Raw genomic sequence first — 144,179 nt, 5'->3', positions numbered from 1 at the left:
GCATGGAATATATTTTTCCATCCTCTCACTTTCAGTCTATATGTGTCTTTAGGTCTGAAGTGGGTTTCTTGTAGAGAGCATATATATGGGTCTTGTTTTTGTATCCATTCAGCCAGTCTGTGTCTTTTGGTTGGAGTATTTAATCCATTTACATTTAAAGTAATTGTTCATATATATGTTCCTCTTGCCATTTTCTTAATTGTTTGGGGTTGATTTTGTAGATCTTTTTTCTTCTCTTGTATTTCTTGACTATATAAGTCCCTTTAACATTTGTTGTAAAGCTGGTTTGGTGACACTGAATTCTCTTAACTTTTGCTCGTCTGAAAAGATTTTTAGTTCCCCATCAATTTTGAATGAGATCCTTGCTGTGTACTGTAATCTTGGTTGTACATTTTTCTTTTTCAGTACTTTAAATATATCCTGCCATTCCCTTCTGGCCTGCAGAGATTCTGCTGAAAGATCAGCTGTTAAGTGTATGGGGTTTCCCTTGTATGTTACCTGTTGCTTCTTCCTTGCTGCTTTTCATGCTCTTTCTTTGTGTTTAATGTTCATAGTTTGATTAGTATGTGTCTTGGCATGTTTCTCCTTGGGTTTATCCTGTATGGGACTTTTTGTGCCTCTTGGACTTGATTGATTATTTCCTTTTCCATGTTGGGGAAATTTTCAATTATAATCTCTTCAAAAATTTTCTCACACCCTTTCTTTTTCTCTTCTTCTTATGGGACCCCTGTAATTCAAATGTTGGTGCCTTTGATATTGTCCCAGAGGTCTCTGAGACTATCCTCAGTTCTTTTCATTCTTTTTAGTTTATTATGCTCTTCAGAAATTATTTCCACCATTTTATCTTCCAGCTCACTGATTCGTTCTGCTTCAGATAGTCTGCTATTTATTCTTTCTAGAGTATTTTTAATTTCAGAAATTGTGTTGTTTGTCTCTGCATGTTTATTCTTTAATTCTTTTAGGTCTTTGTTAATTGATTCTTACATTTTCTCCATTTTGTTTTCAATGTTTCTGATTATCTTTACTATCATTATTCTGAATTCTTTTTCAGGCAGTTTGCCTGTTTCCTCTTCATTTATTTGGACTTCTGTGTTTCTAGTTTGTTCCTTCATTTGTGTAGTATTTCTCTGCCTTTTCATTATTTTTTTTTTAACTTATTGTGTTTGACTTCAGGGTTGAATTCTTTCTTCCATTTGGTTTCTGCCCTCCTAAGGTTGGTCCAGTGGTTTGTGTAAGCTTCACACAGGGTGAGGTTTGTGCTGAGCTTTTGTTTGTTTGTTTTTCCTTATATGGGCAAGGATGAATGTGGTAATCCAGGCTGCTGATGATTGGGTTTGTATTTTTGTTTTGTTTGTTGTTTAGATGAGGTGTCCTGCACAGGGTGCCACTGGTGGTTTGTTGGTGCCAGGTCTTGTATTGAAGTGGTTTCCTTTGTGTGAGTTCTCACTATCTGATACTCCCTAGGGTTAGTTCTTTGGTAGTCTAGGGTCTTGGAGTCAGTGCTCCCACTCCAAAATCTCAGGGCTTAATCTCAAGTTTTTGCATGGGTCTATATATTCTTTTCCTCTGATCAGGTATACCTGTCCACTCTGAGCTGGTGTTCTGCATGCACTTCTGTGTCTGAAGATGTATTCCTGATGTATCCATGCTGAGAGATGTACTCCATGTCCACCTACTCCGCCATCTTGTTCTTTGTGAAAATTTATTTTTTATTTCATCTGATTTATTGGAATATAGTCAATTTGCAATGTTGTGTTAATGAAATGAATCTGTTATACATACACATATATTCATTGTTTTTTAGATTCTTTTCCCATATAGGGCTTCCCTGGTAGCTCAGCTGGCAAAGAATCCACCTGCAATGTAGGAGACCCTGGTTCAATTCCTTGGTTGGGAAGATCCCCTGGAGAAAGGATAGACTACCCACTTCAGTATTCTTGGGCTTCCCTGGTGGCTCAGCTGGTAAAGAATCCACCTGCAATGCCCTTGCAGGCCAAAGTCCATAGGGCCACAAAGAGTTGGACATGACTGAGTGACTTTCACTTTCACTTTTTCATGTAGGTCACCACAGAGCACTGGGTAGAGTCCCCTGAGTTATACAGTAGGTCCTTACTAGTTACCTGTTTTATATAGAAAGAAAGTGTAGTCGCTCGGTCATGTCCAATTCTTTGCAACCCTATGGACTGTAGCCCACCAGGCTCCTCTGCTCATGGGATTCTCCAGGCCAGAATACTGGAGTGGGTTGTCACTTCCTTCTCCAGGGGGTCTTCCTGACCCAGGGATTCAACCTGGGTCTCCCGCATCACAGGCAGGTGCTTTACCCTCTGAGCCACCAGGGAAGCTATTTTATATACAGTAGTGTGTATATGTTAATCCCAATCTCCTAATTTATTCCTCCCCTTCCCATTGACTTTAATAAATTTATTTTCTATATCTGTGACTATTCTGTTTTGTATATTAGTTCATTTGTACCATTTTTTTGACTCCACATTTGTGATATCATGTAACAATTTGTCTTTCTCTGACTTAATCTCTAGTCCAACCAGGTTGCTGCAACTGACATTATTTCATTCTTTTTTATGGCTGAGTAATATACCACATCTTCTATCTCCATTCCTTGATGGACATTTAAGTTGTTTCCATATTTGGCTATTGTAAGTAGTCCTGCATGAACATTGGGGCCCATGTGTCTTTTTGAATTATGTTTTCCTCAGGATATGTGCCCACAAGTGGGGTTGCTTGATCATATGGTAGTTTTATTCCTAGTTTTTAAAGAAATCTCCATACCGTTCTCCATAGTGGTTGTACAGTCTACATTCCCACCAATAGGTTATGAAGGTTCCTTTTTTCCTGGAGTAAAATTTAATATGTGAAGATATTTTATACATACTGACAAGCTAGAGAGAGATTTCGCAACTGGAGTCATCTGAAAACTATTTGTTATTTGTCAGCTCTGCTATATGGTTCTTCCAGTGTTGCTCCTGTAATTGTTATTGTTTTTGTGACTGCTGGGTGGTTTTGCTTTCCTTTTTTAGTTGGGAAGAATAAAAAAATCTAAGATACAAATATTTTGGCATCAAATAATTCAACATTTTTAGTTAATAAAAACTTTGTTCTTTTGGCAATAGCCAAAGGGTAAAACATGTGAAAATTTATTTCTAATAAACACATATTTCCCACGTCTATGCAAACTCTATGCATATTCATCATATATTCAACATAGCTTATCTACTGTTTGGGGGAAAATACATATTTTATATATTCACATATATTGAGTATATAAATCAACCTTTGTAAAATGAATGAATGACAGAACAAATACCATGTTACCATTCAATATTAGTGTGTATTAGTGTTCAATAATTTTTCTTCTAATAATGAGGAAAATTTCTTATTCTGTGACATTTGAAATGAGTAGTAAAAGTGTATGTGTCATTTTGAGATAACTATCAACATATGAAAAATACAGTTTCATTTTATATACTCAGCTCTGCAGACATGAATTTTGGAATGCTTAAAATAACATATTGTGGTACTGTCATATAATAGAATATTACAAAGCTTTAAAATGAAATTACTAAAGCACTCAATGAATTAAAATCATATATTTGGTTTTTATTTTTTTTACTTTATTTTTTTTATATATTTGGTTTTTAAAGCTAAATGATGCTAATAGCTTGTAGCAGTAGAAGGAGAGTTACTAAACACAATGAATAAGACAGAGTACAGGACAAAGCATTGTTCAGTCGAATATTAATAGTGCTAAGGTTGGCAAGCACTAGTCTAGATGTGAGAAAGTCAGTTATTAAACTTTTAGAAAAAAAATAAGAACAAATATTTACCTTATGTTAGGCAACACTATTGCAATAGGATGACAATGAAAGAAGAAAAAAGCCACTTTGTTTTATAAAATATAAAAAAAGTTTGATCTTCAATATTTACCATTGTGAAAGTGAAAGTCACTCAGTCCTGTCCAACTCTTTGCAACTCCATGGACTGTACAGTCTATGGAATTCTCCAGCCCAGACGACTGGAGTGGGTAGCCTTTCCCTTTTTCAGGGGATCTTCCCACCCCAGGGATCAAACCCAGGTCTCCCACATTGCAGGCGGATTCTTTACCAGCTGAACCACACAGTAAGCCCAAAATGGAAAAGAAGACCCAGTTACAGACTGGGTTTCCTAAGTGGCTCAGTGGTAAAGAATCAGCCTGTCAATGCAAGGAGACACAGGAGATGCAGTTTGGATCCCTGGGTAGGGAAGATCTCCTGGAGGAGGAAATGGTAACTCACTCCAGTATTCTTGCCCGGAAAATTCCATGAACTATAGCGCTTAGGGTCACAAAGACTCAGACACAACTGAGTGCATGAGTGTGTGCGCGCGCACACACACACACACACACACACACACACACACTATCACAGACTAGGAGAAAACATTTTAAAAAATATCTAGCCAAGTACTTGCAATGAAAATTTGTAACAAGAAAAAAAACACACAGCTGACAAATATGATAATCACAATAAAATTTAATTTGAACAAATAGACCTAGAGATAGATACATGAAATACATACTCATAAAAGATACATGAAAATAGTATTATTTAAATAAATGTAAATTAAAAGAACAGCAAAACATCACCATATCTCTAATAGAGTAACACAAATTAAAGGAAAAAAGAAATTAAAGACTGAACATACCAACTAACATGTTAACAAGAGTATCATGTGAAATAGCTGGGATTCTTAGCACTACTGATAGGAATCTAAATGGATGTAAATGTTTTGGATCAGATATTGGCAGTTTCTTAAAGTGTTAAGAATATATCTACCACATATACTCAAGTTCTAGGTGTATGACCAGAAGTAATAAAAACATATTTCTATACAAGGACATAGACACATACATTTGTAGTAACTTGATTTTAATAGCCATAAACTGGAAACAACCCAAACAACCAATGAGTGATTACATAAACAACAAGGGGTGAAGCCTAAAATGGAGTCCCCATACATCACTCAAAAGAACAAAGTATTGTTGCACCTAGCATGGTAAATGACTTAGAAGTAAATGCTGAGTAAAAAGAGCCAGGCACAAGTAGTTCATACATTTTACTCAATTATTATTAAATTTTTAAAATATATCAACTTTTATTAAAGTGAGAGAAATGAAGCTAGTCCTTACACCCTGGGATTATTTCAGCTAAAGATACCTAGAAACTGAAGAACACAGTTTGAAAGATAGTAATGCCTTTATAATATTTTCAAATATGTCTGCTTTAACTATGATTAGATATTTCAAAATTTTGCAATCACTAAATTCTAACATACACACAAATATGAGCATGTGTGTATACATAAGCCTATGTGTACATAAAAACATATATATAATTACTTTTTTCTGATATAAATGGGCAGTTATGTCATAGTACTAATTCTTGGAAGTATGTATGCTAAATAGACTGATGAAGGTAATGTGAAGAAAATTAAAATTTCAGTTCAAATAATAAAAATAAGCATTTTCTCCTGAAAACATGGCTTCAACTTAATCTAGTATAAGCTAATGATGCCTCTTAAAATCAAATTTATTCCTTGTTATAAAGCAATGAACTATGAAAGAATTTCCACTTATAATTTGCAACTGAGATGGACACAAATAAATCATTATAGATAAATAGTGAAAGTATTGAGTATCAACTGGAAAGACTTTCAGAACTTACAAAATAGTATACACAAAAATACCAAATGCAGGAAATCAATTACACTGCTTGCTCTTTTATCAGGTGCTTAATATAATTGCTTGAGAAAGGCGAATATGCATAAAATATTTTGAAAATGTAAATCATATACAAATATGAGGAAATTTTCACTATTATCTTTTAAATATTGAGTCCTATCTTAAATGAGATTGGGTGCAACAGCTTAAAACCTGAAGTTTTTCCTGTGAAAAGGAACTGTTGTCTAATGAAAGAGATTTGTAATGTGTAGAATATTGTACATGTGAAGTCCATGTGAAAATCTTCAAATGAATGGTGGATGAGTTTTTGGAGAGTCTGAGGTCAGTGTTGTAAGGATAGTCTGTAGAAGCTTTATTAGAATATTCCTTGAGTAGTAGACTATTCAGTTATTTTTGATACAATATTAAGAAAGAAAGTTAGAACTGAAGAAAGAAGTCTAAAGGATGGCATTTTTAGCATTGTACTGTACAAAAATACATCCATTGTTGCATTGGTATAACACACCACAGGTAGTATCACATTATTATATGAATGTACCAAATGTACAGCAGCTAATGATGATAATTTTAGCAAATGCAAAAACACATACACTGCACTGTCTGTTAAAAAGTTTATAATGTGGTACTATTTAAATAAAACATTTCTTGAAGAAAATTCAGGCTCTCCTGGCTGCCAATTTGCAGCCCCATGATTCAAAGACATGGTGTAATTTCTGGCTCTCTGCATTCTGGTGTATGAGAAGATTCTCTTACTTGCCTTCATCTAGTAGGATGGAACTATGTGACTATTACTGATGTTAGAGCTGGTAGCAGAAGATATATGTATAAATTCCTTTTGACTGAGGTATTTATTTGAGCAAGAGGGTAAAACAGGGTAAATCTATACAGGAAGTCTGCACTCTTTCTAACTTTTAAAAATAAATCTAAAACTATTCTGAAATAAAATGTTACGGTTTTTTAAATGTAGCAAATCAAATTCAACAGTATATAAAAAGGGTGGCTCAGATGGTAAAGAATCTGCCTGCAATGTGGGAGACCTGTGTTCGATCCTGGTCGGGAAGATCCCCTGGAGAAGGGACGGGATACCCACTGCAGTCTTGTTGTTTGGAGAATTCCATGGACAGAGGAGCCTGGCAGGCAACATTCCATGGGGTCTCAAAGAGTCAGACATGACTGAGCGACTAACACTTTTTTTTCCCACTCTGACACACTTTTTTTTTTTTCACCACCATCAAGTGTGTTTATCACAGAAATGTGGAGTTGGTTTAATATTTGGATGTTAATAAATACAACTCACATTACTAAATGAACAAAAACATGACTGTCTCACTAGATGCAGAAAAAACATTGGACAAAATTCAAAACTACATTCTTGTGACAAACTGTTAGCAACTTATGAGTAAAAGGTAATCCTTTTTATCTCATAAAAGGTATTTTTATAAAACCTACAGCTAACATCATCTTTAATAGTAAAAGATAATTATTTTTTTCTCCTAAGATAAGGAACCAACCAAGGATGTTGACTCTCACAACATCTAGTGTGGTTGTAGCCAGTGGGATTAGGCAAGAAAAATAATTAAAGTCATCTGGGAAAAAACTAAAAATTTTCCTATGTTCTATGTAGAAAATTGTATTAAGTCTACAGAAAAGCTACTACAACTTGAGCTTAACAAATGTGGTAGACAAGAATATTTCTGTATTGATTGTGATGTATCAAATCCAGCTTACACTTTTGTTTATGCATGCTCCTATTTACAAAGTAGACGCTATGCTACTGCATGTCCCCTCTGAATCCTTCATCCCAATGCCTGTGTCTTCTGTCTTTCAGTTAACCTCTCATTTTCTCACTCTCCCTTCCACACTCCTATTGCCTCCCTCCTTTTATCTCTCTCATTTTTCTATTTTCACATATTTTCATATTGATATTATTAATATACTTTATTGTGACTTTTAAAATGGAAATGAAGTTGAGCAAAAAGTGAATGAATGAGTTAAATTTTTGACTTTTTATTACAAATTATCTAAAACATTTCAACTGAAAGGACTTTTTAAAACTTATACAGCTTAAATGATTTGCAAATTACAAAGGGTCACAGTCTTCAATTTAAAAAACAGGTTTCAACTTACTTTTAGATCAGTTTTCATTGTATTTATATTTATATAACAATTTGAGAAATTTAATTGCAGGAGTTTAATGTTAATGTATTCTCTATACACTTCATAGTGTTTTACTTGATTATATGGAAAAACTACCATATACTGCCAAGCATTGTTAGACAGCAGTACTTTCATTATATTAGTGTAAAATGACAGGTGCTAATTTACAGTCTTAAATACAATTGAAACATTGGGAGCTTATTTTGTTATATTAAAGTGAGAGTTTATCAAAAGAATGAATATACGTGCAATGTGGGGGTAGCACAATATAATCATTATAGGTTTTCATAAATATAATAGCTAAAGAAATATGGGCAGAATATTAATAAATTTAGTGATATATTTATTGTTTATAAAAAGCAAAATAAAAAGTAAAAATATGTCAAATTCTAACTATAATAGAAATACAAAAACATAAACAAATGTTTACTATTTCAGTTAGTTTGTGTAATTTATGAAGTTGTTTCACCTATAGTTCTTCAATGTTATAAGTTCTATATAGATTGATTTTTAATCTGTGAACTGGAGCATAAGTTCTATGATTTTATAGTGTATAAAAAGTATCAAAAGAATATTTGAGCCTTATCAAGGTCAATAAAAATAATTCTGTTGCTAATTCAGATAATGTTAGGCACTTTGTTATGTTCAAGTTCATTTAAAAAAATGTCCATTCTTTCAGGAAGTAATCTGTACAAAAACACAGTGAGTTATTTTGGCTTCTCAACATATTGTTGTCACGCTTTTAATTAGAGGATACTCATTAATCATATAAACCAATCTTGGTATTGATTCTTTGAATGGATTACAAATAGATAGTGATCATCCTGAAGGTCATTATTTCCAAATTGCAAAGAATCAAGCAATGATTATCAAGGTACAAGAGTGCTTGATAACACAATCAAGAATTTACATAATTCATTATGATCTCTTTATCTAGGAAGATGTAATGATAGCATGCAGTAGGGAGATAAATTATAGAAAATTATCTGTTTACAGCTTCATACATATTTAAAAGAAATATTATTTTTCTGATAAACCAGGCCCTGCATTTTCAAGGCTGTTTTGTGCAAAGTTGTTATGCTTCTATTGTTATAGACTCTAATGCTCACCTTGATCTTCTCAGCACTCATATCTAAAAGTATCTCTATTAATATTGTTACTTACAATGTATATATACATATAATGTGTATATAGTAGTTTTTTTTTTAAGTTTAAAATGATCACTAGTCATTCTTTTAACTAAAGCAAATGCACTCTTTTCTTTCTATAATTTTTTGCCTGTCTTCTTTAATTATTGCTACTCATTCTAAAATTCCTTTAAATGTAAATCCATGGCTGATTCATGTCAATGTATGGCAAAAACCACTACAATATTGTAAAGTAATTAGCCTCCAACTAATAAAAATAAATGAAAAAAAAAAAGACTGTCAAGGAACAGAAAAAAAATAAAATAAAATCCTCAATGGAAACATAATGATGAATTTAATAAGGCGGTTGTAGTTTAAACAATGGTGTATAGTAGCAGTCATTTGCATTTTAATTCCAGCTATGACATGAGAGCCTTTGATATTTTGAGCTAGCTATTTCTTCTGAATCTCAATTTAAAATATGAAATAAAAATTAAATATATAACTCTAAAATAGATTAACACAATCCCACATTATTTTAATACAATAAATGTTTTACTGAAAGGAAGACAGCCTTATTTTTCATTGGATATATATCAAATGTCAAATAGTAAAACCTGATGAAATGTTTTCCAGTTAATTGTATCATAAAGCCTTTGTTATTGAATTGTTTCTTATAAATATGTATATTTGATCACTTGTTTTGCACCCCTGATATCTCCTAAGATAGTATGTGCACTATCTTGGATATGAATCATGCAGGTATGAAGAAATAAAACCACAATAACATCAACAATAATAATGTCATTTTTCTAACACAGCAGGTTGTCTCTATATGATACCCAAAAAGATTTAAACCATCCTCCAATTTTTCTTCCTTTATATCACCTCCTCTATCTGTTTTACTTTTTTTGGTCAATTATTTCAATACTTTTCTAACTTTCCAAACTGTTTGCATCCTCAAATCCTATGGTATTGCAACCAGAGATAAACTTCTAAAGATATATTTTTACATAAATCCTATGCTTGAATATTCCAGTAATTGTTTCTTGTCTCAAAATAAATATTAGTCTACTTATAATGTAGCATCCTAAAATTTTATGACAGAATGCCTCTTTGTATTTTCCACTTTATACTTCATTCTTGTTCTCTGATTTGTCATCCATGTTTCATTTCTTCAATTGTCTCCTAACTGGCATGCTTGCACTTCTTCCTATGATATTTCTAACTCTTTATTTTACCTTAAAGCTGAAATTTTCCCTTTGTTTAATAGCTTTGATTTCACATCTCTGGTCACCTTATTGAGTCCTAAAATCTGGACAATAAATGGTCAAAATCTCCATAATCCTTCAGAAATCCCTGTAAGTATTTCTGTTGAGAGATTATATCACATATTTGGAATACTTGTTTCTCATTTTACTCCACTAATAGATGCTGATATTCTATAAGGTACTAAGAGCCTCAAAGTGTTGTACAGTGACTGAATGAGTCAAAGATAAATTAATAGAGTAACTTATTATTGTCTTCTCTCCTTTTTTTTCCTGAGAAATTAAATCTGGGATAAAAGACCTTAAAACTTAATTCTAAGATGTATGTTTCCAAAATGAAAGAAAAATTCTCTTTCTTCTGTGATCCATATTGTAACAGTGTTCATTTTGTCAAACAAATGAATAAGCATAATGGGCAGCCCATATTGAGAAATTTTGATTTTTGAGTAAATAAATAAAAGAGAAGAAAATGAATGAGATACAGGAGCAGAGAATACAGTTGTGAGATCCAAATTAAAACATGTATATTTATGAGAGAGTAGATCGTAAAGGCTCCTGTCATAAGAAACAAAAGCATATATGTATAAACGTGTGGTGATGTGTGTTAACTAGGCATACTGTGGTGATCATTTCATAATGTATACAAATACTACATCATTATTTTGTAGAACTGAAATTAGTATGATGTTACATATCAAATATATATCAAAATAATAAAATATGTATACTTACACTTGAAACAGAATCTTAATATTTCCTCTGATTGTGGCTAATTCTCAGAAATGGGAAATAAGATAATCTCTAGTTATCCAAGATAGACGTTCTGTATTTTAGATCTGTTTTGAACTCCTCAGTCTTTTTAATCATTTTCACAAGCTAAAGGATGAATATGGACAGGGACCATTTTAATAGAGTAGTGAAAAATCAGTTACTATATATGGAAGCCACTGTGGCCCAGAGGGTGAAAGATCTGCCTGCAATGTGGGAGACCTGGGCTGGGAAGATTCCCCTGGAGAAGGAAATGAAAACACATTCGAGTATTCTTGCCTGGAGAATCCCATGGACAGAGGAGCCTGGCAGGCTACAGTCCCTGGGATCACAAAGAGGTGGACACAACTGAACAACTTACACTTTCACTTTTTTCACAGGGTAGTCAGATCACCTGTCTCTAATGAAATACATTCAAATAGCAAATGTTTTTAGAAAAATAAATTATCTTGAAAAGTATCCCATTTAATGAGAGTACAGAAATAGCTACTGAATCTTACCTTATGCTTATAAAGATTAAGTAATTTAACCTTCTCATTACCCTTCATTGTATGGGGAAAAAATTGAAAAAGAGAGGAAGAGACAAACAAAAATTAGAAATGGTTGTAAAGTGTAAAAAGAAAGAGGGGAGGATGGGAGATAAGTGATCAAAAGACCTCTGTCTTTGATGGAGGAGCAGTTAGAGGAGATAGCTCAGGTAAATCCTTATTTTTTTGGTCATATATCCATATAATTACTGACCTGTATTTACCCTTGTTTTGATATAAGAAACCAATACTTATGCCACAAAATAATGTCATTTCCCAAGAATTCTTTAGCAAAGAATTTGACTCACATAGAAAATGTGGAGATCATGCCATGAGCTATAATTTGATTCGAGGGAGGAATCGATATCCTGATTTTGGAGACTAAAATACTTTGTGGTATCTTGGGGCACCTAAGGCACTTCTCCTCTATATTCTTTATAAATAGGAAGTGTTCCCTCATTTAAAATGACCTGCGTTAGTGCTAGAAGAGAAGAGCTAAGGGTTAAAAACCCATCTGTCTTTGAGGAAAATTCTTTTTGTTCATTTGGAGAATGATTACTTGTGTTTACAGAGTATACAAATTAAAAAATTAAAAACAGAAAAATAAACATAGCCATCCTTTTTCATGGAACCTAGTAATAGCTAGTTGTATTAATATATATACTTATCTGCAAAGAAAATGAGTAAGTATACATTTTTGAGTGCATAAACTGATTAATCTCATCAATTAGAATTCTATATTGCTCCTTAATATTGCAGTTAAAAAGTATTACAATAGAGAGGGCAGTTAATGCTAACATGCCACAGGGAATCTAGATGTGTGACATCTAGTTCTGATTGAGAGCAAGTTGACATTGGCAGAGGCACTGCAAATCGTGGTCGGAATGCCCAAATTATCCAGATTCCCTCTTGCATTCCCTGGTGGCTCAGACAGTCAAGAATCCACCTGCAGTGCAGGAGATCTGGGTTCGAATTCTGGGTCAGTAAGATCTCCTGGAGAAGGGAACAGCTACCCATTCCAGTATTCTTTCCTGGAGAATTCATGGACCTGGTGGAGAAGCCTGGGGGGCTACAGTCCAGAGGGTTATAAAGAGTCAGACACAACTGAAAGACTAACACTTTCACTTTTCATGCTCCCTTAGGTTATAATAAATTTCAACAAAAGCATCAAATAACTTTCTGGATATTTGATATTGTTCTGTGATGTTATTTTATTCATGCAGTTTTATGCATCTAGGTCAGTTTTTTGGTCCTTTTTGCTTCCATCTGCTCAGTTAGTCCTATATAGGTCTATTAGAATTACTCTACTAGACACTATTGTTGTCATTGTTCAGTCCCTAATTCTTTTCTGACTCTTTAGTCTGTAGCCCGCCAGGCTCCTCTCACCATGGGATTTCCCAGGCAAGAATTTCCTTTTCCAGGGGATCTTCCCAGATCAGGCATCGAATCCGAATCTTCTTCATTGGCAGGTGGATTCTTTATGTCTGAGCCATCAGGGAGGCCCATTAGAGACCATTACTGGTGCTCAAAATATACTAACCTTTATTTTTTGTTTTCAATAATGTCTGTATCTTCTATCAGATTACTAAAAAACAAACAAAAAAAAATTAAAAGCAACCACAGAAAAAACCCTTAACTTTTTTACCTACTTTAACAAATCCTTTCATGTGTTAGGCAAGTTTTGGCAAATAAAGCAATATGCTATCTTTGTGAAGCAACAAAATGTGTCAAAAGATGCAATAGAATGTCTGCATGATTTAACATCTAATAGAAAGGGAAAAGGAAATTATAATTATTTTATGTATCAAATGAGAACCATCATGCTGAAACCTGAAGGAAATACTTGCAGAGAACATTCAGTTCAATAATATTCTCCAATTCAGTGGTTTAAGTCAAATTCTCTTTCTTGGGTAAGCAGAACCCCCCTGGACGAGACATTTATATTGTTTAGTGTGAAACTGAATATATTCAGTTAACTTGGATTTATTTTTACCTACTCTCATATACTTCAGAGATTCCACAAATATTAATTTTATATTTATCATAAGTATTTTAATCACCTACATCCCATAGATAAACTGGATAAATTAAAAGTGATTATTGACACTCTTCTCTCTTCATTTCTTGATAATATTCATCTCATATAATGAGATTCTATGATTTCCTTTAACACTCACATATGATCTGGAAAAGAAGCTGAAATTTCCCAAAATAACTTTCAAATTATTTGTCTTAATGTAATTGCTTCTGCAAATGTAATGCCCTGGTAGTTTATTGATCACAGTTATAATGTGCTTTTTATACTCCAGCACTGTAGACTACTACCCTTCATTGCTACATTAACTTACACCATTTAAAACTCATTTTCTTTTCCCTTAACTCTGTACTAATAAAGTCTGACAAAGTTTTGAGTTTTCCTTTAATATTTTTTCCTACAGAACACGATTACTGGTATTGCATAGTAGTTAAATGGATGGGCTAGGGAATTAGATACATCTAGGTTCACATTTAAATGCTGCTGGTTTTAAATTTGGGAAGTTGAGTAATTTAAATTTACTGCAACTGATCACCTCACTTCAAACATGATAATTAGACTATGTCACCCTGGTGGCTCAGATGGTAAAGCGTCTGCCTACAATGTGAGAGACCCGGGTTTGATCCCTGGGTCAGGAAGATCCCCTGGTGAAGGAAATGGCAACCCACTCCAGTATTCTTGCCTGGAAAATCCCATGGATGGAGAAACCTGGTAGGCTACAGTCTATGGGGTCTCAAAGGGTAGGACAAGGCTGAGTGACTTCACTTTCACCCTACATTTTAAGTATTATATATGTAATGTGTTAAAAACATTTAGCCCAATCTTGGCTAAAAAAAGTAAAGAAAGTGAAGTTGCTTAGTCATGTCTGACTCTTTAAGACCCTATGCCATGCACTGTAGTCCACCCAGCTCCTCGGTCCATGGGATTTTCCAGGCATGAATACTGGAGTGGGTTGCCATTTCCTTCGCCAGGGGATCTTCTCGACCCAGGGATTGAACTCGGGTCTCCCACATTGTAGGCAGATGCTTTACCGTCTGAGCTACCTGGAAAGCCCAGTCTTGGTTATTGTGAGTCTAATTGCCTTCTGGGTGGTGTTGTAAGCCTAAGCATTTGTGCATTTGGTCATCTGAGTAATATGATAGTTCCTAAATATTTTAATGAACAGAGAATTAAAACCATCTATGAATGATATCTATCTTTCTTATTACTTGTTTTCTATCATTTTATTTACTTTCATAGTTATAAATTTAAGCTGTTTGTTCTTGGTGGTATGATAAGGTAACAAAGTTTATAAATGGTTTACTGAATGGAAAATACAGTATAAATTTCTGCTAAGATAGACTTCACTTCCAAATTTTCATTTTGTATAGTATATGAAAAATACAGCTAGGCAGTTCCCATTTTATGAAATCCAAAACAAAGAATTTCTTTTAGTTTTCTCGTGAAGATAAGTAACTGGGAAATGTTGACAAAATTCTTTTAGTATAGACAAACTGATCATGGTGATAGTGACTTAATATGAATTGAAAACAGAAAACAATAGTCTCTTCAATGACAGTTGAGACATCAATTATTGAGTATACATCAAATTGAAATGCTAAGCAATTATTAATAGTTAATTGTTAATTTTCATAAAACCAAAACCACAATCATCTCTCCTAGGCTTTCAAAATTAGAATATGTGCTTATTTATTTTTGTAGACATATGCAGATGCATATAATGCATACCCTAATGAAAACAATTCAATGTATCTTTATAATAATTCTCATACATTATATTCAATAGTGACTTGATAGACCCTACATAAATATGACTTCTAATAACAAAAAAACCAACTTTTAAGTTTATACAAGACAAAAGAAAGTTGATCTCTCCCTAATAATGTAGATAATATTAAGAAAATTACTATGTCTAATTAATTTGTATCAACTGTATTTCAGTCTGCTTTTGTGGTATGATAAACAACATTTTAGTGACATAAAACAATATCATTTATTTTTCGTGTACATTTCTGTAAGTTGACTGGTATAAAGCTCATCCAGGTTGGACTCAGCTGGCTTTGGCTCCAAGATAAGGAGTGGAGCCAAGCCCACTGTAGGTATGTATGGATAGACTTCATTATATGTATATATTTTAAATGTAACAATTTAAATATTTCAAATATGTGTATATTTAAATTATTTCAATAACGACAGATTGCTGTATTATATTTCATGGTATGGGCATACGTTACATTTACTTAATCAGTTTCTAACAATGTGTATTTATGTCTTCTTACATTTTCACTATTAGAAAAAAATGTTTCCCCAGGCATTAGTGTACACACATTGTTAATCTTACATAAGGCAAATCTTTAGAGACTAAAAAGAAGTAAAGTAATCGCTATAATATAAGATATGCACATTTCTAATGCAATAGTTTTTTTCAAACTGCTTTCTATAGAGCAATTCAATTTTTACTCTCAACAACAGTTGGCATTATTAAAACCTGATGGCTAAAATATGCTAATAATGTTCTAATCTGCATTCCTTTTTATTATTAATGAGATAATGTACCCTTTATGGACCATTTTTATTCCCTCTTTTTTGGCTCCATTTCATAATTGCTTCCCAATTATTTAATTGAGTGGGTTTTATTTTTTTTCTTTGCTGTGTAGGAAATGTTATATATCCTGGATCTGTATGGTAGACATGTGACAAATGTTTCCTTTCAGTTGCTGCTTCTCTATTAACAATATTTATGGTTAATCAGAATTTTAATTTTGATACAACCAAGTTTATCAAAGTTAACTTTGTGACTATTGCTTTTTATGTCCTGTTAATGTTTTTCTCTCCCATAGACACAAATATTGCATACTAATTTTTATTCTAATTCTTCTAATATTTTTAAAGCATATACTGTAGAACTATAATCTTATGCTTACATCCTAGTATGCAATTTAGTAGCTTTATGACATCGAGTACTTCACTTTCCTAAAATACAAATTAGAATTGTAATAAAAAACAGCATACTTGCTACTAGTGGTGACTAAGTGACATGTTAGAGGAACACATACTCAGTTATATTGTATTGGCTTATCCATTGTGCAAAAAATGTATGGTTCTATTTCTGGATCTGGGCACTCAGTTTGTTCCACTTACCTATTTGTCTGTCTAAGGTGACGAACTGTCAGAGTTAGCGCTTGAATTTGATTTCAATGAACATATTTGAATTGCTAGTAAATAGAAACTTGCTTACTTTTTGTGTGTGTACTTACTTTTTGCCTTTTATTCTTTTTCCTTATTAAACTCAATAATTAGTTCTAGTAGGTTTTGTTTATTTTTGTAGATTTTTTGGAACTTTCTATGTAGACTAGAATGCTATCCATATATAAAGACAGGATTATTCTTCCTTTCTAACCAATTTGTTTTATGACTAATAAGTTTTAAAATACTTCAGATTTAAAATACTTCTGTGGTTTAGGAAGCTCTGACCTTGACATAATTAAAACTTAATTAGTATACCTACAAATAAGCATTTGGAAGAAAAGTCAGTGTCTCACTAAATTCATCAGTTAGTCTGACACAGTGTTCCCAAAGCTAAAGCACGGCTGAATATATGCTTACAACCCAAGTCTTTAAAAAAAATGAGAAATATACTATTACTCAGTATACTATGACAATATAATTGATAGTTAATAGTTTTCTCATAAAGACTTGGTAGATAAATATAAGTAAATGAAAATATAACTATGATTCACTGATATCTTAATTATATCACTTTGTACTTGTTGTTGTTGTTTAGTCACTAAGTTGTACCACACTCTTTGTGACCCCCATGGACTGCAACATGCCAGGCTTCCCTGTCCTTCACTCTTTCCCAGAATTTGCTCAAACTAGTGTTCATTGAGTCACTGATGCCTTCCAACTGTCTCACCCTCTGTTGCCTCCTTTTCCTCTTGCCCTCAATCTTTCTCAACATCAGTGTTGACTTTTTGCATCAGGTGGCCAAAGTATTAGAGCTTCAGATCACTATCAGTCCTTCCAATGAATTATCAGGGTTGATTTCCTTGAGGATTGACTGGTTTGATCTCGTTGCTGTCCAAGGAACTCTCAAGAGTCTACTCCAGCACCACACTTTGAAAGCATCAATTCTTAAGCACCCAGACTTCTTTCTGGTCCAAATCTCACATCATTACCTGACTACTAGAAAAACCATAGCTTTGACTATGCGGGCCTTTGTAGCAAAGTAGTGTCTTTGCTTTTTTAATACCCTGCCTAGGTCTGTCATAGCTTTTCTTCTAAGGAGCAAGCGTTGTTTAATTTCATGGCTACAGTCACTGTCCACAATTATTTTGGGGCTCAAGAAAATAAAATCTGCCACTATTTCCATTGCTTCCCCATTTATTTGCCATGAAGTGATGGGACCTAATGCCATGATCTTAGTTTTTGAGCTTCTTAATTCTCCTTTCTCACTCTCATCAAGAGGTTCTTTAGATCTCTGTGCTTTTTGTCATTCAGTTCAGTTCAGTTCAGTCACTCAGTCATGTCCAACTCTTTGTGACCCCACAGACTGCAGTACACCAGGCATCCCTGTCCATAACCAACTCCTGGAGTTTACTCAAACTCATGTCCATTGAGCTGGTGATGTCATCCAGTGATCTTGTTCTCTGTCATCCCCTTATTCTCCTGCCTTCAATTTTTACCAGAAACAGGGTCTTTTCAAATGAGTCAGCTCCTTACATCAGGTGGCCAAAGTATTTGAGTTTTAGCTTCAGCATCAGTCCTTCCAATGAATATTCAGGACTGATTTCTTTTAGGATGGACTGGTTCGATCTCATTCCAATCCGAAGGACTCTCAAGAGTCTTCTCCAACACCACAGTTCAAAAGCATCAATACTTTGGCACTCAGATTTCTTTGTAGTCCAACTCTCATATCCACACATGACTACTGGAAAAACCATAGTTTTGACTAGACTGACCTTTGTTGGTAAAGTAATGTCTCTGTAATTTAATATGTTGTTTAGGTTGATCACATGCAAAAGTAGGGAGTCAGGAAATACCTGGAATAACATGCAAATTTGGCCGTGGAGTACAGAGTGAAGCAGGACAAATGCTAATAGAGTTTAGAGACACTGGTCATAGCAAACACTCTCTTCCAACAACACATGAGAAGACTACACATGGACATCACCGGATGGTGAACACTGAAATCAGATTGATTATATTCTTTGCAGCCAAAGATGGAGAAGTTCTATACAGTAAGGAAAAACAAGACCGGGAGCTGACTATGGCTCAGATCATGAACTCCTTATGCCAAATTCAGACTTAAATTGATTAAAGTAGGGAAAACCATTAGACCACTCAGTTATGACCTAAATCAAATCCCTTCCAATTATACAGTAGAAGTGACAAAGAGATTCAAGGGATTAGATCTGATAGAGAGCCTGAAGAACTATGGACAGAGATACGTGACACTGTACAGGAGATAGGGAACAAGACCATCTCCAAGAAAAAGAAATGCTAAAAGGCAAAATGTTTGTCTGAGGAGGCCTTACAAATAGCTATGAATAGAAGAGAAACAAAAGACAAAGAAAAAAAAGAAAAGATATACCCATTTCAATGCAGAGTTCCAAAGAGTAGCAAGGAGAGATAAGAAAACCTTCTTCAGTGATCAATGGAAAGAAATAGAGGAAACAATAGAATGGGAAAGACTAGAGATATCTTCAAGAAAATTAGAGATATCAAGGAAACATTTCATGGAAAGATGGGCGTGATAAAGGACAGAAATGGTGTGGACCTAACAGAAGCAGAAGATATTAAGAAGAGGTGGCAAGAATACACAGAAGAACTGTACAAAAAAGATCTTCACGACCCAGATAATCACGATGGTGTGATCACTCACCTAGATCCAGACATCCTGGAATGTGAAGTCAAGTGGATCTTAGGAAGCATCACTATGAACAAAGCTAGTGGAGGTGATGGAATTCCAGTTGAGCTATTTCAAATCCTAAAATATGATGCTTAGAAAGTGCTGCACTCAATATGCCAGCAAATTTGGAAAACTCAGCAATGGCTACAGGACTGGAAAAGGTCAGTTTTCATTCCAATCCCTAAGAAAGGCAATGCCAAAGAATGCTCGAACTACTGCACAGTTGCACTCATCTCACTACCTAGTAAAGTAATGCTCAAAATTCTCCAAGCTAGGCTTCAACAGTACATGAACTCTGAACTTCCAGATGTTCAAGCTGGATTGAGAAAAGGCAGAAGTCACAGAGATCAAATGACCAACATCCTTGGATCATCGAAAAAGCAAGAGAGTTCCAGAAAAACATCTGCTTCTGCTTTATTGACTATGCTAAAGCCTTTGACTGTGTGGACCACAATAAACTGTGGAAAGTTCTGAAAGAGAAGGGAATACCAGACCACCTGACCTGCCTCTTGAGAAATGTGTATGCAGGTCAGGAAGCAACAGTTAGAACTGAACATGGAAAAACAGACTGGTTCCAAATTGGGAAAGGAATACATCTAAGGCTGTATATTGTCATCCTGCTTATTTAACTGACATGAATACTACATCATGAGAAATGCTGGGCTGGATGAAGCACAAGCTGGAATCAAGATTGCCAGGAGAAATATCAATAACCTCAGATTTGCTGATGACACCACCCTTATGGCAGAAAGTGAGGAAGAACTAAAGAGCCTCTTGATGATAGTGAAAGAGGAGAGTGAAAAATTTGGCTTAAAACAACATTCAGAAAACTAAGATCATGGCATCTAGTCCTATCATCTCATGGCAAATAGATGGGGAAATAGTGGAAGCAGTGACAGACTTTATTTTGGGTGGATCCAAAAGCACTGCAGATGGTGACTGCAGCCATGAAGTTAAAAGACACTTACTCCTTGGAGGAAAATTTGTGACCAACCTAGACAGCATATTAAAAAACAGAAACATTACTTTGCCAACCATCTAGTCAAAGCTATGGTTTTTCTAGTAGTCATAATGTGAGAATTGAATTATAAAGAAATCTGAGCACTGAAGAATTGATGCTTTTGACCTGTCGTGTTGGAGAAGACTCTTGAGAGTCCCTTGCACTGCACGGAGATCCAACCAGTTCATCCTAAAGAAAATCAGTCTGGAATATTGATTGGAAGGACTGATGCTGAAGCTGAAATTCCAATACTTTGGCCACCTGATGGGAAGAACTGACTTATTTGAAAAGACCCTATTGCTGGGAAAGATTAAAGTCAGGTGGAGAAGGGGACAACAGAGGATGAAATGGTTGGATGGCATCAATGACTCAATGGACACGAGTTTGAGTAAACTCTGGGAATTGCTGATGGGCTGGGAGGCCTGGAGTGTTGCAGTCCATGGGGTCACTAAGAGTCAGACATGACTGAGGGACTGAACTGACTGATAGCTTAAATGGGACTTCCCCGGGGACTCAGTGGTAAAGAATCCCCCTGACAAGGCAGGTGATGCAGGAGACAGCGATTCAATCCCTGGGTCAGGAAGATTCCCTGGACTAGAAAATGGCAACCCAGTCCAGTATTCTTACCTGATAAATCCCATGGAAGGAGGAGGCTGGCAGGCTACAGCCATGAAGTCATTAAGGAATCGGACATGATTTAGCAACAAAGCAACAATAGCTTAAAAAAGATTTTTCAGGGATATATATCCCATAAATTATTTCTTTCTAAATTTGTTTAATATAAGTAAACCTAGGCAAATGAGATTCAATCTGCTGAGAACTTTTATTCCATAGATTAGGATCCTTCTTTGAGGAAATGATATTGGCTTGTTTGCCAGGAATTCTGTTGTTTGTATGTATACAAGGAGATTAAGCTACCTTCTTTTTATTCCAGAAGTGATCCCATAGTAAAAGGAGAGGATCAACAGCTGTGTAACCATTTCTTCCTCATTGTTTAATGCAGGAACTGCAAAAGTTGGGACAGTGGGAATGTGTATAAGTTTGGATTCCCCAGAGAAATATAACCAATCTAATCATTCAAAAGAAAAGCTTTGAAAGCAAAAATGCAATGCAACTTTGAGGCTACCCAAGCTCTGTACCTTCCAGCCTGCTATAGAAGATTTCAAATTTACCAGTCCCAACAATCACTTGAGCCCATTTCTTAATTCTTTTCTCCAAGAAGGTCAGTTTTTGCTCCTAAGGCTTTTCAGCCAATTGAATGAGGCCTACCCACATTATCTAAGGTAATCCTAGTCAAAGTCAACTGATCGTAGGGGATATACATACATACAAAACCCCTCCACCACAAAACTGAGATTAGTGCTCAGTTAAACAGCTTGAGTGCCATAGCTAAGCAAAGTCTACACACAAACCATCACAGAATGTGGGTCGTCTGCTGATACAAATGATTCTTTCATTGGAAAAGTATTCAAACCTTTTTCTAAACACAAGAATCTCACTTGATAATGGATTTCTGTTGACAAGCCTGATTTTATGTTATGACTGGTTAGAAACTACTTTGTTTATTATACCTAGTTTCAATCAGTTGCCATCTGGAAACTCATAGTCTACTGGTGTTTAAAATATTTTTTGAGAGATATCTCAAAATATTGAGATGTCAATATTTTTGATATTGATACCAAAAATATCAATATCAATAGCAAAAAAATATTGCCTATATTGCCTATTAGAGTGTGGCTTTGCTCTATCTGGGGTTCCCTGGTGACTCATATGGTAAAGAATTTGCCTGGAATGCAGGAGTCGTTGTTCAGTCTCTCAGTTGTGTCCAACTCTTAGGAGCCCCATGGACTGCAGCATGCCAGGCTTTTCTGTCCTTCACCATTTCCTGAAGCTTGCTCAAACTCATGTCTATTGAGTCAGTCATGCCATCCAACCAGCTCATCCGCTGTTGTCCCTGCAACACAGGAGACCTGGGTTTAATTCCTAGGCCTGGAAGATACTCTGGAGAAGGGAATTGCAACCCACACCAGTATTCTTGCTTGAAGAATTACATGGTTGGAGGAGCCTGGCAAGCTACAGTCCATGGGGTTGCAAAGAGTCAGATGTGACTGACTGATTAACTTTAGTCTAGATGGTGCTGCAAGTGGTAAAGGAGCTGCCTGCCAGCGCAGGAGACACAAGAGGCCTGGGATTGATCCCTGGGTCAGGAAGATCCCCTGGAGGAGGGCATGGCCACCCACGCCAGTGTTCTTGCTTGGAGGAGCCTGGCAGGCTGCAGTCCATAGGGTCACACAAGAGTTGGACATGACTGAAGTGACTTAGGACACACTCAGCACACACATATGCCATATTGCATTTTCAAAGGATGGCCACAGCAATATCATCCAGCTCACATACATTCTACTTTGTTATCATGACATTTCTCCCACTGAGAATAACTTAGAGGAAAAAGCTGTTATATAATTGTATCAAAATATTGTTTTTCGGATGGATAACATATCTTAATGTTAAGATACTTAGCATTTTAATAATCTATTACATTTTTTTTTAAATTGCAGGTTTTCGCTTTATGTTTTTGCTACATACATACATATATATATATATATATATATATATATATATATATATATATAAAACTATCCTTAAAGTACTTAATCTAAAAATTTTAATATACTTCTCTAGCCTTTTGGACTTGATTCTAAATGTTACTGTGCTGTGTGCTTAGTCGTGTCTGACTCTTTTGAGACCCCATAGACTGTAGCCCACCAGGCTCCTCCAACCATGGGATTATATAGACAAGAATTATAGAGCAGACTGCCATTTCCTACTCCAGGCGACCTTTCTGACCCAGGGATCAAACCTGTGATTCCTGTGTCTCCTACAGTGGCAGGAGGATTCTTCACCATTGTACCACCTGGGAAGCCCCACATGTCACCATCTCTAAGGTATTTTGTACTAGGTGTCTCAGGTAGCCCAAACTTTTCTGCTTTATGACTCTCTGTGACTATGAAAAGCTCTGAGCTTTTGGCTCCTAGTGTCATTATCCTGTAAACTGACAAATGCCTCGGTGGAAACAATTTCTAGAATGCTATTTATCTCTGTTATTGTACTTCTCTATAGGATTTTATTTAGCCCTTCATTTCATGAATTTTCTCTTGTTTTCTATTTCCTTTTACTATTGCTTTATATCAAGGCTTAAGCGAACTCCTTTTTCTCTTTAATGTTAGACATAATTCCCTGAAACTTAAAATGCTTTATGCTCCATGTTTATATACAACAAAACACTATAAAGATGAATGAAAATTTTGTGTGTTCTCAGTGGCTGTGTTACACAGCTTTTTAATCACCCTCATAGCCATACTGGTCAATGTCTTTTCCAATAGGTTTTTTTTAAAGTAGGGAATCCTAAATCTTAGCCTATTGTATAAAATCTGGCTGCCATGTTCTGGATTATGAGAGGAAAAATGAGACTGAGGGACAGTCCTATTTAAGCTTACGTCACATATATTCCTTCTTCACCTATACTTACCGTAAATCTCCAGAATCTTGCTAAGTTTGAATATTTGTTTTCACTTGGCCTCCTGGTTTAGAAGAGGTATTTAAGAATCTTATTAAAAATCTTTATTAAAAAAAGATCAACTTGTCTGGGTTCAATCTAGTTTTTAATTCAACCTGTGTGAGTTGAGGACTTGATACATCTAAGTTCTGAGCACTGGGGAATGAGGGAAATGGCATGTCTTTGGGGCAGATTGCTTAACTTCCCAGGGCTCCCACTTCTTGTCAGTTTAGACTACATCTTTCCCTGGCATCAAATAACTGTGTATCTAATTTCTAGCTCCTTCTACTGTCTGTTATTTTCTACTCACCTATTTGTCTTTCTGGGTTCTTGATCTTTCATTCCACATGTTCACTGCAGTAAGTTTCTCTGATGGAAAGGTTACATTCCTTTATCTAATCCATCATAATTAATTGTTACTCTGCCTTAGAGTTTCACCTGACTTCTAAAGACCCCCCCCCCAAAAAAAAAGCAACAAATATAACTATGCATTTCCAGTTATACAGGTAATACTCAAGTCATGGAGCCTTTTATAACCAAGCCTTTATTTAAAATATGAATAAAAAGTATTATAGAGACATAAAAAAGTTGACTCTAAATAAAACACTTTGTCAAGCAAACATGGCATGTGCTGTGTTTTCTTGACTTCTGTATTTGTCCATTTCAGTTCACTTCAGTCACTCAATCGTGTCCAACTCTTTGTGACCCCATGAATCGTAGCATGCTAGGCCTCTCTGTCCATCACCAACTCACGGAGTCCATCCAAACCCATGTCCATTGAGTCCATGATGCCATCCAACCATCTCATCCTCTGTCATCCCCTTCTCCTGCCCTCAATCTTTCCCAGCATCAGAGTCTTTTCAAATGAGCCAGCTCTTCACATCAAGTGGCCAAAGTATTGGAGTTTCAGCTTCAACATCAGACCTTCCAATGAACACCCAGGATTGATCTCCTTTAGGATGGACTGGTTGGATCTCCTTACAGTCCAAGGGACTCTCAAGAGTCTTCTGCAACACCACAGTTCAAAAGCATCAATTCTTCGGTGCTCAGCTTTCTTTATAGTCCAACTCTCACATCCATACGTGACTACTGGAAAAACCATAGCCTTGACTAGACGGAACTTGTGGACAAAGTAATGTCTCTGTTTTTTAATATGCTGTGTAGGTTGGTCATAACTTACCTTCAAAGGAGTAAGCGTCTTTTAATTTCATGGCTGCAATCACCTTTGAAGTGCTTTTGGAGCCCCCAAAAATAAATTCAGTCACTGTTTCCACTGTTTCCCCATCTATTTGCCATGAAGTGATGGGACCAGATGGCATGATCTTAGTTTTATGAATGTTGAACTTTAAGCCAAGTTTTTCACTCTCCTCTTTCACTATCATCAAGAGGCTCTTTAGTTTTTTTTCACTTTCTGCCATGAGGGTGGTGTCATCTGCATATCTGAGGTTATTGATATTTCTCCTGGCAATCTTGATTCCAGCTTGTGCTTCATTCAGCCCAGCATTTCTCATGATGTACTCTACATATAAGTTAAATAAGCAGGGTGACAATATACAGCCTTGATGTAATCCTTTTCCTATTTGGAACCAGTCTGTTGTTCCATGTTCAGTTCTAACTGTTGCTTCCTGACCTGCATACAGTTTTCTCAAGAGGCAGGTCAGGTGGTGCTGTATTCTCATCTCCTTCCGGATTTTCCACAGTTTATTGTGATCCACACAGTCGAAGGCTTTGGTATAGTCAGTAAAGCAGAAAGAGATATTTTTCTGGAACTCTCTTGCTTTTTCGATGATCCAGCAGATGTTGGCAATTTGATCTCTGGTTCCTCTGCCTTTTCTAAAACCAGCTTGAACATCTGGAAGTTCATGGTTCACATATTGCTCAAGGCTGGCTTGGAGAATTTTGAGCACTACTTTACTAGTGTGTGAGAACAGTGCAACTGTGTGGTAGTTTGAGCATTCTTTGGCATTGCCTTTCTTTGGGATTGGAATGAAAACTGACCTTTTCCAGTACAGTGGCCACTGCTGAGTTTTCCAAATTTGCTGGCATATTGAGTACAGCACTTTCACAGTATCATCTTTTAGGATTTGAAATAGATCAACTGGAATTCCATCATCTCCACTAGCTTTGTTCGTAGTGTTGCTTTTAAGGCCCACTTTACTTCACAGTCCAGGATGTCTAGCTCTAGGTGATTGTGAGTGATCACAACATCATGATTATCTGGGTTGTGAAGATCTTTTTTGTACAGTTCTTCTGTGTATTCTTGCCACCTCTTCGTAATATCTTCTGCTTCTGTTATGTCCATACCATTTCTGTCCTTTATCAAGCCCATTATTGGATGAAATGTTCCCTTGGTATCTCTAATTTTCTTGAAGAGATATCTAATCTTTCGCATTCTGTTATGTTCCTCTATTTCTTTGCATTGATCACTGAGGAAGGCTTTCTTATCTCTCCTTGCTGTTCTTTGGAACTCTACATTCAAATGGGTATGTCTTTCCTTTTCTCCTTTGCTTTTCACTTCTCTTCTTTTCACAGCTATTTGTAAGGCCTCCTCAGACCGCCATTTTGCTTTTTTGCATTTCATTTTCTTGGGGATGGTCTTGATTCCTGTCTCCTGTACAGTGTCATGAACCTCTGTCCATAGTTCATCAGGCACACTGTCTATCAGATCTAGTCCCTTAAATCCATTTCTCATTTCCACTGTATAGTCAAAAGGGATTTGATTTAGGTCATAACTGAATGGTCTAGTGGTTTTCCCCACTGTCTTAAATTTCAGTCTGAATTTGGCAACAAGGAGTTCCTGATCCGAGCCACAGTTAGCTCCTGGTCTTGTTTTTGCTGACTGTATAGAGTTTCTTCCTGTTTGGCTGCAAAGAATATAATCAATCTGATTTCACTGTTGACCATTTGGTGATGTCCATGTGTAGTCTTCTTTTCTGTTGTTGGAAGAGGGTGTTTGCTATGACCAGTGTGTTTTCTTGGCAGAACTCTTATTAGCCTATGTCCTGCTTCATTCTGTACTCTAAAGCCAAATTGCCTGTTATTCCAGGTGTTTCTTGACTTCCTACTTTTTCATTCCAGTCCCCTATAATGAAAAGGACATCTTTTTGTGGTGTTAGTTCTAGCAGGTCTTGTGGGTCTTCATAGAACCGTTCAACTTCAGCTTCTTCACCATTACTGTTCAGGGCATAGACTTGGATTACCGTGATATTGAATGGCTTGCCTTGGAAATGAACAGAGATCATTCTGTCATTTTTGAGATTGCATCCAAGTCCTGCATTTCAGATTCTTTTGTTGGCTATGATGGCTACTCCATTTCTTCTAGGGATTCCTGCCCACAGTAGTAGATATAATGGTCATCTGAGTTAAATTCACCCATTCCAGTCCATCTTAGTTTGCTGATTCCTAGAATGTTGATGTTCATTCTTGCCATCTCCTGTTTGACCACTTCCAATTTGCCTTGATTCATTGACCTAACCTTGAGCTAACATTCCAGGTTCCTATGCAATATTGCTCTTTCCAGCATCAGACCTTGCTTCTATCTCCAGTTCCATCCACAACTGGGTGTTGTTTTTACTTTGGCTCCATCCCTTCATTCATTCTGGAGTTATTTCTCCACTGATCTCCAGTAGCATATTGGGTACCTATTGACCTGGGGAGTTCCTCTTTCAGTGTCCTATCTTTTTGCCTTTTCATACTGTTCATGGGGTTCTCAAGGCAAGAATACTGAAGTGGTTTGCCATTCCCTCTCCAGTGGACCACCTTCTGTCAGACCTCTCCACTATACCTGCCTGTCTTGGGTGGCCCCACATGGCATGGCTTAGTTTCATTGAGTTAGACAAGGCTGTGGTCCATGTGATCAGATTGGCTAGTTGTCTGTGATTGTGTTTTAGTCTATCTGCTACTGATGCCCTCTCTCAGCATCTTCTGTCTTACTTGGGTTTCTCTTACCTTGGACTTGGGTTCTCTCTTCACATCTGTTCTAGCAAAGTGCAGCTGCTGCTCCTTACCTTGGATGTGGGATAGTTCCTCTTGGTCGCCGCCCCTGACCTTGGACGTGGGGTAGCTCCTCTTGGCCGCTCTGTTCCTACACCATCGCAGCCACGCTTGGCATTCATTAATTACAGCACCAAACTGATGGTCAAAATTATTTACATTCCCTGTGCCATCCAGGGTCCGTAATCGTAACCATTCTTTTATCTCATTCTCTCATACCAAGCCATTATTTCCCCTGTCCTAAATCACCCAGGTCCAGCTCTGAGACAAACTGAAGACCACTATAGCTCAGAGCCCACCTATGTTATTGAAATTATCAAATCGTAAGCCATTTCTCCTGCCCTATCCTGCCATTCTTGCAAAGACTCTGGCCTGGGCTATCCTTTGTTTCTCCTTTCTGCTTCCTGACCAAACCCATGTGTCTCTGCATGCCATGGTGAGCCCTCTCCATGACATGGTGTGCACCCTACTCTTAGGAAATTTCAGTAAGAAAAATCTTTCAACAATATTAGTTCTTCCATATCATCATTCCGGTGTCTCTGAATTAAATATCCTGAAGATGCAATTGCCACACAGTCAAAAGAACATTGCTGATAAGCATGAAATCCATTAAAAAAAAGTTTTCAAAAATTGGGGACCTTGTTATAACAAAATTTGTATATACTTGTTTTAATCCACATGAAAGAAAAAATAATATGAAGACATTTAATCTTAGAATCAAATATTGATCACTACAGCTGAATTAGGAAATATTTGCCAATATCTAACGTAGATACAGGCATTAAAATAAAGATGTGAAAACTCTTAAGTTATCCATCCATATCGTAAGTTATCACAACTTATCCAAGTTATTCCAATAATTTTTTACAACCGTGGTGGAAATTATTTTAAGGAGCTGATGCACTATGTATTGAAGCTAATGAAGCAACATATACATGAAATGTGGACTCTTTATCTCTTTCTAAATACAAGTATAGTCAATATATAAACTTTGATATGTATATATCATGATTTTAATCTGTAGAAACCTTTCTTCCTTCCACCAATTCCTCCTCTCTCTCTCTCTCTCAATGTGGTCATTGAATTTGGGGGCAAGTGATATTGGAAAGAACATAATAATTAAAAGGCATCACATGCCTGCGTGTTGAGTTGCTTCAGTTGTGTCCGACTCTTTGCGACTCCATGTCTTTTTATGTCTCCTTCATTGGCAGGCAGATTTTTAATTCCAGTAATTTTTTATAAACTTAGTGGAAATTTTAAGGAGCTGATACACTATATAATGAAGCTAATGAAGCAACATTTACATGAATTTGGGACTCTTTGCTGCTGCTGCTGCTAAGTCGCTTCAGTCGTGTCCGACTCTGTGCGACTCCATAGATGGCAACCCACTAGGCTCCTCTGTCCCTGGGATTCTCCAGGCAAGAACACTGGAGTGGGTTGCCGTTTCCTTCTCCAATGCCTGAAAGTGAAAAGTGAAAGTGAAGTCCCTCAGTCATGTCTGACTCTTCGCGAACCCATGGACTGCAGCCTACCAGGCTCCTCCATCCATGGGATTTTCCAGGCAAGAGTACTGGAGTGGAGTGCCATTGCCTTCTCCGTTTGGACTCTTTAATTCTTTCTAAATACAAGTAGAGTCAATATATAAACTTTAGTGTATACCGTTTAAGGAAAAACATACACTTGAGAAAGATGAGTTTTGTTGTATAATCATTAGCTCTGGGCTTAAAGGAAAAAAAAAGTTTTATGTGACTAAGACAAACGAATGTAGGAACAACAACAACAAAAAAGTGTGTCCTTTTCTTCTCCTCAAGAGCTCTAGGCCCCTTTTTCCCCTTGGGGGACCCCAGACTTCTTATCAACCTACCTGATAATGAACTCTCTGATTCCATAATCACCCCTTTTTCTTTTCTTTTAAACCACTGGCACAACCTGGGAAGCCCTACAAGACATTACACTAATAATTAAATGAAGGGATTTTTAGAAGATAAATATCATCAGAACTGATAGTGTTGATAGAGGTACACATATAACCTTAACTCCATGGTAACTGCTGAACTTCTTTTGTGTCTGGTGTTAAAGTAAGTCTAAGAAGTTGGTTGTACACACACAATTAATGCCCAAGGATTTGGTGTAACACTTAGGGTTAGCCCTTGTGTGGCAGACAGGATACTAAAAAATGAGGCCTACAAGAGCTGCACCATTAGGGAATGCAGAATGAGTTTACCATTATTTCTCTTGACTTCACCCCTTCCTTTCTCTCTTCAGTTCTAAACTCTGATACCTGGAAACATATGACAGACATTTTGAAACATATGATAGGCATTTTGTGTAAACTTAAATTCTGATGCTGGGAAACAAAGCTACCCTACCTCACTGTGACTGACACACAATACCTAAATCCCAAATCAGTGTGGTTCTTCAAAGGGGCATTTTTCAGAACCAAAGAAGAATTATAAGTGCATGTCCAAAGACTTGCATTTTTTGTGCAAAAAAAGTTTTCTTATCAAAAAAAAAAAAGCTCTGTCAAATAGAATAGCTAAAATCTTACATTATGTCTTCTTTAATTTTTACCTTTCTAAATATGGGAAGGGTGCTAATTATGGACATTTATTAGTAATCCATAAGACATGGGGATTTGTAGAATTTACTTGATGGTTACATAAAATTTTATGCATATTCATAAGCATAAGTAGAAATTAACTTTTGCGATATAGCTGAGTCTTTTAAAATACATTCTTTGTGATTCAGTCACTCAGTCATGTCTGACTCTTTGCAACCCCATGGGCTACAGCACGCCAGGCTTCCCTGTCCTTCACTATCTCTCAGAGTTTGCTTTTAAACTCATGTTCATTGAGTTGATGAGGCCATCCAACCATATCATCCTCTGTCACTCCCTTCTCCTCCTGCCCTCAATCTTCCCAGTATAATGGTCTTTTCCAGTGAGTTGGCTCTTCATATCAGGTGGCCCATGTATTGGAGCTTCAGCATCAGTCCTTCCAATGAACATTCAGGGTTGATTTCCTTTAGGACGGACTGGTTTAATCTGGGCGTTGTTTCTACTTCGGCTCAGTCTCTTCATTCCTTCTGGAGCTATTTATTCACTCTTTTCCACCAGCATTTTGGACACCTACTGAGCTGGGGGGCTCATCTTTCAGATATTTTGGCCTTTTCATACTGTTCATCGGGTTCTTAAGGCAGGAATGCTGAAGTGATTTGCCATTCCTTTCTCCAGTAAAATACATTCTAATATTCCACTTTTGGAATTTGCTTAGTAAAGCAAAACAACATTGAATGAGTTTTTAGTAGTTTCTAGATAATCCAATTAATTATCAAATACTTTCAATAGCCTAAAATCTCTTTTTCTAGATCCAGTTTTCTGACATGATATAAATATCCTGGCGTCTCAAAGAGGAATGCTAAGTCTAACAGGGATATTGAACAGTAAACTAAAGCATATAGTATCTTCCAAATATCTATGTTTAAAGTTTTTGGTATGCTTATCTTATTTATTATGGTTCTCAATTCATGAAAGATGTCTACTTTAATTTAAAACAGATACAATTGTTTAGTGATGTCATAGAGAAGAAATCTAAGAGAAAGGGTATAATGAGGATGTTCAAGAATGCTGGAGAAAAATAAATTTCTAGGAAAGGGAGTTATAAAGTGGATAAAGTGCTTGAGGACCATGGGAGTTGAATAAGATTTCAAAAATGGAAGAGGAACAGAAACATCGAGAAGGGACATTGAATATAGGTATCCAAGCATCATCTCTTAAGGAGGCAGAAGATTTTTTGGAGGAGTGAGCTGAAATCTTTGAAAACAATTTGTTAGTTAAAGAGAAATAATTTTTTAAAGGTATAAAAAACACTGCAAAAGAGACTGAAAGAGAGAAATGGGAAGATTGAAAGTTTTGCTAAGTAAAGAAAATTCAATTTTCTTGTGGACAGAGGTCCAGTGTGACTATTACATTTATCAAACATCATATGTATGACACCCTCCCTTATCAATTCCCCTTGTCCTGTTTTTCCTGTTATTACCTTTACCTCTCCTCTTTCATGAAATTCTGGCATTGGGTCAATATCATTTGGAAATTACTGCTGCTGCTGAATTTCATTTAGACAAGTGACAACACACATCTGTGACTATGACATTTAACCTACTAAATATAAAAGTAAAAGAGCATATTAACAAATGCCACCACCATCACAGAAATAAAGAAAAAATTGGCTCAGGTTATATTGAGAATATTTAAAAACACAAATGTATTATAAGCCTGAAAATAGCCCTATAGGAAATGATATTTTATTTCTGTGGTAATTTATTCACCTTAAGTGAAGAGTGACGCACTGTATATAGTTTATGGGTTTATAATTTTGGTAATTAACTCTTTAAACTTTCATGACACTTTAACTTCTCTGATTTTCAAATTATTTTACATTCCATTAGAATCATACATTACTGGGTGGGGACAATCAGTAATTTATTTATATTGATTTATGTCAGAGGGTATAGTTTTGATGTCTGAGGTTAAATAAAGCACTAGGAATCAACAAAAGCTAATTTTGTTACTGCAGTCTTAAATAATTGTTCAATGTGAAGAAAATATGCATGTAATTCAAATATGTCATTCCTATTAATGTAGAAGGGAATTGAATCATTACCACTGTCTCATCAGTTGGGCTTTAGAAGCATCGGCCAGATAACTTCATTTATACAGCCAATTTAAACTTTCTTTAGCCTTGACTCATTGAACAGTGGAATTTAGTACTTTGTAATAAACTGGGATTTTAAAGGAAAAGAAAATTGTTTTGGTTTTCTACTTCTTGACACATACCTTTGCAATGGAAGACTACTGCATATCAGGAATTCTCCTTCATAGGAGAGATGCGACTTATGATAAAAATAGTTGTTTAAGAGCCCCTTTTGAGCAGTTTCTCAGTTGTGCGAAATTCCATGTATCTTAATTAGCATAGGGTCTAAGAAGTGTATTTGTTTATAATTCCATTTAATATGATTAATGTGAAGCCAACTATAGCATGCCATAGCAGTTTCTAGACTTAGAATATTTGTGTCTCCTCTTTAAAAAGCTAAAAAACATTTAGCTTTTTAACATTGAAATAGCTTAGAAGGAAAAAGCAGGGATGTGAATGAGACAGGTCTCATGCATATTTCCTGCTAAAATTTTAGGTAGAAAATTCTATCAACAATTTGCTCAACTGCTTTCTATTACTTAGTAACATATAATTAATAAGATATTGCATAAGTCTGATTTAATCCTGCTGAAAATTCAATTAGGCTTTCTGTTAATCTTACCAGGTCTGACAGAAAGAAAAGGCACAATCAAAAAGTTATTTAAAGATAATTTAATGAAATACTGTTTACAGCAGTAGATGCAGAGTCGTTGTTGTTCAGTTGCTCAGTCTTGTATAACTCTTTGCCACCCCATGGACTGCAGAATGCAGACTTCCCTTTCCTTCACCATTTCCCAGAGCTTGCTCAAACTCATGTGCATCTAGTCAGTGATGCCATCCAACTGTCGTCCTCTATCATCCCCTTCTCCTCCTGCCTTCAGTCTTTCCCAACATGAGGGTATTTTCTAATGAGTCGGCTCCTCAGATCAGGTGGCCAAAGTATTGGTGTTTCAGCTTCAGCGTCAGTCCTTCCAGTGAATATTCAGGACTGATTTCCTTTAGGATCGATTGGTTTGATCTCCTTGATGTCCACGGGACTCTCAAGAGTCTTCTCCAATATCAGAGTTCAAAAGCTTCAATTCTTTGCTGCTCAGCTTTCTTTATAGTCCAACTCTCACATCCATATGTGACTACTGGAAAAACCATAGCTTTGACTATATGGACCTTTGTTGGCAAAATAATGTCTCTGCCTTTTAATATGCTGTCTGGGTTGGTCATAGCTTTACTTCCAGGGAGCAAGTGTCTTTTAATTTCATGGTTGCAGTCACCATCTGGAGTGATTTTAAAGCCCAAGAAAATAAAGTTTGTCACTGTTCCCATTGTTTCCCCATCTATCTGACATGAAGTGATGGAATTGAATGCCATGATCTTAGTTTTTTGAATGTTGAGTTTTAAGCCAGTTTTTTCACTCTCCTGTTTCACTTTCATCAAGAGGCTCTTTAGTTCCTCTTTGCTTTCTCCCACAAGGGTGGTATCATCTGCATATCTGAGGTTATTGCTGTTTCTCCTGGCAGTCTTGACTCCAGCTCCTGCTTCATGCAGCCCAGCATTTCTCATGATGTACTCTGCATATAAGTTAAATAAGCAGAGTGACAATATACAGCCTGATGTACTCCTTTCCCAATTTGGAACCAGTTCCTTGTTTCATGTCCAGTTCTAACTGTTGCTTCTTGATCTGCATTCTCTGGAGGCAGGTAAGGTAGTCTGGTATTAGCATCTCTTGAAGAATTTTCCACAGTTTGTTGTGATCCACACAGTCAAAGGTTTGAACGTAGTCAATGAAGCAGAAATAGATGTTTCTCTGGAATTGTCTTGCTTATTTTATTATTCAATGGATGTTTTCAGTTTGATCTCTGCTTCCTCTGCCTTTTCTAAATTCAGCTTGCACATGTGGCTATTCTTGGTTCATGAACTGTTGAAGCCTAGCTTGGAGAATTTCGAGTATTACTTTGCTGGCATGTAAGATGAGTGCAATTATGTGGTAGTTTGAGCATTCTTTGGTATTGCCTTTCTTTGGGATTGGAATGAAAACTGACCTTTTCCAGTCCTGTGGCCACTGCTGAGTTTTCCAAATTTGCTGGCATATTGAGTGCAGCACTTTCACAGCATCATCTTTATGGATTTGAAATAGCTCAGCTGGAATTCCACCACCTCCATTAGCTTTGTCATAGTCATACTTACTAAGCCCACTTGACTTTGCACTCCAGGGTGTCTGTGGTTAACCATAGTGGTTATCTGGGTCATTAAGATCTCTTTTGCATAATTCTTCTGTGTATTCTCGCCACCTCTTCTTGATATCTTCTTCTTCTGTTAGGTACATAACATTTCTGTCCTTTACTGTGCTCATCTTTGCATGAAATATTCCCTTAGTAACTCTAATTTTCTTGAAGAGATCTCTAGTCTTTCCCGTTCTATTGTTTTCCTCTGTTTCTTTGCAGTGAACCCTTAGGTAGGCTTTCTTACCTCGCCTTGTAAGAACTCTGCATTTAGATAGATATATCTTTCCTTTTCTCCTTTTCTAAGCTATTTGTAAGGGCTCCTCAGACAACCATTTTGCCTTTTTGCCTTTCTTTTTCTTAGGGATGATTTTGATCACCACCTCCTGTACAATGTTACAAAACCTCTGTCCATAGTTCTTCAGGCACTTTATCAGATCTAATCCGTTGAATTTATTTGTAACTTCCACTGTATAATCATAAGGGATTTAATTTAGGTCATACCTGAATGGCCTAGTGATTTTCCCTACTTGTGTTGTTGGAAGAAGGTGTTTGCTATGACCAGTGTGTTCTCTTGGCAAAACTCTGGTAGCCTTTGCCCTGCTTCATTTTTACTCCAAGGCCAAACTTGCCTGTTACTTCAGGTATCTCTTGACTTCCTATGGTTGCATTCCCATTCCCTATGATGAAAAGGACATCTTTTTTTGGTGGTAGTTCTAGAAGTTCTTGTAGGTCTTCATAGAGCCATTCAACTTCAGCTTCTTCAGCATGCATAGTTGAGTAGAAATGAAATGAATGGTAAGACTCCCAGGGACCTGCAGTAACTAGAATCTATGACCATACCTAGCTTTACACAGGAGAGAATACTTTCATTAGAGCTTAGCGTTACAGCCATTGATGTGCAGTCACCTGAATATCACTGTGACCATAGAGAATGCAGCCATTGACCAAACATGGCTCAGGATTAACAGAGCAGGGTTTCCCTGATAGCTCAGTTGGTAAAGAATCTACCTGCAATGCAGGAGACCCCAGTTGGATTCCTAGGTCGGGAAGATCCGCTGGAGAAGGGATAGACTACCCACTCCAGTATTCTTGGGCTTCCTTGTGGCTCAGTCCATGGCATCACAAAGAGTTGGACATGACTGAGTGACTTTCACTTTCACTTTTAACTGTCTCTTTCCACCTACCCTTTGGCCAAAAATAAACTGATGGTCAAAGGATCTAAAGGTTAATCTAAAGTATAGGGAAGTCAGAAAAGGGTGGGAAATAGTTCTGCACAGCAACTCAAGTAAAGTTATCACAGTAGTCTAGTAAAATTAAAACATAGTACAAATCTAAATACTAAATATTTAAGTTGAGAAAAGCTCATACACATATTGAAACTCTCTTGATAAAAAATTATTTCTTAAGGTTAAATGATGGCATACATAATTTTAAGAGATATGCAAATCATAGTTCAAACAATTTAAAAATGCATTATATGTATTTTACTTTCAATAACAGCTACCTAATAAAAGAATAAAATGAAGAGACTCATTGCTACTTCACAAGTTATCTCAGAGTCCATTCCTATAAAGAAAATGGACAGTGGGATATATTCCTAAATTTACTATAAGAACTCTATGTGGTCATTAAATAAAATATTCAGCAAAAAAATGCAATAATCTTAAATATGTGTTATATAATATTGAAATAGCACTAATTGAAGATTTACTTTCGGCAATATGTCAGAGTAAATGTACTGGGAATCCTCTTACCATAAAATGAATGGATCTCGATTAATTACTAGCTGTTAAAGTAGATGAATCTGTATCTAAGAAAAGCCAGCAGTAAGCACATGAAGATGATGTAGTTTCATTGAAGGATGTAGAATTTAAATAAACAAATGGGACCTAATGAAACTTAAAAGCTTTTGCACAACAAAGGAAACTATAAGCAAGGTGAAAAGACAGCCTTCAGATTGGGAGAAAATAATAGCAAATGAAGAAACAGACAAAGGATTAATCTCAAAAATATACAAGCAACTCCTGCAGCTCAATTCCAGAAAAATAAATGACCCAATCAAAAAATGGGCCAAAGATCTAAACAGACATTTCTCCAAAGAAGACATATAGATGGCTAACAAACACATGAAAAGATGCTCAACATCACTCATTATCAGAGAAATACAAATCAAAACCTCAGTGAGGTACCATTACACACCAGTCAGAATGGCTGCTATCCAAAAGTCTACAAGCAATAAATGCTGGAGAGGGTGTGGAGAAAAGGGAACCCTCTTACGCTGTTGGTGGGAGTGCAAACTAGTACAACCGCTATGGAGAACAGTGTGGAGATTCCTTAAAAAACTGGAAATAGAACTGCCATATGACCCAGCAATCCCACTCCTGGGCATACACACCCAGGAAACCAGATCTGAAAGAGACAAGTACACCCCAATGTTCATCGCAGCACTGTTTATAATAGCCAGGACATGGAAGCAACCTAGATGTCCATCAGCAGACGAATGGATAAGGAAGCTGTGGTACATATACACCATGGAATATTACTCATCCATTAAAAAGAATTCAGTTGAATCAGTTCTAATGAGATGGATGAAACTGGAGCCCATTATACAGAGTGAAGTAAGCCAGAAAGATAAATACCAATACAGTATACTAACACATATATATGGAATTTAAAAAGATGATAATGATAACCCTATATGCAAAACAGAAAAAGAGACACAGATGTACAGAACAGACTTTTAGACTCTGTGGGAGAAGGCGAGGGTGGGATGTTCAGAGAGAACAGCATTGAAACAAGTATGGTATCAAGGGTGAAACAGATCACCAGCCCAGGTTGGATGCATGAGATGGGTGCTCAGGGGCTGGTGCACTGGGAAGACCCAGAGGGATGGGATGAAGAGGGAGGGGGGAGGGGGGATCAGGATGGGGAACACATGTAAATCCATGGCTGATTCATGTCAATGTATGGCAAAACCCACTACAATATTGTAAAGTAATTAGCCTCCAACGAATGAAAATAAATGGAAAAAAAAAAAAACAACAACGGTTAGAGGCAAGGAATCAAACACAAATATTCAACACAGTGTAAAACAAAAACTCTCTCAGACAAAGATAAACAGGAAATTAATCATTAACAAACCTGCCTTTCAAAAAATGTTAAAAGAAATTCTTCAGGAAGAAATAAATGATTTATTTATTTACAGGTAAAAAAAACCTACTGAGCGTCCATAAAGAAAGCAAGAATTTTGGAGAAGGAAAAAAGAAGGTAAAGTAAAATATTTCATTGTTCTTATTCTTAAGGTTAAAAAAAAAAGCCTGCCTAATGACAATAATACCAGTGTACTGCGTGTTTTTAGGATATGACTAAGTGAAATGAATGGCGATAATACAGTAAGAGGCAGGAGGGATGAAGTGGAAATAGGCTAAATTAATGCTTCTGCACTACACATGAATCATGTTATTTGAAGGTAGGCTTAATTAGTTCAAAATGTATACTGAAAATTATAAAGAAACTTAAAAAATAAAACACAAGAAATGAAGTAAAATCGACTTGCTAAGACAAGTAGACAATAGGGAATTACTTAAAATACCCAATTAAAACAAAGGAAGACAGAGGGGAGCTAACAATAGGTTTATAAAATGTCATATCTTAAAAAAGTGGACTAATAACATCAGTTAGAGAATGGAAAATACTACATACATTTTTCAAAAGTATAATATGTTGTTTTCAAATGATAAGAGTGAGGAACAGATATATATGAAGAATGGAAATACACTCATGGTGGCTTAATAAAGGAAAAATAACTGTTGGAAAAAACAATATTTGAGCCAATAGGTATTATTTGAGACAGTAAATTTTATCACATCATAATACATGATTTATTTATATATTTTTATAGTTTTAAATATTTCTTTAAAGTCTTAAAAGGTAACAATAAAGTTTGTTGAAATTTGACAAATCTGTTTTTCAACACAACTCACACAATTAGATAAGAAATAAACAAATATAAGTATCAACTGAAAACATTTTAATTAAATGAAAGATTTTGATTGAAAAACATTCATAGAAATCAACAATATGAAACTATACATTTCCAAGCAAGAAGTCATGAATTATGTATGGAAAATAAAAAATGTATATTTGAAAATTATGAAAACAATTCTAAACTAATTTCAGTGATTCATTCATTAAAAATAGTATGAATGATAAAAGGCAGACATTTAATGTAGCTACATCAGTAAAGACAAGATCAGTAGATGTGCCTCCCTGATATATATTGGAGGCCCCCAATAACATAGAAGCCTGAGTGATGTAAACAGTCTACCTTTCAGCCTCAAGTGCTAGCAGTCGTTGTGCCTTAACTGCTTTAAAAATGCCTGATCACAACTGATTAAATAAGCTTCATTTCAAATATGACACCCGAGGCATGGCTTTGGTTACATAATAAGTTATTGCAACTATAAACTATTTAAAAAGAGAACAGATTCTTACTAAACCTGTGCAAGTAACCTTGTTGCCATGGAAATACAAACTCTCAACAAGTGATTCCAAATTCTAGAGTAGTTAGGTAGGAAAAAAAGGATAAATGGTTCATTTCTATTTACAATAGCATGGTCTACTACTGCTGTGAGTTATGGACAGTTTCAGAGAAAGGTGTCCCTTGTATTCAGAAAATAAAATGTTAAGACATCAACAGTGTTTGAAAAAAAAAAAGCTGTAGTCATCCCCTATTGATTCATTTATTTCTTTGTAATTAATTTTTGTTTCATTGGATCTTGGATTATTAATCTCATGGTCCCTTCTCAGTTGATGTTCTGGATATTCTGATTCAGACTAAGGGTATGGTCTTAAAACTACTTAAGTGATGTCCTAAGAAGCTATACCAAAGTACCTGGCACAGTGTTTCCAACAGGACTGTGAGACAGTTCTTCTTTGTTGAAGATGCCTTCTGGCAAGCAGCTGATTAACAAGCATTTTCATGGAAGCACCCCTGTAAAAACAAAACAAACAAACATCTACCTGAAAGTAGATATAACAAGACTCAGAGTGCTATACTTAAATTATGGCTGATGGTTATCAAAAGCAAAAGATCTGTTGAGAACTCATTGCAAGAATAATGCAGTTGACAAGGGAATTGTTTTCTATGGCATGTCAGTCCAAAAGTTTTAGACAAAATATTTATAAGTATGATTAACTATATTTTCAAAAGTGAATATATTAAATTTATAAAAATGGATAAGCATAATACTTAGAAAGAAAAATTTTTTAATGTAAAATATAGTAATTGTGAGACACAATATATCATTAATATATTAAATACATAGCATATATACATATATAGGCTTCCTTAGTTGCTCAGCAGTAAAAAAATATCCACCTGCAATACATGAGACTTGCAGAAGATGTGGGTTCAATCCCTAATTCAGGAAGATGCCCTGGAGTAGGAAATCACAACCCGCACCAGTATTCTTGCCTGGGAAATCCCATGAACAGAAGAAACTGCCAAGCTGCAGCCCTTAGAGTTGCAAAAAGTCGGACACAACTGAGCCACTAAACAACAGCAACATTGCTAGAATATACCAAGAATGTGTCATCAGATAAGGAAATTCAGTAAGATGGAGTAGGTCACACACACACATAAATATATTTGTTGGTATATTAATGAAGGTTCATATATTCACAGTTAAGTGATGTAAATTCACAGTTAAAAACTAATGGCCTAGAATATACTGGATTCAAAAAATAAAGTGATGATCAAGATAGTATTTTAAAAAATAATTAAATTTATAATTGATGACACTAAAATGTTGTTATGTAATTCGAGAAGCAGCATCAACACTTTGATAAATGGAAACATATTGAAAATGTAGAAACTGACATAACTCTAGTAACTTCCCAGATTCTTACCAACTGAGCTATCAGGGAAGCCCAGTAACTTCCCATGCAGCATAAAATTCTGAAATACTTATTTTACCAATCACATTTAACTTCAGAAAGGCTGAAGAGCACATATGAATTAATGAACACTCAAGAAACTTATCAATAATAATCATTAAAAAAACCCATATGCTACATGCATGCTCAATCATGTCTGACTCTATGCGACCTCATGAACTGCGACCTCAGGAACCTCCAGGCTCCACTGTCCATGGGATTATCCCAGCAAGAAAACTTATCAATAGTAACATATCAAATAAGTCTATTTCTATCATCTCTTTTTTTTTAAAAGTAAAAAATATCTTCTAATGCCCCAGGAGCTGGGAATTCTGAAAAAACAGTTTGGTCCAAAAGATACTATTTAGAATATGAATTAAATCTATGGCTGATTCATAGCAATGTATGACAAAACCCACTGAAAAAATAAATAAATAAATAAAGGAAAAAAAAAGAATATGAATTTGAAATGGCAAAATATTAAAATTTGTCAGGAAGTTCAAATATTTGATTCAATAAGAGCCTAGTTTATTAAAAACCAATTCTTAGCTACCTATTTAATGAAAATGACAACAAAAGATATTAAAAGTAAATATAGGAGGCAACATGATTGTAAAGAAATGAAGCTCATTCAAAAGCACGAGAAGTCTTTGCTTTCTCAAATAATATGATAAAGTCAACATAAAACACAGGAAATTAAACTAAGTCAAAAGATTATTGCATTTTATGCAGATTATTCCAAAGGTAAAGAAAAACCATTTATAAGCTTTTATTAAAATAAGATCAATAATCTGAGACTTTTTAAGAAAAAAATAATGGCACGAATATTTAATAATATTTAATACTAAAGTTCTCTTTGAAAATTTTATATACTCATCAAATCTTAGCCATCTTTGACCTAGAAGAATAAAAATCCATTTCCATGAATCCTGTACAACTTTATATATCCACTCAGGTTTGTTCTACAATTTTCTCTGACTCTGGGACAACCAGTCATTCTCTTTGGGGCAAAACTACTCCTTGTTTTTTATTTTTTCCCTTGACAAAAACACAAGAAAACCCACCATGTACTTTGCATATAAAATTGTTCCTTTCTGCTACTAACACTTCTATTCATATATATTATATATAACTTATAACCACAGTAGCTTCTTTCACAAGAAAACTTAGTTAGAAATGGATAATTGTGGACTGTCATACATCAGTATTTTACAGCAGACTGGAAAGCTTATGAATATACAATTCACATGTTTTTATAGACACATATGTCACCTATATTAAGATTACTGTAAGTAACATGAATAAGGACATGCACCAACCCAAATAAATGTAATCTATAAGAATAAGAGATAAAAAGTACATCATTTTTTAACATTACAAAGTTTGCAAACAGATGGTGCTTTTATATGCAATTATATATTGCAGTTTTACAAATAAATTTATAATTTTATGAAAGACTATTCAAAGCAGCTACTCTAAATTCTTATGAATTTGACATTATATTTTTAAATTCAGTTAATGGAAGATTTTCCAAGGCAATCTGAGTATAAAATATATTTACTCTTCTATTTAAGCTGTAATATTTTTGCTAAACCACATATAATTGTTATCTATTCAAAGTCAAATATCTGCAGATAGCTTTGGTATGAGAAAAACAGTTAACTACCAACTGCTTCATCTACCTTATCTGCAGGATTTACAAGTGTTTCTGTATTTTAAAATAATTATGTAAGAACCCTAAAAAACTATCAAAAATATTATTTTAAATAATTTTATTACTTCTTAAAAGTAAGCATGTGCATTTTTTAAAAGACTTCCATTAATTCATATTGTCACCAAGGTACAAATGAATCTCAAAGGAAATATTAGAATTAATTTTTTTCAAGTTTACTGCTGAGATGTTCACAAGCCATATCTAATAGTCTATCTTGGGGATAATTACTGTTAATGGGTATCCTAGGGAAATTATTGCCTGCTGCTGTGAATTAGGAGTGCCACAGGTGGTGTGCATCAATTGGAATGGGTTGGAAGAGAGTAGTAGTCTGAGCCAAAACTGCTTAAGCTTGATTTGTGGAATCATTGTTTCTGGATGCTTCAGACATAAATTGGCTACTTACAGCAAGGCCTTTTTTTTTTTCAAACACAACAAACTGGTGCATGTATAAAACAAAATACAGATTGACCATCATGTTTTTAATATGTGACAGTGAAATACCTTCAAGTTGTGAAAGAAACACACTTTAAGTCAGATTTCTGAGTGAATATAAACTGTTTTAAATTAAGGTTAACAATGGATATTACAAGTCTCTGGTTTATTTTATATAGATTTAAAATAATCATTAACAAATTGTATTAATTGGTTATTGGTATGTCCTCCTATTACATTTCAGGTATCCAGTACATTTATAAACAGCACTATTTGGCTCTATTATTTATCACCCTAGTTGAAGAAAAGGATTTATGATTTATCACCAGTAAATTGCCTTATTATGGTCTGATGGCTCACCATATATAAATACCTGGAGATTATTAATTGGCTTTTCTTTATAACAATACAATTATGATTATTTCAAATATTTCTAAATGAATTTGTCTTAATTCTATGATTATAAATTATTTTCAGAGAAAATATTTTAGATAAAATCAGGTCAGTCTACTAATTTAAAGTAAATAAATTTAAAATGCCAAATACAGTATCCCTATGATTGTTGATAACTTTACTTGAAATATAAAAATTTGAATTAGAAGAAATAATGAATACATACACCATAATATTAAAACTGAAAAACTGGAGTACCTATATACTGAAAAAAAAATAAAACAAAACAAAAAACTAGATAAGATGTTGATTCCCATTTACCTCTGCCATTATATCCAATCATGACAAATTAATGCAAAACTAGCTAAATTTTGAGGTCTAAGATAATTTTGGACTACTTTCCAAAGATAAACTTAAGTACATTTGTGAAAGGAAACTATTCCAAATGTGATTTAAATAAAAGAAAAATGAGAATGCTAGAACAAATTCATAGGGCTCAGCAAAAATTCAAAATAGAGGGAAGAAAAGGTTAAAATCCCATGAGTAATTTTACTGAATTGCTTCCCATGTTATTTGGTAAAACTGATATTTAATGAGTCATTTATGTGACCCACTTGTATGCTGGAAAATGAAAATATAATTCTTGCCATTCAAATAACTTGCTGTTAAAAATGTTCGATTATTTGAGATTAGTCTGAGTTGTATAAAGTCAAAATAGATGTAATAAAACCAAAATGCACTGAGATTTTTTAATAAGAAAAAACCCCAACTTTTTGAGACAATATTTTTTCATAGGGTAGTTAATGCAGTTTCTCAGAAGTGCTTAAAAGTACCACCTCAGCTATAACATGATTTAGTCAACATTAGTGAAAGATTTTGCAGGGATTAAACCCAAATCTTCTATATCTCCTGCATTGCAGGTGGATTCTTTAACACTGAGTCACTGAGGAAGGCTAAGGAAGGAACAAAAACTTTCAAAAGGATTTTTCTTTTTTTTATTGTAATGAGAACTTACAACCACCATGGGGTCTAATGGTAGTGTTCCTATGAAATAACTGTAAATGTTTCCATAAAAATAAATTATAAAAGGATAGTAGTAAGATAATTTTAAATAAATACTAATTTTTCAGAGTCCAGTTGGAAGGAAACCTTTCTGAGTATTTATTAATAACAAAGGGAATTTAATGCAGAGAATTACAGATGTGGTAGCTTAAGAAGGTGAGTCAGTGTTTATGAAGCAATTCAGACACAGAAGTCAGGATAATTCTTCAAATCTTAAGATGGAAGGACTGATAGAAGATGGAGTGTTACAAGAGCCCAGAAGCCAGAGACATCTGCAGAAGCTGAAGTCATGATAGACCTACCTGGAAGGAATTATGCTGTAGACCAAGTTCTTATATTGAAGTTCATATGAAAACCCAGATTCATATGTTGTATCCTAGTCTCCAATGCAGTAGTATTTGTGCGTGCAGGCTAAGTCGCTTCAGTCACGTCCAACTCTTTGCAACCCCATGGACTATAGCGCACCAGGCTCCTTTGTCCATGGGGTTCTCCAGGCAAAAATACTGGAGTGGCTTGCTATGCCCTTTGAACCCATGTCTCTTACGTCTCCTGCATTGGCAGGTGGGTTCTTTCCTGCTAGCACACCTGGGAAGCCCATTTGGAGATGGGGGCCTTTGAAAGATCATCAGGTCATGAGAATAGAGCCCTCACAAATGGGGTTAGTGTCCTCACAAAAGAATCCCAGAGACCACCCTTGCCTTTTTAGCCATGTGTGAACACAGGGAGAAGAGAGTCATGCATGAATCAGAAAGTGGGCTCTCACTAGATACTGAATTTGCTGATGCTTTGATTTTGGAATTCCCAGGCTTCAGAACTAAGAGAGATCATTGTTGTTTAAGCCACCAGACAGTGGTATTTTTATTATAGAGTACCCAACAGAGACAACCTACAACCACAGAACTTTCCCAGTTATTAATACTGCTAGAGATGCAATCAAAGGCAAAGAAGAACAGAGAAATCCATGGATACCCCCCTTCCTCATATTCCCCAACTTCCCACACTCGCTTTCCATTGACCTAACCCTGCCAGATGCCAGCTGAAATGTTGGTTCATCCTGAGATACAGCACAGAGTAGAAGGACAGGACTGTTATTGAGGAAAAAGAAACACAGCTCTAGCGGAGGTATAAAAACACACAATATTAGGAAGGCGAAAAAAAAATTTAGATAAGGTAATAAAGGCAAGCTTTTCTGAACAAAAGATATTAAGGTGATTCCTGTAAGGTTTTCCAATTTTTACTTAACTGTTCTTATATTGTTGGATTGGTTCAAAACTCTGGTCTCAGATACTGTGCTGTAGATGAAGCTAATTTTTTTTTCTTTCCTCAATTCCTTCCTCACATAGAATTGCTGAGTCAACTTACTAAGAATCTTTACATACATAATATAAAAGCATTTCAAAAAAAATTAGCAATTTACACTCCCAAAAATCTAAGAATATGTCAGATTTCTAAACCTTCAGTGACATTGGATATTTTTATCACTGATTTATATACGTGCAGTTCAGTTCAGTCACTCAGTCGTGTTCGACTCTTTGAGACCCCATGGACTGCAGTACGCCAGGCTTCCCTGTCCATCATCAACTCCCGGAGTTACCCAAACTCATGTCCACTGAGTTGGTGACGCCATCCAACCATCTCATCCTCTGTTATCCCCTTCTCCTCCTGCCTTCAGTCTTTCCCAGCATCAGGGTCTTTTCAGATGAGTCAGTTCTCTGCATCAGGTGGCCAAAGTATTGGAGTTTCAGCTTCAGCATCTGTCTTTCCAATGAATTGGAATATTTACAATTGAGAGCCAAACCCTACTCCAAGTATAGAAAATACCCTATGCCCATAGAAAATTGAAGACTCTATTAAAGACATATTTTAAAAAGTTGGAAATTCTACCTGTTTCAAGGTTCTGAAATAAGTTGGTTATAGGGTATTTATCCAGTTCTGAAATGAAAATGTTAAAGGACGGTCCTCCATAAAATGATGGTCCTAAGCTTTGATTATGAATTACTTCTAAAATTCACTCTAGAAAGGACATCTCTTTGGGGTTAGTTACAAAAGAATTCCCTGGAGGCAAAGAATGGTACCACTCTGACTTTTCCACTTTGTCACTATCAGTACAACTAGTATAGCATTATTAGTAATTTCTATTCAACATATTAGTGTTGGATTCCCTCTTATTAGAGGATGGCTAAGGATTTGATGAGACAAGCATTTATTTCCCTCAGCAGTGAAAGCTTTATGATTTGCTGGCTTCTGCAGATTTCACCAATAACTACAGTTGACCTTTATCTCAATGTAGCGCTCCCTATTCATCCGTAGTGAAATGTACCATGTTGGTAATCATTTTCTTTTGAAATCATTTTAGTTTGTCAAAAGGGCAGGTTTAAAGAGCAGGAACAATCCCCCTTAGAGTCTGTATAGATGGCCTTTCACACTATCCAACCTTTTACTTACAAAGGGCTCTTTAAACTCCAAGTTTCACACCACCTGCATCAAAGGAGTATGAAACAATGCCATCTGTCAGTCATTTCTTTCCAATGGTTGAAGGGACTCCCCATTATGAACTGCATGTTTGAAAATAAGCCTGCACAGATAATGTCACTAAAGTATGTACTTAAAAGGAATTTCCTAATAAATTTGTTGTATCATTTAGACAATATTCATGCCTAAATTGATAAAGCCAAATATATTAAGAGGGACAGAATGTGTTTTAAATTCAAAGGACATTCATTGCACCAATTTCCTAATTCAAAAATATTTTGTATTAAGGATAAATGTTTGTAGCTTCATTTTCAGTTTTTGATCATCGCATTGTACTTTTTCAAAAAATTTGAAATTTTTTATCTTAATGTAAGTTTATTCTCACTGTGAAAATAAGTACAATTACTTGGAGAAAATTTTACTACTAGGCAAAGGGGATGGGAGATAAAGCTTGTGTTGGGTTAGGGAAAGCTACTACATACTGTCTCTTTAAAATAGATTAAATAGAAAAAAATGGTAAAAATATAAATCCCATCCCTCAGATACTGTGTTCCTACTCATGTTCACCTAGAACAGTACCATTTCACTTGCTTTCATTAACTTACTTGTCAGATTTTGAAGAGTATGATTGAGGGTCCTGTCTCATATGTAGTATGATAATGAACTGAGATGGAATTTCACTTGGGGGCAAAGTAATATGCACAAATCAAGTCATGAAGTCAGAATGACCAGGTAAGTGTATGAAGTCATAGGGCCAGTTTAGGATCGACCACAGGACTATAGACACAAGCAGAGAAAAAAGGACCTTTATGAGTTTTAAAACATGAGTAGATGGACTGGGGCCCAATTTTACTAGTGTGAATTACACTCACTATATGAGAATTAGTGTAACTTTTAATTTTGTTGTTGTTGTTCAGTTGCTCCATCATGTCCGACTCTTTGCGACCTCATGGACTGCAGTACGCCAGGCTTCCCTGTCCACTATTTCCTAGAGCTTGCTCAAACTCACTTCCATTGAGTTGGTGATGCCATCCAACCATCTCATCCTCTGTTTTCCCCTTCTCCTGCTGCCCTCAATCTTTCCCAGCATCAGGGGCTTTTCTAATGAGTTGGCTCTTTACATCAGGTGGCAAGTATTGGAGCTTCAGCTTCAGCATCAGTACTCCCAATGAACTTTCAGCATTGGTTTCCTTTAGGATTGACTGGTTTGATCTCCTTACAATCCAAAGGACTCTCAAGAGTCTTCTCCAACACTAAAGTTTGAAAGCATCAATTCTTCGGCCTTCAGTTTTCTTTATGGTCCAACTCTCACATCCATACATGACTACTGGAAAAACCATAGCTTTGCCTTTAGGGCCTTTTGTCAGCAAAGTGACATCTCTGCTTTTTAGTGTGTGGTCTAGGTTTGTCATAGCTTATCTTCCAAGGAGCAAGCATCTATTAATTTCATAGCTGCAGTCACAGTCTGCAGTGATTTCAGAGCTCAAGAAAACTGTCTGTCACTGTTTCCACTTTTCCCCATCTATTTTCCAGGATGAACAGATAATTCTCTTTCATTCTGAGAATGCATTGACATATACAGTGTACGCTATGGATCCATAAATGTGCCATATGAACAGATCAGAAATTATACTTGGAAGTTTGAGAAACTTTTGAGAAAAACTTAAAAAATATTTTTATGTAAGTAACGACTTATAACGTATACATTTCATGTATACAGCATTATATTACCTCTTCAAGGTGCTTATGTCCAAAAGTTTTATTTCCATCTATCACTGTACACTTGACCCCTTTTACTCACTTCTCCCTCCACCTCTTTGATAACCAGTACTCTCTTTTCTATGTGTTAGTTTTTGTTTGGCTTTGGCTTGTCAATTTTATTTACTTTTTCAAATAATTACCTTAGTTTTATTGATATTTTATATTGTCTTTTTAGTAATTTATTTGTGCTCTGATTTTGTTTGCTTCTTCTACTAACTTTACACCACCTGTTATGTTTCTTGTTACTTTGGTTTAAGATTAGACTGTTCGAGATTTTCTTGTTTCTCAAGGTAGGATTTGGTAGGTTGCCATCTTCCCCCCCCCCCAGCTGTTTTTAAAATTGTCATTGACTTTTGACAATTTTAATATGTGTCATAAAGAATGTCTTTTTTTGCATCAAGGTAATTAGATGTTAACTTGCTGAATTTTTATATCTTTCCCAGGTTTGCACATTCTCAGTTACTATTTGTTAAAATAAACTCTCTGCTCTATTTCCCCTCCCTTCTCCCTCTAAGATACCCAGATATTCCCTTCCCTAAAAGTGTCAGAAAGACCTTGCAGATTTTCTTTATTTTTTTTTACTTATTTCTCTTTCTTCTACATATATCCTTTCTAGCTTTCTCTGCAAGCTCACTAGTTCTCTTTTACACAATATGCTCTATTTCCAATGCTTTCTAATAATGTATTCTTCATCTCCTTTATTAGTTACTCAGTTCCAGAATTTCTGTTTGGCTTTAGATTTTTAATCTCTTTGATAAATTTTCCCATTTGTTCATCAGTTTTATTCTGGTGCTCATTGAATTGCCGTTCTGTTTCCTTTCACTTACTGAGTTTCTTCATGACACATATTTTGAATTCCCTATCAGTTGCACTGTAGTATTCTGTGATTTTAAGTTTGGTGTCTGGAGAATTGTCCTTTTCTTGCTGTGATACAGTGTTACTGTGGTTCTTCATGGTTCTTGCTGAATTACTTCTCTGCTGGTGATCTGAAGTTTATGCTAGCAGTTGGAGTTTTTCTCTTGTTTTCCAGCAGATGGTGTGATAGCATAAGGTTTTAGTCTCTCTTAGCTGTGCTGTCTTTGGTTGGAGAGCGGCACTTCGCATCCACTCCTGTCTCTGTAAGAGGTGTGACTCCAGGTCTTCGCCATCACTTCTTGTCCTCGGGGGCTCTGGCTGTGTTGCTTCTCCCTGAGCCACTGTCGATTACCAGGACGGTGGGCTATATTCCCTGGCCTCCGGAATCCCCCGAGTTGCAGGCACAGTCTGCCACTGATTGTGGGGTAAGGGGGGTATTTGGAGGGGAGCCGGTGCTGTTCAGAAACTTCTACTGTGCCTGTTGTTTTAAGGTTTGAAGGCTCCACTACTGTGGATGGAGTTCAGGAGCCTGGGGGTGGGCATCTCAACATCTGAGCGGATGGGATCCCAGACTCCGTTGCCACCGCTGCCCTAGTTATCTGTGGCCGTGGGTGCCACAGAGGGTCGGGGGCCAGAGTCATGCGTGCTGCCTACCTGTTGCTCCTGGGTTCTCTAAAGCTGTGGGCTCGGTTGTCATGGTCAGAGGGACGGGACTGTGGGCACTTACTCAGTTGTTCCCTTGGTTGTGTTCCAATTCACTCATCTTTACAGGCACTGGTGTGTGGATTCTCCAGCATCCTGGTGTGTTGTGTAGAGGAACCTTTGTTAAGCTGTGGTTTTTTCTGTGTGTTTTTTTTTTTTTTTTACTGCTCATATATTGAAGAAATAGAAAAAGGTGGCTTTCCACTCTACACACTGCTGACTTCTTTCCTTAAGAAGAACTTCTCAAGTCAGTAAAGATGGAAATAGAAAATTCATTTACAATTAATTCATAAAAATCACGCCTTTTGAATGGAGTTTATAATACTGAATAATAACACTGTTTGGGATAAAGTCAAGTCATTCAAGTCTATAGTTTGTCAACAAAGATCACATAAGAATGAAGCACTCACTCTTTTTCAGCAACTCTACAGCCACATGAGGAAAAACATCACAGATGTAGAAATGTGCAACATAGTTTAACAATCACCATGTAGAAAATATGTATATAGAAAGTATAAAGAACAGTTGTCGAGTAACTAACCCCATTTTTATTGGTCATTCTCAAAAACACATTTGCACAGATACTCTAGAGTTGATTCCCCTTACGTTAAGCCAATATAAGTCAAATTGCAAAAATATGTTAGAAGTTACTTCCTGAGATTTCTAAGTAACCTCACTTAGATTTTGCACTATATTAATCCAGATCATATTGAACTTTATCTCTAATTCATCATGCTTAAATGAACCATCAGTTTCATATTTCAAAGTATTTAGTTGATCATCAGTAAATGTATTTACATGCAGATGTTTTAACTGTGAATAAATTAACCTAATAGAAAAAAATGTAAATCCTATGTATGTGACAGTAATAGTATTCTTGTGTAATAATTCATTTTTTATTAATATATTTATACATTCATTCCAAAATATTTGTTAGGCAGCTATCACATTATAAGCACTTTCTACAAGCTGAGTGCAAAAGAGAAATTGTCCCTGACTTTTGTGGAGTTCAGGTGTAAAGGGTAAAGTGCATAAAATAAGACACAAATAAATGTGTATCAACGCATATTTTGAAAGAGATTTATTAAAAACTTACTTTAATGTAAGTGAGGATGGAAAAATGTCCATCCTTTGTTCCTACAATGTCTTGGTTTTGGTATGCTTTACTGAGTAATCAGTCTAAAGAGGCTGAGATTAAATTCACTGAATTTGTTCATGCAGTATTAAATTAAGGCAAATATCAACAGGATTTCAAGAAACAGAATGTGGCCATACTACAATGTTGACTTCAACTCTTCCTCTCACATAGAGTTGCTGAATTTAGTAAATAAAAATACAGACTATCTATCTAATTTGGATTGCACATAACAGTTGGTTAATGTGAGTATGCACCATATGTTACACAGGACATACCTATGTGAAAAAAATTATTTGTTGTTTACCTGATATTCATATTTAAATAAACATCCTGTATTTTATCTGGTAAACTCATCCCCAGGGTCTCCAAACTAAAGTAGCTGCACAAATCACATATCATTTGGTCCTACCTTAGGAATCCAAGTGAATTTCTTTTTAAGTTTTTCCTATCAATCTTTATCTTGGTCCAGTGCATTAATCCAGTATATGTTAGCAATGCATAGACTTTTCCTTGGACTATAAGGAAATCTAGGGAAATTGTATCCTCTGTTAAAACCATGAACAGAAAATTAAGATTAACATGAATGAATTCTATGGCCAAGGTAAAGAGCATTAATCACTTCAGCCAAAGAAAGGTAAAAAAGTAGATCTATATTGGAGAGATCTCCGTACTTATTAAAGATTCTATTGTGATGCTTCTTTAAGTCCCTTATGACCATTCTGGAGGTGCAAGCTACCATGTTTTTCAAGGAAGGAAGGAAGTGATTGTCTGATTTCCAAACAAGAAATACAGACCCAGGAGTATTCATGATATCCCTGGAATGAGAGAATCAGTAAATTTGGAGAATGCCTAAGTGTTAGTGTTAATCATTCAGTTGTGTCCGATTCTTTGCAGTCCCGTAGACTGTAGCCCGCCAGGGTCCTCTGTCTGTGGGATTCTCCAGGCAAGAATACTGGAGAGGGTTGCCACTTCCTTCTCTAGGCAATCTGCTGAATCCAGGGTTTAAACCTGTGTCTCTCATGTCTCCTGCATTGCAGGTGGATTCTTTACCACTAAGCCACGAGAGCAGCTCTGGGGAACCCCTAAAGTGATATCAAATGATTCAGGAAAAATAGATTGGAAATACCTTACATAGGAACTTCCAGACAGGTGGTAGGCCTCAGAGATTCCTGTTCAGTTAATAATGGAGTCTGGTTCTTGGATTTAGAAAGCATGTATACTTTGTACTGTTTGCTCACATATTCAGCATGGCAATATTTGTTTGCCATGGAATGACATGCAAAGGAGTGTTCAGACAGGTGTCTTGTAGATGTGTAGAAACTCGGGCCATCACTTCCTGTTTGTGAGAGACTCCTTGAGAAGGCTAGGTCATATCATGATCAGAACTGTCTAGTAGGGGACGAAATACTTAGTGGTCACTATAATTTGAGGTACATGAAACACTGGAAATATTTCTCCAGATGTTTTCCTTAATAAGGGGCAATACACAAAGATCACTCATGCCCTCCCTCCCCTGTTTCTGTCAGGGTCTAAGATATTTCCTATCCATTGACAAGTTTGTTGTTCCCTCTCTAAATCACTAAATTTATTTCTCATTCAAATAGCTAATTTTTCACAATCATCCCCTACTTACACCTACATTTGGTCTGAATAGATCAGTTATGATTATTTGGAAGGGTGTTTCTGTAAATCATTCAGAGATCCATTGTGACTAGTGTAGGAGGAAAACTCAGTGAGCAGTGCACTCAAGATGCTATCTTCATGATCTAAGACCATTCAATCCACCAAGACAATCAGTAGAAGAACCAGAATTATGTTTGAACCTTGTAAGGCCCCTTTAGGCTGGGCTGCCACTAGTAAGATGTAGCAACCCGGCCAGTTTGGGGATGCTGTTAAATAAAAGGTTGCTATTAAATACATCCTATCCTAGACTGAAAATTTGGAATCCCAGATTTTCAAAACTGATTTAGATAACTCATCACCAATTTTGTTCTAATAAATAATTAGGAAGGAATCTGGAAATAAATTATTTCTGTGGACATCCAAATTAGATGACTAAACTACCTGACCTAGATATGTTAATTGAGTTCAAGTCAGGGTTCATTTTAGTTCCTTTTGAATCATGGAGCATGTCAGCTCCCTTGAAATCTTTGACCATGGTTGTGTTGTTTTTGCAGTGAAAGGCATGCACTGGTCAGATTGAAAGCAGCACTGGTTGCTAAAAGCATGACTTTTTCCTTTCAGGGCTATAATAATATGCCAGAGTTAACTGGTCAGACTGAACCAGTGACACTATAACCTAGAAAACAAGTCTGTAGCAATGAACTCTAAGAAAGTGTAAAAGTTCTGATGAAGTTTTCTGTCATGACTCAACAGGAACCATGTGCCATACAGTGTGGCCTCCAGAGCCACAGCAAGTGGCTCACAGATGAGAATCTAAGTGCTGTGTAAATAATTCTTATCTTCAGCCCTCCACCCCAAAAAACTTCCCCAGCCCTAGTGTTTAAATCAGACAAGAACTGAAGAAATGTTATAAAAATGTGACAGCAGGGGGGCGGTCCTAAGATGGCAAAGGAATAAGACAAGGAGACCACTTTCTCCCTCACAAATTCATCAAAAGATCATTTGAACGCTGAACAAATTCCACAAAATGACTTCTGAATGCTGGCAGAGGACAATACGCACCCAGAAAGGCAGCCCATTCTCTTTGAAAGGAGGTAGGACAAAATATAAAAGATAAAAAGAGAGACAAAAGAGTTAGGGAAGGAGATCGGTCCTGGGGAGGGAGTCATGAAGGAGGGGAAGTTTCCAAACACCAGGAAACCCTATCACTGGTGGGTCTGTGGGAAGTTTCAGAATCTCAGACGACAACATAACCGGGAGGGGAAAAAAAAAAAAAACCACAGATTACGCACCTAACCACAACTCCCTGAGAAGTAGCCCAGACGCTCACATCCGCCAGCAGTGAGCGGAAACTGAACAGGGAGGTGTGGACTGCATGCTTAGGGTAAGGACCAGACCAGAATGCCCTTAGGACAAGCTGAAGGAGCTAACATGAGACAACAACCCAAACTGTGGGATAGCCAAAGAGAGAAAGGGGGAAGAAAAAAAAAAAAGAGAGCGAGAGAGAGAACTTTCCCACGTAAAGCTCTAAGGCACAACCTGACCCACTCCCAAAACAAAGGACTAAGCGAATACCAGAGGAGAGCTAGCCAGCTGTGGACCGGCCCCTCCCCCAGCCAGAGGCAGAGAGACAGGTGGGTGACAGCCAAAGCCAGAAGGCGAGGGGCAATCTCGGCCCCAGAGATGGCACCCTCCACCAAACTGTGAGCAGGCTTCCAGTTGGTAACCAAGTCTTCCTGGGATCCTGGATGGTTGACAGCCACCTAGAGGGTCGCAGTCAGAGATCAGCTCCCTAGAGGAGACACATTGTACACCTGAGACTGCGCTACCACTGTGCACCCAGGAAACCAAGCAGCTGGGATGGGGGAGATGATAAGATGCACTGCACCTGGGGAGTGTGTACTCGCCAATCACCTGGTCGCCTGAGCTAGCTGCTCAGACCTGGGAAGGGCACAAAACGCAGGCCCAACCAAGCCTGTGACTTGGTGGAGTACCCGAGAACCTGAACCTGAGTGACTTAAACCTGGGAAGTGCACACAACCCAGGGCCCGCTTTAGGCAGTTACCCTGCAGAGCAACCTGGAGCCTGAGCAGTGTAGACCGGGAAAGCACACACGCCAAGAGTAGGGGCAAACCCAGTGTGGTCCAGACACTGTGAGCACTCCCCTCACAGGCCAGTGATATTTGTTTGCAGTATTCCTTCCTCTCTGCAGCACAGTTGAAGAAGTGAGCCTAAATAAATGAGCACCTTTGCCCCTTTGTGTCAGGGCAGAAATTACACACTGAAGAGACTTGCAAACAGAGGAAGCCAAAATAAACAATGAAGAGGGAACGGCTTTGGGAGAGACAGGTGCAACAGATTAAAATCCTGTAGTTAGCACTGACTACATTGGAAGGAGCATATAGACCTTGAGAAGAAGCATAAGCTGGAACAAGGAACTATCTGAAACTGAACTGACCCCACACTGCCCTCAACAACTCCAGAGAAATTTTTAGATATATTTTATTTTTTAATTTTTTTTTATTTTTAAGTTCTTTATTACACCTTTAATTTTCATTTTTAAAACATACTATTACCTTCCCAAAAAAAGACCCTATTTTTAAAGCAAATTTCATATATATATTTATTTATAATTTTTGTGATTTTGGTTTTCTTTTTAATATTGTATTTTTGAGAGTCTAACCTATACTCTAGATTTTTAATCTTTGGTTTTGGTATTTGTTATCAAGTTTGTACCTTTAAGAATCCAATCTTCAGTACCCATTGTTACTTAGGAGTGTGATTACCAGCTTGCTTGCTCTCTCCCCTTTGACTCTCCTTTTTCTCCCTCATGTCACCTCTATCTCCTCCCTCCCACTTCTCTTCTCTACTTAACTCTGTGAATATTTTTGGGTGTTCCGGGCTGTGGAGAACACTTACAGAACTGATTACTGGCTATATTGGTCTCTGTCCTTTTGACTCCCCCTCCTTTCCTCCTGGTCACCTCTATCTCCTTCCTCCATCTTCTTTTCTCTATGTAACTCCATGAACCTCTCTGAGTGTTCTAGACTGTAGAGAGCACATAGGGAATTGATTACTGGCTAGACTGCTCTCTTCCCTTTTGATTCCCCCTCTTCTCCTCCTGGTCACCTCTGTCTCCCTCATCCCTCTTCTCTTTTCCATGTAACTCTGAACCTCCCTGGGTGTTCCTCACTGTGGAGACTTGTTTCACCATTAACCTAGATGGTTTATCATCAGTGCTATATTGATGAAGAAGTCTTGAGGCTACTGTAAGAATAAGACTGAAAGCCAGAGGCAGGAGGCTTAAATCCAAATCTTGAGAACACCAGAAAACTGACTCCAGGGGACATCAATCAACAAGAGCTCATCCAAAAGCCTCCATACCTACATTGAAACCAAGCTCCACCCAAGAGCTAACAAGTTTCAGAGCAAGACATACCAAGCTAATTCTCCAATAATGCAGGAACATAACACTGAGCATTAAAATACAGGAGGCCAAAAGTCACACCAAACCCACAAATATCTCAAAACTCATTACTGGACACTTCATTGCACTCCAGAGAGAAGAGATCCAGATCCACCCACCAGAACACCGACCCAAGCTTCCCTAATCAGGAAACCTTGACAAGCCACTTGTCTACCACCACCCACAGGCAGGAACCTCCACAATAAAGAGTATCCACAAACTTCCAGCATACAGAAAGGCTACCCCAAACACAGCAATCTAAACAAGATGAAAAGGCAGAAAAATATTCAGCAGGTAAAGGAACATGATAAATGCCCACCAAACCAAACAAAAGAGGAGGTGATAGGGAGTCTACCTGAAAAAGAATTCAGAATAATGATAGTAAAAATGATCCAAAATCTTGAAAACAAAATGGAGTTACAGATAGATTGTCTGGAGACAAGGACTGAGCAGATGCAAGAAATGTTTAACAAGGACCTAGAAGAAATTTTAAAAAAAGTCAATCAATAATGAATAATGCAATAACTGAGATCAAAAGCAGTCTGGAGGGAACCAACAGTAGAATAACTGAGGCAGAAGATAGGATAAGTGAGGTGGAAGATAGAATGGTGGAAATAAATGAAGCAGAGAGAAAAAAAGAAGAATTAAATGAGGACAACCTCAGAGACCTCTGAGACAATGTTAAATGCCCCAACATTCGTGTCATAGAGGTGTCTCAGAAGAAGAGAAAAAGAAAGGTCATGAGAAAATACTTGAGGAGATAATAGTTGAAACTTCCCCAAAATGTGAAAGGAAATAGCTAACCAAGTCCAAGAAACCCAGAGAGTCCCAAATAGGATAAACCCAAGGCAAAACACCCGAAGACACATATTAATCAAATTAATGAAGATCAAACACAAAGAACAAATATTAAAAGCAGCAAGGGGAAAACAACAAATAACACACAAGGGGGTTCCCATAAGGATAACAGCTGATCTTTCAATAGAAACTGTTCAGCCCAGAAGGGAATGGCAGGGCATATGTAAAATGATGAAAGGGAAAAACCTACAATCCAGATTACTGTACCCAGCAAGGATCTCATTCAGATATGAAGGAGAAATCAAAAGCTTTACAGACAAGCAAAAGCTCAGACAATTCAGCACCACTAAACCAGCTCTTCAACAAATGTTAAAGGATTGTCTCTAGACAGGAAACACAGAAAAGGTTTATAAACTCGAACCCAAAACAACAAAGTAAATGGCAATGGGATCATACTTATCAATAATTACCTTAAATGTAAATGAGGTGAATGCCCCAACCAAAAGACAAAGACTGGCTGAATGGATACAAAAACAAGACCCCTATATATACTGTCTAGACCCACCTCAAAAAAGGGACACATACAGACTGAAAGTGAAGGGCTGGAAAAAGATATTTCATGCAAATGGAGATCAAAAGAAAGCAGGAGTAGCAATACTCAGATATTGAAATAAAGGCAGTGAAAAGAGACAAAGAAGGACACTACATGATGAACAAAGGATCAATCCAAGAAGAAGATATAACAATTATAAATATATGCACCCAACATAGGAGCACTGCAATATGTAAGACAAATGATAACAGGTATGAAAGGGGAAATTAACTGTAACACAATAATAGTGGGAGATTTTAATACCCCACTCACACTTATGGATAGATCAACTCAACAGAAAATCAGCAAGGAAACACAAACTTTAAATGATGCAATGGACCAGTTAGACCTAATTGATATCTATAGAACATTTCATCTCAAAACAATGAATTTCACCTTTTTCTCCAGTGCACTTGGAACCTTCTCCAGGACAGATCACATCCTGGACCATACCTTGGTAAAATCAGAAAGATTGAAATCATTTCAAGCATCTTTTCTGATCACAATGCAGTAAGATTAGATGTCAACTACAGGGAAGAATAAAAAAAAACTATTAAAAATACAAACATATGGAGGCTAAACAACACGCTTCTGAATAACCAGCAAATCACAGAAGAAATCAGAAAAGAAATCAAACTTTGCATAGAAATGAATGAAAATGAAAACACAACAATCCAAAACCTGTGAGATTCAGTAGAGGGGAAGGTTCATAGCAATAAAAGCTTACTTCAAGAAACAGGAGTAAAATCAAATAAATAACCTAATTCTACACCTAAAACAACTAGAAAAAGAAGAAATGAAGAACCCCAGGGTTAGTAGAAGGAAAGAAATCATAAAAATTAGGGAAGAAATAAATGAAAAAGAAAGAAAGGAGACCATAGCAAAAATCAACAAAGCTAAAAGCTGGTTCTTTGAGAAGATAAATAAAATAGACAAACCATTAGCCAGACTTGTCAAGAAAAAAAGGGAGAAGAATCAAATCAACAAAATTAGAAATGAAAATGGAGAAACCACAACAGACAACACAGAAATACAAAGGATCATAACAGGCTACTATCAGCAACTATGTGCCAACAAAATGGACAACTTGGAAGAAATAGATGAATTCTTAGAAAAGTATAACTTTCCAAAACTGAACCAGGAAGAAATAGAAAATCTTAACAGACCCATCAAAAGTACAGAAATCAAAACTGTAATCAGAAATCTTCCAACAAACAAAAGCTCAGGACCAGGGCTTCACAGCTGAATTCTACCAAAATTTTAGAGAAGAGCTAATACCTAACCTACTCAAATTCTTCCAGAAAATTGAAAGGAATGTAAACTTCCAAACTCATTCTATGAAGACACCATCACCCTAATACCAAAACCAAAGATGCCACAAAAAACAAAAGTACAGGCCAATATCACTGATGAACATAGATACAAAAATCCTTAACAAAATTCTAGCAAACAGAATCCAACAACATATTAAAAAGGTCATACATCATGACCAAGTGGGCTTTATCCCAGGGATGCAAGGATTCCTCAGTATTCTCAAATCAATCAATGTGATACACCACATTAACAAGCTGAAAGATAAAAACCATATGATTGTCTCAATAGATGTAGAGGAAGCCTTTGACAAAATTCAACATCTGTTTATGATAAAAACCCTCCAGAAAGTATGCATATAAGGAACATACCTTAACACAATAAAAGCCATATATGATAAACCCACAGCAAACATTATCCTCAATGGTGAAAAATTGAAAGCATTTCCCCTAAAGTCAGGAACAAGGCAAGGTGCTCACTCTCACCACTACTATTCAACATAGTTTAGGAAGTTTTAGCCACAACAATCAGAGAAGAAAAAGAAATAAAAAGAATCCAGATTGGAATAGAAGTAGTAAAACTCTCACTGTTTGCAGATGACATGATCCTTTACATAGAAAACCCTAAGGACTCCACCAGAAAATTACTAGAGTTGATAAATGAATATAGTAAAGTTGCAGGATATAAAATTAACACACAGATATCCCTTGCATTCCTATACACTAACAATGAAAAAACAGAGAAATTAAGGAAACAATTCCATTTGCCATTGCAACAAAAAGAATAAACTACTTAGGAATAAATCTAACTGAAGAAACAAAAGAACTATATATAGAACATTATAAAACACTGATGAAAGAAATCATAGATGACACAAATAGGTGGAGAAATATACCATGTTCATGGATCGGAAGAATCAATACAGTGAAAATGAGTATACTACCCAAAGCAATCTATAGGTGCAATGCAATACCTATCAAGATACCAATGGCATTTTTCAGAGAACTAGAACAAACAGTTTCACAATTTGTATGGAAATACAAAATACCTTGAATAGCCAGAGCAATCTTGAGAAAGAAGAATGGAACTTCAGACTATACTACAGAGTTACAGTCATCAAGACAGTGTAGTACTGGCACAAAGACAGAAATATAGATCAATGGAACAAAATAGAAAGCCGAGAGATAAATCCACACAACTATGGACACCTTATCTTTGACAAAGGAGGCAAGAATATACAATGGAGAAAAGACAATCTCTTTAACAAGTGGTGCTGGGAAAGCTGGTCAACCACTTATAAAAGAAAGAAACTAGAACACTTTCTAACACCATACAAAAAATTCAAAATGGATTAAAGATCTAAATGTAAGACCAGAAACTATAAAACTCCTAGAGGAAATCATAGGCAAAACACTCTCTAACATAAATCACAGCAGGATCCTCTATGACCCACCTCCCAAAGTAATGGAAATAAAAGCAAAAATAAACAAATGGGACCTAATTAAACTTAAAAGTTTTTGCATAATGAAGGAAACTATAATCAAGGTGAAAAGACAGCCTTCAGAATGGGAGAAAATAATAGCAAATGAAGCAACTGACAAATAATTAATCTCAAAAATATACAAGCAGGTCCTGTATCTCAGTTCCAGAAAAAATAAATGACCCAATCAAAAAATGGGCCAAAGATCTAAACAGACATTTCTCCAAAGAAGACATACAGATGGTTAACAAACACATGAAAAAATGCCCAACATCACTCATTATCAGAGAAATGCACATCAAAACCACAATGAGGTACCATGTCACGCTAGTCAGAATGGCTGCTATCAAAAAGTCTACAAACAATAAATGCTGGAGAGGATGCAGAGAAAAGGGAATCCTCTTACACTGTTGGTGGGAATGCAAACTAGTACAGACACACTATAGAGAACAGTGTAGAGATTCCTTGAAAAACTGGAAATAGAACTGCCATATGACCCAGCAGTCCCATTACTGGGCATACTCACCAAGGAAACCACAATTGAAAGAGACACATGTACCCCAATGTTCATTGCAGCACTGTTTATAATAGCCAGGACATGGAAGCAACCTAGATGTCCACCGGCAGAAGAATGGATAAGAAAGCTCTGGTATATATACGTAATGGAATATTACTCAGCTATTAAAATGAATGCATTTGAATCAGTTCTAATGAGGTGGATGAAACTGGAGCCTGTTATACAGAGTGAAGTAAGAATGAAAAACACCAATACAGTATATTAACACATATATATGGACTTTAGAAAGATGGTAATGGTGACCCTATATGCAAGACAGCAAAAGAGACACACATGTAAAGAACAGACTTTTGGACTCAGTGGGAGAAGGTGAGGGTGGGATGATTTGAGAGAATAGCATTGAAACATGTATATTATCATATGTGAAATATATCGCCAATCTTGGTTCAATGCATGAGACAGAGTGCACAGGGCTGGTGCACTGGGATGACCCTGAGGGATGGGATGGGGAGGGAGGTGGGAGGGGGGTTCAGGATGGGGAACACATGTACACCCATGGCTGATTCATGTGAACATATGGCAAAAACCACCACAGTATTGTAAAGTAATTAGCCTCCAATTAAAATTAATTAATTAATTAAAAAAAATTACAGATGTTACCAAAAGCCCCTCTATAGGGGGTGCCCAAGTTTTCATTCCCACAAAATACATGAGAGTGACTGTTTCCCCACAAAAACAAAACAAAACAAAACATTGTGACAGCAAAATGCTCCAGATTAAGATGGAGTTCTCAAACAAGTCAACTTTTGGCAGGAGTTGCAATTCTTGAATGTACTGTTAGATCTTCCATCAAAAACGTTTTTTTGTGTCCAGTTTGTAATGATAAGTTCCTCATGTATCTCTAGTCAGAAGAGGCTAGCATTGGTGGGCCCAGATACGCTTGAATTAGAATGGATTGTTTACAGGTGAAGTGCCTGAGCTTAAGAAACCTGAACATTTTGTAATGCCAGTTAACATGCCAACTCCTTGGTCTGGAGGGAGACACTTTTCTTTTATCGTACAATAAATATGCCTGTCCTTTGTGCCACAGGAACACACTGTATGAATCATCCAAGGCCGTTTGCTATAAGATTTTTCTTGAAGAGATAGTTTGGTCCAAAGTCTTGCATGTTATGACAGAAACAAAGGTTAGCAAGATGTGAAGAAACACGAGTTGTAGAGAATTATCTCCCAAAATACCATTCTCATGGTACCATGAATGCCATAGAAGCAAGATTAAATGACTTATTAAACAGTTTATTGCTTCATAAATGTGTTGTCAGTATCTTGTTACCCTGAGTATATTCATTATTTTCAGTAGCTTGCATATACCAGACTCTTACTCTGGGTCTCTTGCTGTAAGGATTAAAATGCAAGAGGGTTGTAGTAGGTTCTTACTACAGCCTAAATCGTGATACTGAGAAAATAGAAAAGTAATTAAGGAAATCTATACATCAGCTTGGAACATGATATTACCTTGAAGGCTACTACTTAAAAATAAATTATCACATATACACAGCAGATCATTGAGCAAGGATATCCTATCACAGTATTTCTGTATAACTTGTTACAGTCAAGTTTTCCTGCTATTCTTTTATACTCTTGGCCATTTTATGCATATATACAGTTGTCCAGTATCTGAGTTTCAAGCATGTGAGTTTTCACACTAGCCTTGTAATTTTATTTTGCTTCATATTTCATAAGTTTTATACTTTAAGCAAATATAAAAATTTGAAATATAGCTCTGAGAATTGTTTAGAAATGAAAAAACTAAACTATGATGTTAAAATGATTTAATATGGCTTTGTAGATAGGAATAAAGGGTGAGAGTGATACATTTCTTGTGAAAATTGAAAAATAGTTTGATGACATTAACAAAGCTAATATTTATTGGTAACTTTTAATGTTTTATGTACATTAGTATGTATTTCCCATCTTAATTATTTACCACAACACTATGAATTGGCTATTACTTTTGTATTTTAAAAATGAATAAACTGGGTATATAGTTAGATGAATGAAAGGATAAGATTAGTGGGAGGGTATATGGTCAAATGTATAGGTGAGTTAGGGGTAAGTGAATGTATGTGTGGGTTTGTAGACAGGCAGATAAATGAATGGATGGCTACAAGGATGGATGGATGAATTGCATAGGTTGGTGAGTGGATGGATGGGTGGGTGAATGGATGGGTGGATGGCTAGGGGAGTGGACCAGTGGATGAGTGGGTTGGTGGAAAGAAGGAAGAATAGAAGAATGGAAGAATGGATGTCTGGGAGGGTGAATGGTGGGGGGCTGTGTGGGCACATAGATGGTAGGTGGGTGAGAGTAGATGGATAAATTGATTCTTCTCAAAGATGTTGTGTCTTTAAATAAAGTTGCCAATTGGTGGTTCCCTAGCTGAGTACGACAACTAGCATGTCTTATTTGACTAACTCCATGCTCTTAAACACTGGCTCTCAATCTTAGCTAAGCATTAGAATCAATTGGGGAACTTACAAAAATCCTCCTGCTCAGGCACCATCACCACATCAATTGTGTTACAGCCTCTGGGGATGACACCTGATGTCACTATTTTTTAAAATTCTCTGATTCGAATACAGCCAAACTTGTGAATCAATATAAGTACAAAGGAAGAAAATAAAGTAAATGAAGAGATTAAAAGACTTTTCAAATGTAGTTTTGTGTGATTCCAAAGTGAAAGTGAAAGTCATTCACTTCTGTCCAACTCTTTGCGACCCCATGGACTATAGGGTCCATGGAATTCTCCAGGCCAGAATACTGTAGTGGGTAGCCGTTCCCTTCTCCAGGGGATCTTCCCAACCCAGGGATTGAACCCAGGTCTCCATCATTGCAGGCAGATTCATTACCAACTGAACCACCAGTGAAGCTCCTGACTCCAAAATGTATGCTAGTAGTGCTTTCCTATCTATATATATGTATATACACACACACACACATACATTTATAAATTTAAAAAATTTTATGATTTCAGTAAATATAAGTATCATTTTTTAAAACATTGCTTAAATACATTTTATTTCATTCAATAGTTGATAATCAATTCTTCAAACATGATTTTCATGCCACATTAATCAACATTTATTTTCATTTTAATAAACAGAAAATCATGCAACCTAAATAAAAATAAAAGAGGTAATTTTTAGAATAACAATTATAAGAATAATTGTCATTTCAGTGATGCAGGGCTCAGAAGGAATCTTTAATGCACCTAAACTTTAACTGCCAGAAACTGTGCTTCTCAGGTTAAATATCAATACAGAGAATCTGATTTCCAAACATGGATCAAGTATCCCTCTGCTTTTAACAGCTGGGAAACTAGGAAACAGAGAGGAAACATAGATGCCAGGCAAGCACTTCATTACTTTGATCAACATTCTCATTCAGAGAAAGGCTGAGTATATATTCTAATAATGTCTGTTGTATAAATATTCATGTAATATAGGGAAAACTTAGAATAAGCAAAAGAGCAAACACGGATATGATCAGAAGTATCCTATAAAAATGTAACAAATAGTTATTTTGAAATAAGAGTTTCAGTTGTTATCTCTATTGGAGAAGGAAATGGCAACCCACTCCAGTGTTCTTGCCTGGAGAATACCAGGGATGGCAGAGCCTATGGCAGCCATCTATGGGGTCACACAGAGTCGGATATGACTGAAGCGACTTAGCAGCAGCAGCAACTACTGCAGGAAGACAAGATTGTTTTAAAAGTAATCTTGTAGTAAAAGAAATAGGTCTACAAGCTGTATTAAAAAACCAGTACAGGTGATTAAAGGACTGAGTATTCATGATCTTAGGATGCCCTCATGCTGCCACTGAACCAACTGCAATGTCTACATTCCTATTTCAAAACAGAAGATTAAAAAATAATAATAATAACAATGGGCCAATTGACTTCAATGGAATTGTTTTGTATCTTGGATGATTAACTGTATCCTGATTTTTCAGATCTTCAGTACACATAACCTGTGTCTGTCTGCTCATATAGACCTGAAATAAGTGGATTTTTAAAATTTTGGAAAAATGTTAAAAATTACTATCAAATATGTTGTTATAATCCTTGTATGAGTCAACTGAATTGAATGCTGATTTTAGGACCATACTATCTGGGTTCAGGTATTTTTTCTTCCTTTGACAATGTTTGTTTGGACAATATATACATATATATTATCACTTTGTGCCTGAGTTTCTTCATCTCTAAATTGGGATGATAACGGTACTATTTTAAAGATGTATTGTAGGTACAGATTTTGTTTCTAAAAAAATTTCACTATAAAGTACTTATTTTATTTCCTGAGGAACTTTGTGGAGCTTCTAGTTCTTAGAAATGGAATGCATTTAATCCAACTATATGCATAAGAATAGCTTTTTTCAAATTCAATCATGAAGACTAGAGAATAAAATGTATAATAACTCTCGTGGTTCCTCGAGGAAAGGTATATTTATTTCGATTGACTGAATCTCCCAGAGGGCATAGCAGAATACTGAATTCATTTGCTAGATTTTAAGAAGCCCTCAACACGAGGCATTTTAAGAATTTCCCTCTTACTTTGTAACTGAAAAAGTAACTTGGAAGGGGAAAACTTGAATTCCTTGAATACTTGACTGGAAAACTGGAGATCACAAATTAAACAAGTAATCATATTTGTTCCTTAAATCCTGCTCCAAAATTATTGCTTAATATTAATCTTTTGTAGTAAACATACTAGTTTAAAGGAAACTGAGAAAAGCTTGTTTTTCCCCATGCCATAGGTTTAGTTTCTATAATGTAACCTAGTACATGACAGGCACTTGGTAAATATTTGTCAAACAGATAAATTAATTAATCTTTGAAGTTCCAAAGTTTTATAAATAAGTAGAGCACGTATTAGAAAATCCAGTTATAAACAGCTAATTTCAAGTATAAATTTTCATAATCCTTACACTTATTTCTTTGAAGTCAACATTTTTTATCATAAAAATATAATGATAAAATAAGTAAAGGGCTTATGTTTCATAAGTTTTAAATATATTTATACACATATGCAGATATTTAATTAACTTTATGGACAAATAAAATATCTTGAAATAATTTGCTGAAAAATCATAAAACATCCTCCAGTATTTTACACAATATTCACGGCATATTTGATCCATGATAGCATATATTTAAATATTATGTTTTTGAATATTTATGTAGAATATTCCCAATGACAAATTTTAATATTGACCTTTTTTCAGAAAGCAAAAAATTAATTATCTAAATGCAAACACCATAATTTCCAAGTATAATACAAATATTATTTTAATGTCAATTTAATGGTTCATTGTCATGATTATTCTTTGAAATGAGATAATCTTTGTAAAACATTATTAATTATTACTAAATTAATTTCATGAAGAGCCACAGCAGACAACCCAAGACAGTATGGATTGAAAACATGTTTGGAATATAATTTTATTTATTTTATATATAAGTGGGTAATAGAATGTGTAAAAAATACTTGCTCCTACAAGGAAAGCTATGACTAACTTAGTGTATTAAAAAGGAGAGGTATCACTCTGCCCACAAAGGTCCATATCGTCAAAGCTATGGTTTTTCCAGTAGTTATGTACAGATGTGAGATTTGGACCATTAAGAACTGATGTTTTTGAATTGTGGTGCTGCAGAAGGCTCTTATGAGTCTCTTGGACTGCAAGGAGATCAAACCAGTTGATCCTGAAGGAAATCAACCCTGACTATTCATTGGAAGGACTCATGCTGACGCTCCAATATTTTTGGCCACCTGATGCAAAGAGCCAACTCATTAGAAAAGACTCTGATGCAGGAGGAGAAGGTCACAACAGTGGACTAGATGGATGGATGGCATCACTGACTCAATAAACATGAATTTGAGCAAACTCTGGGAAGTAGTGGAGAACAGAGGAGACTTGTGTGCTATAGTCCACAGGGTCACAGTCTGACATGACTTACTGACTGAAAAACAATGAGAGCCAGGTCAACCATATGTTATTATTCATAACTATACAAATATATTTATTATACTTTGTTGAACACTCCTTCAAATAGGATAACAAATTATTAGCATTATACAAATAAATAAAGATAGGTTCTTAGGTTATCTGACTCTGTATCCTCACTTTAAGGAAAATACACCCAAAAGCCTGATAAATACTGATTGATCACAGCAGATTTTGACTGTGAGAATCAGCTTAGCAACATGTCTGGCTACAAAGGAATATGAAATTTAGTGATTATCCTACATGATGTACCATTAATGTTTACTTATTAATTTCTCTGTCCTACAAGTATTATCACTGCCTCTGCAGGATACAATGTGTCCTGAGTGGTCAGCTGCTTGTCCTGAGGGAGAATGCCATATCAAGAACACCGAATCTAAGGTTGAACATTTCTCAGTGGCAATAATTAGATAAGTCATGGTAAGGGTAGCCCTTTCTGTCTGACCATGGGTAGCTTCTACATACACTGCCATGACTGCTCTGTACCTTCCTAAACTTACAGCTTCTCCTTAAGATGAACAGCTCAAAATGTAGTCGTTTGGTGGTACTATTATGTAATCATCACTCTTGTCTAGTTCCAAAATGTTTTCATTACTCTAGTAGAAAATCACATATTCGATTTGCAGTCAATCCCTACACCTTCCTCCTTCCAGCCCTTAGAAACCATCTAACTGGTTTCTGTCTCTAACCTATTCTGGATATTCATATAAGTGGAATCATACAATATATGGCTTTTTGTGTCTATCTTTTATCATTTAACATAATAGTTTCAAGTTTCATCCACACTGCAGCACATACCAGTACTTCATTACATTATTTGATCAGTAATGTTCCATTGTATTGCTAACCAAACTTTTAGAAATGGATACCTGATTGAAATAAAAAAGTTGTTTTTTTGGGATTAGGACTGCAATCCAGATTTGAAAAGCACTTGAATTATCTTCTGCCAGACTGAAAAATGGGGACAGGTTTATACAGGCAAAAAAACCACAAGGTTGCAGTTAGTTACACAGATTGTTTATCAAGAATTATAACTGGAGGTGACAAAAAGTAAGAGGTAAGCATATCTGTTAATTAAGGGTCAGCTGGGGCCCATATTGTTGCATAGTTAGAAGAGGAAACCTTGAGACTCTAAGGTTGAGGCTGGCTGGTATTCTGAATATGGCTGGTGGTGTCCTTCTATCTGGTATAGTTCAAACAAAGTTCAAGTTCTCAGTGGCAGAGATGTGATTGAGGCCAGATTTTCCATGGCCATCAGATTCTATTTGTGTATGAGTGAATTGTGAGTGGGCTTTACAGGTGACTCAGATGGAAAAGAAACTGCATGCAATGCAGGAGACCTGGGTTCAATCCCCGGGTTGGGAAGATATCCTGCAGAAGGGAATGGCTAATGATCAAATTGCCAACATTTGTTGGATCATCAAAAAAGCAAGAGAGGTCCAGAAAAAACATCTACTTCTGTTTATTGATTATGCCAAAGTCTTGACTGTGTGGATCACAACAAACTGGCAAATTCTTAAGGAGATGGGAATACCAGACCACCTTACTGCCTCCTGAGAAATCTGTATGCAGGTCAAGAAGCAATAGTTAGAACTGGACATGGAACAGCAGACTAATTCCAAATCAGGAAAGAAGTACATGAAGGCTGTATATTGTCACCCTGCTTATTTAACTTATATGCAGAGTACATCATGAGAAATGCTGGGCTGGAGGAAGCACAAGCTGGAATCAAGATTGCTGGGAGAAATATCAATAACCTCAGATATGCAGATAATACTATCCTTATGGCAGAAAGTAAAGAAGAACTAAAGAGCCTCTTGATGAAAGTGAAAGAGAAGAGTGAAAAATTTGGCTTAAAACTCAACATTCAGAAAACTAAGATCATGGCATCCGGTCCCATCACTTCAAGGCAAATAGATAGGGAAATAATGGAAACAGTGAGAGACTTTATTTTTGGGGGGCCCCCAAATTACTGCAGATGGTGACTGCAGCCATGAAATTAAAAGATGCTTGCTCCTTGGAAGAAAAGCTATGACCAACCTAGACAGCATATTAAAAAGCAGAGATACTTTGCCAATAAAGGCCTGCCTTGTCAAACTGTGGTTTTTCCAGTAGCCATGTATGAATGTGAGAGTTGGACTGTAAAGAAAGCTGAGCACCAAAGAATTGATGCTTTTTGAACTGTGGTGTTGGAGAAGACTCTTGAAAGTCCCATGGACTGTAAGGAGATCCAACCAGTCCATCCTAAAGGAAATCAGTCCTAAGCATTCACTGGAAGTGCTGAGGCTGAAGCTGAAACTGCAATACTTTGGCCACCTGATGTGAAGAACTGGCTCATTCAAAAAGACCCTGACGCTGGGAAAGACTGAAGGTGGGAGGAGAAGGGGACGACAGAGGATGTCATCCTCTGATGGTTGGATGGCATCACTGACTCAGTGGACATGATTTTGAGCAAGCTCTGGGAATTGGTGATTGACAGGGAAGCCTGACAAGCTGCAGTCATGGGATCACAAAGAATCGGGCATGACTGAACTACTGAATTGACTGACCTGACTTACAGAATTGTGGTTACTACATTATAATTTCAATTTGGCATCAGCATGTGTATACTATTAAAGTAATTAAACAAGGAGGATATGAAATATATGTTTCCCTCCTCTAATCTGTCTTTTATTACAGTTGCCTTAGCCTAAAACTTGGGTTGAGGGAAAATTATTTTTCCTCCCCTCCACTGGCAAGTCTGCTTGTTTTGGCCTTTCAGCCCCAGTATTTTCCCTAGGCTTACATTTCTAAAAGCATAAATCATATATTTCTTTTCATTAAAAGCTTCCAATAGCTTCCGATAAGTCTAGAATTGAATCCACTGTTTTCATTATATCTCTCAAAATGCTAAATGATCTGACATCTATCCCCCCCTTGAGCTGACTTATGCAACACTAATGCGTGTGGCACTTCCAGCCACACAGACTATCTTCTTGTACCAAACCTGCCAGTCCCTTACTGATTTAGGTCCTTTACACTTGTTACATCTTCCTTCTTCCTTTTACAGTTTCAAATGGCTCATGTTTTTATGTCATTTGTGTCACAATTTCAATTTTACTTCCTCAAAGAGAGCTTCAATGATAACTCTTTATAAAATAGCATTCCATCTCCACCAGTCTCTCCTATTTTCCCTCCAGTATTTAACAACAGTTGACATTTTTCTGTTTAATCATATTTTTTTCTTGTTTATAACTTGTTTATTTCACCAGACCATAGCTCATGAGACAAAGGACTTTATCACACTTTTATTAATAACTAAAAGAGTGACTGTCACATGGAAAATACCAAATAATTGTTTAAGAATAATTCATTTACTAATTTTAAAACCACTCTTGAACTCTATTTCAATATATTTCAATTTACATTTTAAACCAATATTTATGATAAGAAATAGTATACTTAAAGTGCAGCTTTTTATTATTGACAACAAAATGGTTGTCTCTAGACAGTTCAGAGAAAGAGAAATGAAATCATGTTTCAGTTTATAATAATATACTTTTTCCACTTGTAATAAAAAATGAAAATCTAAACCATAAAATATCCTATTTCTTACCTATCAGCATGGCAGAAATCCAAGTGTGACAATATGGGTTCTTGGTGAACACTGAGGAAATTAGAATATGCAACACATTCATGCTGGGAATGCAAAATGATTTAACCTTTATGAAAGGCAGTCTGCTAATAACCAGCCAAATTGTTTATACACATGTTTAATGGCATCTACTCTATTTGTAATGACTACAGAGTAGCAAGAGTCCAAATGTACTTCACTAGAGGCTGGATCAGATTCCTATGATACATTCATAAAACAAGTACAAGGAAAAAGCACAACCATGAGACAAAGAAATATTTGTGTAAACTATTATGAAATGATAACCAGGATATTTAATTAAGTGATGAGAAGAAAAATATAAATAAAGCAAAGTTTATTATGCTTTAATTATTCTGATAAAGTTAGCCATAAATACAAATTTGATTACAAGAATATGAAAAAATAAATCATGAAATAAAAGAGATTTGGATGGAGGATACTATGAAAGATGTTGGACCTCTTTAATTATAGTTTTTTAAACAACTGTATATAAATTAATATTTTATGCAAGTATAAAAGGAAATTAAGTTTAAACTGAAATAACTAAAAATTGAATGCAAGATGTTACCCTACTCATATATCTAGTTGGTAATATAACCAACGAGAAGAGTTATTCCAACTTACCTTAAAACATGAATTTTGATTTTATATACCTAATATGTCTTAGGGACAAAATAAGCTATAAAAATAGTATCAAACTACTTAGAATAGGCCTATTTTTGTGACAACTTTGGTATTATTTTTATGATAATTGACAATACATGTATTTTTGGCTCAGCTGGTAAAGAATCTGCCTGCAATGCAGGAGACCTGGGTTGGGAACATCACCTGGAGAAGAGAAAGGCTTCAGTATTCTGGCCTGGAGAATTCCATGGACTGTATAGTTCATGGGGTCACAAAGAGTCAGACACGACTGAGTGACTTTAAATCAATCAATCTGATCAAAGAAATGAATAGTTATGTGGCTGTTATTAAGAATTCAGATTTTTGAAAAAGAAGACATACATGTAGTGTATTCCATAAATAAAGATTCTTAAAGATGGAATTTTAAAGAAAAATGCAAGAAGTACATCATAAAGTTTAGACACAATACAAAGATTTCAAACCAACTCTCTATTAACCACCTAGTTTCATAAAATTATATAATGGCATTTAACACAGCATTATATGAAAACTTGATATATTTTATATCTATTATGAATAAATTTTATCTTTATAATAAATATATTCCAATTTAATACAAATATTATTTCCCTAAAGGAAATTTTTCTTTTGATACTATGATGTGTAATTTCCTGACAAGTTGCTGTCATGACTATGAAGTCTGCATAGAAAATTTCCATATGACTGTTAATCTGCTTGACAGATTTCAATTGTAAATGGGCAAGTTCCTTTGCTGTCTACCTTAAAGTATTACAACCTAGTTAATCAGTTATATTATTAATATAACATAAAACAAAAAGTTAAAGCCAAACAAATTATGTTGTCTTGCAGCACTTCTAAATATAAAACTTATGATCTAGTAGGATAGAAACACTACTACAAAGATAGAAAGAATAGATAGAAAGATAGAAAGAATCTACTACAAAAATATTGTGACTGCATAAGAGGTACCAAAACACTTTGTTGGACTGATGAATTTATATTTATCTATTCAAATAGGAAAAGGAGTATGTCAAGGCTGTATATTGTCACCCTGCTTATTTAACTTATATGCAGAGTACATCATGAGAAACGCTGGGCTTGAGGAAGCACAAGCTGGAATCAAGATTGCTGAGAGAAATATCAATAACTTTAGATATGAAGATGACACCACCCTTATGGCAGAAAGTGAAGAAATAAATAGTCTCTTGAAGAAAGTGAAAGAGGAGAGTGAAAAAGTAATCTTAAAGCTCAACATTCAGAAAACTAAGATCATGGCATCCGGTCCCATAACTTCATGGCAAATAGATGGGGAAACAGTGGAAAGAGTGGCTGACTTTATTTTTCTGGGCTCCCAAATCACTGCAGATGTTTATTGCAGAAAGCTATTCCCAACCTAGACAGCATATTAAAAAGCAGAGACATTACTCTGTCAACAAAGGTTTGTCAAGTCAAGGCTTTGGTTTTTCCAGTGGTCATGTATGGATGAGAGAGTTGGACTATAAAGAAAGCTGAGCGCCGAAGAATTGATGCTTTTGAATTGATGCTTTTCTGTGGTGTTGGAGAAGACTCTTGAGAGTCCCTTGGACTGCAAGGAGATGCAACCATTCCATCCTAAAGGAAATCAGTTCTGGGTGTTCATTGGAAGGACTGATGTTGAAGCTGAAACTCCAATATTTTGGCTACCTGATGCTAAGAGCAGATTCATTGGAAAAGATCCAGATGTTGGGAAGATTGAGGGCAGGAGGAGAAGGGGACGACAGAGGATGAGATGATTGGATGGCATCACCGACTCAATGGACATGAGTTTGGGTAGACTCCGGGAGTTGCCGATGGACAGGAAGGCCTGGCATCCTGCGGTCGTTGGGGTCGCAAAGAGTCAACATGACTGAGCGACTGAACTGAACTGATTTAAGAAAATCGTTAGATTCATTGCCCTTTGATGTACTTGTCAAGGCTAGGATTTAGTTACTGAAGACAGAATTCATGGTTGCTAAGCAGAAAAGCTGAGGCTGTCATAGCTCTCTGTTATCTCTTGACCTATATGCCCAATGAGAGTAAGGATCAGATTATGTCCTTTTCTCAACTCTTTTCACTGCTTCACATGGTCTGTTATATGGCAAAAGTAGATATATGCACAGAACACCTATGTGTAGAATAACACTAGTATGTATATACACAAGTATATGTATGTGTGTATGTGATGTTTGTGCTGAGACCCCTCATGGTGTGGTCAGTGATGGAGTGCCAAGATGGGTTTCTGTTGCAGTTTAACTGGGTACTCGGGTGGTATTGCACAGGTCTGATTTGTTCAAGTGAAGGTCATACAGGTCACACCAATGAAAACTCTCATCCCTTTCCTATGTGCAATAGAGAAGTGTGTTAATCATAGGGAAAGCATCAGTCTTAAGGTCATAATGGTGTGCATTTTCATTCTGAGCATTTTTGAGAAAGTCAGTCACAAAACCCTTTCTGAACTTTCAATTCACCTATCACCCAACCTTGCATTTTTTAAATTGTAAAACAGCTAGGGAATCTCATTCATGACTGCTCATGGATTATGTTGATTCTGACCTCAGAACATCTTTTTTTTTAAGTTTCTGGAAAGTGAATAAAGTCTACAACTCAAACTGTTACACTGCAATTTCCATCCTAAACTCTCTTTCTAAGTGATCACTGACTGTATCTGTATAATAGCAGCGGTCCACTTCCTGGTTTTGCTATCCTATCATGTGCAGTCCTCATGAATTTTTCTCTGCTTGGGTCATTTACTCAGAGAGAACCTACCATTGCTAGAGCTGTGGGATGAAGAGCTGAGCAGTGCAAAAACCAGACACATGAGGAAGTGAGTCTTCTGCACATGTAATGTTTTATGGTCTCTGTGTTTGTTCTGCCTAGGTTATGTTCCCACGCATAGATATTTCACTTGATAACGGAGCTTCATTGCCATAAACAACTTTATGACTAATTGGACAAATTTTTTGTGAAGAATAGTATATGCTAAACTTTTTTAAAAAGTGAATTCTGAAGTCAGACTTCTTAAATTATAGATTCACTGACATATCAGACAGGGCATATTTCTTAATTTTACCCTATATTAATTCCTTTGACTATTAAATAGGTATATAATATTAATCTTTTAGACATTATTAGGCAATACAGTGTATAAAATGTAATACTGCCCGCTCTAATAGTGCTTAGCACCAAGTATACACCCAGTGCATGTTAACTCTATTAGGAGACCTGAACACACATTAAACACACACAAACACCACATATACCTAGATTAAATAATCAACGAAAATCAAAGTATAACATATCTAGAATAAAAGAATAATACCATACTAATTAAATATTGATTAAAATTCATGGATCGAGGCTAATAAAATAGAAAAAACTGATAAAAAGTATTAACAATAGCAACAAGACATCCCTGCTGGCTCAGCAGTAAAGAATTTTCTGGCAATGCAGATGACCCAGGTTTGGTCCCTTGGATGGGAAGATCCCTGGAGAAGGAAATGGTAATCTGCTCCAATATTCTTGCCTGGATAATTCCAAAGAAAGAGGAGCCTGGTGGGTTACAGTCCATGGAGTTGCAGTCAGATATGACTAAGCAAAAGCACCAATAGCAAAAAAAGACTGAAATTAAAAAGAAAAAAAAAAAGTTTGTTAATTACCCTTTTAGGGTCTGCTATACTTATCAGCTCAACTGGAATTCCATCACCTCCACTAGCTTTGTTTGTAGTGATGCTTTCTAAGGCCCACTTGACTTCACATTCCAGAATGTCTGGCTCTAGGTGAGTTGTCACACCATCGTGATTATCTGGGTTGTGAAGATCTTTTCTGTACAGTTCTTCTGTGTAGATGATGCTGTGAAAGTGCTGCACTCAATATGCCAGCATGGAACAACAGACTGGTTCCAAATAGGAAAAGGGGTACATCAAGGCTGTATACTGTCACCCTGCTTATTTAATTTACATGCAGAGTGCATCATGAGAAACGCTGGGCGGAGGAAGCACAAGCCCAGGAATCAAGAATGCCCAGAGAAATATCAGTAACCTCAGATATGCAGATGACACCACCTTTATGGCAGAAAGTAAAGAGGAACTAAAAAGCCTCTTAATGGAAGTGAAAGAGGAGAGTGAAAAAGTTGGCTTAAAGCTCAACATTCAGAGAACTAAGATCATGGCATCTGGTCCCATCACGTCATGGGAAATAGATGGGGAAACAGTCAAACAGTGTCAGATTTTATTTTTCTGGGCTCGAAAATCACTGCAGATGGTGATTGCACCCACGAAATTTAAAGATGCCTACTCCTTGGAAGGAAAGTTATGACCAACCTAGATAGCATGTTAAAAAGCAGAGACATTACTTTGCCAACAAAGCTCCATCTAGTCAAGGCTATGGTTTTTCCAGTGGTCGTGTATGGATGTGAGAGTTGGACTATGAAGAAAGCTGAGCGCCAAAAAAATTGCTTTTGTACTATGGTGTTGGAGAAGACTCTTGAGAGTCCCTTGGACTGCAAGGAGATCCAACCAGTCCATCCTAAAGGAGATCAGTTCGGGGTGTTCATGGAAGGACTGATGCTGAAGCTGAAATTCCAATACTTTGGCCACCTCATGCAAAGAGTTGACTCACTGGAAAAGACCCTGATGCTGGGTGGGATTGGGGGCAGGAGAAGAAGGGGACAACAGAGGATGAGATGGCCGGATGGCATCCCAACTCAATGGACATGCGTTTGAGTAAACTCCGGGCATTGGTGATGGACAGGGGCCTGGCGTGCTACAGTTCATGGGGTCGCAAAGAGTCGGACAGGACTGAGCAACTGAACTGAACTGATACTTGTTAGCAATCACATAAATGCAAATTAAAACCAATGGAAAATGATTCACCCTCACCAACCTAGGAAATTTTCAATATCTTGGCAATACCCTAAGTGATAATGAGGCTGTACAACAATGAAAACTCTTTTGTGTTGCTGAAGGAAATATAAGCTAGTACAACTAATCTGAAGAGGAATTTGGTAGTTAATTTGGTAATTAATAAAAGTCATTAAGTCATAAAACAATTTTGTTTCTAAGCAGATGTTTAAAGGAACTCTTTCACTTCTGAGAAGATATGTGCAATAATGTTTACATAACTATTATTTATAAAATCAAAATAAAAATGGAAAGTATGTGAGCAAAATCTTATTCTTGAGGATGTAAACAAATGTGAGAGATAAAAGCAGATGCTTGTGTATTGTTAAAACCAAATGCAGGATAGAATTGTCTCTGGGCTGTAGCTAGCAAAGTAGCTAGCAGAGGTGAGGATGTAAATGGAGAGTGATAGTCACAGAAAGCCCCAGTTCTATTGTTACAAGTTTATTTATTCAACTGGTTGTTGAGTACATAGTTATTTGTTGTATTATTAATAGCTGCCTGTAGAGTTTCATGCTGCACTGCATTTTAATAGAAAGAAAAGAATGAGATTTCCTGAAAGGAAATATATAAGGAGTGTAAAACGTTACTTATGAATATTTAGGAGCTATTAAATTTAACAAGAAGGAGAAAAAAGAAACATCAAACACTGCCTAAGAATTTCCCGTAACTGTTTCCAATGCCACAATTTGTATGTGTTACAGCTAAATCTGAAATTAAGTTTTCATCTTTCATATTCTTCCTTTTTGCAACCTATTAGGAAAAAAAATCTTTTAGGGTATTATTGAAAAGAAAGCTGTTTCAACAAAAATCAAATGTAAGCTACAATGATTCATTAAACTCTTTGGAAATAATAAGGGAATCTTATGACTCATGAGGACAGCTTACACTAATACATGTGAGATAGATGCTGGGAGCAGAGAGAGACTTGGTTTATGTGAGTGGATGTCACAGTTTGTATGGGTCATGGGAGGCTAGATGTTACAGTGTTTAACAGACACCCTGAAAATGTACTGCTTCCTCATGAGCAAATTCATTGTGGGTTAGTAAGGAGGCTGTTGTTAACATAATCAAATTTAGTGGCCAGTGGCAACCATGGATGGTCACAGTGTTCCTTACTGTAGCACTGAAAAGATATCATGGTGAAATTACAGAGTTACTCTTAAACCTGGAAATGATGCTATCATTTTCATTAACAATTCATTCAAAATGCAAGTAACGTGACTACACTGAATTCAAGTCAGAGCAGAAAAATACAATACCTCTAAATAACTGGAGCAAGAGAGTCAATATATATGAATAACCCTAATGATACTATAATGGCCATAAATTGAACCTTAGATACAAGAGGTGCAACTAAATATTATCTTGCCTTCAAAAGTCACATCTGAATATATATTTACTCAATCATTTCAAACATATAAGATTATGTATAAGTGGAAAACTTAATGGGGCAGGTTACATTGTTAGGTTTGTATAAACTATCAAGTCATCCCCTCAATTTCATTCTGATATCAAAAGTTTTTATTACTTCTCTACCAAATATATGAAAACTAAATGATGGAAGTCAAAGCTCCTGAAGGCACCATGAGAATCTCCAGTCCTTTAAGAATGGATGGATAATGAGAACAAGAGCTCTAAGGAGTTACAATCTATAATGAAAGACAAGTATTAGGCAATATGTCGGCTGAGGAAAAAAGAAAATGTATGGAGATACATTCCAATAATTTCCAAAACAAATTATTTGCATATTATAAAGAGCAAATCTTGCCCCAAGTAAGAAATTCATTGACTCACTGAAACAGCATTCTCTAATGCAAAGCACAATTCAGGTTGAAAAATTTTACAACTACATTTAAAGAACATTTTATAGGAAAATAATATGAGCATTGCAGTTATATATGAATTTATACATTGAATTTTTAAATATTCTGAGATTATTTGCTATTTTCAAATAATCAAATTTCATGATGATGGAACTTTAAGTGACTTTACCTTTCGGCCAGCAGTTAAGTCATCAGTAAGCCACTGTAAAATTAGCCTTCTAGTTTCAGAATCCAAGTTATGGAGTTTGGAATGTGAAAAGTGAAAGTGTTAGTCACTCAGTCCTGTCAGACTCTTTGGCCCTAATGGACTGTGTCCACCAGGCTCCTCTGTCCATGAAATTCTCCAGGCAAGAATATAGGAATGGGTTGCCAGTCCCTTATCCAGGGCATCTTCCTGATCCATGGATTGAACCTAGGTCTCCAGCATTGCAGGCAGATTCTTTACTGTTTGAGATACCTGGCAAGCCCCTTTGCAAATTCTCCCCCCACTTCTTAGCTTACATTAAAAAATCCAAATTATTCAGTGTAAAGCTAAAGAAAAAGATAAATTTTTTGTGAGGCAAGGGAAACAAGATTTTCACATGGACCCCAGAACATTTGCAAGCAGATCCAATAATATCTGAAGGGACTATTAGCAATTATATATTGGTTATTTTTTGCTCTTCAGTTCAGTTCAGTTCAGTTGCTCAGTTGTGTCCGACTCTTTGCAACCCCATGAACGGCAGCATGCCAGGCCTCCCTGTCCATCTCCCAGAGTCCACCCAAAGCCATGTCCATCGAGTCGGTGATGCCATCCAACCATTTCATCCTCTGTTGTCCCCTTCTCCTCCTGCCCTCAATCTTTCCCAGCATCAGGGTCTTTTCCAGTGAGTCAGCTCTTCCCATCAGGTGATCAAAGTAATGGAGTTTCAGCTTCAACATCAGTCCTTCCAGTGAACATTCACAACTGATTTCCTTTAGGATGGACTGGTTACATCTCCTTGCAGTCCAAGGGCTTTCAAGAGTCTTCTCCAACACCACAATTAAAAAGCATCAATCCTTCGGTGCTCAGCTTTCTTTATAGTCCAACTCTCACATCCATACATGACTACTGGAAAAACCATAGCCTTGACTAGATGGACCTTTGCTGACAAAGTAATGTCTCTGCTTTTTAAAATGCTATCTAGGTTCGTCACAACTTTCCTTCCAAGGAGTAAGCGTCTTTTAATTTCACTGCAATCACCATCTGCAGTGATTTCCGAGCCCAGAAAAATAAAGTCTGACACTGTTTCCACTGTTTCCCCGTCTATATGCCATGAAGTGATGGGACCGAATGCCATGATCTTCGTTCTCTGAATGTTGAGCTTTAAGCCAACTTTCCACTCTCCTCTTTCACTGTCATCAAGAGGCTCTTTAGTTCTTCTTCACTTTCTGCCATAAGGGTGGTGTCATCTGCTTATCTGAGGTTATTGATATTTCCCCCAACAATCTTGATTCCAGCTTTTGCTTCCTCCAGCCCAGCATTTCTCATGATGTACTCTGCATATAAGTTAAATAAGCAGGGTGACAATGTACAGCCTTGACGTACTCCTTTTCCTATTTGGAACCAGTCTGTTGTTCCATGTCCAGTTCTAGCTGTTGCTTCCTGACCTGCATATAGGTTTCTCAAGAGGCAGGTCAGGTGGTCTGGTATTCCCGTCACTTTCAGAATTTTCCACAGTTTATTGTGATGCACACAGTCAAAGGCTTTGGCATAGTCCATAAAGCAGAAATAGATGTTTTTCTGGAACTCTCTTGCTTTTTCGATGATCCAGCAGATGTTGGCAATTTGATCTCTGGTTCCTCTGCCTTTTCTATAATCAGCTTGAACATCTGGAAGTTCATGGTTCACGTATTACTGAAGTCTGGCTTGGAGATTTTAAGCATTACTTTACTAGCATGGAGATGAATGCAATTGTGCGGTAGTTTGAGCATTCTTTGGCATTACCTTTCTCTGGTATTGGAATGAAAACTGACTTTTTCCAGTCCTGTGGCCACTGCTGAGTTTTCCAAATTTGCTGGCATATTGAGTGCAGCATTTTCACAGCATCATCTTTCAGGATTTGAAATAGCTCGACTGGAATTCCATTACTTCCACTAGCTTTGTTCGTAGTGATGCTTCCTAAGACCCATTTGATTTCACATTCCAGGATGTCTGGCTCTAGGTGAGTTGTCACACCATTGTGATTATCTGGGTCGTGAAGATCTTTTTTGTACAGTTCTTCTTGTGTCTTATTACTTATAATATATTCCTGTTATGGAAATTTGATCTTGAAATGATTATTTAATATTATAAAACTTTTGATAGTTTGTAACTGACAATTGTAATGTGAATAATGTGAACAAAATTAGTGGAGATTTTGAAAAACAAATCTATACTTGAACATTTGTTATTGGAAACATTTCTTACTTAAAACCCCAAATCACATGTTGTAAAGAAATCTTTTGAATCTAAAAATAATCTCATGTCATGATTTAAATGATCACCTCTATAGCAACACATCTGAGTTTAATAAGTAGTCTAATCTCCCTTCCGAAGACATATCTAGTTTGTTAACAAGGATGCATTTGGGACCTAAAATAATACTTTTTTCATAAGATTGATGTGAAATGAATATCATATGTACTAAGAAACAAATATATCAGTAATAACAAATTAAAAGGTTTGAAGAACAGTACTATCTCTTCAGTTATTGGAGAGTAAAAAAAAAAATTCATCAGTAATGTGGTTTTCAATTCATTATTATGGGTTTGCATTCCTCTAATGCATGCTGTTTCTTTTTCCCAGTTAAACTACCCAGAGATGAATAAATAAACTAGTGAATTCTCATGCTCCAAATAATTTAGTAAGTTAAACTGAGTGCAAGGCCTTTACTAATAAGTTGCAGTAGCCATAGGATACAATTAAAACATGGAGCATATACACACACACACACATATATATATATGTTTACATACATACAAACTGATGCCCTGTATTCCATATTTATTTCTTTTAAAGAAATCCAGTGAGGTCTTTATCTGGTCCATAAACCCTGAGAGTGACATACAGTGTTTAACTGTAAGAACTCTATACTAATAGTGGACCAAAAACAAACCAATGAAATATTCAACAGTATGAGTAACACACTCTCCTAGGCAGAATTTTTCCATTCTGGGGTATAATCTTGCATTTATAGAAAACAAGTCTACTTTTCCTTATGTCACAAATCAAGAAAGTCAGAGGAGAGTTTACCTTACAACTACTAAAATCACTGTTTTTTGGCACATACACATTTTATAATTTACCATAATACAGAGATTTTTGTGTATAAGCCATTAAAAATATGCTTACCAAGAGGTCAATGAGATTTAGTCAATGACATCAACTATTGATTCCATTCACAGTGGCTGATTATTGGGACGGACACACACACACACACACACACACACACACACACACACACACACACGCTTTCCAGGTGACTCAAAGGTAAAGAATCCGCCTGCTAGTGCAGGAGATGCAGGAGACACAGGTTCAGTCCATGAGCAGGGAAAATCCCCTGAAGGCGGAAACAGCAAAGCACTCCAGTATTCCTGCCTGAAAAGTATCCCATGGACAGAGGAGCCTGGCAGGCTATAGTCCATGGAGTTGCAAAGCCTCCAATGTGGCTGAGCACACACACGCATACCAACACATACACATGAACACATACCTCACAGATTTAAAAATTAGAATTAACATTATTTCTTTAAAAATCTCTTATAAAACAGTTAAAATTAAATACGTAAGGCCAAGTTATTAGTATTTTTAACATTCACGCTATTTCTACTTATAAACAGTATTCTTTTAAGTGAAAATAATGGGAATTAGTTAATTAAACAAAAGTCAAATGGGAACTGCTATTGTTATAGAAGCATAAACTTATAAACTGTTTCTGAAATGGTCTACTTAACAAGCTACCTGAAAAGTAAAAGTTTTACTCTTCATCCTTTGTTCAACCAACTATATCAAATTAGAAGGTATTTTTCTGCTTGATTTTACTTACTTGATTTTAAATAAGCATGATACTATATGATTTTATTCTGTATTTGATACATTTTCTAGTTAAGGATCATAATCATTTTTAATATTCTGTGGTACAAAATTTCATCATGCATTGGTAATTAAGTGATTTTAATAATACACAGGGGACACATTAATGAAGCATCTGTCTGTGTGGCAGCCATTAAGTGACAGTTTAATTGTGGGCCAGTTTCACTATTCATTGTGGCTACTTTCTGAAATATTTTTACAATCAAGGCTATCATAAGCAGAATGTTCAGGAGATCATATATGAGCTATTTCTCTCTCTCCATAATAACTAATAATTTCAGTGTTCTTGAGACCTAACCATTAATTTATATAAATGAAACTTACTTTATGTTATGATTGGTCATTTAAGTAATCATTTTCTAGTGATTCATTGCTGAGCTTGAAGAAAATGACACTGTTCTATCTAGCTTCCTATCTAGAGATAGAGATACCAGGAAATATATCTATAATTTTATATAATGACATTTCCTTTCAGAAAAAAAGCAAACTTATACCAACGTTAATATCTTGATTTGTGAAGAAATATTTTCTTGATCCTTAAGGCTATTATTAAAAATATATTATACACTGAGGAGCTTGTAAGCAACAGAAGTTTATTTCTCACAGTTCTAAAGTCTGGGAACCCAAGAAGAAACACTAGCATGTGGCATTCTGGTGAGGACTCTCTTCTGGTTTATTGCCTGCACATTCTCACCATGTCCTCACATGGTGGAAGGGTGAGAGATCTCTGTGGGATCTCTTTTGTAAGAGCACTATCTCATTCATGAGAGCTCCACCTTGATGACAGAATCACCTCACCAAGGCCCAACCCCTCTGGCTATCACATTAAGCATTAGAATTTCAACATATGAATTGGGGGGGGGATACGAATATTCAAACCAAGTAGATATAAAAGTAAGATTTTCAACAACACAAAGAAAGGTAGACCAGGAATTGAAAAATATTTAAGACAACAATACAATTTTGTTTGAGAAAGATTTTTATATATGCAACAACCTATATCATTTATTTGGGAATACTCGTTCTTGGCTTCTGACTAGTAGTCTTCACTTGATTTCAAAGAAACCTATCAGAATAAAGTATTTCCTGAAAATAACTGCAACCACTTTGGTGCAATGACATAAAAATGTGTATTATGAAGAATAAACATGAATCATGAATTATGAGTTGCACCAAAAGAGAAATTTACAGTAATACCTTGGGTTTATTTTTTACAAAGTATTACACAGAAATGAAGTATTGTATTTTACAAATAAAAATAGATATATTTTTAATATAGATGTTAGAATGTCAGTTAGAAACCATCTGGATAGTTAGTGTCACCATATAGTATAAAACCAAACCAAGCCAGTGAGAGAGAAAGAATATTAACATGAGGAGGATGAAGAGGAAGAAAAGGAAGGGGAGAGAAAGAAGAGATGGAAAAAGTGGGTGCCGGATAACGGGGGAAAGAAAGAGGAGGAGTAAGAGATAGAAGATAAAAAATAAGGGAAGAAGACAATTCTTTGTTACCTGTGGGGAGTAAGGAAAACTGTATGCCTCAAATTGAAACTATATTAATTATTTATGTATTTTTGTTTAAAGAAATTTGTCTGATTGTCTGAGAAGCAATTAAAATAAAAGCAAAAAAGTGATTTTTTTTTCTATCTGTAGGAAAATATGAATATTAAATCATTTCTGGCATCATGCAGTGGGTGAGTAATCAATAAATATAGTGTATGATATAGAAGAAAAAGCATAGTAAATTTATATAGGAGATGCAAAGAATAATATAAGGCTTTTAAAATATAAAGCTAGTTGCAGTTTTCAAAACATAAGCATATATCTCCATGCAAAACACATAAGAAATCTTAAATATTTGTAACTCATTTTTATACCCTGTTTCCAACTCAAATAACTTTAAAAAAGTGTTTTCAATGTGAAAAAAAATCAAGAACAAATCAAATGTGTAGTCAAACATCAAGAGAGATTAATAGAAATGCAAAATACTCTGAATCTATTGAACACAGAAGCCTAGTTATCAGGGAATCAACTAAGTATACAACAAAACTTTTCAGAACAAGTAAGATTCCTAGAAAATTACAGTAGATAGGATAAAGGAGAGCATCCTTACAAGGACAAAATAAATGAACTTTCAGTATTTACCAACAGCTCAGAATCTGCTGATTGATAGAGAAGCTGTACAGTAAACAAGAGACTTGATTAGTATTGTCTGCTTAGCATGTGTTCTGATTAATATCTGCTCCATACCCAAAGCAGTGACATGTGAAACAGAAAACAGATATATTGTGGAGTTAGAATTTAATGTATATATTTCTATGATATATTGCTGTTCTACACACACACACACACACTGCTATGAATTAAAAATGGAACTAAAAACACAAAATGACTTTTGGCCTGTAGATCAGGCAATGAGTGATAGATAGTGAGGTTCTCTAATGTATTCTATATGATCATATGCTGCTTTGATCCACTCTCACCAAAGGATCCATTTCTATATAATGAGCCACATACATAGCTGAAAATATTGCCCTAGTTTCTAGACTGTGGAAAGAAGCAGGTTTTCAAAGCAACAGAGATAAATGTGGAGTTACATACATATTGGCATTATTTGGATCCCCATGGGATAGCAAATCTATAGGTACATCATGTTACTAGTTTTGAGGTAGAGGTCTACATAGCTAGTGGAAGTTTCACAGTTAAAAGTCCTCATTTACCTTAAAGAGTGGGGCTGGAATACAGCCTTCTGAAGACTTTCTCTTAAAATGATTCTCCTTCTACTTGTATTTTACTATGAACAAATTGTTTGCTTTGAGTATAATTACCAAAATTGGGAACAAAACAAAACAAACGTTAGATTTCATACTTTTGACAAGTCCTACCTGGATTGCCCAGAACTGCTAAACAAAAATATTCTATATCCAAACTGTCCATAAAGTAGTCATATTTGACTAGTGCAATTAATAAATCAATTTTAAATTTAATTTAAAATTTAAATTTCAACATCCTATTGGCTAGTGATCACCATATCAGGAACTGCAGATCTAAAAACTTGCATTTGAGTAAAGGGGTAGATGTGCTTTATAACTTCAGACCAATGTGTAAGATGTTAAGATGTGCCTCAGGTCTTCAGTTTCACTAATTAGAATCATATCCGTCTTTATGGTGTAAAATACCATAAAGCTAGAAAAAATATACAAAACAGCTGCTCAGAGTCATTGAAAATGACTAGAAAAGGCAGTTTGAAGGTCTAAGATATCTAGATATCTAAAAGAGTGACAAATGAGAGCAGCACATTCATATTTTTTAAACACATTGATTTGTGTGTTGATTAATGGCTAAAGGAAACACAGAAAAAGTTGAGAAGAGCAACAGAATGTTTGCAGCACTCTCTCTGAGCTGGGGATTTACAGTATGTATTCAAGGTTTTTTCATGGAGGTTGAGATTTGAAGATGAGAAAATGTCCTAGAGAAGTTACCTAAAGCACTTAATGTTATTTCTTCTCAAGTCATTTTCCAAAACTTAAACAGAATATAGGAACATGAACCTTTCCCAAATAAAGATGAATCCTAAACACAGACAAAAACCATAAGATCCAGAATGAAAGTGCTTCAACTATATACTTTGTTGCAGAAAAATGATACAATATAACAGAGGTATGCAAAATAGCTAAGGGCTGCATCAAACTAAGGGTTAAGAAGAAGCTAAGTGTAAATTTCAGTCTCCCTTTGAGTGAACCATGCTGCAAGAGTTTTCTCTCTTGGCTGGAGAACTGCTGGTATTCATGGAGCAACTCAGAATCAGGGAGCCCAGAATAAAGTCACATCCAGAATTCCTAATACCCTGCTGTCTAGAATGTATATTCTTGCTACGCAATAAGCCTTCAGTGGCAGAGCCCATAGAATACTGAGAACAGATGCAAATCAATTTCACTGTTATCCATAAAAAATACTGTCAAGCTTGTACAAAGCACCCCATATTTCTTTAGACCCAGGGTTACAGAACACACGATTAATCAGAAAATTTTATGTCTTCCCGAGGGGTCAGTGGCATTGAGGTACATACCACATTTCAGTAGAACAGCTCAGCCAAAGTATAGGCCAGCTCACTCCTTTCCTGCACACTGGAAGAAGCAGCAGCTGAGAAAAGACTTCAGCAGATTCAGAATATGGCAGATTGGAAGCACCCTGAAATGGAACAGGATTTCTATTTTGAACCTACAGATTTTACTTCCTGCTAAGATGCAGTAGTATCCATATTTACTGTAAATTTACTTCTCTGACACTCAAAAATGACAGTGTCAATGAAAATCAGTGATCCTAAAGACATGGCAAGCAAACATTGTGAGGCCTGAACTCACCTAAATTGACTGCCTTTGAGAATTTTCTAGAAATAGATCAAGGAGGGAGAACCAGGTAGAGTCTTGTTGACATCCTGAGCAGAGAAGACGGAGCTGATGATGAGGATAGGACAAGGAAGCTAGAATTTAAGGAAGACTAATGCAGAGGAGAGAGGTACAGATAGAGAGAAATCCAGGCATCTTCAGAGTCTTCCTTCATTATTCATTAGAGTACTGAACAGAACATGCATGTGAGAAAACTACTTGAGTCTGGGGAAGAACCACCCAAGCCAATTAGAGCTAACATTTTTAAAGCATCCACAAACAGCTGGGTATACTGCTTTTTTGTAAATAGCCAGACAGCAAAACCTTTTGACTCACAGATCACAGAAACTCAACAAACTCCAAGTACAAGAAATAATAAAGACAACTACACCAAGTCACATCATAATGAAATTATTCCAAACCAGTATTAAAAAGAAAATCTACAAGCAGTCTGAGTTTAAAAAGACACATCATAGTACACAGAAGAACAAATATAAAGATGACCTTGCAGATAAGCCCCTCTGGACTAATTTAGTGTCCTGTTATTGCTTTTCCATGAGAATGTATAGCAATAATTGATGTGCTATATTCTTGTAATTCCCCATCTCATAAGTGTCAGAAGGAATTATATTGATAGGAAAGGGCTGCATGTACAGAACTGCATCTCTAATGACCCATTTCAACTCTATGAAACTGATTTTTTTTTCTTTTTTTTTTACTGTAACTTCTGAAAGCAGCCTTCTCACAGGTATCTCTTGGAGTCTGGGTTCATAGCCTCCATGACAGGACTCAGCTATTAGCTTATGAATGGGGTCATTTTACAATCAGAATGCCAGATCCAGGAGACTTTTTGATTCTCTAACCTGCTATTTAAATTCTTGTGTGGGAATGGCATCAGCCTGCAGCACTTTGCTTTTTTAGCATAAAACTAGATTAATCTGCCAACCATAACCCTTTTGAAAATAAAGCTTCTGTCTAGCACAAATGGGTCTACTGTACTGTCATTCTACTGAAAAGTAATCCCCCAACACACCCAAGACAATGGATCCATGAAAATGTCAATATATTGAAATATCTATGAATATTCACTAAATTTATTTTCACTCCTTGGCTTTAATTTATCTTTATGGAGCATCCAGGATATCTAACAGACATCCAGGTAACAACAAATTCTTTTCACCAGAATCAGTTGGAATGTTATCAGTTTAAAGATCCAGTATGGCGTGCTGCGGTTCATGGGGTCGCAAAGAGTAGGACACGACTGAGCAACTGAACCGAACTGAACTGAATGTTGCTATATAGAATGTCAAGTCAATCAAAATGCTATAGACTGTAACAGGCAGATAGCAGGATAGGTAAAATAATCTTGAAGGTAAGACAGTGATGTGCTCTTCTCTTTTATATTCCATTGGAAGACAAATTGCTTTTGACTCTCCCTGCTGAGTATTTGAAATAATACATTTATAAAATCAGTGATTGCATATTTAAATAAATCAGTAGCTGCATATTTCATTGACTTATTCTGGTGAAGACCCCATATCCAGCAGAGTGAATCAGTGAGGACAAGACTTCGTTGTGTAGGTAAACCCCATCATTTGCTTTGACCCATTTGACTTTCACAGACAGCCAATAGGTGAAGACACAGAAATGCACTGGTGTGAGAAGAACTGCTATCTTTAAGTAGCTCAATGGTCTGTTGTAGGCAAGGGCTGATGAGAAGAGATGTTGGAGAACTTGGTTTCCCGATGGTAATGGACTTTTGATAAGATTTAAAAAAAAATGGAGGTCAGGTGCCGGTACTTAATCAGATAAAGCCAAATGAATTCAATTATTTTAATAAGCAGAGATACAAAACTGAAAGAATGGCTTGACCCACAGGGCTTGACCCAAATAGCTATGGAGATATTTAATAGAACATGGACTTCCCAGGAGTAAGAAACATGGACAGTCAAAAAGGATAATGCTATGTATAAAACACAAAATGCATTCAGATAGTTGATCAGGAGGCAAGAGGCAGCACTGCCAATAAACTGGCATAAACGTTTGCCCTATTTTTAAGCTTGAACCACTAAGAAGCTCAGAAACCCACTGACTGAAGGGAAGCCTGACTCTGAGAAAGGATGCTGAAACACTGTAGCAAGCATGCACAATAATAATTCCTCTTTTTGTTCCACAAAGTATCCTACAGATAATTACTCAGGCAAAAATACATGAGTAAAAAGGAAATACCAAAACATATTACTGGATACTGGATTTAAGGACTCACAAAGCGTTATCATTTCACCCTTATTAGAGTAGGAGTTTACAGTACTTAAGTGATAAATGGAGCCTAGTTCTGGGTCCAATTCACAGTGAATGTAGTGGATCTATGGGTGTACTTGATGGCACTTTTCCCCGTGCCTGAATATGTAATTGGAATGGGCACACTTGTAAAGTGGCAGAATGACTACATTGGTTGCTTGGTCTATTGAATGAGAACTATTAGAGAGGGGATCAATATTGAAACTGAGTTTTTACTTGGCTAAAAAAAGTAAAAATAATAATTTTATCCTTACAGGAAGGCAATGCTTACTGCCTCCTTAAATTACTTTATGCAGGCACAGTGATCTCCTCCAGATCTTCACTTAACTCACCACATTGGCACGAAGAAAAACCTAGCAGATCCCTATTGAGCAAGAGGACCATTCTGTGCTTCACGCCAGAAGTACAATTATACACAAGGATAAAATTATCTATCTTCTGCTCTTTCCTTTCATAATATTTTCCGAACATCTGCATTTTGAGTATATATCTGAAGTGTGTAAAAACATGGAGGGTTTTCACCAGACATACAGTGGGTGGAGGACAAACAAAATGAAATGTTAAGAACATGTTACATCAGAGGAAATTTTAGCTTTTCTAGTGCACAACCAAATATGCTCTCCAAAGTAGACAATCTTATAACATCCTTTGCCTTACACTATTAAGAAAAAATCATAATATCTAGAAGACCTCTTTGGGTACTAGAAGTAATAATATATTCTACACTTGAGAATACTACCTCTACCAATTTATGTGTAGGGAAAGACAACCTAACTTTAAATATTGCCTAAAGGAAAAAATGATTCTGCTATGGGTGTAGTCCATAGTGTAAACAGACCAGTTTCTTGGGCCAAAGTATCAGCCAAACACTATGGTTATAGAAGAATCTGTGATGAGATATGGTACCATGTGGGGATGATGGAAACATCCAAGACGAGAATCACAAAGTATATCTCTAGGGTATTGGAGCAAAGCCATGTCATCTGCAGTGGAAAGGTTTGTATCATTAAAAACACAATCTCCTGACAGTATACTGGACTCGATATAAAATATCAAGTGGACATGATACTAGAGTGGTATGCTCATGAGCTGAATTCTGTCACACCCACTGCATCAAAAGATATGATAATTTCAGTAGCAGTACATCATAAGATAAAAGTGGTACATCTATAGTCAAGCATGTGAAAAAGAGGGCACAAGCAAGATTCATATTTAGGTGACCCAAATTACCATGTTATCCTCAAAATTTCCACAAACAATTTCCCCTCAAGTCACACTTATGACCATATGGAGTTGGTATGGATGACAAACTGACAAAGGAAGAAAGTAGCTGAGCTTGGTTCATGCATTGGTCAGCTCAGGATGTGGCTTCAAGTTAAAAATGGACTGCATCACTATAGCCTTACATAAGAGTGCCTCAAAAATTCAATAGTGGGGTTAATTCTTTCAATGAAGAGAGCTTTGGGAAGTCTATCTGGTCTCTAATGTTTATGGAAAGAGAACTGTCCAGAATTAAGTGAAGTGAAGTCGCTCAGTCATGTCCGACTCTTTGCGACCCCATGGGCTATAGCCTACCAGGCTTCTCCGTCCATGGGATTTTCCAGGCAAGAGTACTGGAGTGGGTTGCATTAAGACTATATATAAATATCAGCTCAGTTCAGTTGCTCAGTCATGTCTAACTCTTTCCGACCCCATGGACTGCAGCATGCCAGCTTTCCTGTCCATCACCAACTCTTGGAGCTTGCTTAAACTCATGTCCATCAAGGCAGTGATGCCATCCAACTATCTCATCCTCTGTCATCCCTTTCTCCTCCATTTATAAATATACTGAGTATGTTTATGTACTCATGAGAACTGGCAAACAGATGTGTAGAACAAAGAATGGAAAAGCAGGAACATATGAATGCACATATGGGGATAGGAAAAAATTGAAATAAATTTGTATTGAACATAAACTCCCACAAAAACACCATTTACCATAGGAAAGCATTAAATGGCCAGTAGAAAGAATTATAATACCTAATCAGTTACAACAGGCAAAATGGGTGCATGATAATGTCCTTTCCTTAGGGAAAGACCTCACCCAAGGAAAGGACACTCATGTGTATGCCCAACCACTTTGCCTCAAAACTGAGCAACTTTTAATAGGCATTCTAGTTTCAGAGATCTCCATAGCAACAGTTTAAACCTTTGTTGCCACTGCGTCATAATTTGGCTCAGAGGTACTGCTCTCAGATCAGTCCCCAATTATATTTTTTCATAAAAATTTGAGTATTTCCCATTTATTCAGTAAATCTAAAGCATATCTTTACAATTATTTTTCTAGATAATCAATGTCTTTCTGGCAATTTAGCTCACTTTTATTGTTCTTTTCTTATTATTCTGTCTTCTTTTTTTAAAAGAGGCAATATTCCTTTATCTTCTATGTGTTTTCAGTGAGCATTTGAGATTTCTTTATGTAATATATTTTCTGTCATGAATTAGATATTCAGAATAATCTTTAAATCTTAATCTTCATGATAAAATGTATTTTGTGCCTCAAAGTGTAAGGGAAACCTACAGAATCGGAATATATTTACAAATCATTTATCAAATAAGTGGTTAATATGAAAATGTATAAAGAACTACTATAACTAAACTGCAAACATAACCTGATTAAAAAATGGGCAAATAAATACACAATTCTCCAAAGATGAACAAATAGGTAACAAACATATGAAAATATGTTGAGTATCACTAATAATGATGAAAATGCAAATCAAAACCATAATTATATATCACTTCACACCTTTAAGGATGGCCACTATCAAAAAAATAAATTTATAAATAATGAATGCTGGTGGGAATGGCAAGAAATTAGAACTCTTGTGCACTATTAATGGAAATGTAAAATGGCGCAGCCACTGTGCAAAACTACATGGTGATTTCTCAAAAAATTAAACATAGAATTATCATATGGCCCAGCATATTTTTCAGCCTTATAAAGGGAAGTTAATTCTGGTATAAGTGACTACATGGATAAACCCCAAGGACAGTATGCTAAATAATATGAGCCAGTTACAAAGACACAATTATTTTTAAAGTATGAGTATATTTGCATTAACAGGTTGTTAATTAATAGTTGTATGTGAAATTAGATTCTAGGTATCTTAAAAAAAAAAAAAAGCCCCTTAGAGTGCTTGAATCATGCAGGATGCTGAGTAATTGTTTGCTAGGCAGGGCTATCCATATATTATAGGAACCTCTAGAATCTCTGGTTTCTGTACAATAAATGCCAAGACACAATTTCTGTGTCAACTCAACCATCCCCACAGGTTTCCCATAAGCCCTCCTGCTGGATATACTACCCAACTGAAAACCTCTTCTCTCTCATTTTGTGCATCATAATCTACTAAGAGTGTATGTCCATTGTCTGACTCTTAAAAAAACTGAAAAAAAAAATCTGAAAAGAGATAGCTGTCACTCTGGATTTTATATCTCCGTGAACTCTCATTAACACCTAACCCATGGCTGAATTTCAATAAATAATTTGTTGTTTAGTTTCCAAGTTGTGTCTGACTGTTTTGCGACCCCATGGGCTGTAGCCCACCTGGCTCCTCTATCCATGGTATTTCCCAGGCAAAAATACTGGATGGGGGGGTTCCATTTCCTTCTCCAGGGGATCTTCCTCATGTAGGGATCAAACCCACAGCTCCTGCATTGGCGGGTAGATTCTTTACTATTAAGCCACCTGGGAAACCCTAACCTATAGCTGAATCTCAGTGAATATGTACTGAATGATAATAATTTAAAGAAATGAATTGCATAAGTACCTTCCAGAGTCATCTAAAAGATCAGATGTCAGTTAACGATAATGATCTTTGGATTCTTCAGGTCCACATTGTATAGATTTGCATTCAGAATCTGTGGCAAAGTTGAACCTTCCATTCAAATTTGTCAAATTTTACATCTAGTTGCTTTCTCTTTTCCCATTAAGACATTACTAAGTTTCCATTTTGTTTCCTGAATCTCAAGTTAAGGAAATAAATTTACAGAAAAGTTTAATTTGCTTTATTAAATTCTCTTTTATAAATTTTTAAAGATAATGCCAATAATGCCAGGATAGATACCTGAGATGATTTGGCCTGAATTTTCTCCTTCATCACCAAAGACTAAATAAAAACTATTTTTTTTATAATTATCACATTCAATATATTCTTTGTATGATACATGATTTAAAATTTCTATTATAAAAGCCTTGTATACATAGGAAAATCTCATTATATTTCCTTAGTTGTAATTACAAAAAGCATCCAGTCATGAAAATATTTCAGTGACATCAAAGTATAATGCAGGAAACTGTATGTATGAAAACTATGTTTTAATAAATTCTTTAATGTGCCAAAATTATAAAGAAAATATGGAACCTCCTATTCAAATTTTTCAGATAAAATTTATTACAAGAATTTTTAATTTGAATTTATTTTAAAAGTTTGTACAGTGAGGTCTCTGCTTTCTTTCTTTATATTGAGTACAATGGCACTTCATTTAGTCTATGTTCAGTAAGTTGCTAAATAAAATACATTATTATAGATATGAGGCATAAATGGCCCTATGTTACAGTGAATTTTCTTCTGATACCTGATAAAGAAATAACTTATCTGACTGAGAAACATTCTGCCACGTGGTCTCAGATATGAATACATATGCCAAACATTGAAACAAGGTTGTTCTAGAGGTTAATAAAATGTCTTCTAAAGATAGTTTACAGAATTTTTTCCATCTCTATAACCTAGGTTATTAAAGTTGTAAGTAAATAAAGGTTTCACGAAGGCACCTCTGGTATTATGTATCATCCTGGAAGTTAGGATCAGTTAAGGTTTCATTCTGAAACTGCCTGAATGCTGTAGCTGGGTTATCAGTGGCAGGATGAGACTTCACATCTCTCCCGGGTGTAGCTGACTCCAGTTGATTCTGGCAGATGTAGATATGGCGTATCTCTTTTATACTGTCTTTGTCTGTCATTGCTGCTCTCTTATCTAGTTTAATTTCCTATTTTTATATTTGTGTGTCACAGTGATTTTATCTCCAAGGGAAAAAAAGTTTAGAATGTAATAAGGTTATGTTCACTATCTAGGTGAGGTTATATTGGCCACTCTGATGGAAATTTGAACAGTTTCAGTATTTACCAATGTACTGTCAGGCTGATTACAAGTTTATATCATTTGTAAAAATCAAAAGTATATTTTACCCCTGGGGAAGTACAGGTAACTACAGATTTATCTTAATGTGTATGATGTTTACATAGCAATGCTTAGAATATAAGTAACTTGCAAAACATCAAAATGTTTTATATTCTGACATTTTTATTTCATTAATATAATTTTGAACTGAGTTGAGATATAGAAACTTGTGATTCTTTTTCTTCATATATCTCCTCCCTTTTGAACCTCCTTCCCATCTCCCTCCTATCCCACGCCTCTAGATTGGTTCAGAGCCCCTGTTTGAGTTTCCTGAGCCATACAGCAAATTCCCATTGGCTCTCTATTTTACACATGGTAAGTTTCCATGTTACTCTCTTCATACACCTCACCTTCTCCTCCCCTCTCCCCATGTCCATAAGTCTGTTCTCTATGTCTGTTACTCTATTGCTGCCCTGCAAATAAATTCTTCAGTACCATTTTTCTAGATTCCACATATATGTGTTAGTATATGATATTTACCTTTCTCTTTCTGACTTACTTCACTCTGTATAATAGGCTCTAGGTTCATCCATCTCATTGGAGCTGACTCAATGCATTCATTCTTATGGCTGAACAGTATTCCATTGTGTATATGTACCACAACTTCTCTATCCATTCATCTGTCAAAGGACATCTAGGATGCTTCCATGTTCTAGCTATTGTAAACAGTGCTGCAATGAACAATTGGATACATGTGTCTTTTTCAATTTTCATTTCCTCAGGGTATATGCCTAGAAGTGGGATTACTGGGTCATATGGTGCTTTTATTCCTAGTTTTTAAAGGAATCTCTATACTGTCTTCCATAGTGGCTGTATCAATTACATTCCCACAAGGAGTACTAGAGCATTCATGATTATTTTCTGAACTAATATTTTAAATGCTATTTCTCATTTTCTCTTTCTCAATAAATTATTTAATACAGTAAGTTTCAAAAATGAAATTTATATTTACATCAAAGGAAAAACAACAAAATTATGGTTTTATGAGGGATCATTAGCTTTAAATAGAATACACTATTGTATTTAAAATAGAAAAACTAAATATTGGTTATAGTTGCAAAGTATGTTTGAAACAATAATATAAATTAATATTTAAACAGTTACTGTAAATTTTGAGATCAATAACAATAAAAATGTGAAATGAATATTAACAAATATTTTATATTTAATGAAATTATATTTAACAAGCCATCTACATGCTACACTTACTTGTAATTAAAGAAATATGAATAAAACAATAGTACAAAGTGAAATTTTAATGTAAAGAAAGTGAAAGAAAGTGAAGTCACTCAGTCATGTCTGACTCTCTGTGACCCCATGGACTGTAGCCTACTGGGTTCCTCTGTCCATGGGATTTTCCAGGCAAGAATACTGGAGTGGGTTGCCATTTCCTTCTCCAGGAGATCTTCCCAACCCAGGGATTGAACCCGGGTCTCCCACATTGTAGGCAGATACTTTACCGTCTGAGCCACCAGGGAATTCCCAAATGTAAATTTGGCAACAAAAATAATAATATGTAAAAATTAAAAAATGAGTTTTATAGAATTAAAGTTATAAATGCATGAATAATACCCAAATTGCTATATCCTCTTTACAGGATGATTCTGTAATATATATTTAAATAAAAATACACATGCATTTGAATGATAAATTCCACTTTATGTCTTTAACTCTATTCGCATAATCCCACTTATGCCAAAAGAAAAAACCATGTTGATATGTGTATTGCAACAGTGCAATATTGTTTTTACTTCCCAAATCAGGAAATAAACCAAAAAGCCCATCAATAAGAGTCTAACTATAACTTATATTTCACTTCATCAAAGACATTATTGCTTGTGTTCATGCTCAGTCACGCCTTACTCTTTGCAACCCCATGGGCTGTAGCCCACCAGATTCCTCTGTCCACGGAATTTTCCAGGCAAGAATACTGGAGTGGATAGCCATTTCCTTCTCCAGGGGATCTTCCCAACCTGAAAACTGAACCCATGTCTCTTGAATCTCCTGCACTGGCAGGGGGATTTTTGAAAACTAGAACCAGCTGGAAAGCTACTTAGCCAATTATACAAAAAATAGGCTATCATTATATGTGACATATATATTGATTATATATATATATGTGTGTATATATATCTTCATAGATATTAAAAAGTATCTCTAAATCAATGAAGTATGATATATAGTGAAAGGTCAAAGGATAATATAAAATATTAAAGAGTATTATAAACACAGCACACTGGAAGGATCCTAAAAGGTTTTCATGAAAGAAAAATGAGTTCAGAATACTGTGAATGATTGTTCCCTTATATATATATATACACATACATACATGCATTTGGATAGTTTAGAAAAGGCAGAGGACCAGAAATCAAATGGCCAACATCTATTAGATCATAGAGGAAGCAAGGAAATTCCAGAAGAACCTCTGCTTCATTGACTATGCTAAAGCCTTTGACCATGTGGATCACAACAAACAGGGGGAAATTCTTAAAGAAATGGTAATACCAGACCACCTTACCTGTCTCCTGAGAAACTTGTATGTGGGTCAAGAAGTAACAGTTAGAACTGGATATGGAACTGCTGACTGTGTACAAAATTGAGAAAGGAATCTGAAAGGCTATACATTGTCACCCTGTTTACTTAACTTTCATGCAGAGTACATCAGGCAAAATGCTTGGCTGGATAAATCATAAGTTGGAGTCAAGATTGCCAGGAGAATTATCAACAACCTCAGATATGCAGTTGATAACCACTCTAATGGCAGAAAGTGGAGAGGAACTAAGAGCCTCTTGATAAGTGTGAAAGATGAGAGTGAAAAAGATGGCTTAAAACTAAACATTCAAAAAACTAAGATCATGGCACCTGGTCCTATCACTTCATGGCAAATAGAAGGGGAAACAATGGAAACAGTGGCAGATTTTATTTTCCTGGGCTCCAAAATCACTGCAGATGGTGACTGTAGCCACAAAATTAAAAGACACTTGCTCCTTGGAAGGAAAGCTACAACAAACCTACACAGCATATTAAAAAGCAGAAACATCCATCTTTGCCAATAAAAGTCCATACAGCCAAGGCTATGGTTTTCCTGTAATTGTGTACAGGTGTGAGAATTGGGCAATAAAGAAGGCTGAGCACCAAAGAATGGACATTTTCAAATTGTGGTGCTGAAGAAGACTCTTGAGGATCCTTTGGACTGCAAAAGAGACCAAAACCAGTCAATCCTAAAGAAAATCAACCATGAGAATTCATTGAAAGGACTAATGGTGAAGCTCCAATACTTTGGACACCTAATGTAAAGAGTCGACTCATTGGAAAAGACCCTGATGCTGGAAAAGATAGAAGGCAAAAAGAGAAAGAGGCGGCACAGGATGAGATGGTTACATAACATCATCTACTCAATGGACATTAATTTGAGCAAACTCCAGGTGATAGCGGAGAATGGGGAGCCCAGTGTGCTGCAGTCTTTGTGGTCGCAGAGTTGGACACAACTTAGCGACTGAACAAACAAAAAACGTAAACAATTTTTGATGTAAGTGAAAAAAAAACTTAATCAGAGCTTTCCTTTTGAAAAGTCATTTTACAGTTCATTGGATAGATGAGTGTAGCAAAATTTATTTTATTAAAAATAATATGTACTATGGTGTATATTTTTATATTTTCTTTATGGTTAAAGGACTCCTGAAACAACCATTTTCTCACTTTGATCTCAGATTTTTACTCTTCCTTAGACAACAACTTTCACTTCAGTAATTTCTTCTTTTACATACCTCCATATTTTTAACATGTATACTATGATGTGTTTGTGGCCCCCCAAAATTTGTATTTTGAAACTTATTGCCATATATTATGGCATTAAGAAATTAGGTCTCTGGAAATTGTTTAGGTCATGAGGGCGGAGCCTTCATTAATGGGAGATTCACATGTCGGTATCCGTGATTTTTAATCCTTTACTCTAGGAAGGAACTCTTCTCCAGGAAACTGAGCAATCCATGCTGAACACCTCTTGGGCGGGTGGGTGGGTAGATGGTTATGAACATTTGGGAGATTTAGTCCTTTCATTTCTAGTTTGATACATCTACTATCTCTGATAATATCTTTCCTGAAAGTAATCTTCAGCCTTCTACTGAAATGGGATGGGTATTGCTATGCCTACTTCGCAGGATGATTTGGAAGGAATATCTGAAAACCTCTAGCTGCTTTTTATAATCAATTTAGAATCAATAATTTGACTTTAAATGTTATTTCTGTTTTCTTTCTTGAATGTGTCTGGGCACTCCAGTTTTTGAGAATTCTGGGATTTGGGTAATATGATTTGTCCTGGAATCTTTCCACTTGAAACTCATTGTTTCATCTGCCTCTATTTAATTTAATTAATTACCACTGTTGCCTCTGCTCCTGAGACTTCATTATTCTATTTTCTCTTCTTGCAGTTGGCTTTCAGTTACTTATATTATTTCATCATTTGATGAAATAAAATCTTTTTATTTTCATTTTAGTAGTTCTCAAAGCTATCAGAAGTAAAGTTTGCTTTAATTCCTCCATGATTAACTGAGAGCTACACATACTATTTTTTTTTTTCTGGGTTTTCATAGAGTATTGAGTTTTCTGCACCCTGTCCTCAACTTATTCATTCATTCACTTATTCATTTTCTATTGAGATGTAATGAACATATAATATCATGTTAGTTTCAGGTAAGCAACATTATGATTCAATATTTGTATACATTCAGAAATGATCATGACAATAAGTATAATCACCATCCATCACCATACATCAGTTCAATTCATTTCAGTTCAGTCGCTCAGTTGTGTCTGACTCTTTGCAACCCCATGAACCGCAGCATGCCAGGGCTCCCTGTCCATCACCAACTCCCAGAGTCTACCCAAACCTATGTCCATTGAGTCAGTGATACCATCCAACCATCTCATCCTCTGTCGTCCCCTTCTCCTCCTGCCCTCAATCTTTCGCAGCATCAGGGTCTTTTCAAATGAGTCAGCTCTTCGTATCAGGTGACCAAAATATTGGAGTTTCAGCTTCAACATCAGTCCTTCAAGTGAACACCCAGGACTCATCTCCTCTAGGATGCACTGGTTGCAACTCCTTGCAGTCCAAGGGGCTCTCAAGAGTCTTCTCCAACACCACAATTAAAAAGCATCAATTCTTCAGTGCTCAGCTTTCTTTATAGGCCAACTCTCACATCAATACATGACTACTGGATAAACCATAGCCTTAACTAGATGGACCTTTGCTGACAAAGTAATGTCTCTGCTTTTTAATATGCTGTCTAGGTTGATCATAACTTTCCTTCCAAGGAGTAAGCATCTTTTAATTTCATGGCTGCAATAACTATCTGCAGTGATTTTCAAGCCCAGAAAAATAAAGTCAGCCACTGTTTCCACTGTTTCCCCATCTATTTGCCATGAAGTGATGGGACCAGATGCCATGATCTTAGCTTTCTGAATGCTGAGCTTTAAACCAACTTTTTCACTCTCCTCTTTCACTTTCATCAAGAGGCTCTTTAGCTCTTCTTCACTTTCTGCCATAAGGGTGGTGTCATCTGCATATCTGAGGTTATTGGTATTTCTCCCAGCAATCTTGATTCCAGCTTGTGCTTCCTCCAGCCCAGCATTTCTCATGATGTATTGTGCATATAAGTTAAATAAGCAGGGTGACCATATACAGCCTTGACGTACCCCTTTTCCTATTTGGAACCAGTCTGTTGTTCCATGTCCAGTTCTAAGTGTTGCTTCCTGACCTACATACAGATTTCTCAAGAGGCAGGTCAGGTGGTCTGGTATTCCCATCTCTTTCAGAATTTTCCACAGTTTATTGTGGAAATACATTATTTTGCTTGTGATGAGGACTTTTAGGATTTACTCTCTAAGCAACTTTGAATTATGCAATACAGTGCTATCCACATAGCATACTGTATTAAATTTCAATATATTGATACAAAGTAAGGTAAATAAAGTAAGAAATTATTGAATTGTTAAGCAAAGATCAACAAAAATAGTTTCTGTATATGTTTCATTTTCATTATATTCTAACTATATTTGAAAAATATATTCAATAAATGAAGAGAAAAATAGTGATTTAGTTAAGGGAAATTGCAAGTAGGATATTTTATGATTTTCAATACTTAGGAATGTCTGTTCTTATACTGGTCACTTAAGATTCATGAAGTAAATTAATTAATCTGTTTTAATAATGAAGGAATTTAGACAGGTCCATCTAGTCGAAGCTATGGTTTTTCCAGTGGTCATGTATGGATGTGAGAGTTGGACTGTGAATAAAGCTGAACGCCGAAAAATTGATGCTTTTGAACTGTGGTATTGGAGAAGACTCTTGAGAGTCCCTTGCACTGCAAGGAGATCCAACCAGTCCAACCTAAAGGAAATCAATCGTGAATGTTCACTGGAAGGACTGATGTTGAAGCTGAAACTCCAATACTTTGGCCACCTGATGCGAAGAACTAACTCATTGGAAAAGACCCTGATGTTGGGAAAGATTGAAGGCAGGAGGAGAAGGGAATGACAGAGGATGAGATGGCTAGATGCCATCACCGACTTGCAGGACATGAATTTGAGCAAGCTCCAGGAGTTGATGATGGACAGGGAAGCCTGGCCTGCTGCAGTCCATGGGGTTGCAAAGAGTCAGGCACATGACTGAGCAACTGAACTGAATTGGATTTAGACAGAAAAATCTTTAGAGTTCAGATTAAAAATATTAACTGAAAAAAAAATTTAAAAAAAATATTGAGTTTCTACTAGTGATTCAATTATCCACTGAACTCTCAAAGAACAAAATTTATGTACTGCCTTTCTCTTAAGGAGGTCATTCAATGGGCAAACAAATACAACATAATTTCAAAATATTATGTGAAGCAATATGATAAACATACAAAGGATATAAAAAATAGATACCATATTTATGGTAGTACTGTCCTTAATATATCATGCATATGGTACAATTCAGTTGTTGTTCACTTGCTAAGTTGAAGAAGTTGAAATGCAAGCGACAAGCTGCTCATTGCATCATTAATACAGATTTCCTTGTTGCCGTGAAGCGCATGCCAGACGCTCAGTTGCTTCAGTACTGGAGTGGTTTGCCGTGCCCTTCTCCAGAGGATCTTTCCAACCCAGGGATCTTACCCACATCTCCTCCAACTCCTGCATTGCAGGCCAATTCTTTACCGCTGAGCTACTAGGGAAGCCCAGGACAGGGAAGCTCAGTTAGAAGGGGGAGGGTATGCATAGGAATGTTAGCTTCTTTCAAATGAAAATTTAACAGATGTCTAGCAAAGTCCTTCCCTTTTGTTATTCCACTATTTATCACTTTGTTACTCAATAACATTTCCATGGTGACTGGAATCTAGTCATGCAATGTCATGGTAGCTGCCATGACCTTCCCTGTGGGCAGCAGTTGGGAAAGGGTTATTTTTGTAACATTACTCATACAGATCTTCCAAACTCTAGTTAAAAACTTGTGCATATTAAATCCAGATACTCAACACAATGTATAGGTATTAATACTTTCTGAATTACTTCATAACTGTTACACAGTCTATCAATCTTTTCTTCCACTTTATCAGTCCTCATGACACACTTTCTCTCCATTAAACAATCTAATAATGAATATCTGTTAAGTGTAACAAGCAAAGTGTATATATGGCACTGATATTGGTTTTTGTATTTACAAAAAGCCAACTAGATGAGAAAGAAAGGAATATACACCAGAATTTCAGTTTTACAATAGTGATATATGTATATGACTGCATTATACATTGTTTTGGAGATACATTGTTTAAAATTATCCCACAATATTTTATTCTTTATTCATCTTTATAAAGCCTTTTTTTTAGTGGATTCTCATACTATCACTTTACAAAATATTACTTTTTGCTTAACTTTTCCAAACCAGCATCTTTTGTTTGTATACACAAGGAAATCTCCTGGCATTCGTGGTTTCCACTTTAAAAACTCAATATTGAATTTGCATTTTTTTTTATTGTGGGTATCCTATAGCTTATATTTACCTGAAATAAATTCTGTGGGTTATTTTTGCTGCTAGAAAGACTGCTGTGATTTGCCTTAACTGGCAGTGATTTTTATTGTCAAACACCTGCATAGGAAACACCTGCAGTTACCTGCCTTTGGAAAGTAATAGACTTTTAAGCAGAAACTCTAGGGGTAAGCAGGAGGATTTCCAAAGTGCAGATGACTAATCAAAGGGGAAAGAGACTTTTAAACAGGATAACACCTATTATATTTTTATTTCTTTACCCAGATATAGACTGTGGATTATTTTGTAAAATACCAGCAATAAAGCTGCAAATAAGCAAATGTAATAACACAGTCAGTGTGATGATCTTGAAAAATGTTTAGGAATTATTAATATAAATTTTGTCTTGACGAATGTATACTATGGACAATTTCTTGGTTATCAATCATATCTAGATCCCTGGACTTTTTACACATTCACATTTAAATCCAAATTTGAAACTAGAAAAACCAGTGTAAATTATAAATTGAATGTTTAATAAAACCATTAATATAACCTAAAGCAAAACCTTTCAAAGCCAGCACATATAATACATTAAAAATAACTCACTGAGAGTGGGGGAAAGAAAGTTAATTTTAAGGTACAAAAAGGAACTTTGTAGACTTCAAAACACAGATATCATCTCTATTATATCCTGACTAAATACTTTACTAATTTTGTGATAATGAAAGAATATCACTAGAGATATTGAGTTCATGTGTCACAACAATGAAAGTATTACTAAGTTTAATATACTTAGCATATATTTAATCAGGTTGAAGAAAACAGAATTCTTTCCTCTAAATACAATAGACTAAAACAAACAGCATATATTGTGAAAATAACCCTCCAGCAAGATTTACTCCAGGGAAACCTTCCTTCTGTAGGCAGCTTATCCTAGTATCTGGCTTGTAGCCTTGAAATATAATTTACAGATCAGCCTTTTAATTGGATATGATTTAAAAAAGAGTAAACTCCGGGAGTTGGTGATGGACAGGGAGGCCTGGCGTGCTGCGACTCATGGGGTCGCAAAGAGTCCGACACAACTGAGTGACTGAACTGAACTGAACTGAAAAAAGTGTGCTAAACAAAACATTTCTTAAAATAATTCATTCTTCTTTAAAAACAGAACCACAAGATGAACTCTTGCTCTGAGCATATGATCAACATTCTAATAATCAATATGAGAATTAACCCTTACAAATCTTATAATGAAATACAGGGTAGGTCACCATCAACATGTAATAAATTTTGATATGTTCTTGAATAAACTCACAGTGACAAGAGGATAAACACATTTCTCTATATTCTAAAATATTTACATGCCTTTTGTCTAATCTATGTTTTAGCACCTCCTTAGATTACTAGGGCTAGGGAACATGTAACCCAGTGCTAGTATACCTAAAGAAACATACTGAATTAGAAATCAGTTCTGTATCATCTATTTGGTTAACAGGCAGAATTATATAATCTTCATACATCAGTCAAGAATACTATTTGTATGTTAAAATAAGCTATAATATACTATAACCTGTATACAATATTTTATAAACAAATATTTGTATACAAAGTATATAATACATTTTTTATTGTATACAAAATATACCATACTTTGGCCACCTGATGCAAATACCTGACTCCTTAGAAAGGACCCTGATGCTGGGAAAGATTGAAGGCAGGAAGAAAAGGGGACGACAAAGGATGAGATGGTTGGATGGCATCACTGACTCGATGGAAATTAGTTTGCATAAGCTCCGGGAGTTGGTGATGGACAGGGAGGCCTGGCGTGCTGCGGTCCACGGTGTCACAGAGTCGGACATGACTGAGTGAACTGAACTGAGCTGAATTGATAACATACTATTCATACTGCTATATATACCATAAACTCAAATTTTCACTGTAATATACTGTACACCATAGCATATATTATACAGTGAAGGTGGCACTAGTGGTAAAGAAGCCACCTGCCAATACAGGAGACCTAAGAGATGGGCTCATTCCCTGGGTTGAAAAGATTCTCTGGAGGAAGGAAGAGCAACCTACTGCAGTGTTCTTTCCTGGAGAATCACATGGACAGTGGAGCCTGGAAGGGTACAGTCCACAGGGTCTCACACAGTTGGACACAACTAAAGCAAGTTAGCACACACACGTACTATATACTATATATATAGTATGCATGTAGCATATACTATAAAGTATGCTATATACACCATTACTATATATCTTGGTGCATACACCAGTGGGATGAGTACTACTTGGGAGCATTTAGAAATGCAGAATCTCAGCCTAATTTCAGATCTACTGAAGTATAATCTGCATTTTTAACAAAGTCTTTTGGTGATTCATATGCATAATAAACTTTGAGAAGCAGAAGCATACATTCGGCAATAAAATCTTGAGCCTGCAAGGTATACTTTATTTCTCAAAAGAAAATATACAATGCTTTTTCACTGTAGTGTTCTAGGTGAGAGAGGATGATATAAAAACTATGCATGGGCATTTTTATTATACATGCAATCCTTGCAATGCACTTATCAAAATAAAACTAGTTTCTGGTTGTTGTGGGGATTATTTGTGGATATAGAGCAAAAAGCAAATTTTGATTGTGTTATTGTTATTAGTTTTGAGGTGTGGAAAATGTAAGACATGCTAAATTTTAATTGAGAAATATGTTTGAGACTGATGGTGCATGCATGCTAAGTCACTTCAGTCATATCCAACTCTGCGACCCCATCGGCTGTAGCCCATCAGGCTCCTCTGTCCATGCAACTATCCAGGCAAGAATACTGGAGTGGGTTGCTATTTCCTACTCCAGAGAGTGATGCACTTCTAGTTAAAAACATTGGGTGGAGAGGGAGGTGGGAGGGGGGATCGGGATGGGGAATACGTGTAAATCTATGGCTGATTCATATCAATGTATGACAAAACCCACTGAAATGTTGTGAAGTAATTAGCCTCCAACTAATCAAACAAACAAACAAACAAAAAAATATGTATTTCACCTTTATTTAGAATAGCAAAATGGGAACAGCCTGTAATTGAAACTAAAAGAGAAGACAAGCTGTAAGTCACTTACACTCCAAACAAGAGAACAGTCATAGTGACTTTAGATTTTTTGCATAACTTTATAATTGCTAGCCACTCTAATTTTATTTGAGTTAGTTTGATATACTTGAATGATTTTAAATTGACTATATCACGGGCTAGCAAACCATGGCCCTCAGGCCAATTCCGGCCAGCGGCCGTTTTTAGTATTTAAGGTTTTGCTGATCTTATATGTGTTGTCTACGGCTCCTTTTGAATTACAAAAACAAACTTGAGTAGTTGAAATAGAGACTGTATGATCTCTGAAGGCTAAAATATATACTTTCCTGTACAGAAAAAAAAATTGTTGACCTATATGAGAAATTCAAATTATCTTCATTTTAGAACATTTCCTTTTCACTGTTTCAGTATCTAAATATCTTTCCTAAATATCTGTCTTAGGTTACCTTCATAAACTTCTGATGGAACTCTACAAATGAATGATGTTTAAGGACAAAAGATATTATAGGTACATCATTGTGTCTCTAAAAATACTGTTGTGTATCTGCCATTTAAAGGATCACAAGCAAACATGTTGTTGTTCAGTTGCTAAGTTCTGTCCAACTCTTAGCAACGCCATGGACTACTACATGCCAGGCTTCCCTGTCCTTCACTACCTCCAAGAATGTGCTCAAGTTCATGTTCATTAAGTCAGCTGATGCTATCTAACCATCTTATACTCAGCCGCCCTCTTTTTCTTTTGCCTAAATCTTTCCCAGCATCAGAGTGTTTTTCAATGAGTCAGCTTTTTGCAAAGTATTAGAGCTTCAGCTTTAGCATCAGCCCTTCTAATGAATATTCAGGGTTGATTTCTTTAGGATTGACTGATTTGATCTCCTTGCTGTCCAAGGGACTCTCAAGAGTCTTTTATAGCACTACAATTCAAAAGCACTAATTCTTTGACCTTCAGCCTCCTTTCAGATCTATATATGACTATGGGAAAAACCATAGCTTTGACCATATAGATCTTTGTCAGCAAAATGATATTTCAATTTTTAATATGCTGTCTAGGTTTGTCAGAGAAGGTTCGATGCTGTAAAGAGCAATATTGCATAGGAACCTGGAATGTTAGGCCCATGACAAGGCAAATTGGAAGTGGTCAAACAGGAGATGGCAAGAATGAACATCTACATTCTAGGAATCAGCGAACTAAGATGGACTGGAATGGGTGAATTAAACTCAGATGACCATTATATCTACTACTGTGGGAAGGAATCCCTTAGAAGAAATGGAGTAGCCATCATAGTCAACAAAAGAGTCCAAAATGCAGTACTTGGATGCAATCTCAAAAATGACAAAATGATCTCTGTTCGTTTCCAAGGCAAACCATTCAATATCACGTAATCCAAGTCTATGCTCCCACCAGTAATGCTTAAGAAGCTGAAGTAGTACGGTTCTGTGAAAACCTACAAGACCTGCTAGAACTAACGCCCCCAAAAGATGTCCTTTTCATTACAGGGGACTAGAATGCAAAAGTAGGAAGTCAAGAAACACCTGGAGTAACAGGCAAATTTGGCCCTGGAGTACAGAATGAAGCAGGGCAAAGGCTAATAGAGTTCTGCCAAAGGAACGCACTGGTCATAGCAAACACTGTCTTCCAACAACACAAGAGAAGACTCTACACATGGACATCACCAGATGGTCAACACCAAAATCAGACTGATTATATTCTTTGCAGCCAAAAATGGAGAAGCTCTATTCAGTCAGCAAAAACAAGACCAGGAGCTGACTGTGGCTCAGATCATGAACTCCTTATTGCCAAATTCAAGAAAGTGGGGAAATTTTAAGTGGGGGAAATTGAAGAAAGTGGGGAAAACCACTAGACCATTCAGATATGACCTAAATCAAATCCCTTATGACTATACAGTGGAAGTGAGAAATAGATTTAAGGGACTAGATCTGATAGACAGAGTGCCTGATGAACTATGGACAGGGGATTATGACATTGTACAGGAGACAGGAATCAAGACAATCACCAAGCAAAAGGAAAGCAGAAAAGCAAAATGACTGTCTGAGGAGACCTTGCAAATAGCTGTGAAAAGAAGAGAAGTGAAAAGCAAAGGAGAAAAGGAAAGATATTCCTATTTGAATGCAGAGTTCCAAAGAATAGCAAGGAGAGATAAGAAAGCCTACCTCAGCAATCAAAGCAAAGATATAGAGGAAAACAATAGAATGGGAAAGACTAGAGATCACTTCAAGAAAATTAGAGATACCAAGGGAATATTTCATGCAAAGATGGGCTCAAAAAAGGACAGAAGAAATGCTAGGGACCTAACAGAAGCAGAAGATATTAAGAAGAGGTAGCAATAATACACAGAAGAATTGTACAAAAAAGATCTTCATGACCCAGATAATCACAATGGTGTGATCACTCATCTAGAGCCAGACATCCTGGAATGTGAAATCAAATGGGTCTTAGGAATTATCACTATGAACAAAGCTAGTGGAGGTGATGGAATTCCAGTTGAGCTATTTCAAATCCTAAAAGATGATGCTGTGAAAGTGCTGCACTCATATGTCAGCAAATATGGAAAATTCAGCAGTGGATACAGGATGGGAAAAGTTCAGTTTTCATTCCAATCCCAAAGAATGCTCAAACTGCTGCACAATTGCACTCATCTCACATGCTAGTAAAATAATGCTCAAAATTCTCCAAGCCAGGCTTCAGCAATATGTGAACCATGAACTGCCAGATGTTCAAGCTGTTTTAAAGAAGGCAGAAGAACCAGAGATCAAATTGCCAACATCCGCTGGATCAACAAAAAAGCAAGAGAGTTCCAGAAAAACATCTATTTCTGCTTTATTGACTATGCCAAAGCCTTTGACTTGTGTGCATCACGATAAACTGTGGAAAATTCTGAAAGAGATGGGAATACCAGACCACCTGACCTGCCTCTTGAGAAACCTGTATGCAGGTCAGGAAGCAACAGTTAGAACTGAACATGGAACAACAGACTGGTTCCAAAGCAGAAAAGGAGTACATCAAGGCTGTATATTGTCACCCTGCTTATTTAACTTATATGCACAGTACATAATGAGAAACGCTGGGCTAGAGGAATCACAAGCTGGAATCAAGATTGCTGGGAGAAATATCAATAACCTCAGATATGCAGATGACACCACCCTTATGGAAGAAAGTGAAGAAGAATCAAAGGGCTTCTTGATGACAGTGAAAGAGGAGAGTGAAAATTTGGCTTAAAGTTCAACATTCAGAAAACTAAGATCATGGCATCTGGTCCCATCACTTCATGGCAAATACATGGGGAAACAGTGGAAACAGTGATTGACCTTATTTTTCTGGGCTCCAAAATCACTGCAGAAGGTGATTGCAGCCATGAAATTAAAAGACGCTTACTCCTTCGAAGGAAAGTTACGACCAACCTAGACAGCATATTAAAAAGCAGAGACATTACTTTGTCAACAAAGGTCCGTCTATTCAAGGCTATGGTTTATCCAGTGGTCATGTATGGATGTGAGAGTTGGACTATAAAGAAAGCTGAGCGCCGAAGAATTGATGCTTTTGAACTGTGGTGTTGGAGAAGACTCTTGAGAGTCTCTTGCACTTCAAGGAGATCCAACCAGTCCATCCTAACGGAAATCATGTCTGGGTGTTCATTGGAAGGACTGATATTGAAGCTGAAACTGCAATACTTTGGCCACCTGATGCAAAGAGCTGACTCATTGGAAAAGGCCCTGATGCTGCGAAAGATTGAGGGCAGGAGGAGAAGGGGACAACAGACGATGAGATGGTTGGATGACATCACTGACTCAGTGGAATGGGTTTGGGTGGACTCCGTGAGTTGGTGATGGACAGGGAGGCCTGGCGTGTTGCGGTTCACGGGGTCGCAAAGAGTCAGACATGACTGACTGACTGAACCGTACTAAACTAGGTTTGTCATAGCTTTTCTTCCAAGGTGCAAGTGTCTTAATATCATGGCTGCAGTCACCCTCTGCAGTGATTTTGGAACCCAAGAAAATAAAATTTGTCACTGTTTCCAATTTTTCTCCATCTATTTGCCATGAAGTGATGGGATTGGATGTCATGATCTTATTTTTTTGAATGCTGACTTTTAAGCCACCTTTTTCACTCTGCTCTTTCACCCTCATCAGAAGCTCTTTAGTTCTTCTTCACTTTCTGCCATTAGAATGGCATCATCTGCATATCTGAGGTTGTTGCTATCTCTCCTGGCAATCTTGATTCCAGCCTGTGATTCATATAGGTCTCATTTCACATGGTATACATGATATACTCTGTATAAAATTTAAATGAGCAGGGTACAGCCTTGGTGTATACTCCTTTCCAAATTTTGAACCAGTCTGTTATTCCATGTCAGGTTCTAACTGTTGCTGCTTGAACTGCATGCATGTTTCTCAGGAGGCAGGTCAGGTGGTCTGGTATTCCCATCTCTTTCAGAATTTTCCACAGTTTGTTGTGATCCATACAAAGGCTTTCGAGTAGTAAATGAAACAGCTGTTTTTCTGGAATTCCCTTGCTTTTTCTATGATCCAATGGATGTTGGCAATTTAATCTTTGGTTCCTCTGCCTTTTCTAAATTCAGTTTGTACATCTGGAAGTTCTTGGTTCACGCACTGCTGAAGTCTAGCTTGAAGGATTTTCAGCATTACCATGCTAGCCTGTGAAACGAGTGCAACTGGATGGTAGTTTGAACATTCTTTAGCATTATGTTTCTTTGGGATTAGAATGAAAACTGACCTTTCTAGTCCTGTGGTCACTGAGGAGTTTTCCAAATACTGAGTGCAACACTTTAACAGCATCATCTTTAGGACTCGTGTGTGTATGTATACATATATATATACATTTGTGACAAATATTTAAGAATACATTTATTGTTTTGTCATGCTTGCTGACATGAACATCCTGGTTTCTCTCCTGGACTCATGTCCCAATAGGTATTTCCATGATTGGGGATCACTGATATGCTATGTAGAAAAGGATAGAGAAGGACTTTTTTTTTTTTTTTTCTGTACTCGTAATTGTATAAAAAGTAAACTGATATGTAGAACCAAGGAAGTAAATTGGTGATTACCTGGAATCCATTTAGACAGGAGAATGTGCCTTAAAAAAGCATCTTTGCAGGTGATGGAAATTCTCTATGTCTTGGTTAATATGGTAGTTTCATTGGCGTAAGCAGTTGTTAAAAACCCAAATAACAGTTCATTTTAAATGTTGCATTCTATTTTATGCATTGTCTCTTCATAAAATTAATAAGAAAAAATGAACTTCACTGTTTCATATGCACTTCAAAGTAATGCATACTATTCTAAGTTTCTGAGTACAGTTCTCTAAATAAAAAAATGTATTTGTTTCTTGTATACTCTCAGTGCTGTATATCATATATCTCTCCTGATTTATTTCTCCTTATTCTGCATTGCTATATGTAAATTCACCTTTATAATTGAGGATTCAATTACCAATGCTTTTATTACAGTTGACCCTTGAACAACATTGATGGGTTTGAACTCCAGGGAACTCTGGTAGTGGAAAATCATACAGATTATTAAGGTAATTTATATAATTCTATGCTTTTATACTTTGTAGTCTCTTTGTTTCATGATTATATGTTCCTTATGTTCTTCTCTCCACTTGCTTATTTTGGAATGTTTTTAAAATTATAATTTTTTCTATATATTTTGTATATATGTTGTTTTATGATCATTGTTAAAATTGATGTGGAAATTCAATTCAGCATTGTTTTATAATATATACATGTATCATGTATTATAAAAATTGATTTTTTCCATAAATATTCACTTAGAATTTCCTACATAGTTAATGTTATTATTGCTCTTCATTTTCCCCTTCATCTTGAAGCCTCACTGCTGATCATTTTCATTCCAATCAATAATTACTTTGTTATTTCCTAGATTTATTGGTTGTTGCTTATCATCTCAAGTGTTGTGGGGCTTATGTTGATATTGATGTTTTTATTATTGGTTTCTTTACTTAATCATTACTTAACCTTAGAGTATATTCTACTCAGTACAGAATTTGATGTTAGTGATACAACATATTTGAAGATACAATTTCATTATCTTCTGTATTTCATTTTATTCTATTGCAAAGTAGTCTGCCATTTTCAATTGGGAAAGTAGTTATAAGAAATAAGTAATTTTTTCTTTTTTACTTTTGACTACTACCTAGAATGTATTTTAGTCTTGACCACAGTTTTTCCTACTTAGTGCTTAGTCATGCTTTTCTTCATTTTTTTTTTTTTCTCTGTTGGATTTCTTAGTGGTTGTTTAAACTATAACTTATTGTGGTTTCTTCTGGAATATTATCAGCCACTATCTCTTCAGATGTATTTTCTGCCTTATTATTTCTACCATCCTCTGACATTTAAACCACACATGTATTAGCTATTTCACAAGGTTTTGCTTGATTTCTTATATTTTATATATTTTCCATCATTTGCCACTTTTGGGCATGTTATCCTGATAATTCTCTTTAAAATTATGAATTTGAAATACGCCACTTCACCAATTAGTTCTTCAATTATGCATCATCTGTCATTAAAGACATTCACTCTGTTGTTAATGTAATCATTTGTATTTTCATTTATGGTCTTCCCTAATGATAAAGCATTCACTGAAATTCAGGAGAGAAGACACAGGTTTGATCCCAGAGTAAAGAGGATCCCCTGGAGAAGGAAATGGCAACCCACTCCAGTAATCCTGCTTGGGAAATCCCAGGGACAAAGGAGCCTGGTAGGCTATAGCCCATGGGGTCACAAGAGTCAGACACGACTTATCAACTAACTAAACCACTACCACAATTTTCAGTTATACAGTTTATTTATTTCTATTATATATTTTTCAATTATTTGTTATAATCTCTATTGTGTAGGTTAATTTCTTATCATATTAATTGTAATTAACTTTCATGACTGGCAACACCAATATTTAGAATTATTATGAATTTATTCTATTTTGTTTTTTCCCTTTTTGAAATTCTTATTTTCCAATAGATTATTTTCTTATAAAAAATAGAATTCCAGACCACAGGAAAGAAAAATTCAAAATAACGTAAAATTCTAGATGATCCTAATTTTCACAAGTGTTTTTAATTTCAGGAGGCAGTTAGAATTAAGGCAGATATTTTTAATGGACTCAGGTATTAAGACGGATTCAGTTATTGTGGGGGGGTGGTCTATTTCCAAATCCCTACTACTCATAGGGTATGGATCCTAAGGTCACTTATAAAAGCCTGGTGTATTTACCTAAGCCCTCCAAATTAGTGCCACAGATGAAAGCTCTAACCACTTACTCATCCTCTTAGTTAATAATTTTTCTGCTGGGATCTGCAATTGCCTTGAGAGGAAAAGAAGCTTTACATACCAAATTAAGTTTGTTTGTTTGTTTGTTTTTAACTCTCCTCTCTTTCCAGATACTGGCTCTTATTGCTTCTGACCTCTCTAAATCCTAACAAACAATATATCTGTGTTATGTCCAACTTTCTGGGTTATTCTCTATGAGAATATTGACCTGAAAAAAAAAAATGTCCTACCCATTGCCTAATGCAGAATTTCTTAAAATTTAATCTTATTCATAATCTATCATTCATATTAGTAACTGTATTGATTACTGGCTTAATGCTGCTGCTAAGTCACTTCAGTCGTGTCCGACCCTGTGCGACTCCATAGATGGTAGCCCACCAGGCTCCCCCTTCCCTGGGATTCTCCAGGGAAGAATACTGGAGTGGGTTGCCATTTCCTTCTCCAGCTCATGAAAGTGAAAAGTGAAAGTGAAGTCGCTCAGTCATGTCCGACTCTTAGCGACCTCATGGACTGCAGCCTACCAGGCTCCTCTGTCCATGGGATTTTCCAGGCAAGAGTACTGGAGTGGGGTGCCATTGCCTTCTCCAACTGGCTTAATGACCTGGGTTTAAATAGTCTTTACTTTTTATATCATTATAAACATTGAGAAAGGGATTTACAATATGGTGTAAATTAAAGAATATTTAACTAAAAGTTATTTGTCTCACAATTTTACTTAAATTAAAACTCCTAAAATGAGACACCCATTTCCCATTTAGTATTGCTCCTTTTACAAAAAAGACTTGCTAGTCATATTATTCCATTTTGTATTTATCTCATAGGATTATTATTAATTGTGTTGTATGGTTTCCACAAAATCTGAAACATATTACAAATTTTAAAATGGGTGTTATAAAGATAATTGTTTAAGGTTATTATCACTTCATAGTGCCTTTAAATACCTTGTTGGGACCTATGGTTATAGCAGAATGGAAGTAAATGCAACTTTATTTCCATTTGCATCATGATTATGTGAGACACTCTTGGTAGAGTTCTACCTTCCTTTGAAATAGGAGAAAGCACAATAAAAATTAGAAGAAAACACTATTAAGTATTATACAGTTTTTTTCTACACCTCCTGATTGAATCAGGAAGTATATATTGAAAGAGCTTTGGCACTAACAGATAGCATACAGGATTTAAAATGCATCAGATATCATTATAGAAGCTAGCACATTGGTTATCAAATAAAAATGTTGAACAATGAAATATCTATATTCTATTTGATGTGATAATAAAAGTTCCTACTGTTCTTGGAAAATAATTATTTTCCCTTGCCAAGATAAAATATAACCACTGAAACTAGTTTATATTCATTTCATAAATCAATGACAATTCACTTCAATGAGCACTTCTGTAAGTCAGCCAATAAGCAACACCAACAATCTATTAAATATACGTCTACAGATAAAGGTCAACCATTCCTCAACACTTCCATTTCTGAAAGTCTGCCAATCCCTGAACTTCATTCATGCTTCTCTAAGCCCTATAGAAGATCAGCATTTTTGATGTGCTCAAAGACTAGAACTTACAAGCACAGCTTTTTCCCTTTATAATCAAACAATACATTTTGCTTGTTTCAGATATTAGAGCATCAACAATAAAAGACTTCACTAATATTTTGTTCTGAAGACCATCTTTTTGTAATTTTCTTCTGAAGAAAAAAAGGTGCCCAGAAGTTCTTTCATGTCTCAATAGTCCTTCAAATTTGGTGTCAATGAGTCTTTTCAACAACATGAACTTTGATTTGTTTCAATACCATTTTGTTTACTTTATACTGTTATCCTATAATTTAAAACCAAATAAGTCTTTCTATAATGTAATTAGATCCCTAGATCAGAGAACACTATCTGTAAATAGTTTTGGTATTAATCTGTTTATTCTTTCATTTATTTCTTTATCCTTGCTTTTCTTATACTTTATTTCACGAGATTTTTAGATTCACAAAGAAAAGAAAAAAAAAGTAAAGTTAGTACAAAGAATTCTCACATACTCCACATTGAGTTTCCTTATTAGCAACATCTTATATTAGTATGGCATATTTGTTACAATTAATGAATATATTGTCATTGTTTAGTGGCTAAGTCATGTCTGACTCTTTGTGACCCTATTACAGCACTCCAAGTTTCCCTGTCCTTCACCATCTTCCAGAGTTTGTTCAAACTTATGTCCATTTAGTTGGCAATGCTATCCAATCATCTCATCTTCTGTCACCTCTTTCTCCTCCTGCCCCCAATCTCCCCCAGCATTAAAATCTTTTCCAGTGTGTTGGCTCTTCACATTAGGGCGTCAGAATATTGGAGCTTCAGCTTCAGCACCAGTCCTTCAATAAGTGTTCAGGGTTGATTTCCTTTAGGATTGACTGGTTTGATCTCCTTGCAGTCCAAGGGACTCTCAAGAGTCTTCTCCTGCCCACAATATGAAAGCATCAATTCTTTGGAGCTCAGCTTTCATTATGGTCCAACTCTCACATCCATACATGACTACTGGAAAAACCATAGCTTTGACTTTAAGGGACCTCTGTCTGCAAAGTGATGTCTTTTCAACATGCTGTGTAGGTTTGTCACAGCTTTCCTTCCAAGGAACAAACATCTTTTAATTTCAAAGCTGCAGTCACCATGTGCAGTGATTTTGGAGCCCAAGAAAATAAAATCTGTCACTGCTTCCACTTTTTCTCCTATTTGCCATGAAGTGATGGGACTGGATTCCATGACCTTTGTTTTTTGAATGCTGAGTTTTAGGCCAGCTTTTTCATCCTCCTCTTTAGCCCTCATCAAGAGACTCTTTAGTTCCTCTTAGCTTTCTGTCCTTAGGATGGTATCATCTGCATATCTGAGGTTGTTGATATTTCTCCTGGCAATCTTGATTCCACCTTGGGAGTCATCCAGCCCAGTATTTCTGATGATGTACTCTACATGTAAGTTAAATAATCATGGTGACAATATACAGCCTTGATGTATACTCCTTTCCCAATTTTGAACCAGTTCATTGTATCATGTCTGGTTCTAACTGTTACTTCTTGATCTGCATACAGGTTTCTCAGGAGACAGGTAAAGTGGTCTGGTATTCCCATCTCTTTAAGAATTTTCCACAGTTTGTTTTGATCCATGCAGTCAAAAGCTTTAGCATAGACAATGAAGCAGAAGTAGGTGTTTTTATATATAGATACTTTACTAATAATTATTTCCATACTTTACTCAAATGTTCTTACTTCTTACCTAATATATATTTTGCTTCCATATCCCATCTAAGATACCAGATTTTATATTATATGTAATTTTACATTATACTATTTATTCCTAGGATACTCTTGTTTGTGACAGTTGATGCTTCTTTTTTATTTGTCCTAATTGTACAAAATCTCATCTCCTTTGTTTGGTTTAGCACTTAATTATCTTGTCTCTGTTGAGTTTTTGAGGAAGTTCTTCATAAGAATGGGTTAACGCATAGATCTGATAAGTCTCATATCTAAGTCAGCACAAAAGCCCAATATTTTAATTGTATTTGCTAATTCACACAAAGATAATTGCTTAAACTTTGCCTTGGATTCCTCAACAGAAATTCCAGAGTATTCTCTCACTTGAGAAGTCACATCTGGGTCATTTTGCTTAGTCTAAATTCTGAGATCAATGATAGTTGAGAAATTAATTCTAATATTGATTCTTGCTTCTGCTTAGCTGGGAAATGAAAACCCCTTTTATAAGTATACATGTTAGAACTGTAGTGGCTTCCATCCTTTGTGTCATGGTTTCATCTATAAGAAAGCTGAAATCTACTAATACATAGAGACAAAATTGTTTTCCTAAATATACTCTCAATAAAAGCTTGGCTTCTTTACTTACCTTACTGTTACTAAGTATTACTAAAAATTAAATAGGATGACAATATGGGAGTTTTTTGCCGTGTTAAAAATATCACTTAACAACTTTAGAAAGGAGAGAAAGTAAAATGAAATAAACAATCTGATCAACTTCCTATGATCTATGTCCTGAGATCTCAAAATATCCTCTCTTCATTACGCTGTATGATGTCCAAATAAAATAATTCACACTAAAACCAATTTAAACTTACACATTTTAAATTCTGCCTAACTCGGTCTTTTTTTTGTTTTTCATTCTACCAGCCAAATAAATCTCTTTTTTTTTCTCTCCTTCTCTAGATCTCTGTAAATGAGCCATCCATCCATTAATTTTTGTTCTAAGGAGAAGGACAGTCTTACTGCACATACTCCATTAGGAATTCTGGACTAAATGTTGGATCTATATAAGCTGCATTTAAGCCTTGGCCTATAGCCAAGTCAAGGTCAATGATTAAAGATTTTCTTAAACTTCAGGAAGACAGACAGAAATTTCCTTCTGAATTAAGGATTTTGTTAATGCTTATTTAATCAAATAGCTCACTTAATTGTTAATGCCTGAGAGGGAAATGTTGTTAAAAGCAGCTGAGTGCAAAAAGCCAGTACAGGATTTTAAATAGCATAGCTGTTCATAATTCAAATAAATGTTCTTGAAAAGTATGATATGTACTATGTAATGCTGTTTCAGAAACCTTTCCATTAAGGGTACATGAGGCAGAGATTTTAACTTGTAAAGGAAATATAGAAGAGGCAATAAATGACTGAAATTTGACTTTAGAGAAAATGTTTTTTTTCTCTTTTTTAAATGCTGAGTGAACACCTACACTTAGAAAGGAGGCTTCTCTTTAAAATAGATATACAGAAAGAAAAAACGGAATTGGAAATTGACTTTTAAAACATATGGCTGAGCACTTTAAAGGAATAGTGGAGATTAAACAAACAAAATCAGAACAAATTTGTGACTTATCAGACAAGATAATTGGTCTCCAAATAAAGAGACTACAGAGGGGTCTTCCCTTAGCTATCAATTTTGAATTTATTAAGAGGGGTCCCTTAGAATATGCAACCCTCCGGACAACCCAAATCCTCCAATATTCAAGTCCTTTACGTAAAATGACTTAGTTCATCGGGCCCTTCTGTATCCATGGACTCTGTGTCTGTAGATGCAACCAACCATGAATACATCTGTGGTTGGTTGAATCTGAGGATGTGGAATCCAGATACAGAGAGCTGGCTGAGGTAGCCTCTAACAAGCTAAAGATATACAAAGCTAAAGCAGTTAGCTAGCTGCGTTTCCTCTATCTCAGTCAATGATGGACATGTTTAATTAACAAAATAATATTTGACTCATTTATTTAAAACATTTGTTGCATTTTCTTCAAAAAGATAACTTATTTTTATTTGGAGGGTAAATGCTCCATGAAGAGAGTAATTCTGAGTCTTTGGCACCTTACACTCTAATTATTTTGTTTAAAGAAAAGTGTGTAAGTTACACAGAACACAACATGCTTATTACTCGTAGATGAAAATTTCCTGAAAGTTCATGTTTCTTAGCGTAGTCACTGGACCTTATTTTTCTTATACTTAGTATCCGTGTCTCATTTTAATATGATGGATTTCACAATTTATCATTATATTATCACTATTATATACAATTATACTTTTAAAATATTTTAAAGATATATCATAGCTTTTATTACCAAGTCACAGCCTAAGATTAAAAATCACAATGTTACTGCATTTTGTGGTTAGGAATTAGCTGTGATATTCAAAGGTTGTACCATCTTAGACACACAACTTCACATCTCTGTTTCTTAAACTCTTTATTCAAAAACTAATAAAAATAGTAGTTAGTGTTGTGAACCCCAACAACTCCTTATAGTCAAAGGATGCCAAAGAAAGCCTGGTATCCTTAATCAATCAATCAGTCATTCAGTTCAGTTCAGTCCCTTAGTCGTGTCCAATTCTTTGTGACCCCATGAACCACAGCATGCCAGCGCTCCCTGTCCATCACCAACTCCCAGAGTTTACCCAAACTCATGTCCATCCAGTCGGTGATGCCATCCAGCCATTTCATCCTCTGTCATCCCCTTCTCCTCCTGCCTTCAATCTTTCCCAGCATCAAGGTCTTTTCAAATGAGTCAGCTCTTCGCATCAGGTGGCCAAAGCATTGGAATCTCAGCTTCAACATCAGTCCTTCCAATGAACACCCAGGACTGAGCTCCTTTAGGATGGACTGGTTGGATCTCCTTGCAGTCAAAGGGTCTCTCAAGAGTCTTCTCCAACACTGCAGTTCAAAAGCATCAATTCTTCGGTGCTCAGCTTTCTTTATAGTCCAACTCTCACATCCATACATGACTACTGGAAAAACCATAGCCTTGACTAGACGGACCTTTGTTGACAATGTAATGTCTCTGCTTTTTAATATGCTGTCTAGGTTAGTCATAACTTTCCTTCCAAGCAGTAAGCGTCTTTTAATTTCATGGCTGCAATCACCATCTGCAGTAATTTTGGAGCCCAAAAAAATAAAGACAGCCACTGTTTCCCCATCTATTTCCCATGAAGTGATGGGACCAGATGCCATGATCTTAGTTTTCTGACTGTTGAGCTTCAAGCCAAATTTTTAATTGGAGCACAGTAATATTATTTGTAAGACAGCTACCTAAATTACAAAGATTGAGGACTCATTAATGCTTCTAATCACACTAATTGCTGTTAATTTTACTAAACTTTCAAATACATCTTCCATCACTTTCAGACTGCCAAAATGTAAACTAGTCTCAGTTTAGATGTGCTTCATTTTGAGGAGATATCTACATCTATATATAGATCTATATATGTGAGAAAGATATCTATCGTTATCTATCTGTGTAACATCTTTTATCCATTAATCTGTTGGTGTACTCTTAGGTTGCTTCCATATCTTGCCTATTGTAAGTAATGCTGCCATGCACATAGGGTACATGTCTTTTCAAATTAGTTTTGTTTTCTTCAGATACACAGGTCACAATAGAATTTCTGGATCATAAGTGAATCTTTTTTGTTGTTGTTTTTTGAAGAAACCCCATACTGTTTTCCACAGTGACTGCACAAATTTACAATGTCACCCACAGTGTACAAGAGTTCCATTTTCTCTGTATCTTCACTAACATTTGTTATGGGTCATTTTAACCATTTTTGAGAAGAAATTGAGTAACAAGTTTAACTTTCCCCTAATAATATAAAAGCTATGATGTGTACCAAAAAGTTATCTGAAAACAGTGATACTCTTTCAAATAAGTTCTCATACAGTCTATACTGGTTCTCTATCTCCACAATTTATTTTCTAAGTGTCTTTAAATTCTTAAGTAATGGGCATGTTTCAGGGACAATTTTAAGGGCATTTCCAGCACTAATTAAATTTTGAGTAATAGAGTTACGTCAAAGAAACAATTATGTCAAAGGAAATCAGAATTAGAGTACATTTGAATTTAGTGAATGCTTGTTCAAAGGGCAATAGAAACTGTACTTGTGCTTTTAAGAACCTTTTGTTTCCTTTTAAGAACCGTTTGCTTGCATTTTAGTTTGCTCTCTTGATCCCTTAAGTTGGCCAAATGAAAAACTATTATACTTGTCTCAAATGTTAAGAAAGGCTTATGTAACTAATCAAATCAAATTTGCCCAGAAAATGCCAAGATGTCTTGAATGTATACCCCACAAAATTGTTCTCCAAGATGCCAACATATTTAGTCATATTCATGTTCAAGTATTTTAAACTCATAAGGATACTTTTTATTACAAATAACAGTGATATTTTAAAATAAATGAAATATATAAAATAATTTAAGCTTATTTTCAATAGTTTGTGTGAAATTCTTATTACAACAAACAACTAAAAAACTGTAATTAAGAAAACCAATACACCTGATTTTTAGCCAGAGAAAATATTTTGCACATCTCCTTGTGGTTTATTTTTACCCTGTATCTGAATTTTAGCTGGTGAAATACAAATATATTTCTTCTCTCATTTATATGTGAAACTCTTGTAACATAAGGATAGGCTCCTTTTTAAGAAAAAGTGGACCTAGTAATTAAAAGTCATGCTTTGATAATGGTAGATCCACTGTAATAAATGTGGAATATAATATCTTATTTTAGACTCTTGCTTTAGACTTTTTGTTTTGGTACAGAGAGGTGAAATATTGTTATATTAATAGAATTTAGAGATTTTATAATCTGTGTTTTAATGGCCGTGGAATATTAGGAGGGAAGATTTCTTACTGTAAATTTGGAGAAAAGTATTCCTTGCTAACCAAATCCTAGGTGGAGTGAATTTCTCTTTTTTTTTTTTTTCCTCTTCTCTTCTCTCTCATCCTCTTTTCTTCTCTCTCAGTATCCTTGTCTCTTTTTGGCTTTATTCTATTTTTATTCTAGATCAAACTTCTACATAAATTGAGTCTTTTTTCTTGAATCATGGCTTACATTCTATTTCTTGCCAACTTTCAAATCCCTCTCTCAACACTGTACAGAGTTTCCATGGAAGCTATTATTTTAGGTGAAATTTCCATTCTAGATTCTATCCTCCTCATGGTCATTTGCTTATATTTATTATTATAGGTCACCCAGAAGATGTTTGTTATATTTAATTCAGGATTTCAGATGTCTTGATTAGGGGAAGTTTTTTCATATTATTGAGTAAAATTTTCATATCTGTGAAGAAAATAACATTCTAATGTTATAATTTCAGGCATCTGAATGGTTATTGAGGGAGATATTTTATGCAAAACAATTCAAATCGCATTTAATGCTGAAAATCTTCTATAAAGCTGAAGACTAGCAGTATTATTTTTTCATAGCTTGTTATGAAAAGGAAAGAAAATTTATTTCTAACTCAATTTTTGTTCTGATTGGCATTATATCATGTCCTTACTGCTTTGTGGAAGCTAGCTAAAGTTGCTGAAACATTACTTTATTAATATGTAAAATGGCATTTTTTCTTTGTTGGAAAATAAGAATTAGATATATTATCCCTTTTTAATTCTCTAGCACTTAGTTTTCACCATTATATAGACTAGGAAATTTGGCTAGGCTAAGCACTTGCATACAATTTAAAGTTAGCATTTTAAAATAGCTGACAAGATTTCCATCACATTATGCTCTCTGTCTCATAGTTTCTTCTTCACTGGAAATTTAAAATTTATTCCACCATTTCTGCATAATAGTGGCACCTGCACCTGATAATTTAAGATATAGAGTCAAAAGAATATAACTGCCTTGCTCAGGGACACATAGTAAATCAGTGGTAGAATCAGTAGTAAATGGATCCCTTGGTCACAAATAACCACTCTTTCCTACAGGAACATAAAGTTAATGTAAATTAAACTTTAGTCAGTCTAAATAATAAAAAAGCTTTAAAATCCAATGTGTTTTAAAACAGCTGAGCCAAGTAGAAGAGGCTATTGAAACAAAATCATATTATCTCTTTTATATTTTATTCCAGGAATAAGTGTGGCATTATTCCTAATTAAAGCATACTATTTTCATTGTAGAGAATAAACAAAAGCTCACATATTTTACATGATTAGCAGGACTAAAAATTAAACACATTTTAATAATCCTTGTATAATTTAAAATTACATTTTTATTAAAAATCATACTTCCCCTTCTGATTAAGTCAAGCTTTAACAATTTTTTTTTACTCTGGTATTTAAATAAATATTATTCAATTATTGTTTTATGTATTTAGAATTATCTAAAATTTTAAGCTGTTTTTATAGTTACTTATAAATGTTGACTTTTTCAAAGTCTATATGAAGAAAACATGCCAAGAAAAGTTGCTTGTTATTCACTATCAATATTTGATTTTAAACCTTTATGTAAACTCTTGTAGATGACATGGGTTAGACCTTATTGAACTTTCAGTGGCTCTATTTATGCCACTGAAATAAGGACTTGATTAAAGACTTGTCAGTTATTTATATTATAAAGATTATAGCAAAAATGCTTCTCTTCAAACCAACAGAGAGACCCCCTTACTTAGCGTATGAGTTCTTAGAAAAAAGGTTTCAAAAGGACAAGAGGGCGTCATCCTTTCCAAGAAGAGAAAGGACTCTCTTCTGGGTAGCCTATCCCTTCTCCAGGAGATCTTCCCAACTCAGGAGTCGAACAGAGGTCTCCTGCACTGCAGGCAGATTCTTTACCAACTGAGCTATCATGGAAGCCCTCCAAGAAGAGAAGACCACACTAAATGCTCTACAGGTAAAACATCCTCAAGCTTCCATCACTGTCTTAACTAATGCAGTCTTGTTTTGCAAAGGTTTATGAGCATTTGCACTAGGCCACGGCGGGTCTCAGGGGTTCAGATTTCTCATCAGCTGCAGAGGCAGCTATGAATGGTCAGCTGACATCCCAATAAAATTCCCGTGATGATGAGAGATGAGAGACAAGGCTGGGCTTTCCAAGAGAAGATGCAGATTTCCATGAGCCATAAAGGACAAGGAGAATGTAGCTGTTTACATATCTCATATGTTAACGGATTGCACTTTTGAATCATTTTTCTATATTCTTTTGAAATATAGCTTGCTTATATTAGCAGATATGTTATAACCACTTAAAGACACCTTAAATTTCAGCCTTTGAAACTGGCAGCATTTTTCCTACCCATCATGTTACACCTCTGAGTATAGAAGAAGCAAAATTCTCTTAGTGATCCTCTCAGGATACTCAGATTCTCTGGTATCATGGAGAGGAACTGGCATCCATGCATCATGCTATGTTCTTATCCTAATGTTCTAGCTTTCTGAAGCATAATTATACTGTATCTATTCTATTTCCCAGCTGTACTAAAAAGAAGAATGATATTCCTGAAGTGATATGTTGATTCTGTCAAGACACTTACTTTTCTGATATCTCTCATGGTCTTTAACTGCCTCAAATAAAATAAAAACTGTAACAAAAGACAAGAAAGGCTCTTTGTTAAATTATTTACTAAAATACTCACATTTTTAATCTTTTCTGGTCCTATCACTTAACTTCAGCTCAATAAATATCATTACTTATGCACACTTTATTTCCTATTATATATTTACAAAGCTCAGCTCTGTACTGGACATTTTCAAAATTTTACTTGAATGTCACTTTATTTGAGAAACTTAAATTTTAACACAGCCTTTCTGAAAGCATGTCTCTGTTCCAATAATGGCATACTTGTTTTTTGTCAGCAAAGTGAATTTATCTGGAATTGTATTTTTTCCCCCTCAAGTCAGAAACATAACATCTAGTTAACATTTTATTAATGTATATCCAGAATTTTCCTTATTTTCAAGTTTTTAAGGTGATTCCAGAGCAGTGAACTCAATTAGGGAACTTAAAGGCCATGTATCATTCCAGATATTCTAGAATGAGTAAACATATGTCACTTAATTAATAAAGTTGCTCCTGGCAAGCTTATTTGCCATTGCATATGTAATTCTTACACAGACAGAATGAAAACCGCAACCATTAAAAAAAAAAAAAAAAACCTAATCAAACTGATCACATGAACCACAGCCTTGTTTAACTCAATGAAACTATAAGCCATTCCATGTAGAGCCACCCAAGATGAATAGGTCTTGGTGGAGGGTTCTGACAAAAGGTGGTCCACTGGAGAAGGGAATGGAAAACCATGTCAGTATTCTTGCCTTGAGAACCCCATGAAGAGTATGAAAAGGGAAAAATATATGACACTGAAAGATGAACTCCCCAGGTTGGTAGGTGCCCAATATGCTACTTGAGAAGAGTGGAGAAATAACTCCAGAAAGAATGAAGAGACTGAGTCAAAGCAAAAATAATGCCCAGACGTGGATGTGATAGGTGATGGAAGTCAAGTCCAATGCTGTAAAGAACAGTATTGCATAGGAACCTGGAATGTTAGGTCCATGAATAAAGGCAAATTAGAAGTGGCCAAACAGGAGATGGCAAGAATGAACGTCAACATTTTAGGTATCAGTGAACTAAAATGGACTGGAGTGGGTGAATTTACTCAGATGATGATTATGTCTACTACTGTGGGCAAGAATCCCTTAGAAGAAATGGAGTAGCCATCATAGTCAACAAAAGAGTCCGAAATGCAGTACTTAGATGCAATCTCAAAAATGACAGAATGATCTCTGTTCATTTCCAAGGCAAAACATTCAAATTCGTGGTAATCCAAGTCTATGCCCCCATCAGTAATGCTGAAGAAGCAGAAGTTGAATAGTTCTATGAAGATCTATAAGACGTTCTAGAACTAATACCCAAAAAAGATGTCCTTTTCATTATAGAGAACTGGAATGCAAAATTAGGAAGTCAAGAAACACCTGGAGTAACAGGCAAATTTGGCCTTGGAGTACAGAATGAAGTAGGGTAAAGGCTAATAGACTTTTGCTAAGAGAAACACTGGTCCTATCAAACACCCTCTTCCAAACACAAGAGAAGACTCTACACATGGACCTCACCAGATGATCAATACCAAAATCAGATTGATTCTATTCTTTGCAGTGAAAGATAGAGAAGCTCTATACAGTCAGCAAAAACAAGACCAGGAGCTGACTGTGGCTCAGAACATGAACTTATTGAAAAATTTAGACTTAAATTGGATATGGTAGGGAAAATCACTAGACCATTCAGTTCAGTTCAGTCGCTCAGTTGTGATTGACACTTTGCAACCCCATGGACTGCAGCAGGCCAGGCCTCCCTGTCCATCACCAATTCCCAGAGTTTACTCAAACTAATGTCTATTTAGTAGGTGATGCCATCCAGCCATCTCATCCTCTGTTGTCCCCTTCTCCTCCTGCCTTCAATCGTTCCCTGCATTAGGGTCTTTTCCAATGAGTCAGCTCTTCACATCAGGTGGCCAAAGCATTGGAGTTTCAGCTTCAACATTATTCCTTCCAGTGAACATTCAGGACTGATTTCCTTTAGAATGGACTAGTTGGATCTCCTTGCAGTCCAAGGGACTCTCAAGAGTCTTCTCTAACACCACAATTCAAAAGCATCAATTCTTTGGTGCTCAGCTTTCTTTATAGTCCAAATCTCACATCCATACATGACTACTGGAAAAACCATAGCCTTAACTAGATGGACCTTGGTTGGCAAAGTAAGGTCTCTGCTTTTTAATATGCTGTTTAGGTCAGACCTTTCAGGTATGACCTAAATCAAATCCCTTACTATTACACAGTAGATGTGACAAATAGATTCAAGGGATTAGATCTAATAGACAGAGTGTCTGAAGAACTATAGACAGAGGTGTGTGGTCACTGTGCAGTGATCAAGATCATCCCCAGGAAAAAGAAATGCAAAAAGGCAAAATGGTTGTCTGAGAAGTCCTTACAAATAGCTAAGAAAAGAAGAGAAGTGAAAGGCAAAGGAGAAAAGGAAAGATATACCTGTGCAGAGTTCCAAGAATAGCAAGGAGAGATAAGAAAGCCTTCCTCTGTGATCAATGCAAAGAAACAGAAGAAAACAATAGAATGGGAAAGACTAGAGATCTCTTCAAGAAAATTAGAGATACCAAGAGAACATTTCATGCAATGATGGGCTCAATAAAGGATAGAAATGGTAGGGACCTAACAGAAGCAGAAGCTATTAAGAAGAAGTGGCAAGAATACACAGGAGAATTATACAAAAATGATCTTCATGTCCTATATAACCACAATAGTGTGACCACACACCCAGAGCCTGACATCCTGGAATGCGAGGTCAAGTGGGCCTTAGGAAGCATCATTATGAACAAAGCTAGTGGAGGTGATGGAATTCCAGTTCAGCTATTTCAAATCCTAAAACATGGTGCTGTGAAAGTGTTGCATTCAATATGCCAGCAAATCTGGAAAACTTAGCAGTGACCACAGGACTGGAAAAGGTCAATTTTCATTCTGATTCCAAAGAAAGGCAATGCCAAAGAATATTCAAACTACCACACAATTGCACTCATCTCACACACTAGTAAAGTAATGCTCAAAATTCTCCAAGCCAAGCTTCAACAGCACATCAACCATGAACTTTTTGATGTTAAAGCTAGATTTAGAAGAGGCAGAGGAACCAGAGATCAAATTGCTAACATCCATTTGACAGTCGAAAGAGCAAGAGAATACCAGGGAAAAAAAATCTACTTCTGCTTTACTGACTATTCCAAAGCCTTTGACTGTGTAGATCTCAATAAACTGCAGAAAATTCTTCAAGAGATGGGAATACCAGACCACCTGACCTGCCTCTTGAGAAATCTGTATGCAGGTCAAGAAGCCACAGTTAGAACCAGACATGAAAAAAAAGGCTGGTTCCAAGTAGGGAAAGGAGTACATGAAGGCTGTATATTGTCAGCCTGCTTATTTAACTCATATGCAGAGTACATCATGCAAAACGCTGGGCTGGAGGAAGCACAAGCTGGAATCAAGATTGCTGGGAGAAATATCAATAATCTCAGTTATGAAGATCACACCACACTTATGGCAGAAAGCAAAGTACTAAAGAGCCTCTTGATGAAAGTGAAAGAGGAGAGTGAAAAAGTTGGCTTAAAGCTCAACATTCAGAAAACAAAGATCATGTCATCTGATCAAATCACTTCATGTCAAATAGATGGGAAACAGTGAGAAACTTTATTTATTTATTTATTTTTGGTCTCCAGAATCACTGCAGATGGTGACTGCAGCCATGAAATTAAAAGATGGTTGCTCCTTGGAAGAAAAGCTATGACCAACCTAGACAGCATTTTAAAAAGCAGAGACATTAGCTGACAAAGGTCCATCTAGTCAAAGCTATGGTTTTTCCAGTGGTCATGTATGGATATGAGAGTTGGACCATAAAGAAAGCTGAACGCCAAATAATTCATGCTTTTGAACCGTGATGTTGGAGAAGTCTCTTGAGAGTCCTTTGGAGTGCAAGGAGATCAACCAGTCAATCCTAAAGGAAATCAGTCCTGAATATTCACTGGAAGGACTGATATTGAAGCTGAAACTCCAACACTTTGGCCACCTGATGAGAAGAACTGACTCATTTGAAAAGACCCTGATGCTAGGAAAAGATTGAGGCAGGAGAAGGTGCCGACAGAGGATGAGATGGTTGGATGGCATCACCAACTTGATGGACGTGTTTGAGCAAGCTTCGAGAGTAGTGATGCTCAGGGAAGCCTTGCGTGCTGCAGCGCATATGGTCACAAAGAGTCGAGCACAGCTGAGCGACTGACCTGAACGATGTAACCTCTTAATTTTAGTGTCTGCTTTTTTTTTTTTTTTCACACTCAAATTGAATACATGCCAGTTTTTCTGTATATTGCTGGCCATGGTACATTGCCAAAGTGGCAATTCAAGTTGTCTTTTTGTTATTTATTTCTTCTGTGCCTTTAATTTGCTCTATCTTTCATTGAATACAATCTGTGATTTCATAATGAGAGCTAATAAGCAAATGATGAAAAGTACAACTTTTCATTACTCCTGAATGTTTGAGATGACTGTGGTTAGAGGTTAAGTTGGAGTTGTTGATTGAAGTGGGAGAGAAAATTATAGAGTTATTTCACTACTCAGATTCTCAAAATCCTATGGAGAATAGAGAATGTGAAAAGAGGTAATTACCAAAGCAGAAGTGCAACAGCTACATGCAAGGCCTCAAGTTGTAATTACATATATTCATCTATTTAGGTAATTATATCTGAATCTATTGGCTTATAAAGAATTAGCAGTTTATATGGTACTTTATCCCCACCAATTAACTGAAATTTGCTGATACATAGGGTGACCCCTTTTAGAGTGTATTAAATGAGATATCTCATGTTCTATTAGCCGACATATACTACAGAGAAGTACACTGCATATTTTCCATGTTTCTAAAAATAAGGAAGTCATCAGGTAAATTGCAATTTCAGTTAACTACACAGATTAATATAAAAGTATCCCATGAGTTATATTTCCTAAGACAATGAGGAGAGACTAATCTATTCAATAAATGCTATTGGGAAAGATGGATAGCCAGCCACATGAAAAAAAAAAAATGAAATTGGACCTTTAAATTTCACTCTAACATAAATCAATCAAGGTGGATTAGTAAGACTGAAAACCAGAAAACGTGTGACAAATGCTGAATGAATAAAATAGTATAAGCTCTCTTTCATGCAACTTTAAAACAAATACTGGTGCACTGTTAAGAAGTTTAGCTCAGCATTTCAATTAAATCTCTCTTGGGAATGTTTCCAAAATGCGAAGTGAGTATCTGATTTTTCTTTTTCTTCTGAAAGCTCCAATTTCAGATTTTTGCTTGTTTTCATTATCTTCTGAAATGAATAATAGGAATATGCTAGGCAGGTAAATTTAAAATGCTATGTGATATTATAGTTAAAATGCTATGTGATATTATAGATATTATAGTTAATATCACATCACCATCCAATGAAAAATTTCATGTCTATCACATTAAAGTTCAGTCACTTTTGCAAACCTTATTTGTGCCAAAATCTGGCAAAATAGTCATAGTGGAAGAAAAAAATTCAGCATCTGTGATATAAATTATAAGCCACTACATTAGTCATTTTTAGCAAATTTGGTAGGGATAAATAAATGAAAAGCTGTAGCTGAATTTCTGACAATTACATAAAAATATTTATATTTTGAGAATTCTGACACTTTAAAAACTTCCTGTTATTAGTAACTTACTTTATGATGGTCAAAAGAAACACACTTCCAGTTACAGAATAATTAAATCTTGAGAATGTAATATACAGCATGGTGACTATAGCTAATAATACTTTATTTTATATCTGAAAATTGCTAAGGGAGTAGACAGTAAAATTTCTTATCACAAGAAAAAAATTAATTTGTAACTGCCTATGGTGATAAACATTAACTAGAATTATTGTGGTGAGCATTCAGCAATATAATAAGTTGTACTCTTAAAATTAATACATCAGTTATATCACAATAAGAAATAAACTATAACAAATTTTATCTTGAATTAGTAACATTTTGTTTTAATACCTAGTTTGTTCTAGCGTAGTTCTAAAATCAGCCCAAGCATTATATTCTATAGAAATGTGAACAATACTGATATAACAAAATTTGAAATGACATTTCTGTTAAAAACAATGTACTTTTTATTTTAATTATTTTTTGGCAAAATTTCCAGGATCAATGATTATTATTAGTTACAGCATGGATAAGCAAATTTTATCTTTAGAGCAACAGACAGTAAATTATTTAGGCTTTTGGGAACAATTGGCTTCTGTTACAACATTAAAATGTAATGCCATAATATGGAAACAGCCATAGACATAAGATGGCTATATTCCAAAACATTTTATTTATAAAAACAAGTAGTAGATCAGATCTGACTCATGGGCTATAGCTTTGTAAATCTCTAATTTAAACCATTCCATATATTATATTTTTATAAAGCAAAGAGTTGAATTTCAGGAATTACAATTTTTTTAAGAAACATGTAATATTAAGGATGTTTCTATTTAACATCTGTCTAAAAATAATTTAGGAATAGACTATAAATGATTAAATGAATGAACTGAATAGTGAGACTGGATATTTTCCAAGAGAATAAAAATATACTGAACACAATGAAGAAAAAATGAACTGAGAGGAGTTATGTCATGAACTCTATTTTCAGAAAATAGTTGTAGGGTATATTTTATGAAACAGGAGGAACATTTTTTTTTCTTTAGCTAGAAAATAAAATACATGGTCATATGGGACTTGTGGCTTCCAATATGTCTAAAGAGTATGGAAGCAATCACCACCATTGTCACAACATGGAAAAAAAAAATACTGGACAAAGTGAAAACCAACAGCTCTTTTGAATCCATCAGATAATTAAGGTCACAGGCAAACAGCTGCCCTGGAAACTGGGCAGACAAGCAGATACAGAGAATTACAGCTACATGGAGCAGAATCCCAGAGTTGAAACTAGCATAGAAGGAACACTTGAATCTGTACTGAATGAATCACCAAAGGCTGAAGTAGACTAATTTGAGAATTAAAAAGTCAGAGGAGCACCTTTGTGAGTTTTACCCCCGGGAACCATACCAGGTTCTCAGAGTAAAAATTAGAATGCGAATCCAAATCTGAGAAAGTTAGTTTCTGAATATCAACACACTTATTCAAAAGTTTATATCAAAAGCAAAAGGGCATATTAGCCATCATAATGTTTAAGAAATTCAAAGCTGGAGGATTGACACTTCCTGACTTCAAACTACAGTGATATACACAGTCTGCTATTGGGGAAAAAAAAAAAACAAAAAAACATGAACAGATGAATGGAACAGAAAAGAGAGCCAGAAATAGACCTACACGCATGTAATAAGCTGATCTTTTAGAAAGAAGCAAAGGCAAACCGATGAAAAAAACATAGTCTTTTCATCAAATGGTGCTGGAACATTTGTGCAAAGGTCAAAAAAAATAAATAAATCTGGTCACAGACTTCGTGTGTTTCATAAAATTTGCCACTAATGTTTAAAACAGAAGTACACATAGGAAAAAATTCAGATGAACTTGGAGATGACAATGACTTTTTATATGAAACATAAAAGTTAAAAATCTGCTCTCCAACAGACATTGTCCACAGAATAAAAGAATATGTCACAGACTGAGAGAAAATATTTGGAAAAAATCATATTTGATAAACACTGGTGATCAAAATATGTAAAGGATCAATAAAGCTTGAAATTAATAAAATCACTCAATTTAAAAACAGGCTGAATATCTCAACCAAAGATGATAAATTACAAAAAATCACACAAAAATATTCATATCACATGACATTAAGGAACTGCAAATTAAAATGAAATAAAAGTGTATACCTATCAGAATGGCTAAAATCCAAAACGTTAGCAACAACCGACATTGATGAGCATATCAAGCAACAGAAACTCTGATAGATTGCTGGTCAAGATGAAAAATGTTAAAGCCACTGTGGAAGACAGCTTGACAGTTTTTCACAAAGCAAAATACAGTCAAAATGCTCTTGGGGATTTAAACAAATGATTTGAAAACATGAACACACAACTTTAATAAGCATGTTTATAGCATCTTCGTTTATAATTGACAACTAGTAATAATCTACTGGTCAGAGAGGAAGTTTTAAAAATCAAACAAGACATTAAACTGAATGAAAACAAATACCAAAGGCTATGGATTATTGTCAAAGCAATGCTGAGAGGGAACTTTGTGTTACTAAATGCTTAAATTAATTTTTAAAAAAGTATTATATCAATAATCTAAACTTCCACTTAAAAAAATTCAAAGCTGACAGAACTAAGAAAATAATAAAAGCAGAACTCAGCAAAATTGATTATAGAAAAAAACATAGAAAAGGAAAATGAAAACTAAAGCTAGTTTTTGAAAAAGTCAAAACAGCTGACAAACCTCTAAGAAGGTTTATAAAAAAGAGAAAAAGGCAGAAATTACTAACACTAGGAATAAAATAAAGGATGGCATTAGGACCATAAAACATAAAAAGGATTAAATTAATGCTATAAAAAATTCTATTCACATAAATTTGACAGTTAAAAGGCATTGATTTCAAGAAAAGTAAGTACTACCATAAATTTCTCAATATGAAATATGTATTTAGAAAATCCCTATAAATATTAGAAAAGTTGAATTTTTCATCAAAAATATGACCCCAAATAGTATCTTCAGAAGCAAATAATTATATTAAATGTTTTAAAAAGTAGCACCGACTGCAAGTGGTGCAAGAAAAATGAAGCAACTTTTAATAATTTAAATAATTTTAATTAATGGTATAAATTTGGTTGTGTATCTTACAATACAAAAATAAGTTATAGGTGTTTTAAATACAAAACAATGAAAAGTCAGCCAAGAACGTACAATCTTAGAGGAGGAAATACACTATTAACTGAAAAAGTATAATTGATAAACTAAAATACATTTTCTTGTCAAAGAAAAATATAGTGATAGTAACTAAATGAGCAAATTCACGAAATATTTAAGAAAAACATATGTAATATAAAGTGTGTCTCAAGAACAAGGCAGAATCCATAATAAGACAAATGGCAGGAATGTGGAAATATAAATCACATTATAGCATATCTGAATGAACAGAAAATGCAAATGAACAGAAAATGCAAATTCAAATGTGAAAAGATGTTGAAATGCATTCTTGGTAAGAGAAATGCAAGTTAAAGTAAGTGTAAAGTATCACTTTATACCCATCAGACTAACAAAATGAGTGATAACATCTACTGTCAACAGGGATATAGGCAACAGGGATGTATGTACCTTGCTCGTACAGATGTAGATTGTCAAAAATAAAATCTTAAAAAGCCATCTGGCAAGCTCTACAAAAATTAAAAATACATTTATACTTTGCACCAACAATTCCATTTGGAATCCATTTCTCAGTATAGAAAATACTGCACTTGTAAATGAGGATAGAAGCTCAAAGTAGCTCTGCCACATAGTTTTTAGCTGCAAACAAACAAAATAAAACAGAAATAATAGAAATATTCACTGACTAGTTCATTTGTAAAACTACTGAAAAGAATGTATTAGGCCAATATCAGTTATGAAAGAAATTATACCTAGCATTAAGTAATAAAATAAGAAAAATATGCATAAGGACTATGCATTTTTAATAAGTCTATGATAACATCTCTATATACATGATTCAGTTCAGTTCGGTTTAGTCGCTCAGTCGTGTCCAATTCTTTGCGACCCCATGAACCGTAGCATGCCAGCCCTCCCTGTCCATCACCAACTCTTGGAGTTTACTCAAACTCATGCCCATTGAGTCGGTGATGCCATTCAGCCACCTCATCCTCTGTCATCCCCTTCTCCTCCTACCTGCAACCCCTTCCAGCATCAGGGTCTTTTCCAATGAGTCAACTCTTCGCATGAGGTGGCCAAAGTACTAGAGTTTCAGCTTCAGCATCAGTCCTTCCAATGAACACCCAGGACTAATCTCCTTTAGGATGGACTGGTTGATCTCCTTGCAGTCCAAGGGACTCTCAAGAGTCTTCTCCAACACCACAGTTCAAAAGCATCAATTCTTCGGCGCTGAGTTTTCTTCACAGTCCAACTCTCACATCCATACATGACCACTGGAAAAACCATACCCTTGACCAGACGGACCTTTGTTGGCAAAGTAATGTCTCTGCTTTTTAATATGCTATCTAGGTTGGTCATAACTTTCCTTCCAAGGAGTAAGTGTCTTTTAATATACATGATGACTCTAAAGCCAAATGAAGAAAAAGCACAAAAGCTACTTTAGTTAACCTATGTTAATAGGTTACTGGATACACTGGTATGGGTGGGTGCTGGAGGAAAAGGGGAAATGTAAGTAATAAGGAAAAAAAAAAAACTAAGTGCGTCTACTTTAAAAAATTATAGAAAATGATAAATCAGATAAAACTTATAGTGGAGGTGTTTTACAACTGATATGGTCAGGGACATAAAAGTAAACTATTCTGGTAGACACAGTGTATGCAAACAGTCTTGCAGTAAACACACTATAGAAAAGCTTTTTTTCAGGGCCAAATATGGGGTACCTTTGGTGACTACAGTCTTTAAATAGAAATTAACTACTCTTGAGCAAAAGTTTAAGTTTTTGAACAAAGATTTAGTGGATTTTCACTTCTACAGTTAAACCTGTCAGTTTCTATTGGCATCATTTTCTTAATGTTTCTATGATCTCTTTCTTGATCAATATGTTCTGAGAGATATCTATAGGAAATTTAAGTAAAATTATATAAAATTTATAAAAGATAAATACAAAGATTTAGCAGAATGACATGTTTTCTTTAGTTGTATACTGAAGTAGTCATTATATTTAATAATATTTCATTTGTTTATTTGAAATAACTTCAGGCATAAAGATTATAAAGAAAATCCTTTAATTTTGTTCAGCTAGGTAGTTTAATTTCCTGTTTTAAAGACTAAAAGGAATTGCAACTGTAAAAATAATACTTTGGAGAAAATAATCTATCTTCAGTGTGAACATTAACACTTTTTTTGTGTTTAGAAGACTCAAGTGACCCAAGTAATAATCTTTTCAGGAATTCTTAGGTGTCGTTGACAAGGAACGCAACTAATGTAATTTGCAGATATATCAAAATCTCATTTTCTGAAGCACACTTTTGCAGTTCCCACAGTACATCCCAGGAAAGACAATAAGCCATATGGGCCTTAAGAAGGAAGTATTACTAGAAATGCAACTCCTATCAAAATATATAACAATATTAGAACAAAATTATATATCACAAAAGCATATCAAAAAGAAACTATGTGATAAAAAAGTCACAAGGTTTTTACACAAATGAAATCAAAATTCATCTGCTGGTATCTAAATATTTAGAATATAAAGACAGTGATATAATATTCAACAACTTGAAATATGGGATTTTATTCAGTAATCTGTTAATCATAACGATCAATTGACAATAATGAAGTGTAAAAATTAAAATGCAAACTGTCGGCTAGGAAGATTAGCTGTAATCCGTTCAGTCACTCGGTAGTGTCCCACTCTTTGCAACCCCATGGACTGCAGCGCCAGGCCTCCTTGTCCATCACCAACAAATAAAATATTCACATTCACACACCACTATGGATATCTAACTAAAGGCAGGGAAGGTTTTATCACTCTTTTTCAAATTTGTCCCATAGAGTCACACTGATATCTTTTGGTGCATCCATTCTGGAATTATACTTTCAAGAAGTGTAATTGTGATATGGAGTGAATAGATGAGATTGTTTGTATTCTGAATGATAAATCACCATGTAGGAAAGTTTCCCATTTTCTGCTATTGTGTCAGTGAGAAAGTCTGAAGTTTGGAGTATCTCATGAATTATTTATGATAATAACAGATATCAGGAAAGTCTGTACACTATAATGAGTCTTCTACATGAAGACTTGAGAGTAGTAATCTGTAGTGATGTTAGATGATAGAAGATGCTTTTAGGTAAAAAGCACATCTGGAGATATTTATTTTTTACAAAATGAGTGAGTGGCTTAAAAAAAGTGAGAAAATATTTTGTTATAATTGAAAGATATATTACTGTTGAAAAAATATAAAGAATACAATCTCATAAATAAATTTCTACTTCTCTACAAAATTCAAAGAAACACCTACTTCATATAAGAAATTCAATAAAAGAAAATAATTGATATGAAAATACTCTTACAATGATGGAAGACCTATTAAGTTGTATAGAGACTAAAAAGTGACAATAATATCCATATTAGGAGTAGTAAAAAGCAGCAGTAGCTTTGTTTGAAAAGGAAGTTAGAAAAAATTGAAATATATAGATAAAGAAATTATCTGAAATACACATACTGGTAGAAAAATAAAGCTCTAAGTACACAGGGTAACATGGTATATAGAAACAGGGAGGCAAAAAAATATAGACTATGATTAAGAAATTATAAAATATTAAAACTAGAATGATAAATTTACAATATACCTAAAGAGAATTCCAGGAAAACAGGATAATTAATGAGGGAGAAACAGTACATGAAATTCTTATTATTTTAGAGAACTTTTTAAAAGGACATACATGTGTGAATTTAGAACTAAGGAATAGGATGAGAAGGAAAGAAATGCTAGAATTACGACAGTGGTATCACAGATTCTCAAAGAAAAAACAAGAATTAAAAAACTGCAATAGATAAATACATATTACTCTAGAGAAACATTTCAAATGACGTGGGTGATGGGTAATTTATTTTCATAACCTAGAATATTTAAATTTTTAAAGAAAAATAATTGTAATTTGGAAGTTTGTACCTAGTTAAAATGTAATTTATGAAACACAGCAATGTAGATGATAGATGATAGGTAGTTGAACAGAGTTTCTCTCACAAAAATGTTCAATTAAGTTAAAATTAAAGGATATTTCTGAGCAACAACAACAAATCATCTAAACCCCACAGGAAGAATTGGGAAAAAAGAAACAATAACTTTCAACAGCCACCACAAAGATGCACTTTTTGGTAGAACTAAGGAGGAAAATAATGAAAGAAAAAGGACATACTTTATTTTTTCTACAGAAACAAGTTGGATATAACAAAATATATGTAATATGAAAGATTGAAAAGAGTTTTAAAGAGTTTAAACCATACTGTATCATTCAAAAGGAAACTGAGATGTTTCATCCTTTCAAAGTGTACAACTCTGTGGTTTTTAGCACACTCACAGAGTTATGAAATCATCTTTACTATTTAATTTTGGAACATTTTTATCACCTCATGAAGAAACCTCATACCCATTACCAGCAACTTTCTAGATTGCACCCTGCCTCCTAGTGCCTGGTAACCACTAATCTGTGCTCTGTCCCTAGGGATTTACCTATTCTGGATATTTTATATAAATGGAGTCAAATAAACTGTTTCCTTTTACGTCTAGCAATTTCCACTTAACATTATTCAAGGTTAACTAATGTAAAGACAGACTTCCCTGGTGGCTCAGTGGTAAAGAATCTGCCTGCCAATGCAAGAGACATGGGTTTGATCCCTGGGTCTGGAAGATCCCCTGGATAAAATAATGGCAACTCACTCCAGTATTCTTGCCTTGGAAATCCCGAAAAGACAGTAGCCTGGCGGGCTACAGTCCATGGAGTATCAAAGAGTCAGATATGACTGAGCAACTGAACAACAAGAAAATGAAAATACAGTTGATATTAATGTTTCTTAACTTTTGGTGTGAGTCATTTTTTTCATCTCAAAATAATAAATTGGAAGAAATAATAGCATATGTATGTTTAAAATCTCAAAAATAAACCCTTATACTATATTGTATAGATACTTGCACCATAGATTAAATGCAAATAGAAATTATATTCTTTTTTTTTTAGAAATTATATTCTTGAGTATTGAATTAAAATATAAAATCTGATAATATCCAGGGAATGATACAATATAGAAATGGATAAAGAAGTCTTGGACATATCTGTAACTTTCATTCAAAAATTTACTTAATATTGTCACTGAAATAACTTAGTTTTAACCATTAAAAATTATATGTTAAATTACAAAAATTAAGTGAAAAGAAATAGGCTTCAATACATATCAAACTGCATTAAGGAGTGAAATATCTCTGCAAAGAAGATAATTGGCAAAATGAAAAAGGAAAGATTAAAGAAAGTGATCATAACAGAAAATATTAAATATTTATTTGGAGAAGATTAAATACAGCTGTCCCTCAATGTCCAAGGGAAACTGGTTCCAGGACTTCCCCTTGGATAACAAAATCTATGGGTTCTCCAGTTCCTTATACAAAATAGCATAGTACCTGCATATAACCTACACACATCCTCCTGTATACTTTATTATCTAGATGACATAATACTAAATACAATGTAAATGTTACATAAGTAGTGTAAATACAATGTAAATGTTATGCAAATAATAGCCAGAACACGGAAAATTCACATGTTGCTTCTTGGAGATTTTGGGAATTTTTAAAATACTTTTGATTTGTGGTTGGCTGAATCTCAGAAACATCAGGTATGGAGGTATATTTCAGGAATCTTAACAACCTATTTCCATAATAAAATGTATTTTTTGGGCAAAACAAACCCAAATCCATCAAAACAATATAAATAGTCCAACTTCAAACCATTAAGTATAATCCTTTATGTCCACATGCACCATCAATCATTGTGTGTCCAAACTTAACTCATAACTGTCTTCTAAAATATACTGTGTTATTGAGTGACTGGTATCTTTTTGACCAGTAATTAACAAGCTATTAGACTCATCCTTAGTGCCATCTTACCATGTTCTCCTGAGTCAATGTATCACTAAGTTCTCACTAAAATATCTCATGTATCTATTTTTTCATACTCACATTTCCCAACTTTAGAGTCCCACCATCTCTTCCCTGGAAGATTCAGGATGAGGCTCTTTTCTCTGAGCTTGTTCCACTTAAATTATTTCATCAAAATCTTGTGGATTGAATCAAACTTAATAACTCCATTTACTGTAGTTAACACATAATTCTGGTTCCTTATTTATTTTATATTGATTCAAACTGTTAAATTCAACCTAATTAGTAAAAAATTTAATTTGCTGACATTTTCTGCCCTAATTCTTAAGTGCCCTATGACATAAATACATATATACACATAAGTTTGTTTCTTCCTTTCTTTTCTTCCTTTCTCTTCATTCTTAATTATTAAGGTCAACTTCTTTACTCATTTCTGTTTTTTTATCTATTACTTATTTTTACTATTCCGGATTTATCCAGCTGAATTTCATTTGTCTTCTACCACTCTCCAATGCAGACACTGCTCCACTTTTTCTTTCCCATCAAATGACTTTTAAAATCACAGCACATATCCTCGTTTAAGTTTATCCCTGGAGTCTAATTACATAGTTTCTAAGGACAAAGATATTTCTAATTTTGCCATGTATCATTATATCACTTGAGGACTTAAGTAGTGTTTTGGTGTACCACACAATCAGTAGATATTTATCAAAGCTATAGCTCAACTTCTGTAATAACTACACTTCATGCACAGGCTTCCCTGATGGCTCAGTTGGTAAAGAATCCACCTGCAATGCAGGAGACCTGGGTGGGATCGCAGGGTTGGGAAGATCCCCTGGAGAAGGGAAAGACTACCCACACCAGTGTTCTGACCTGGAGAATTCCATGGACTGTATATTCTGTGAGTTTGCAACAAGTTGGACATGACTGAGCAACTTTCACTTTCACACTTCATGCACAATTATTATTTCAAATACTTGCATTATCTTTTTAAAAAAAAGATTTTTCTCATGAGCCCAGTAGCTCTCAGTAGATACCATTATTTTTTACTTTACATATAATTAAGTGGTTAGTAAACTCCTAATAATTCCTATAATCAAACATGTCTCAAAGTCTATGGATACTCACGCATCCTCCCTCCTTCCTATCATGAACCTGGCACTTCTTAAATAGTTTCTGTGCCTATTCCCTTCTCCTATGCTTGGTACACATTTCTCATTCCATTTCCTCAGAACTAGATCCTTATTGCCTCTTTTCTTAATATCTTAAGCTTCTCTTTTATAAGCATAATTTCATGTGTATGACAACTCATTTACACACCATCTCATTTTAGCTTTAGTCTCCCCATAGCAGCATCTGTTCCCGCCCCCCCCCCAGATCCTTCCCCTTCACAACCAAGAACTGCTTACACACATAAGCTTCAATTCTATGCCTTCCTTTATTATTCAGTCTTCCAGATGTGCTTTCCACTAAAATTTCAAAGCGCTTCTGGCAGTTAAAACTAGTAGACATAAAATCCAGCACCTGATCTGTAAGAGATTGTTAGAATTTATCTCCCTCCCTACTGAAACACTCTCTACAACATTTCTGGGTAGATGCATTCACTACTATTCTCTAGAAGTTCCAAGTACCCTTACTCTATACTTAACTTTTCCTCTTCTGTCATCTTAGAAACCTTAAGGTTTTTCTTTTCTTTTCTTCTCCTTCTAAATACTTCTTCAATCTTCTAAAATCCTATGGGTTTGTTTACAGTCTTTATGCTGACAAGCTGTCAAGTGGACATCTCTTATTACAATAGGTGTCAGAGGCTGTTTTAAAGGCATACATTAATTTGCTTTCAGCCAACTATCTTTCCTAAGACAAACTGTGGTTGATATCAGTGTGGCTTATATCAAATAGTGCCATCTCTTGGACCTGAAATTTGGCCTTCCCACACATATCTCATAGGACTATAAAATGGTTTTACTCTACCATTTTTTGACCCTCTGTTTCTTTTTTTTTTTAATTTTGTCAATTATGACATCTCTTCAGTTATAATTTTAAATGTATCTATCCATTTCTCTCATCTCTATTATTCATGTACTAGATCAGAAGCAATCCTCTTTCAATTGAATTACTGAAAATGTCATACTAACACCTCTAAAGGTGAGCTACATCAAAATTCTTCCCAGCATGATTTAACTGTATAGATAAAATTAATGTATTTATCTGGCTACTGTAATATGTCATACTTATATATTAATACTATATTGTTATATAGATATGCAAATTCAGAGCAAGAAAACTCAAAATGTGGGTTTCGAGGTAGTTTTTTTTTTTTTTATTTCTATTCCTCTCACATCAGGAATTTGACCATGCTGTAACTGCTGCTTCCTAAGCATAACATTTTTTTTAAAGAATTAATAAGAATATATCTTAAGACAATTCTAAAAAGTATAAAAATTTTCACAGAATATAGTTTGTTTTAACTTAGAGGAAAAAAATTAAAAGGCATATTGTAATTTAACCTTATGAACATGAATTGTGTGTTCTATTTTCAAAGCAATCTAGTCTACCTCAACCACTTGGTTTCACTTATATGAAATATAGTTATTTGCAAGCAAGACTTCTGACCATTATTTAACATCTACATCATTTGGGTTATTATATTGCTGCTTATGATCAGAGAGATTATGTCTAGGATGTCCTAAATATATAATAGTACAAACCCTGAGAGAAGTCCATCCTAAAAGACATTTGCTGTTGTTGTTCAGCCACTAAGTTGTGTCCAACTGTTTGATATCCCATGGATTGCAGCACCCCAGGTCCCCCCGTCCTGCACTATCTCTTGGAGTTCACTTAAATTCATGTCTATTGAATCTGTGATGTTATCTAACCATCTCGTTCTCTGCTCCTCTTTCTCTTTTTGCCTTCAATCTTTGCCAGCATCACAGGTAAAGAATCCGCCTGCAATGCAGGAGACCCTGGTATGATGCCTGGGCCTGAAAGATCCACTGGAGACAGGATAGGCTACCCACTTCAGTATTCTCAGGCTTCCCTGATGGCTTAGCTAGTAAAGAATTCACCTACAATGTGGGAGACCTGGGTTTGATCCCTGAGTTGGGAAGATACCCTGGACAAGGAACCAGCTACCCACTTCAGTATTCTGGCCTGGAGAATTCCATGGACTGTATAGTCCATGGGGTTGCAAAGAGTCAGACATGATAGAGTGACTTCCACTTTCACTTTTTTTGCCAGTGTCAGGGTCTTTTCCAATGAGTCAGCTCTTTGCATCAAGTGGCCAAAGTATTGGAGCTTCAGCATCAGTCTTCCAATGAATAATCAGGTTTGATTTCCTTTAGGACTGACTGGTTTGATCTCCTTGCTGTCCAAGGGATACTCAAGAGTCTTCTCCAGCACTTCAATTCAAAAGCATCAATTCTTTGGCATTTCTTTATGCTCTGATTCTCACACCCATACATAATTACTGGAAAAACCATAGCTTTGACTAAAAGCTATCCTATAAGATATCCCTCTATTTAAAAGTACAGATGTATCACTTTAAACACTATAGTAAGTTATAGTATTGCTAAATGTCCTATCTATAGCTCTAGATGCATATCTCACATGTAGAATTTGATACCAGGAAAATCATTTAATTCTTAGACATTGCAAATTACAAAACACTTCCCAAGATTCAAATATAAAATGAAATATAGCTACATTAGGATGATATAGTGTTAAAAACCATGATTTTGTAAAATTCATATTTACAAATTTTAATTTGTAATTTTTAATAAGAAAGCAGTAAGTTTTAATAAGAAAGCAGAGTTTGAGAAAAATGTTTAATAAGGTTTGAGCTGTTTATATAAGAACAAAATCTGTAAATATGATACAATAAGAAGAAAGAATATTATATAAGTAAACATGTTATATATAACATGTTTTCATTTCCAGTTATGAGATTTAGATCATATTTACCTCATGGGTTTTTTTTTTTTTGCATAAAAATGATAGTGTGAGTCAACAAATATGAAGACACCTATTATTGTAAGAATGCCCATTCTTGTATTTAAAGATCTCTTTAGAAGCTCACCCTGCTTTGACAATCTTCAAAAAATACATATCCTGAGAGCTGTTCCAGCAGTGAGGAAGCCTTTCAGCATGGGGCTGTTATCTTGGCTGGCAATGCTGATAGCTCTGCTGCAATAAAAAGCCACTGCTGGGGAAAAAAAAAAAAAACATGTAGTGGTCTTGAGGTTTAAATCTCACTGGCAAACAGAAGCCTATTTTGTGTGAAAGCACTAGAAGAAAAGATTCCAGACAGTGGGTAGGAAATGGCTTACCTTAAAATGATTGCATTTTACAGAGAGAACATAGAAATCTATAGCATATTGTGCTTCCTCTGTTGCATGTCTACATCAAAAATCCTAACAATCCACATGACACTTTATCTTTAGTAGATAGATAATATTATCATTTGAATATTCTAACAAAATTTGGCTACTTCTGAGATCCACCCACAAACTATGCAGGACTCTGCTTCTGATTAATAGCACACATCCTTATTAAGAGTTATAAAGGAAGAAATTGAATGTCAAATGATTCATCATCACATTATCAGCCAGCTGTCTATCACTTATGCTTAAGGGCACTATTTTTGTCTCCTAATATTTGAAATTTTTAAAAGATAGCTAAAATTTTGTTCCCTTGTATAAAATCATTTAAAATATGACTTGCCATGTATTATCATCTCTTCATTCTCTCTGACCATTTTAATAAACCCAGCGATATTTTCTGAGCACATATTTTGCATCTAGTTCTGACCTGGAAACCATTAGAGATTCATAAGAAGCATAATTCTGTATTACTGATTTGAAGAGCTGAAATCTAATAATAAGGACAGTATGAGTCACCAAGCAATAGAAGATAATGTATAAATGCTAAGCACTGGAATGTTTAAAATAGATACATCTAAAAGTGTATCTGAATCATCAAGTACAGAATCATCAAGGATAATTGGAATAATGAGTTGAAGTGGTCAGTGATAGAGGGAAATGTGACTCTGCACTTGAAAAATGTACATAACATAAATAAGAGTGTGTCAAAAGCATGGATACTTTAAGATAGGAGTACATGATATCCAAGGAGGATAGCACAAAGATATAAAATAATTAACTATTTATTGAGTGGATACTATGTGAGATTCCAAGATACAATACAAAGAGACACAGGCCCTATGAATTGACAAAGTAAAGGGGAAAAAAGATGTCAATATAATAAAGATATTACAGTTTTCTCGTTATGGCAGGTAAAATGCACTATAAAACACACTGTATGGGAATTAACAGTGTGAGAAAGAAAAGTTCCCAAGAGGGGAAGACACAAGATATAAGTTCAGGATAAATAAGTGTTGTCTGGGAAAAATCCTAGGGTTCTGTCAGTTCGAGGCAGTAAACACAATTGCAAAGTAGTGGGATACAGAGTGAGACATAAAGGCATCATGATAAAGTTAGACTGGGTCCTCCAGTGTTATGGGTATTGGAGTAACGGAGTATTCCATTAAAGTGTAACAGCTAGGGACTAGGTAATTAAACTACTTAATACATTCAAAAGTATGTTGAATTTGAATATACTTGAGAGTCTTTGAAATAATTTTATGAGTGGAGTAAACTTTTACATCTCTATCTTGAGCATTATTTTCTCATATTCTTTTCAGGAATATTCTCACATAGACGTGGATATATATTTGACACTGTAAAACTATTCTTCGATTATGACTAAGAACACAATACAAAGTCAGAAGGAAGGAGGGCTCTCAAACTCTGCCTTGTCCAGGCGTTGGTAATGG

The 144,179-nt window shown here is 35.6% G+C and overlaps 1 long non-coding RNA gene across 2 annotated transcripts; it reads left to right on the top strand.

Annotated features, from left to right (window-relative positions):
• Positions 1-38,195: 38,195 nt before the first annotated feature.
• LOC122687009 lies at positions 38,196-117,644 on the top strand. Of its 2 annotated transcripts, none has more exons than XR_006338980.1 (3): positions 38,196-38,253; positions 110,901-110,974; positions 116,944-117,644. It is a non-coding gene; the product is annotated as an uncharacterized LOC122687009 (long non-coding RNA). The 2 variants fall into 2 exon arrangements; XR_006338981.1 differs by lacking the exon at positions 38,196-38,253 and adding an exon at positions 84,066-84,108.
• The last annotated feature ends 26,535 nt before the right edge of the window (positions 117,645-144,179 follow it).

This window comes from Cervus elaphus, chromosome 30 (assembly GCF_910594005.1).
Source record: "Cervus elaphus chromosome 30, mCerEla1.1, whole genome shotgun sequence".
Taxonomy (NCBI): Eukaryota; Metazoa; Chordata; class Mammalia; order Artiodactyla; family Cervidae; genus Cervus; species Cervus elaphus.
The sequence above is the reverse complement of the archived record's forward strand: the minus strand, read 5'-3'. Positions and strand labels throughout refer to the sequence as shown.